At 45.5% G+C, this 144,179-nt stretch overlaps 2 protein-coding genes and 1 non-coding gene across 10 annotated transcripts in view; all 3 read left to right on the top strand.

Annotated features, from left to right (window-relative positions):
• Tbcel (tubulin folding cofactor E-like) overlaps nt 1-22,941 on the top strand; it is a 58,901-nt gene extending 35,960 nt beyond the window's left edge. For 3 of the 6 annotated variants that reach the window (XM_039081416.2, XM_039081415.2, XM_039081418.2), the window contains 2 exons: nt 18,694-18,822; nt 19,352-22,941. In XM_039081416.2, the coding sequence (XP_038937344.1) occupies nt 18,694-18,822; nt 19,352-19,670 (448 nt within the window). In that variant the 3' untranslated portion in view covers nt 19,671-22,941. Of the gene's footprint in view, nt 1-1,356; nt 3,644-18,693; nt 18,823-19,351 lie in introns of those variants that run through there. The other 3 variants (XM_006242859.5, NM_001014089.2, XM_039081417.2) reach the window with 3 other exon arrangements.
• A 15,914-nt stretch (nt 22,942-38,855) lies between these two features.
• Nucleotides 38,856-110,627, top strand: Tecta (tectorin alpha). 3 transcript variants are annotated; one of them, XM_039081047.2, is made up of 24 exons: nt 38,856-39,308; nt 40,536-40,600; nt 43,742-43,875; nt 46,529-46,816; nt 50,509-50,646; nt 50,942-51,107; nt 54,375-54,787; nt 60,426-60,996; nt 62,869-63,461; nt 64,727-65,300; nt 70,418-71,019; nt 80,442-81,003; nt 88,167-88,366; nt 92,334-92,717; nt 94,684-94,970; nt 96,463-96,743; nt 100,260-100,370; nt 101,410-101,612; nt 102,542-102,705; nt 103,184-103,432; nt 107,653-107,815; nt 108,844-108,931; nt 109,195-109,311; nt 109,932-110,627. In XM_039081047.2, the coding sequence occupies exons 2-24, from the start codon at nt 40,537-40,539 to the stop codon at nt 110,030-110,032; spliced, it is 6,453 nt and encodes a 2,150-aa protein (XP_038936975.1). In that variant the 5' UTR covers nt 38,856-39,308; nt 40,536; the 3' UTR covers nt 110,033-110,627.
• A 12,338-nt stretch (nt 110,628-122,965) lies between these two features.
• On the top strand, nt 122,966-123,094 carry LOC120094489 (small nucleolar RNA SNORA17). The gene has a single exon (XR_005488795.1). It is a non-coding gene; the product is annotated as a small nucleolar RNA SNORA17 (small nucleolar RNA).
• Nucleotides 123,095-144,179: the final 21,085 nt, after the last annotated feature.

The raw sequence follows: 144,179 nt of genomic DNA, 5'->3' as shown, positions 1-144,179 counted from the left end.
ATGTTCCTGATTCTGATTCATTCCTGCTAGACAGACATGTTTTTTCCTCAGAAGAATTAATATATACCAGCTAATATTTATGACTGAAAGTGGTAGGCATTCTATAGGGCTATAAGTTTGCATAAAGATACTTTTGTGGTTATTTAGAAATATTTAAAGTCCTAAGTATTTAAAAATACTAGAGAATTAAAGATTCTTAAGATTCTGTAAAGGACCTTAGAACAGAAAGGTGGAAGGAGGGGGATTTATCATGCCTTTTAATGCATACTATACATATGAGGTTTAAACAAAATGGAAAAATAATTGATACCATATCTGGCAAGGTGGCTTATCAGGTAAAGGGTCACAGTGCTCGCCTCAAAGCCTGATGACAGGAGTCTGCCCCACAAGGTGGGGGGACACAGCCCAGTCCTGCAGGTTGTGACCCCACACGTGCATCATGTCATGAGCACCAGTTGATATATTCACCCACACACGTGTATACACACATACACTTGCACCAACATACCCAACATACACACACACACACACACCAACATACCCAACATACACACACACACACACACCAACATACCCAACATATACACACACACACACACACACACACACACACCAACTACCCAACATATACACACACACACACACACACACACACACACAGGCACACATGCACATACATGCAGAAACACAGAAGCCACGCCAACACATACAAATAAATAGATCTTTAAGCTAACGTATGACCCAGGATCTATTTCACTTGGCAAACTTACTAATACCTGTAGATATACAGAAATAGATAAAATTGTTTTCTGCCCCTAATGGTATAATTATCTTGATGTGCATTTATTCCTTTGTAATAGTGTTCTAGAATGAAAGCCATAGAAATCAACCCTGATTAGCTTTAATCAGCAGAGAAATGTATTGTGAGGGTATCGGGAGACTTGTTAGGCAGGAAGCAAGAGAGGTACACAGCTCCTGTTTGATGTGGCACTGCTGTCTGAGGATACCACACAGGACAGTGCAGCTGTGTCACTGCCGTTGGTTTTTCTCATTTAAAACTCTGTATTAAGCTCCAGCTGTGTAACTGCTGCCATTGTGCAGGTGGCTGATGAGGACAACCAGAGGCCCTGTCTTGTTTGGCTCCCATTCTAATCCAAGCCTTTATTAGCTTTCACTTTGATCCCAGGTTGGCCTTAAACTTAGGCCCTCTTGTCTCTGCCTCCTAAGTAAGGAGACTACAGAAGAATGGGACCGCCATTCTGGTTTTAACCACCGTGAATCTCGTTAGGCATTTTCTTGAATTGCTTTTGAGAAACATGAAGCATCAGATTTTGTTTATTTATTTTGCCTTTACAGTGTGCTGCTGAGAATGGAACCTCGGTTTGCTAGGGGAGCATTTCCCTCTGAGCTCCATGCCCAGCAGCTTAACCCTCACTTGCCCCAAACAGAAACCGCACAGCAAACGTACCACGGCTCACTCCTCACACGTCCAGCATCTGGGTGCTCCTCTTCCCAGTTGTAAAGGAGGCAGCTGTTCTCGCACACCCTTAACGCGGTTGGTGTGCACTTGGAAATGAGTTTCTGGGTGCTCTGGGTCTTCTGTGGTGCTGTCTCGGGCCTTTGGATGACATACACATTCCTTTACACGATGCTCGTTGACTCAGTAATGAAGATGACCACTAACATCCCTTTACAGAAGGATGCAAAGTTAGAAAGGAAAGCAAATTCAAATTTGGAAGCATAGACATAACAGTGAATAAAATATAATTGTGGATTGATATTATTACTTTATACACCTAGCCCAGGGCTACCGCGGTGTTCACTGCTGTCTTCCACCATCACCTGCTTCTGTTTGCTTGCAGCCTTGACTTGAGGCAGTACCGTCGGAACCAGCTGTTGGTGTTGGCACCTGCACCCTTACTAGTGTTAACAATCCGTGCTTTCATTCTTGGACTTTCTCCCTTTAGACCTGCTAGTACAGGAAGTGCTAAAGAGAGCCTCCGGATTCCATCTACACCCAAATATGACTCCTCTGTTTCCCCTGACACTTAATCACCTACCTTGGCTGACATTTCAGCAAACTTTCTTGGGCGATACATTTGGCCTGGTGGTGTGTGGAAATAGCATGGGTAGCTGTGAGGTGCAGTTTCCAGAAGGACATTATGCTGAGGGCTAAGGTTTGAAACCTCCTAAAGCTTACATCTAAAGGCCATTTTGCAAGCTATTTACCGGGTGGAATCTTGGGGTATGCCATGAACTCCGTGGTTGTCCTTTGAGATTACAGACCTACTGATTCAGGAAGAACTGAGTTATTTTTAATATAAGAGAAGAGTTGGTGGAGACGTATGGAGAGCCACCATCACCGGGTCTCTTGCAGTGACTGACTGTGGCTCTCACTGAGAAAGCTCTTTGCTCTCTGTGATGCTGCAGTTGAACAGGTTCATGGGCTCCTGGTAGTGACCCTAAAGACTCCAGGCTCCAGTCACTGTGCAGAGGACTCACGCAGACTGCTTAATGGGATGCATTCGTTTGTTTTTGTGTAGGTGTGTGTATATTTGTGTGTGTGTGTGTGTGTGTGTGTGTGTGCGCGAGCGCGCACAACGTGTGTCTGTGAGTTTGGAGGTCATACATTGGCATCTGTTATCTTCCTCAGTTGCTTTCATATTATTTTTTGAGACAGGGTCTCTTACTGAAGCTGGGGCTCCGAGATTTAATTAGAATAATTTGTCAGCAAGTTCCAGGAATCTCCTCTCTCAGAGATGGCACGTGTGTGGTATCCCTAAGTCTTTACAGTGGTGTTGTGGATCTGAACTCATGTCCTCATGACAGTGTTGTTAGAATTTCACTGACTGAGCTCTCTCCCTAGCCCCTGACACAGACTATTCAACAGCCATTCCTCTGGTCTGTCTCTATCGAATTATGCCTATTTCCCATCCACTGGCGTTTATATGCCACCGCTTGGCTGCTCTGTCCTTCAAGTGGAAGCAGGCAGCCCAGTTCCAGTCCTCTGCCTGCACTCTGGGCCTGCAAAGTCTTTTCAGAGATGTGGGTGCCTCTCTTTTCAAGGCCTTGGAGTAGGAACTGTCTTCTGGGTCCTTCTAAGGTTTCATAAGTAGGGATGATGCGATCACCCATCATTCTGTGTCCTTCAAGGTTTTGAATTCTTGCGTGTTATTTAAAAATTGGCATCTCAGCTCCCTTTAGCATAGCCCATGATTAAATCCACTTTGGTCAGCCAGCTGGACACACTCACATTGTAACTGCTCTCAACCACTGATGGGAACGGTCGGATATCAGACATTTTGGCAAGTGCCTATGCCAGTAGAGCAAGCAAGAGCTGAAGTGCCCTTCCTTCTTGGTCTGAGCCCTTAGGCTCTTCCAGGACATCTCTTAGTGACCAGTCTTTCTGCAGCTATCCTCTCTGAGTGTGCTGTGATCTGATGCTACCAGCCAGGATATATGTGTAGAAGGGCAGAATAAATGGATTAGTGTATTCTTGCAGGGGGCTTTGTAGAGGAACAGATTCATGAATAAGTGCGAAGGGCTACCCAGTTAGCAGGGGTGTTCAGAGCCTGCATACAACTTCATTCCAGGACTCTCCCACAATCTTATCTAAAGATGTTTTACTTCTTAGTAAATGTTTATGTTTAGGTGTGTGTTGAGGGTGGGTGGGTGGGTTTGTGTGTTTGATGCGGGTGCTGGTGGAAGCTAGAGATGTCTGATCCCCTTGGACCTGGAGTTACAGGTGGCTTTAGGCCACCCAGTGGTGGTGCTAAGAACTGAACTTTAGTCCTCCGCAAGAGCAGTGGGGCTCTGAACTTCTGAGCCATCTCTCCAGCCCTTTCCCCTTCTCCAGTCAGAGCGTCTGCTTGCCTGTGGTCATGTGACTACTACAGACTTTACTTTTTTACAATTTAGAAGCCTTAGCTGTTTTGGGGGGAGGGCAGGAACTGGGTCTTACTATGTAGCCCAGGCTAGCTTCAAAGTCTGTTTGTTTGTTTGTTTATTCATTCATTTATTTAAATTTTTTCTACAAGTATTTTGGGGTCAGTGGTGTGGGTGCCTATGGAGCCCAGAAGAGCACTTCAGACTCCCCGGAGCTAGAGTTGACAGTGGTTTGTGAGTTGCCGGACAAGGGTACTGGGAACCAAACTCTGCTCCTTTGGAAAATCAGGAAGCTTCTTAACTCCTGAGGCACCTCTTCTGCCCCAGCTCTAAAATCTTGCTCCTTCCTCAGTTTTGGGAATGCCAGGATAAAGGCATGTACCACCATGCCTGACTACAGTGGATTTTCAATAGCTCCTGTATTTCAGTCTCCTCCCTGGGCATAGTCTTTGAGGATTTTGCCATGATTTCTTTTTATTTAATCCCACGAGCTAGCAGGTGCTGTGCCTCATGGCCTTGAATTTGCAAGATCTTCATTCTTGGCAGCACTGTCTCAGTCACCCCAGGCCTTCCACATGACCGTGGGTGATAATTAGTTCTTTCACATTTCTACATTGAGGGTTTGAGGAATGTCTTCTGTGAGCACTAATATGATACCCACTGGCCTCTCTCCTAGGCAGAAACCAAGCACAGCTTGCCCTGTATTACCTCAGAGTCTATTGCTTGTAATTCATCCACTGCCTGCTAATTTCTTAGTGCAAACAGCAGAATCAACTCTGGACAAGTTAAGTCAGGTAGGAATTTAGTAAGAGAATAATGAAAGCTGTGTGGCTCACAGAACAGACAGGAAGATTATAGAATTACCCTCTGGCAGGACCAGTGGAACGCAAGACCCAGCCAGGATTTCTGTGTCTGTACATGAGCAACATACTCCTGACAGTGACATTTGGACAGACAGCAGCAGGTGGCCTGCCATCATTGTAGCCTTGCCCATGAACTGTAGGTCTGTGTTCGCTGCCAGTAACCTTTGAGAGCCAAAGACATGGCTCAGCAGTTAAGAGTGCTTTCTCTCTCACAGAAGACCCAAGTTCAATTCCCACACCCACATGACAGCTCAAAACTATCTGTAATCCCAGACTTCTAGGGATCTGATGCCCTCTTGTGACCCCTGTGGGCTCTGCACATATGTGGAAAGACACATACATAAAATAAGCACGCACACACAAACTCACACTGTCATGCCTGCATCTTTGCCTAGTACTTCAGATTTAGAGTGACAGGTTTGTGCCATTTCCTCTCTTCTAGTTTTTTGGGGACACAGGAAGAATGCATTCTCTTTAGTGTTTGAACATCTTTCAGCTGTACCCCCTTCCCCAAGGCTATCATCTGAGGCAAATACTAGATATCAGATACTAGGTAGCCAGATACTAGATATCAGATACTAGGTAGCCAGAGTTGACTTCTGCCTTCCACTGGGATGCCTAGCCCAACAGTTTTTATATCAATCTCCTGGTGGACTTTTTTCAGCAAATATTTTTGAGCCCTTGTGATATGACAGCTATTTTGCACTTAAAAGGGAACTGTGAGGCCTGTGTTACCTGGGTGATTCTGTTGGTGTCTCCACACAGTTTGGTTGTCATTGGTCATCTTACAAATGGAACTCACTAAGGAAGATCCAGAGATCTACAGCCTGTTTTCCTACCCCAGAATAAGCCATTTTGGGCCCAGAAGGGAGCCATACCTCAGTGTTGTGAATGTGTCTCATAAGTGTAAGAGCTCAGTTTAACTGCCTACGGATGCTCCGTTACCCGCGTCATTGTCTTCTCCTGCTGGGTGGGGCCTCCTTACTGTGGCTGCTCATGTCAGATAACTGGCCGGCATGGAATGGAGCCTCCCAGCATAGGCTATGTGTTTATTTACTTTCTGAAACAACCAGAGAAGAGAAGCCTCTGTTCTCTGACTCTTGGCCTTTGAACATCCCAGAGTTTGCTCTGCTGGTCAATAGGCCTCCTCTGTGCCTTGTCTCCCGGTGGCTCGTGGAGCAGTGGTGTACTGTTTCCTAGTAAGCTGAGTGTTTGCTGCAGGTGGCTGGAAGGATGGCCTCTCCTGGCTGGTCCTGCTTCAGTTACTGGATTCTACTGCTTCACCAGGAGAACTTCTAGGAACTGACTCTAGATCCTAGCCAGGGTTCAGGGAATGTTTTAACTTATATACTGAATATAATGCTATAAATCAAGTGGAACTGGGCCAGAAACTGGGGGTGCAAGGATAAATGGGGGTGTGTGAGAGGCTTGCTTTGGGGCCAAGCTGGAGACCCTTTCCTTCGATGGGTCCTGACCTCTGACCTCTACAGACTGAGTTCCCAGGCCTTTCTTCCTTGCACTCTTCTTTTTGCACCTATGGCTCTAGATGCTACCTGTAATTAATAATTTATTATAAAACAAATGTAATATTAACTGTAATTGAGGGTTGGGTCAGGGATGAATTACCCTGACCTAGTGTTTCCAGTTATCAGCTTGACACCTCACCTGGATGTTGAGACAGTGTATCTGAGGTCACACGTTGGATCTGCTCTCTCCTCACACAGGATCTTCCTCCACATGTGCTCCTCTGCCCACCCCTCACTCCTTCACTTCTGCCCTGAGCTCTTGGGAGAACAATGGAGTCGCTCATGATTTCTTTCTTCTTATCCTCTATTGAGACCATCTGAGTTCTTTTTCTTTTGAAGTAGATTTTCACAGATTCTCCATAGATGGCTTCTAACTTCTGTCTGTGGCATTCTCGAGTCCAAACCTTCACACTGTGCTTTGCCTGTACTGTTAACATTACAGCAGCTGACATAAAGTCAGGTTTATATATTTCAAACAGCAGAGGCAGGAACCTGTTTGCTGGGCCAGCTGGTTCACTGTCACCTCGGGCTCTGGTGCTTTCTCCCAGTTCAGACTGCACAAAGCAGGTTACCTGTGTGGCCTTCTCTGTTGCTCTCACTTTATTTGAGGTTCTTCGTCACCGTTCCCCAGCTACGATAGTGCACCTTGTCTCCTGTAATTCCCTTAACCCACTTTGACCTTACTTGTCTATTTCCAGCAGTTGATCTGCACTATGTTGTCTGTCCATTTGTGTGTTAGTCTCTTCATGCCTCCCACACTTGGTACCGTCTGCTGGGCAGAGCAGTAGTGTTTCCGGCTTGGGGCCTTCCTTTCTCCCCAGGATACAGACATTGCCTGGCAGCCTAGCACTGCTCAGTACAAGACTGTGCTCCGAGAGCATGAGGAAGACGATTAGGTCAGGGGGAGGACCACCCTATCCCTATCCTAGAAAGCATTTGTGTTAGCCTGATGAAGGTGAGGGAGCTTATTCTGAGTGGAAGTAGTGGGGTAAGAGAGGAGCCAGCATGGCTTTGGCACTTGGCTGTTCTGTCCTATGTGGTAGGAAATTGCTGGAAGTTTGATGTGGGGGGGGGTGGTTGGTTCAAAGGGTGGGCTTGGGTTCTGGTTACAAGGAGGGTCTCAGAGAGACCTGGAAAGTAAATGACTAATTGAGACTATAGGAAACAAGGTTGTACCTAGACGCTGAAAGTCTTTTTAAAGGATACCTGTGTTAGGCTGGATTATAGACTGTAGTCCAGGAAAACACATTGCGCATTCCTGCGTGGTTCTGAGTGTTCACGGTCATGATCCCGCTAGGGCAACACACGCATCACTCGGGGTGGGGAGCCTCTGCACACAAAGCACACATGTGGTACTGCTCTCCTGTCACATGGCTTTTGTTGACGAGTTTCCCTCTCCATCTCCTCTGAAAGATTGGACTTAAATTGCTTGCTTAGTACTGAACTAATATGTAGTCCTCTGTTTAATTTTAAAGAGAGAAACAAAGGGAGACAACTCCCTCTTGGACATCAACTCGTCTTGTACCTTTGGGGGTGCAGTGGCTTCTTGTATTTGAACACAGTTTAGGAAAGTGAGTGAAAGTTTGGGCTGTCCCTTTTTTTCAGACCTTAAAATTCCAAACCTTATCAAAAGAGTTATAAGAGCCAAGGTTCCAGAGGACAGTTAGCCGATGGACAGATGGACAGAGGAATGTTGCTGTCAAAGACCAGGGGCAACACCTGGAGCAGCTTCCTTAAGTTTTTCTCTGCTCTCGTTCCCCTCAAAAGCTAGTCCCTCGCCTGTGTCCTGAGGGCATGCTCCAGCTCTCCTGGGAAGGCTTCTTTATAATGTCAAGGGTTAGGTGCCCAGTTCCTCGAGTGCTTGCTTGTTGTCACCAGTGGTATGCTTTGTGAAGTATGGAGAGTGGCTTTTCCAGATAGAGACTAATAGCTTTTCTTGGCCGAGCTGATTGTATCTGCCTGTGATTGTGAGACAGGGCAGCAGGCTGTATTTGGACGCCACCCTGATGAAGGGCCATTTGTCTCTGATGCTGGAGGAATCCTAGCACACTGTGTCCGTTACCTCATATTCCTTCCACACAGAGGACCTGCTGTTATGAAGAACATTCCTCCCCTGGACACGGTCTCCTGGGGTTCTCAGCATTGCCAGGCTCCATCATCCTCTGTCAGGGTGGTGACACAGCACTGCTCACATTCAGCTGGGAGTCTGAGGGGAGACAAAAGGGGCTTTCTCCTCCCAGCTCCCCGGAGACCCTCTGAAATGCTAGCTTTGCCTGTGACTCTCAGGCTTTGTCATTCCTGTCACCCAGGACTTGCTTTTGACTTCTTGCCTCTTTCTCAGCCCCAGCCCAGCCCAACAGGAGGTAGCTGCCTTCCTAATCTAAGGCAGTTAGAGGTGAGCTATGATTTCAAAGAGGAGGCACAGTGAGGTCCCCCAAGTGTTGCTGGTCTTGGGGACACTGTCTTTGTTCTCTGAACTTTAGCCTTGGCTAGAACAAGTAGCCAGCTTTGCCTTTTTGTTGGTGATGGTTTGTTTAATTTTTAAAAATAAAAAAATATGAAGAACAGTAATACACTCATTTTCCTCTATTCAGAACTGATGAGTTTATTTTTTTTTACATTATTTTACTTTAATTAAAAAGAAATATTTCAGGAAAAATGGGGTGCTTTTGGAAGTAGCCAGAGCAAGAATCTTTTTAAAGACTTAGTTTTGTAATTGTGTATGTGCATGCACACCCAAGTGCAGGTGCCCACGGAGGCCCGACGAGTTGGAGTTTCAGCAGGTTTGAGCTCCAGTCCTCTGCAAAACCATAAGTGTTCATAACCGCTGAGCCGCTTTCCCAGCTCCTCATGCAGAAACCTGTCATGCGTCTTTGGTATCTCTTTTTAAAGCCACTAACATATAAAGTGGGGCTTATCCTTCTGTGTCAGTGAGGTGTCTTCCCATGGTATTTCCGTTTCTGTTTTGTTGGAAACAGTATTAAACTTTAATGCCAACTTTACCAGTCTTTTATTCTACAACGTACTGTTTAAAAATTATTTTATACCCATGAGTGGTGGTGCACGCCTTTGATCCCAGCACTCTAGAGATAAAGACAGGCAGGTCTCTGAATTCAAGGCCAGCCTGGTTTACAAAGTGAGTTCTGAGATAGCCAGGACTGCTACACAGAGAAACCATGTCTCAAAAAGTGTGTGTGTGTGTGTGTGTGTGTGTGTGTGTGTGTGTGTGTGTTACCCCACCATATCTCCTTCCAACCTCTGAATTCCTTTTTGTTTTGATCTTTACTGTGAACTCCTGTTGGTGCAGGGAGTATGGTCATGAATGTAGGGTGATACGCTGGAACATGGAGACCTACCGGAGCAGTGGAGAGCTGCATCCCTGAGGAACCGATGCTCCCTTCTCTGCGCTCATTCTTGATGTTGTTTGACTGGCTTCAGTGTGTGCTGGTCTTGTGTGTGCAGCCACTGCTGTTACTTATTCTGATCATGTTAAAGAAGAGGTTTTCTCCTATCTGGTAGTCACTTAAGATACTCTGCTGAGTTTTATGTGTGCACCATGGTTTGTATGTGCACCATGGCTTTCACCATGTGGATTGTGTGATCTCACTCAGCACTTGCGGCCTCCCCTTCCCTGCCATCTTGGCATAGATTCTGTAATCTATCTCTGTCCTGTGTCTTGCGTTTTATTCGTGGCTCTATTTCAGGAGCTGATCTGGTGCATTGGTATATTTAGGCATTTATCCATTCTCATACTATTATATCATCACAAAGTCACACTGTCTTAGTTCCCAGCAAGGGTAAGCCTCTTCCCCACCATTGTTTCTTAAATTATTATAGTTATTGTAGGGCTGTTTCTGTCCTACATGGGCTTTAGAACTGTAAGTTTCACAAACCCTGCTCTAACTAGGTTGTGAACACAGTGCGTTTGTTAACAGGGAAGAGAATGAGCCTCGATGCCTGCCCTGTGTTAGCGGAGGAGCACTCCATGCAATGTGTGTAGAGCATTGTGTCCTCATGGGTGCACCCTTTCTTCCTCACACGTCTCATAGAGTTCTGTTAAGTTCCTTTCTAGGTACTTTATTAACTTTTATTTCTCTTTCAAGTGAGATTCCCTTCTCTGTCTCTAGTTGGCTTTGGTGACTAGAACGGCCATTGACAGTTTCGCATGCTGACTATCTGTCATTCCTGACAGCATTTGGGGTGTTCATATTTACTTTCTTGGGTATTTCTCTGTACACATTTATTTCCTCAAATAATGTTTGTGCCTCTCATTTCTTTTCCTTGAATAGGACATCTAGTGGGATATCTAAGGTGACAGACAGGCGGGGATGTAGCATGTGTGATGGAGGCTCTGAGTCGAGCCTGTAGAACCACGCAGACTGAAATGCAGGAGAAGCCGTCTAATGAGTGGTCTTCTTTCTCCTTGGAAGAGAATGTGTCCAGCGCTTGCCTGGGAAACATTTTGATATGAAATTGGACTTTTTTGTTCTTAGTTTTCTGGGTCTTCCTTTGGTCAGTGAACAGCACCAGGTTGTACAGACTGTTCTCCCTGCATTTCTATTACTGTTGTCTTCCATAGTCTGGATTCTAATAAGATGTCTGCTTTGAAACACTTTTGTATTCCAGTGCTCAACTAGTTACAAAATAAGAATATCTTTTATAAGCAAGTAGCGTTTAATCTCATGTTATTTGGAATGTTCCCATTTATTTATAAATATAAAGTTGGCCTATAATAGTTATCTGCCTTTCTGGGTTTATAAGTGTTGTACTAGCTTTGTAAAATGAATTGGGTTGGTAATTTCATATTTTTCTAGGATTTCATTTAGCTTTAAGAGTTTATACATGGGGTTGGGGATTTGGCTCAGTGGTAGAGCACTTGCCTAGCAAGCGCAAGGCCCTGGGTTCGGTCCCCAGCTCCGAAAAAAAGAAAAAAGAAAAAGAAAAAAACAAACAAAACAAAAAAAAAAAAACAAAAGAAAACCAAAAAAAAAAAAAAAGAGTTTATACACATTGTGGTACCTCTTATCGTCTGTGGGGTGTGTCTTGGTTTCTACATTGCTTTATTTTTATCTTGATGGACAATTCTTCCACATGAAATCTGGTTGAAAATCTTAAACTTGAAACAAAAAGAACATCTTTCGACTCATCTGTTTAGCAGCCATGAAGAGCTTGGTTCCCCAGGCAACCACTGATAGGGGTTTCCTGACAAAATTCCACGGCAGTTATGTGCTAAACTTCTGTGTGGAAATGGTCACAGGACAGCTGACTCTGCTATCTTCTCTACAGCTCCCTCCCTAGTGAGATCCTTACCACGTGGGAAGCACTCTGTGTTGGTGTGGATTGCCTTTTCCAGTAATTTCACTTCCTCCTCTCCCTTTATCCTGATGAATCCTATTTGGTTATCTTGTATCAGAATCCATTTTAAATTTCAAGAAATGTGGGAAGGGTGTGTGTGCACACACACTGTGCAAGCAAGTGGGCGCGTGCGTGGTGTGTGCACCCTCACAGGCCAGAGGACGCCATGTGCCTCTGCAGTTACTTTCCACCCTGTTTCTTTGGAGATAGACTCCCACTTAACCTAGAGCTAGCCCAGGCAGCCTCCGGACCCCTCCTCAACACTGCTGAGCTTTTTACATGGTGGACACTGCTATCTGACCTAAGGCCTCCACACCTGCCTGGCAAGCACTCTTAGCCACTGAGGCATTTTCTAGCCCCACATTGTTTTTGTAAATCAGGTTTATTGTCCTATAACTGACATAGAGTACATTTTCAGCCTTTTTACTGTATATTTCTAAGTTTTGACAGTTCTATTATGTAACCTCTCCAACAGAAGCAGAATCTAAAATTCTCATCATCTAAAACCTCTTTCCTTGTCACCCCTTTGCCCCTCTGTCTTCTCCCTCTGTCAGCTACTGCCTGCTTTCCCTGCCTGCTGTTGGCTTCTCTAAAACAGCACCCCAGTGGATTCTGTATCATCTGCAGCCCTCCTTTAACTGAAACATTTATTAGGATTAATTGTAGGTTCACATGCAGTTGTAAAAACACTATGTGGGGGTTGGGGATTTAGCTCAGTGGCAGAGCGCTTGCCTAGGAAGTGCAAGGCCCTGGGTTCGGTCCCCAGCTCCGAAAAAAAGAACCAAAAAAAAAAAAACACTATGTGGCAGATAATTGCACCCCATTAGCTCAGCCAAAAGCATGATATTTACCAGGCCGCTGAGTGTGTGTGTGTGTGTATGTGTGTGTGTGTGTGTGTGTGTGTGTGTGTGTGTGTGTGTGTTGCAGATGGGAATCACATGTAAAACTTCTGGGTGTTGTGGTGTGCACTGGTAATCCTCGATCTGGAGAAGCTGGACTGAGACTAGAGGGTTGCTGTCATTTCTTGGCTTTATGATTATGCATACGCCTACATGTGCATGCACACATGTGCACACACGCATGTGGGAAGAGGGTTGTTGAGGTGATGCTTGAGATAGCCTTGGGCAGGGACATGGTCAGTCTTCTTTCACATACACTAAATAGAGATGTTAATTCTTAGTTAAGCCTTTGATACTGCTTGAAGCTGTTGATGGCTTTTTCTTTGCTTGTATTGTCACTGCTGACAGGGCATTAGTGTCTCCAGACCACCACACTGCCTCCTGTGTGTGTGTCTCACAGCACACTCAGCCTCAGTCCTTCTTAAATCCAAGTTTTGTCAGACTTACCCAGAGAATGGCAAAAGGCCTTTTTGCTTTGCTTTCGTTCTATCAGATGCTGTTTTATTTGTTTTATACACACACACACACACACACACACACACTCACACTCACACTCACTCACATATTTCCATCCTGTGTTATATGCCCTCTACTTTAACCTTGTCTAACTCATTGCTTCTTTGAGTTTGGAGAGGTAGGCAGTACAAGATGAACTTATGAAGCCATTTTAATTAAAGTCCTGAATGTCATGGTAAATGTATGCAGATGAAAAGAATTTTAGTTGCTGTCTGGTAGTTGTGTTAATTCCATCATCAAATGAATCACATTTTAGCCATTAACTGGTAATTTTCGCAACCTTAAGTTAAAGACATTGTAACTTGGAATGTGCCACATGCCCTTAATCCCAGCACTAGGGAGGCAGAGGCAGGAAGGTTGTGAATTCAAGGCCAGTCTAGCGTCCTTAAATACCTTGTTCTTTTAATGAAGTCGAGAGTAAGTAGTTAATGAAGTGTATTGAGTCAAGACCCTTGAGGAAGTCGGATGGGGAAGGTCTGTAGCTTAAGCTGATCAGTGGAGGCAGTTGGACAGAGAAATCCAGCACTAGATCATGCAGATGTATGTAGCAGAATGAGAGGTGAGGCATTCTCCTGCAACCCCAGGACACAGAGGCTGAAACCGGAGGATCTGAAGCTCAAGAGCACACGGACTACATGATGAGACACTTTAAAAACTGGAGAAGAGGGGCTGGGGATTTAGCTCAGTGGTAGAGCGCTTACCTAGGAAGTGCAAGGCCCTGGGTTCGGTCCCCAGCTCCGAAAAAAAAGAACAAAAAAAAAAAAAACTGGAGAAGAGAGGAGCCATTGAAGAAAAATTGAAAGGGGGCACTTGAATGTAGGAGTGAGAAGCAAAGTTCTAGAATGGTGCTCATTATCACATGGAGCCTCCATGGCCCCAACTAAGAGAAGTGACTGCCTAGGACAAGCTTGACGCTCATCTGCCTTAGCTCTGAAGCTCTGGGGGCATGAGCAGGCTCTAAGTACATTTCTGTAAAGTGTGTGACAGATCACCTCTAAGGTTCCTTCTGCCTCCACCATGGGATGCGTACGTGCCTGAGTGAGTAGCGTACCTGTGGCCTAGTGTCAGAAAAGCAGAAATCCATTACCAAATGTTAAGGAACCCTCTGTGCTGTGGATATGGTATGGGCTCAGAGTGAAAGAAGATGTATCGTAGAGGGCATTAGATAGGGGTGGTCAGAAGATACTTGGAATGTAGTTTTATTGCCCTAGGAGCAAAGTAAACTTTACAAATGCTTTTCTTCTCATCACTTTGGGGATATATTTTACCAAGTGGGCCACTGGGAATTCTTCATGTTTTACATGTTACATTTTTAAAATATTATTTACTTTTATTTAATGTGCATCTGTGATTTGCCTGGATAGATGTCTATGTGAGGGTGTCACATCCTCTGGAGTTGGAGTTACAAACAGTTGTGGGCAACCATGTTGATGCTGGGAATTGAATCCAGGACCTTGAAAGAGCAGTCAGTGTTCTTAACCACTGAGCCGTCTCTCCAGCCCCACATGTTACTAGGAACTTCTGAACACAAATGCACAGTACATGGAATTTTGCTCACTTGAGCAAGGCTTATAAATATTAAATATTGTTAATAGCAGATGAAGATTCTGGTCCTTAGGCTGTAAATTGAGAAGTTGGTTTTGAGAAACCGTTTGGGTTGTCTAAGAGCACAGCTTTGGGAAGACATTGAGCAGATGCTTTCTGAAACTCAGGAGCTCCAATGTAGACAGTGTTCAGCGTGGATGGACTTTCGAGTCATAGATAAAACACCCAGATTAATACCAGGAAGAAATTTGTTTCTAAAACATACTGGGCTTTTGTAAAATAAAGACAGCCTGTCCCAGAGCCTCCCTAAATTCATGCTCAAGAAGGGATTTCATGCAGACTAACATCCAGACAGACTCCTTAGAAGAACCAGGAGAGTAGACTCCAGCTGCCTCCCTAGGATTGCCTCACAGATCATACCACACAAGTGCACCCCCAAGGGGACTGTTACCTCTGCAGTAAACTCGGGGTGGGGATGGGGTTCCAAGCTCAAGCTCTGTCCTTGATGTTTGATCTTAGACCAGCAAGATGCTGCCAGGCTCTTGACTCCAGGAATTAGTCTGGTAATTAAGAAGCTGCTACCCAGACTGTCCCCATGCTGTGTCTGCTGCATTCACTCTGGGCTGATTGGTCCTGGCAGAAGCTAAATCTCCTCAGTGAGGGAATCTGGGAATGAAGTTCTCAGCTTTTTAAACTCTGCAGCATAGGAAGGCCTACCAGGAAGAGATTCAACATATATCGGCAAATGTCATCTAGATTATGTATTAAAAGAAAACGTGTCAGTTAAGATCATTAGTAGGAGCTACTGAATTTATAAGGCACATGGGGCACTCGAGCTGTAAATAGATGAATAAGACATTCAGGAGAAAAGGGGCTGAGAAGACGTCAATTGATTGGATGAAGGCAGTGGAGGAAAGAGATACCAGTAGGGTGGGAAGGAGCCAGACTGCTCAGGTGTTGGCTAGGAAGATTGCGTAGTTTTCAGTACTGTTTATTACGATTTGGAAGAAAAGATAATGGGGGGTGGTTAGCCATGGATCATTCTGTACATGATGATTCTGAGAATGTATAAGGCATTCCAGTGTCCCAGCACAGAGCTCATTTAATTTATAAACGCACTTGCTCCTTTGCCGCAGTGAGGCTTAGATTATGGGTAATGCTTATGGCTGAGATCAGTTCATTTGTCTGTAGTGTCAAGGGAGTCTAGAAATACAAAAGTTACCATTGTTAAATTTTAGTTTCATATTTAAGCAGACAGGGGTTTACTATTAATTCCCTAATCCTGTTGTTGAATTTTTTTCCCCTGGAAGGACTCCTAGAGACTCTTTTTCTCCCTGTTCTTGTTTCAGAAAGCCTCTGGGCTAAAATTATTGCTGAGCAAAATTGGGTTAGGGACAGACCTTGGCTGTTCTTCCTCACCAGATTATCTGGTTGGTAATGGCAGCACTCCTCTTCCCTCACTCCTGCCTACCCTCTCTCCTCCCCTCCTCTCACTCCTGCCCCTACAGAGGTTCACGGTGCCCCAATTCACCAGTGTCCTTGACTTCTTAGGATTACTTCTTCCTAGGCCACTGAGCTCCTGGTGCCTTTTCTTTTCATGCTCTGAGGTTGCACTCTGCCTCCGCTGTTGAACTTGTTCTTGTGCCTTCCCTCCATTCTTCTTCCTGTGGTATATCCTTCCATTTCTGTGGCTTACATAGCCTAGTATGAAAGTGGATGCATCTCAGGCTGCTGAAACATGGCATGGATTAGCTCTCCTTGGCCCCTTTGCTGTTGCTTCTTTTTTCCCTTCTGGGGAGAGTTTGGGGGCTGGAGTGTTGGTCTTGTTTCTACTTTTCTGTAGTCTGCAGGGGAAACCTTTAAGTTGGGGTCAACTCATCTGACCATATGGGTTCCTCTGCTGTTTTTGGATTTGATTTGCGGGTGTGTGGAGGTGCATGACAGGAGGTTTGGGGAAGGTTTCAGCCATCTGTGATCGCAAGTCTGTGGGTTTGCTCACTTGGGTTTCTGTGTCCCGCTGTGCTGATTGCTTCGCCTTCGCTGAAGCCTTGACATCCTGATGGCGGACAGACAGCTCGGCTTCTGATCTGGAGCTTTCCTCTATTCTGATTCCACCTTGACCGGGACAACTCCTCCATCCCTGAGTCCTCCATGTCTGGCTCCTCCTTCCCTGGCTCCTGCAGTCCTGGCTCTGCTGTCTTCTGGTGAGGAAGACTTCCTCTCTTCACCTTTCTCCACGGTGACTGTTATGGTCTGAAGATCTGAGTCTTGATCTGCTGCCCCACACACTACGGAGCTCTGGGCTCCATTTGAAAGCGTTGGCCATTAGCTCATACCCTTCTTTCCCGTGTTGCTGCTGTTGCCCTGTGGGTTTGTTGTTTGTTTTCTTGTTTTAATCTGAGCTCCAGCCCTGGGGGGCGTTCTACAGGCTGCTGAGTTACACCGGAACCCTCTAAGTCCCCCCTGAGGAGACTGGAGCCTCACGTTTTCTGAAGTGTGTGTGTGCTTTCCTGTCGTAAGCTCTGGAGCAGCAGGACTATGCTGCTGATGTTGTACTTGTGTGTGAACTTAGAATGTACCGGGGTTACTCACCAGCTGTTTAATTTATGGCTGCCTTTCTGGTGGGAAGGGCAGGACTTAGCAGCCTGCATTTGCTAACCAGGAAGCAGATCCAGAGGCCTGAGCTGCAGTCATATTAATCACAGCACAGACTTGAAAGTCAGGGCCTGTGCTATTTTTACCACACCCCGTTTCTCCCCTCTCTCAGCACAGCGTCTCACTGTGTCATTAGTGTTCTACTAACCTTCTTATGACACTGATTGTACTGAGTAGAAGCCAGGAATAGGAGAGCTGAAGCATAGCTATGTGAGTGTGGAGTCCCAGCCGTCACTAACCTCAGTCTGTCTCAGCAGTGGTAACACCATGGTGCATTCTTCCTCCCGCCTGGTAGATAAGAGACTGCCCAACTTCCTCATCAAATCAGACTTAATTCCTTCAAGACTGCTGTCAGTGTGGCAGCTACTGCCCTTTGTCCTGGTGCTTTCTGAGGGTTGTGGAGGGCAGGAGTGCAGCAGAGCTTACTCTCATGTCCAGCCACCCCAGGTCTTTATCTCTGGAGTTGCTTACTCCTGCCCAGTTTTCTGTGTTTGATGGACTGATTGATGATGTTGTCTCAGTAGGAACAGTAACATTAATTCCCCAGGTCTTAAAGGATTCTTCTCTCGTCCCTACCCCTCCCTGTTCACTGACAACCAGAAAGCCGGTGGAGTAAGTCTGACTAGCATTAGGGCATGGGGGGCAGCAGCTTTTCTGTTCAGGGACTGCAGTGGCTATACATGAGATGTGTAGGGCCCGGTGGGTACACAGGCAGTTCCCAGGGAAGGGCAGTGGGTGGGTCTGGTAAAGACTAGGCAGTCAGACTGGGGGACTGGCTTCCAGGGGGTTTATTGTGGCAGCTGGAGGCCCCAAGGAGCCTGATAGGCTGTGAACAGAAAAGGTTCTTTTTTTAAACTTTTGTTTTTAAATACTTTTTTACACTGTTGTTGGTACTTTTTTTTATGCTTAAGTCAGCATTGTCTTCCAATGTTAAAGGCATCCCTTGCCTCTTCATGGACCTTACGTGTCAATTCAAAGGAACGGGCAGACTGTCCATCCCGAGCCAGTTCAATTAGATGTAAATTCATACTGTTTTAATTTTTTATGCAATCTGATGAGTAGATGAGCTCAGATTTAAAATCCTTAAAAGCACGTTTATTGTAACCAGAATTGTTATGTAATTAATACTGCAGTTTTCAATAAAGATTGACTTGTGTTGCAAAAAAAAAAAAAAAAAAAGACTGCTGTCAGTGGGTATTAGAATTTGTGTAGGAATTTATATTAGGGACCCTGTTCTCACCCCTATAATTCACTTTCCTCATCCTGTGCTTTGCTTCTTTTATTTCTGCCCTGATGACAGAATATCTTTATTTGTGGTCTTCTTTTTCCAAGAAGGAGTCCTTGATCCTTTCATGACTGTCTTGTATTTGGCTGAGGCCAGGCTGGAACATTCAAACAAGGCTTCACTGAAGAGCTGGCTGTCAATCAGCTGAAATTCATGTTCTGCAGGATCAGAGCACCCAGAATCATCCCCCTGCTTCAAGGCCAGCCTGGTCTACAGGGAGTCTTCCAGGACAGCCAGGCCTACATAAAGAGAACCCTGTCTCAAAAGGAAAAGAGAGGAAGGATACTTTGGTGGTATTTGACTTCTCCTTGTGACCTTTGTAGCACCCAATTTCTCTAGTCGTTTTCTTTCTCAGACTATTCATTCCTACCCAGGTGCTTGAGACAGGGACCTCTGTAGCCAAGACTGACCTTGACCCTGTTGTGTAGCTGAGGATGACCTTGAACTTGTAATCCTCCTACCTCCACTTCCCGAGTGCTAGGTTGCACGTGTGCACCACACCTTGTTCTATGCAGTCTGGGTCTTGTTGTGTTTGGTAACCTGTGGGAGACACCTCGGCCCCTCTGCGCTGCTCTGTCAATACAAAGGCATGGGGACCTTTTCAGGTTGGTGCTCCTGTTCATGAGCACGTGGCTTTCTGTGGCCTCAGTGGAGTAGCTATGCCAGGACACTGAGACCACAGCGTCCCTGGGTAGCTAGATCTACCTATCGTGTAGGAAGGAAGGGACAGTCTCGGACAGGATGGGAAGATATGGAGGGTAGCGGTGTCGTTTGACTGTGTATCGTGAGCAGCTTAAGGTGACATTCTTTTTCTGCTCCTAGGTATCATGAGCTCATTACAAAGTATGGGAAACTGGAGCCTTTGGCAGAAGTGGACCTGAGACCCCAGAGCAGTGCGAAAGTCGAAGTCCACTTCAACGACCAGGTGGAGGAAGTGAGCATCCGTCTGGACCAGACGGTGGCGGAGCTGAAGAGACAGCTGAAGACTCTGGTGCAGCTGCCCACGAGCAGCATGCTCCTCTACTACTTTGACCACGAGGCCCCGTTTGGCCCGGAGGAGATGAAGTACAGCTCGCGAGCTCTGCACTCTTTCGGCATTAGGGATGGAGACAAAATTTTTGTGGAATCAAAAACAAAATAACCTCTACCAGCCTTGTAAAAACTCACATAAGGACTTCCTGCAGGGTGTTTGTTCCCAGCGTGCTTTTCTTTAGGAGGAAGGACATGTCCGTTGTGTTTGGGTTTTGTTTAGCTTCGGAGGGGTTTTGTATATTTTCTTCCCCTAGAATGGATAGGGTTTTGGTATTTTTTACCACAGTTTTTCAGCTCATTTAGCAGACCTGGCTGCGTCTCCAGTCTTTATGTGAGCTAACTAGCTCATGCTCTTTTTCTCTCTTTCTCTGTCTCTCTTTTCTCTTCTTTTCTCTGTCTCTCCCTCCCCCTGTCCTCTCTCTCCTCCCTACCCCCCAAAGATGGGAAATCACCAACTCCTACTGTGTCACTGGGGTTTGTCAGCCACTGGGCTCTTTCCTGCTAAGCCCAAAGACAGCGTGGTCCCTCAGAGGGGTGATGCAATGTTCACATCAGAAATGGGTTCCTTCCCTCCCTCCTCGCCATTTCTGTTCTGGGTCTGGTGTTTATCCTGACTTGTACCCGCTTCCCTGGTAGTTTTACTCTGTTCATAATTTAACTTGGTTTTGTTGTTGTTGTTTGGTTTGGTTTTCCCCCTCTCATTCCAAGTTTTAAATGGTTTTGGGTATTTTAAGCATTTTCAGCCTGATTCTGATCTCAGGAACTCAGTTAAGTTTTACAGAGAAGTAGATGGAATGATAAACCCTAGGAAACTTGCTGTTCTTCTGGAAGCCTGGGCTGGGCACTTTAACCTTCCCACCACTGCCTGCCCCAGAAGAACCCTCCAGTGTTAGATCGCCTGTCACTCCCATTACAGAATCAGCTCATAAGCTGGCCAGGCAGGTGTGTGAAGAAATGGTGGGACTGGGGGAGAAAGAGCTTCCGGCTTCCCAGCTTTCCTCATGTGTGTCATCCTGAATGAAGCCCTGTCCTCGAACTCTCACTTAAGTGAGAGATTCTAATCACGGGAGCTGTGGCCCCCTGTTTCTTGGGACTGTGTGATAATGGAATTGAACTGCTGTTTTTGTTTTGTGTTTTATGTCCCCTGTGGAATAACTGTTGTCTAATCTATGAACTTCTAGTCCCCCCCCCCCCAGTGTTTTTGCAGGGTGTGTGCAAAGCACTCGGTCTTTGACGCCATCCCTCACCTACTCTCCTATTCTGAAGTCTTTCTCTTCAGCCCTCCATTCTTCGTTAACCTGGTTGGTTTCTTGCGGGCTATTGTTTTGTTCTGTTCTGTTTTTGTTTTGTTTTGGCTTTTAACATTTGTTATGTGATTCCACCCCTCCTACAAACTTAATTTGGTGTAAACTCTTTAGGTGACCCATGTGATCTCTTCACGGATGGGGAGTTGCGTTTTTTAAGTTTCCTCCTCCGCCATGTGGCAGGTGTTTGTTCTCTTGCCACCGCACTTCAGGTTCAGCGTCTTTAAAGCTGCTGACCCGGGCCTCCTGAGGCAGGCCCACATTCACCGCAGCATTAAGGGTGAAAGCCAAAGGGTTTAGAAAGATGAGTGGAGCCGGTTCTCCCGCTGCAGACTTTGTCTCAGAACCCGAAAAGTGAGCAGTGGGAACCGGGCGGGATAGACGAGGACAGTTATTTTGCAATCGCATTTTCTTGACAGATTTTTGGAAATAGAAAAGAGTGTGGCATCCGTGTCCGGATGATGAAGACTGGTTGCTTGTGTCTGTGCGTGTGCGTGCGGAGGAGTCTGCAAGAGAGACTGTAATGGAGACGTTGCTTTGTCAGCCTGGGAAACAGTTGCTCTCTTATTTTTGAACTTTGGAGCCACTATCGTCCCATGGCAGAAGGCAGAGTGAGCACTTAACACTTTGGTCACAATGAGATATTTTATATATGACAAAGTTTTATGAGAGGCTTTTTTACTCTTTGAAACTCATGTCTTCTGTTACTACAACAGTGTTATCTGCTGCAGGCCTCATAATCCTTTACTACAGCTGCATGTAAATGGAACCTCTCATCCAACCCAACTGGCGTAGGGACTTTTAGGGCGTTATAATGGGTGGTTTGAATAATTGCCGAGTCATTTCCAATTAAGAAAAATCCTAAGTACAGTCCTTGGCCTTTTAGAATTAACAGAAGTAAGCGAGAAAGCTGTGTGAGCATGCGTATTTACAGATTCACTTGGGTGGCTGAGTGAAGAAGCTGGTTTTAAAATAAAATCGGTGCTGTGTAGACATTTATAACCAAAATTATTTTTATAACAGACCGAGAAGGAGGAGAGAAGAGAGCATGGACCTTTGAGCCGCATGTTACCCATCATGCTTGTCTGTGTTTAACAGTGTCGTCATCAGACGGAGAGGGAGCATACCGTTGACAGTTAGGAGGTGAGAAGCTGTGCTCACTGGTGTTACAGAGGCGTGCCTCCCTCCGGGCACAGCATGTAGAACATGCTTTTCTAAAGCAGAGATTCTTTTCAGTTGTGGGAAAGGAAAGGAGTAACACAAGAAAGCCAGATCCAAACCCAGGCCTCCCTGTGGGCAGAGTTACCGAGCTTCCTTCCAGATGGATCTGTTAGTTGAATTGTCGAGGCATCCTGGATTGCGTTATGGGGGCAGGGCCACAGTTGCCTATTTCTGCAGGCCACCGCCATAAATGGTACGAGCGCAGCAGAGATGCAGGCCCCTGGTTCTGAGAGACCCTCCTGTGAAAGTGAAGCCCATTGCAGAGGGTTATAATGCTACACCCAGAGAAAAGAGCCACTTAAGGGAAGGAAGAGCAAATGCAATTCCACCTGGGATTCTTAGCCATGTCCCCCCCACAGCCATGCTGGGAGCAGAGGGCACTTGGTTATGCAGTATTGATCACCACAGGAGCCTTGCACCAATAGCTTTTCCTGACACACAGGAGTGTGGCTCTCCCACTGCAGCTTAGGCCCGGCAAGTAGAAGGTGACCCAGAATGCTCTGTCGCTGTATGTACTGTAATTCCTGTCTGAATTTTACTTTGCTCTTCATTTCATGTAAGACTGAAATGCACACAAACTGCTTTCAAGAATGCCCAGAAGCTCTGTGTCCCCACATGTTGTGAACTCTACCGTTTTTCATAGGTGCTTCCTTAAAATGTATGTTTATCCTAGTGACCGAGAGGGGACTGAACTCTCAGGCCCTTAACAGTTGTCTCCTGCAGTTAATGAAAATATAAATATATATATATTTTATTTTAGAATATAATTTAAACATGAAGGTCTATTCTTTGCACTTTTTATTAATATAGAGAGAGAGAATCTTTAAAAAAAAATTAAAAATCCAAGTCCATTTACTCCTCCTTGTGTTCTGAGTGTTTTCTTCTGGAGCAATGGGACGAAGATATGTGGGGGTTTTTATACAACTAAGGATGAACGTTGGTTCTGGGGGCGCCTTCTTGGTGAGATTGCCCTGAGCTACTAACAGTCTGGTCATCTTGTCAAAGGTAATGGAAATCGCAATTAAAATTTTTCCTTAAAAGAAAGGTTTTACTTATCTGTTACATTTCTACACTGCTTGCTTATCTTTTGGAGACAATCTTTCTGTTTAGCCCCCTCTTTATTGAATAAGATCGAAAATTTCAATATAGTAAAGTATAAATTTGCCAGTTTTTATTCAAGGGCCATTTTTCCTCAAAAGGTAACTTTCTATAAGTTTGGAGTTTGGGTCATTTTACACTTACCTGTTTATCAACCATTTCTTGGTCAACCGTTAGGAATTAATGCTCTTTTGAGAATTAAGGACCAAGGTGTGTACTTCTGTACTTAGAAGCTAGTGTCCAGGAAGTTCTCATGGTACCTCAGAAGCATGGAGACGTGCTTGACTGAAGTTTAAGGTAATTTCTGCTTCCGGTTCAGAGTTCAAAGAATGCATAGCCTGCTCTCAGCTTTCCGGTGAATTCTACTTAATCACTAGCTTCTCCCAGTGTTGAAAAGGTGGATACACATCTAGGCATCCAACCTCCGTCTGTCACTGTTACTTCCTCCACCTACAAGGTCACAGAGCCACCCCTGAGGTCACACATCCCTTTCCAGTCCCACAAAGGAACTCCCATTGCTTTCCCTGTTGACATTTGAAGTGACCGATGTGCCTGCTTTTTCCCTACTGAGGGAAATGGATGCACAGATAGGTTATGTATGTCCAAGGGGACAGAGTTACTCAATGACACTTGACTCCAGACAGTTGATAGTTGTGTGTATCAAGCCGAGACACCACCTTCCAGCCCACACCGTCGTCATTAATCCTCCAGTGCTGTAGAGTGCTCTGTGAGACCATGTTCAGTGTGAGTTGCTCTGGAGCAGAACCATCTGTCCACCGAGATCCCCGCTTCTGTGAAATGCCATGTTGAGTGCTTGTCATTGATGCTGCTATAAAAGTAAATATGAGGTAAGAAGACTGGTAATTTGGTTGCAACCTCAGTTATTCTTAGTTTTAGTAGGGAACCAAAGGTGGGAGGGGCCACAGTTCCAACTGAGATTAACGTCAGGGACACCAGAGTGCCAAGTGAACCACAACTGGCATTTGTCAGAGGATGAGGGTGTCGATGCTGCTGTTCCTCCCTAGCTTTCAAGAAGGAGAATATACGTGAGCCATATAAACATTGCCTACAAAATAGAGGAGACAGGTTATCTACTCTGGCCTGCAGGATTTAGGTCTGCCAAACCCATTGAAATGCACTTTGGATGTGTGGAAACCTTCACAGCCTCCTTGTCCCGCGTGCTTTTCCATCACATGAGATAATAGAATCACTGTGTTAAGTGAGGAAAGCCATGGGAGAGACAGATGAAGAAGCTGAAGAGGAAAATGCCACATTTGAGGATGGGTGTCTGCTTTACTCAGGAAATATAGCGGGGGTGATAGGAACTGCTGTGTTAAAATCGGTTTGTTTCATATTTTACAAAGAGATGACAGTAAGATATTCAAACTTAATTTCCAAACAGGGATCTTCCACAAGGCTCAAAATTACAGCAATGTAAGACAGACAGACACTGAAAGGCCCGTTGTAATAGCAGTACTTTGTCTTTTATTCGTTTCTTGTGTCCTCCCAGAGTTTACACAAATAATACCAAGTCCAAATACACACTGTAATGGCTTTTGTCTTACAGAGCAAAGGATACGGATTGTGTGTAGTCACAAGCCTTACCCTTTTTGTTCATGAAGTGTATCTTGGAGCTGTCTCTGTAATAGGACATGAAGAATCATCTTAGCCTCTTTACAGAGTGTAATTATTCATTATATGCACTGATGTATCTGAAGGGTACCTCATTGCTTGACACTTAACTTTCTCTTTCTCTCTCTGCTGCTCTCAGTGTGCCTCTGTAATGTTTGAAATCATCTATAAACTGTCTTCATACATATGAGGCTGCTTGGATCAGAAATCCAGAGCGTTTGGAATTTTGATGGACATCATCAAATTATTCTCCAGTAGGATTAATACAGAATTAACATATGAAGGGGCAGGCAAAGTGGCTCACACCTTTAATCCCAACACTTGGGAGGCAGAGGCCAGTTCACCTCTGTGAAATAGAGACCAGCCTGGTCTATAGAGAGAGGTCTGGGCCAACCAGGACTACACAGTGAGACCTCGTCTCAAAACCAAACCAAAGGGTTCATTATGGGGTACATCCCTGCATTCTATAACTTCACTGTGCTTGGGCTCGATACCTAGACTCTTGATAAGTTTTCTTTCCCAGGCAGGCTTTGTAGACCCAGGCTCTTGGATTCAACACATGGCTGACGTCACGAGTGGTATAAGTCAGGTTCTGTGTCACTGTGACGGGATACCAGGCACAGGTGAAGAAGGAATCATTTTAGCATAGACTCTAGAGATTTCAGTCCAATGGGCTCTGTTGGTTCTGGGCTCATGGGGAGACAGGGCACAGTGCTGGTTGCCAGTGCCACACTTCCTTAACCAGGTCTCACTGGCTACAGTTTCCACGAACTCTACACTTGTCTGTCAAATTCTGAGTCTGTCAATCGGAATACTTCAGATCTCGGTGTTTCTGGAAATATGTCCCCAAACACACCCAAAGTGCTTTACTACAGTTGGTTTTTCTCCACCACATCAAGTTGACAGGTCAGTTATCACCATGAATCAGACACATCACCAATCCTAAGAACCATTGTTCCTCTGGAGCCTGGCTTTGGAGGTCTCATCTCTGCCACAGAAGGCACAAGTGGTCAAAGCTAATTCCTGCTTGCCATTGAAATGTCTTGTAGAGGAACCTCATGCTGTCCCTTGGGGGACCGAGAACACAGTGAGCCTGCCCCTCCAACCTCAGTGGCTCCCAAGGTTATTTGGAGAAAGCCAGTTCTGAGGTTCCAGCTGTGTGTACCTAGAACTTACTATTTTGACTGCTGGGCTGCTCCTGGGAAGGCAACTTTGCGGAGCAGGACTGCCTGGCATGTCTGAGGCCCAGATCCATCCCAACACCACAGAGTAATAAATTTTTCTGTTAAAGGTTGGCTTTAGAAAACGACTAAAATTTCAGATATGAACATCTTTTGTTATTGAGTCTTTAGGGAGTATTCTGATTCATAAATAAACATTAATAAGCATCACTGTGATTTTTTTCGAAGATCCAACATCATATTTTTCATATGAATATTGGCCCAGTCCCAGAATATAGAACACAAATGTGGCTAGAACAGAAAGAAATAGAACCTAGGGAAATAAGTTTTGAAAGGTAGGATCCTAAAGCATTTGTTTTATCATCTAAACTCAATATTTGCAGTGTGCAATTAAATATTACCATCATGGTATGCTGAAAATATGGAAAATTTGGAAATATTTACTCTGGGTTTTAAAAAAATCTGTTTTTAGGGATGAAAACCTGAGCCTGCAAGGAGGCTCAGCAGTCAAGGCCCTGGCTGTGGGGACGTGGCAACCTGCACCTGAAATCTGTATACACAGAGGTGGAAGGGGAGAGCTGACTCCTTACAGTTCTCCTCTGATCTCCATGCACACAATATGACCCCTACACACACACACACACACACACACACACACACACACACACACACACTAACAAAGATTAACTGGCTATGGTGGTGCACAGTTTTAATCCCAACACCTAGGAGGCAGAAGCAGGTAGATCTCTGGGAGTTTGAGGCTAGCCTGATCTACATTGCACATGCCAATCGAGCCAGGGTTACATAGATCTTGGCTCTAAACAAACAAAAAAGATGATATACTAGTTGTTTATATGGATATCCCATCTTCTGACATCAGCCCAGAGGATCAGGAGTGAAGATCTGAAGGCAATAGGAGAGTGTATTTCTAGAGGTAAAAATCGTGGAGGGTTTTGTTTTAGTTTTTGTTTCTGTTTTTCTTTTGTGTTACTGTCTGTTGTGTAGAAATCCGCAGGAACCCAACTGTATTTTCCTCTATCATGGCATCTACTTTGAGGATCTGGTATTACTCCTTTCTAGGGAAAAGTGTTTATGTTATTTTAGATAATGATTGTCTGTCTCAGGTAGAGCTAGGGGCTTGGAGATGGGTCTCACTAGTCACTAGATAAGTGGTAGAAATAAGTGCATTCTGCTTGTAATGCCACCCAAAATGGAGGAGTGTTCTTCTCCACATCCTCACCAGCATCTGTTGTCACCTGAGTTTTTATCTTAGCCATTCTGACTGGTGTGAGGTGGAATCTCAGGGTTGTTTTGATTTGCATTTCCCTGATGACTACGGATGTTGAACATTTCTTTAGGTGCTTCTCAGTCATTCGATAATCCTCAGCTGAGAATTTTTTGTTTAGTTCTCTACCCCATTTTTTAATAGGGTTATTTGGTTCTCTGGAGTCTATCTTCTTGAGTTCTTTGTATACATTGGGTATTAGCCCTCTATTGGATGTAGGATTGGTAAAGACCTTTTCCCAATCTGTTGGTTGCTGTTTTGTCCTAATGACAGTGTCCTTTGCCTTGCAGAAGCTTTGTGATTTTATGAGGTCCCTATTTCTTGATCTTAGAGCATAAAGCATGGGATTGCAAACTGGTACAACCACTCTGGAAATTAGTCTGGAGGTTCCTCAGAAAATTGGACATAGTACTACCTGAGGACCCAGCTATACCACTCATGGGCATATACCCAAAAGATGCTCCAACATATAACAAGGATACATGCTCCACTATGTTCATAGCAACCTTATTTATAATAGCCAGAAGCTGGAAAGAACTCAGATGTTCCTCAACAGAGGAATGGATACAGAAAATGTGATACATCTACACAATGGAATACTACTCAGCTATCAAAAACAATGACTTCATGAAATTCATAGGCAAATGGATGGAACTGAGTAAGGTGGTCCAAAAAACCCACAACAAAACAACAACAAAAAACAATAGCAACAACAAAAAAAACCACATGGTATGCATTCACTGATAAATGGATATTAGTCCAAAAGTTCAAATTACCCAAGATACAATACACAGACCACTTGAAGCTCAAGAAGAAGGACGACCAAAGTATGGATGCTTCAGTCCTTCTTAGAAGAGGGAACAAAAATATTCATAAGAGGAATTACGGAGACAAAGTTTGGAGCAGAGACTGAAGGAAAGGCCACATGGGGATCCAGCCCATATACATACAGACACCAAATCCAGCCAACATTGCTGATGCCAAGAAATCTGATATAGCTGTCTCCTGAGAGGCTCTGCCAGAGCATGACAAATACAGAGGCAGATGCTAACAGCCAACCATTGAACTGAGAACAGGTTCCCCATTGGAGGAGTTAGAGAAAGGATTAAAGGAGCTGAAGGGGTTTGCAACCCCATGAGAACAACAATACCAACCAACCAGAGCTCCCAGGGACTAAACTATCATCCAAAGTGTACACATGGACAGACCCAAGGCTCCAGCATGTAGCAGAGGATGGCCTTGTTGGACACCAATGGGAGGAGAAGGCCTTGGTCCTGCCAAGGCTTGACACCTCCCCCGCCCCCCCAGTGTAGGGGAATGTCAGGGCGGGGAGGCAGGAAGGAGTGGGTGAATGGGTGGGAGACACCCTTATAGAATAAGGGGGAGGAGGGATAGGATAGGGGGGTTATGGATGGGAAACCAGGAAAGGGGATTACATTTGAAATGTAAATAAATTTAAAAATTCAATAAAAAAAGTGCATTCTGAAAATACAAAGTTTGTATTGAGTTTGTTGTGTGTAGTTTTGCTACCCCTCCTAAGCTCCAGGACGGGGCTGTACTACCAGATCCCATGCAGTTTCCCTAGAATCCAAGGATAAAACACACACACACACACACACACACACACACACACACACACACACAAACACACACACACACAAACATACACACACACAAACATACACACACACAAACATACACACACACAAACACAAACATACACACACACACAAACATACACACACACACACAAACATACACTCACAAACATACACACACACACACACACAAACATACACACACACCACACACACGTTCGTTTTCACCTTGCCTTCTTGGCACAATTGCTGGTCATTGTTAAACTCCCTGGACTAGCATGCCCTTACCAAAACTCAGCTTCACACCTCCCACCTGCCCTAAACTTTAGCATCTCAGTCACATCTAACCCATGACTAACTGCCTGTAGGAGCAGCCTGTGTGGCCACTCCATTTTAAGATCTCACATAGTCGGTCAACTTCTCTCAATCAAAAGCATTGCGAAACTCTCCTCTCCTCTCTTGCGTCTGTATCTTTGCCTCCAAGTACCCGGAATTCCCTCTTATTCCTCCTGCGCAGCAACTGGCCCATGGCTTCTTTGCTGACAGATCAAGAACCAATTGGGGAACAGGACAGCATCAGAACCATCCCTACAGAGTTCAAGGCACCAAGATCCCAGTTTCAATTTCTTGGGAAACAAAAGTTGAGATATGGTGGTGGAAGGATACAGGGGCAGAGGGCAGGACATGGTGGGGGTAACTCCTGGAGGAGAACAGAGAAGCATCAGGAAAGGCCCTCAGACTGAGCTGCAGATTCATCAAAGTTCTCCCCACCCAAGGAATGTTCTAGAACAAGGAAGTCTTGCTAGCTGAGGCTTGCCTTGAACAGAAATGGCTCTGGCCTTCTCCTGATGATTTTTCTCAGCCATTGGAGCAGAAGAACAAGAACGTAACGCCGTTTTGAACACGGTGGGGCACTGGAGGGGTGGCTGTTGGAAGCTGTCTGTGCACCACACTCCTTGCAGTCTCCTGGAAATCACTGAAGGGTCTCTCAGGTGCATGTTTCTCCACCGCCCACCTGAGGCGAGAACAACTCTAACTCCCTACCATAGCCGAGACTCCTCCAGCCTCTCGGTGTCCTGTTTCTGAGGGGGACCTGGGAAGAGTGATGTACAGCTGCCCTCCACGGCAGTTGATTTCAGGGCCATAGCTGATGTCTGCGGACTCCTTCCAGCTGAGAATCCTCAGTTATTGTTGTATGTTGGTCTTACCTGGTAGCTTCATCTGAACCTTAATTTGAGACTATCCTGAGACCCTGGGAACCATGTGCTACTCAGTCTGGGGTTGTCACACAAGTCACAACTAAGCAAAATAATGCCAAGAAGTGCCAAAACGAGTCACCCAGGCTCTGCTCTAGTATTCCTCCTTAATCCCACTACAGCCCTATGCCCCTCCTGTTCATCTCACCTGCTGGTCATGACATGAGAAGCCCAGGGTGCCCTGGATTGTTGTCCCATGGGTTTTTGCCATGATCGCTGCTAAGGGAGCACCCTTTTACCTGCTGTACCTGCTTCTGAAGCAATTTACTTCACTGCTCACCAGACTGGCATCATTTCATTCATGCCTCATGGGCACATCCACTGCCAGCAGCCCGTATCCATGGCCCCTTTGCTGTGAAATGCCTTTCCTGGGGGGGTGTTCAGGACCTTGCATCCTACAAGCCTTCCTTCCATCAGTGATGCTGGCTCAAGCCTCTGGGCAAGGGCAGCATGCTCACATGCATGCATTAGGCAGACTCTTTATCACTGTGGCAAGTACCTGAGGGAAGGAAGCAGTTTCGCATGTTCCAATCTCAGATTGCCTGGACCAGGGGATTAGATCCATAGCTTTGGACCTTAGGGTAAGGCAGAACATCATGGTGCCTGGGCATGCTGCAGAGGCTGCTTGCATTGTGGAAGCTGGAAAACAAAGAGTTAAAGTAACAAAGGAACAGATGTGCCCTCAAGTGACTTACTTCCTCCCACCTGGCTCTCCTACACAGCGCTGTCACTTCCCAAGACTTTTAAAAAAAAACATGTTAAACCCGTGGAGCATTAGTCAATGTCCGAGCCTTCAGAATCCAGCTGCCTCCCCGAAGAATTACCTCTGGACACTGCCGAGCCTTGAATGCATGAGCCCTTTGGAGGATGCTTCGTATCTAAACTATAAATATTTAAACTAGGGCTTTATCTGTGCTCACTTTTCCACCATAAGAGGGGTTTCAATTTCAATCATTTTGCTGCAGAGAGGTCAGTACCTGTCCCTGAGAGACAGTAGCATGTCAAGGGACTCAGCCGTGCCCTGTCCTCCACAGATTGGACATTTGAAGATCAGAGGCCCTAGAAGAGTCTTGCTGAATGGGAGTTCATACTCTTGATCCCCTCTACTCTGATTCCCATAGCTGTGACCACCTTATAAACGTACCCATTTTATCGATGCTGATGGCCCCTGCTTCATGGCAGCCTGTTGAGTGGATCTGCCTCCTGAATCCCTTTTCTGTGGCAGACGCTCTCATGGGTGTTTATATATGACATAAGGATCTTCACACTGGGTGTTCAGTCCCTTCTGTCTGCTCATACGTCTCCACTCCAGGCATCCTTGTCCCCTGTTTCCCAACGTTTCTAGCCACTGTCCAGCTGGCAATGTGGCTCAGCACCGCCTCTGAGTTTATACATACTGTCTCCTCATACATACTGTCTCCTCAAAACACTTCTCCTTCGGTACAAAGTACATGACACAATGTATTATCCAAAGCTCCACACATTTGGGAAGATACCTCCTCCTCATTGCTAACATTACCAACATTCTCATGAAAGTTTCCAAAAGCATCACACAAGACATACATAGGTACCATCTATCTGCTATACACACACACACACACACACACACACACACACACACACACACACACAGGCACACACACACCACCTAAGCCAACTTTACCTCAGACTATTTTATTTATATATATATATATATATATATATATATATATATATTCATCTACATGGCCAGATCTGGGATCTGACGTCTGGGGCAAGGGTATTAGTAGCACTGTGACTGGTGACAGAACATGAATGACCTAGTTTAGTCAGCTTGTTCATGACTCTTCGCAGTGTACCATTTCTACCCTCTGATAGATTAATTACTGGGTTCTACTGCCTGTGGACCTTGAGTCTAATGGGCTCAACTCATGAAAGAATGGAGCACACAGCCATTTGTCTCTTGGGCAAATGTCCCATCAGAGACCCCAGTCCCATGCCAGGAACTGATTTTCAAGAGGTAGATCTCTTGCTGCCAGAGGCATGACCTTGCTACAGGACACCAGAGGCCTGCACTGTAGTTGAACCACCAGGTTTTGCTGTGAACTCCCCATTTCATCTCTTTCCATTGCTAACATCTTCAACATCAAAGGGCCAGCTGGACCTATGGCCCAAATGGCAACGCTGTTTGCATTGTAGCCTGTGGCTGCTACAGAATTTGTTCCCATTCTCAGCCTGGCTCATGTTGGCTGAGTTCTGGGGTTAGAGTCATTTTCCTGGGTCTAGAATGTGTAGCCTTCAGAACCCAAAGACACAAACGAAGAAAGGAGTCTTTTGTAGCTATAAAATAAATATGCTTGCCTTTCACTTTGGAGGAGATGTTCTTGGCCACCTGGTTTGGCAAGTTTTATTAAAACAGTAACCTTGAGTCTAAAGGATTTATCTTCCACTTTCTAGAGCATATGGTGCCAAGACATCTAACCTGCTGCCATCCATGACTCCTCTCCTTGTGCCCAGGATGCTGAAATTTGTTATTATGTACTGAATCAGTGTGATATACTGGGAGAGCCAGATAGCACAGAGCACTTGGCATTGGGTTATGAAAGAAGGTGAGTGTCTGAGCCCATTCACTGTCTGTTGTTAGAACAAAATGTTAGAGAACAGGTAAGTTGCAAAGAAAAAAGGTTTTCTGGCCTCATGATTCCGCAAGTCCAAGAGCATGATGCTGGATGGCACTGCTCAGCTTCTGGCAGGCTTATGCTGTTCCAGGCATGGCGAAAGGTCATCATGGAAGATGGACAAAGAAAGTTGAAACTACAATAATCTGTTCTCCCTGGGGCCTTGTCCTACCAGGTGTCTAACTTGCTCTCAGAGGACAGTAAGTTGATCTGCCCCAAACACTTCTTCACCCAAACACTTCTTCTTTTTTTTTCCTTTTTCTTTTTTTCGGAGCTGGGGACCGAACCCAGGGCCTTCCGCTCGATAGGCAAGTGCTCTACCACTGAGCTAAATCCCCAACCCCCACCCAAACACTTCTGAAGCCCAACGCTCAACACTTCTGTGTTCAGAAACAAGGCTTTGACACAGGCTTTGGTGCTGCCAAATCATACTCAAACTAGAGTGGTAGGAGACTTCCCATAGCCCCGGGTTAAAGCTGTGAATGTGTGCTGAGGTTTTTCCACATGATGGAGGCCATTGCTGACCTTTCTTCCCAACATTTCACCTGTGCACATGAAGCCACGTTAGTTAGCTCTGAAAAGGATGGCATATTGGCAAGGAAGCTATGACTCTGATGAGCCAGCAGTAGATCACAGCCAGTCTCGGCATCCATCCTTGAATTTGTTAAGGTGACGGTAATATTGACCAGCTAATCCCCACTTCCGCCCAGAATGCATCTTGTGTATTCTCTACCTAGACTGGGATGTTTTACAGGCGTTCCACTTACCTTCATGACTAGGAAAAAATGGTGTCTAGATGAGTCTGCAGATGCCTGAAAGCCAAACTTTTCCAGGACATTTTCCCCCTGGGCTCTTCATGCTACATTCTTGGGCTATTGATGTTGACTTGAGCCCCTTGCCTGAAAGTCCTTAACATGTCCGGGGACCCCCTTTCCCGAGTGTACAGTCTTTCTGAGGCTGAGCTGAGGGACTTGTTCAAGTATGTATTTGTCACAGTGAGGCACAGTCCTTCCTTTTGAGGTTCTCTTACGTTTTCAGCCTTTGGAGTCTAGGTTTGAAAACTGGCTTGGGTGTAGAAGTGGAGTGGAGATTGTGACTAGCTCTTTCTTTATGAGACTGGGCATTGAATCTTGAGTCTCAATCATGCCAGGCCAGCACCCAACCACTGAGCTGATCCGCAACCCTACCTTCTCTTTTGATTTTGAGAAGATATCTTCCTAGGTTGCCCAGGCTGGCTTTGAGCTCATTTAAAAGTCCAGAAAGGCCTTGAACTTGAGATTCTCCTATTTCAGTCCCTTCAGTAATTGGGATGACAGGTCCAGGCCACCGAGCTCAGCCAGACATCACAACTGATTAGGAAAACTCCTCTCAGCCTTGGTTTAATTCTGCTTTTCAGAACGCACACAGTACACACACCCTTGGTGGCTCTCTGACCTCTCTCTGGCCACCGTGCTTTGTTAACTGTCCCCAGTGCTCTCTCTGAGTCAAATCCCCCTGATTCTCGCTCTGATCTCCTCTCTGTCATCATGAAAATTCTAACCTCTACTTCCCTCCAAGCTCCAGGTAGGAGGGTGCCGTCACCCGGCTTCTGCTGTTTCAGAGACTCACCTCCATGCTACCAAAGAGCTGGATTCTGTGATCAGTGCCCGGTTCGATCTGTCCTGTAGAGGGGAACCGTACTTAACTTCCCCGTGCTGTGTGGCTTCCTGCATGAGAGGTAGGTCTCACTGACCTTCAGAGTATGCTCACTTCACTGAGCCTTTCGGTGCCTTTTCTTGCCATCCACCCCAGGAATTTTGGCTCTTCAGTCTTATTGGATCTGGTCCACAACTTTCTCCAGACTTCTAGTAAATGTATGAGGACTGTGTTTGAGCCTTCCCTGGGGTCTTTGACCCAGTGTTAAAGCTATTATGTCTAAAGTCAATGAATCTACCTGATTCTGTGCCAGAACTCAGCTTCCTTGGCTGAGCACCCTCAGAATAGAGTCCCTTAGGTTCTCCCCTGCCATCCCGAGCCAATGTGCTAGCTCCCTTGAGAGCTCAGATCTTCACAACTTTGGCTAAGTTAGACTACAACTGGAGCCTGAGTCTAGGCCTGACAATCAGGACATGAGGTGGGAGCAGCTTTAAGCCAGGTAATCTGCTGTCTTGTGGGGGAAATTCTTATTATTATGTTTGTATGCAGGAAAGAAATTTTAGGGTGCTTGTGAAGTAGAGTGGGGTGTATCTGAGGGCCAGGAGTTTAGAGAAACCAAGAGGAGTGAACATCTTTGGAGGCCTCTCTCCAGCACACATGGATCCCCTGACTTAGTAATGATGCTGCCTTCTGAGGAACATATTGCTGGGAACATTTTCATTACACAGATGTCATGGAGGTCTGATCCAAATTACGACTACTACAACAGGGTGCTGGAATCTTCCTCATGGAAACTGTTGTGCATGTGGTTTGCTGTGGACAGAAATGGTGTCCTGTGGCCCATGACTGTGTATATATATTTTTATGTATTTTATGTGCACACACAGGATATACATAAATGAATCACACACACATGCATGCGTGTATAATATGTAAATTATATGTATATATGTAAATTTTCCCTGTGCTATTTTTTCCCATGATGCTATGTAATAGAGCTCCTTGATTCAGGCTCCTAACAGAATCTTGTCACTGAATGGAGTCCCTGGAGCAGAATCTCTCTGACAGGACGTCTTAGACCATGTCACGGTCACGCCTACTGACCATTTCTTTCACAGAAAGAGCACAGGAAACCTAGGACACAAACCAGAAATATTCAGTGCATAGCAACTGTTCTACTTGCTTTGGGGCGGGGGGTGGGGAGTTCATTTTGGCTTATTTCTTTCCCTAGTGTCCTCTCTGTCAACTAAGAAGCAGCGTCAATCTATGCCACGTCTGTAGAGTGTGGGTATCTTGGGTAACTGGCACCAGCCCACCCCAACTTCATCTATCCCCAGTCTAAATCCTGGCAGGAACCTTTGCGTACCTCACACTTTCAACCAAATGAATTTTGCTGTGAATAGAAGCTTTTGTTATTCACCATCTGTGACCACTGAGTGTGCAAGCAGAACACGCCCCCACCGACCAGCTTCCAGCCCAGCAAGCAGTCGCCAGCCCAACCTCTTCCCAAGCACCTGGTACTCACCAGCTCACTGCCCGAAGTCCTTCTTATTCATTTATGCTGCCGTCTCGTGAGTCTGCTTCTGCCCAGTCAGTCTCCATCCCAGCAGCAGTCCTACCTCAAGAAGGATGAAGAATTTAATATGGGTCAAAAGGGACCGAGATAGAAACATTCTTAAGTGCAGGAGAAAAGGAAACTAAAACAGTTAGCTCTTGTCACCAGCAGGGGTTTGAAGACCCTTCTTGCCTCTGGACACTTAGACTACACTAAAGGTTTAATCAGGACCAGGCAAGGGCTGCTCTGGGTGAGTCTTGGACTTGGATTTAATCCTATTTTACACAGGCACCAAAAACCCTATGTCTTCTGTTACATAAATATGTGCCTTTTGGAAGAAAGGATTCATTCGGTGTCTGCAAGTGGGTCTATGGGGAGAATTCACGTTACCAGCGAAAGAATAAACACATTGTATAAGGCCTACACAATTATCGCAGGGCTTTGGCTAAAGATGGGAAATTTATGGCGAAAGCCATGTTCCCCTAGCACTCTTGTCCTTTAGCACAACATATGCAAAGCTGGGTGGTTTTGATTCAGTTTTTATTTCTGGTCCAGGCAACACGTCAGTGTCTGGCCAGAGAAAGATTTGGGCATATTTAAAATTCCCATTGATTTGATTTACAAAAGGACTTTTCCTGCTGCATTCAAATGATTCCTTCTTGTTTATTTTTAATGAATTCCACTTCGAGTATTTTTAACTTTGGTGGTACTTTCAATGTCTTCCATTTGTTTAAATCTTTCTTAGAGATTTTTGTACATGAAGAGTGTGTCTACTTCACTCCCTCTTTCCCCTCCCTCCTTCCCTCAAGCTCCCCCCCCCCAAATTCATGACCTCTTCTTTAATTATGATTCTCACATAGAACTGTGTGTGTGTGAATGTGTGTGTGAGTGTGTGTGTATGTGTGTGAATGTGTGTGTGAATGTGTGTGTGAATGTGTGTGTGAGTGAGTGTGTGTATGTGTGAATGTGTGTGAGTGTGTGTGTATGTGTGTGTGAGTGAGTGTATGTGTGTGAATGTGTGTATGAGTAAGTGTGTGTGAGTGTGTGTGTTTGTGAGTGTGAATGTGTGTGTGAGTGTGTGTGTTGTGTGTGTATGTATGTGTGTGTATGTGTGTGAATGTGTGTGTGAGTGTGTGTTGTGTGTATGTGTGTGAATGTGTGTGATTGAGTGTGTGTGTGTTGTGTGTGTATGTGTGTGTGTTGTGTGTGTATGTGTGTGTGTGAATGTGTGTGTGAGTGAGTGTGTGTGTATGTGTGAATGTGTGTGAGTGTGTGTGTATGTGTGAATGTGTGTGTGAGTGAGTGTATGTGTGTGAATGTGTGTATGAGTAAGTGTGTGTGTTTGTGAGTGTGAATGTGTGTGTGAGTGTGTGTGTTGTGTGTGTATGTATGTGTGTATGTGTGTGTATGTGTGTGAATGTGTGTGTGAGTGAGTGTATGTGTGTGAATGTGTGTATGAGTGTGTGTGTGTGAGTGTGTATGTTTGTGAGTGTGTATGTGTGAATGTGTGTGTGAGTGAGTGTGTGCTGTGTGTGTATGTGTGTATATGTGTGCGAGTGAGTGTGTGCTGTGTATGTGTGTATATGTGTATGTGTATATGTGTATATGTGTGTGTGTGAGTGTGTGTGTTGTGGGTATGTGTATGTGTATGTGTGTATATGTGTGTGTGAGTGTGTGTGTGTTGTGTGTATGTGTGTGAATGTGTGTGTGAGTGTGTGTTGTGTGTATGTGTGTGAATGTGTGTGAGTGAGTGTGTGTGTGTGTTGTGTGTGTGTATGTGTGTGTTGTGTGTGTATGTGTGTGTGAATGTGTGTGTGAGTGTGTGTGTTATGTGTATGTGTGTGAATGTGTGAGTGTGTGTGTTGTGTGTATGTGTGTGAATGTGTGTGAGTGAGTGTGTGTGTGTTGTGTGTGTGTATGTGTGTGTGTTGTGTGTGTATGTGTGTGTGTGAATGTGTGTGTGAGTGTGTGTGTTATGTGTATGTGTGTGAATGTGTGAGTGTGTGTGTTGTGTGTATGTGTGAATGTGTGTGTGAGTGAGTGTGTGCTGTGTGTATGTGTGTATATGTGTGTGAGTGAGTGTGTGCTGTGTATGTGTGTGTATATGTGTAGTGTATGTGTGTATATGTGTGTGAGTGTGTGTGTTGTGTGTATGTGTGTGAATGTGTGAGTGTGTGTGTTGTGTGTATGTGTGTGAATGTGTGAGTGTGTGTGTGTGTGTGTGTGTGTGTGTGTGTACACAACCTACTGAGTCCATTTGGTGTTGCTTGAATGTGAATTTGTCCAGAGCTAATTTCGTGGGGTGGGATTTAGCTCACTGCAATCCTGCAAGCATCGAGCTGAACACAGTTTTCCTTTGTTTGAACAGCCTTCCACAGTTCCTCCTGGATACTCAGCAGGAGAAGCCTGTACCCCCTCCCAAGAAAGACCCTCAGGGGCACAAGTGGGGGTGTCAGAGGCATAGTTTTCCTTCCACCGCTTAGTTTGCCTGAGAAATGCCACTACCCATTTGTGTGTGAATCAGAGAGAGAAGGAATGAAACCTTGTTACATTTGGGAAAGTCTCTTAAAATACTTTATACATATCTGTAGGGGGACAAACAGAGTAGAGTGAACACATAAGAAAGGGAGAAAAAGAGAAAGATAAAAGGGAAGTAAAGAGAAAGAAGAGAAAGGAAAGAGAGAGTGAGAGAGAGAGAAGAAAGAAAGAAGAAAGAAGAGAGAGAGAGAGAGAGAGAGAGAGAGAGAGAGAGAGAGAGAGAGAGAGAGAGAGGAACTTTGGTAGAAAAGGCGACTTCATTTAAATGTGGCGGGGAGGCCCTTTGTGGGGTTTACTCCTGTGCTGCTGGATGCTAATTCTGTAATGCTAGACAGTTGCCTTCTTTTGGGTACAAAGACAGAAAGGGAGGGTTTCTTTTGTGTTTTTCAGAGCAAAGTGATTCTGATCAGAGAGAACCAAGGTTTCAGCTCCACGTACCTGACATTTCCATCTGAATCCACTTTTTTTTCTCTTTTTAAAGGAGGGGGGAGGTCTAGTTTTTCAGGAAAAGAGCCTCTCCATGCAATCCTGAAACCGATCTTCAGATTTCCTTTTCCTTAATCAATAGAAAGCAACTTGATTGCAACTCAACACTCCCCCGACTCTAGTGCAGGACTAACTGAATTTTTGGTTTTAAGAGTATGGGATTCGGACGTGATTCCAGGGATCAGAAATAATTGACAGTCACGCAAGGAGAACTGACGTGAATTCTTATACCTAATTTTCCGGGCTCACCAAGATTTGAGTTAATACTTTTCACTCAATTCCTCCAGTCTCGACTGAACAGGTTAGTGGCATTTTTCATAAATACAAATGTCTAAATGAATCCTCCTCACTGCCGCTCTCTGCTCTGCTCCCACAAAGGCCTGAAGCTTGCACCTGCCTCTGCTAGAGCTTGTATATGACGCCTGCTGAAGCGCTCTGTCCTTTGCAGCAGAAATGGCTGGCATTTACTAAGTGCTTGAGACTTCAATGTGCATGCCGGCCAACTGAAGATTTGCCTTAAGACTCTCCCAGTATGGGGTCATTGCTTTTGCCTAAAAGTTGGGCTGAACGATTCTGATAACCTCAAATGATAAGAGAAGGTTTTTTAAAGAATGCTGTGGGAGCAGGCTTCCTGGTCTGCACTTTGGTCCTCAGGCCAGTGCATGGTGAACTTGGATCCTGCTAGTGTGCTTGCATCTCAGCTTTCTGGAGCAGCGCAGACCCTCTGCACTCCTAACAGGGGGTAACGCCACCCGCTCTGCCGATTGTAAATTAGCATGTAAATGAGTTTGGTTTTGTGATGTTCCTTCTTTTAATTAACTTCCCGGAACTAACGAGAGTTGCTTGAGTGCGGGGGTTCTGTTTCTGTTGTATTTCCAAGGAGCCACTCTGGTGTGCTGTTTTTTTCTTGTTGTTGTTTTTTTAATCACCCAAGTAGCCATTGATCATCCATTTCCTTGTGGAATGTCAGTCAGTGGATGGTCTTAAGCCACCTGTGAGTCTGGTCGGTAAAATGATGGATTGGCTCCAGGTTATTGAGAAGGGATGACATACTTTGCATCCTCCTACTTGGAGAAACACGTGGTAACTTAACCAGTATTTCCTGGATCACGGTGGAGACCAGGAAAATTAGAAGAGTTGGGTCTTGCAGAAGTTAGAGTCCCAGAGGCATGGTGTGAGACCTGCATTTTTGGAGTTGGCCGCTATTTTTTGTTTTTTTTATCAGATGCAAAGCAGACACCTCCCCTTGCTCCCTGCAAGCTTGTGTTTCTCCCATCTAACTCCTCCATAACCTACACTTCCAGGCAGCTTTCTGGGGGTCTACTTTGTCCCCACAGCTGTTGAACTCAAGAGGACCTGAGAGCTTCCTGGGAATTACAGCCGCTGCCTCCGAACGATTGGGGTTGGGAAGTAAATTTGTTCTGTGATGGTCGTGGTGTGTCTCGGGATTTGTCACCAAACACACCTGGTGTTCTATTTACTCTGGCAAGCAGGGGATTTTTTTTCCTTTTTCTTTTTAAAATTCCAGGATGAATTATTCATCATTACTTAGAATTTGGGTCTCTTTCATCTTCGCTCTTGTTCGGCACCAAGGTGAGTACGACAGCATCTTATACAGCTCTTGATCCTCATGCTCTTGAATTTATAAAGAGACACTCTTGCTGGCACCGTAATTGCAAGGGCAGGTGTACATGTGTCTGCAGATACAACGAGAGAAAAAAAAAGTAAATTAAATTCCGTTGTCAAGGGTAAAATGCATTAACTTTGAATGGTGCTCACTCTTTCTTATTTAACTTAGAAGGTAATTTGTATATGCCGGCGCAGGTCTTTAAAACAACACGAACTAATTCTAGCTCAAGTACTTGCAGGAGATGAGGGCATCGGTCTCCTCCCTCATCACTGATCCCCAGTTAGCCATTTAGCCTATGTGGGAGACCTTAAAGAGTGATTGTATTTTGACCCAGGGTTAAGAAGTTGCAGTAGTGGCCTTGGTGTTGATGTCTTGTATCTCAGAGACCTATGACGACGTAAGTCTTTTAAGACTAATCTTCCAAAACACCTTTCTTTTGTCTGTTAGGTTCAGCTGCTGCATGGTCCCAGGTCCTAGACGAACCTTCCCTTTAAGATCACTGCCCATTGTCCTAGAACTGGGTGTATTAATAGTTGCCCAACATAACCCAAAGTAACAGTAGAGTGGTTTCCCTACAATCAACCCAGCGACTCCATCTTCTACCTCTACACCAAGGAAGTGTAGTTTTCTTTGGTGAGAGAGAAAAATCCTGGAAACCTAACTATACTGTGCAACTCCCAGTTTAGAGCGAGCATGGGTAGGGATAGCGTTTCTGTTGCTAACTGCGACCCTATCAATTGGCTCCGGCTACTAATAGCTCTATTTTCCGTTGTAGTCGGTTCTGAGATGGGAATCGTTGTTGTTTTTGCCTGCTCCCTTTGGTCGAATGCCCTATTTTATTCAACAAATCTTTATTGAGGTTGTACAGGATTAGATGTGCTTATCTGTAATGTTTTCAAGACGGAAAGCTTTTAACTGTTATTTCTGTTCAAAAAAAAAAATCACAAACTAAGTGAAGAATCTTGGAACCAGAGAGAAGTTGGGTCTCCATTACCAGTGTTTTCTGTGTCCTTAAAAAGGGGGTTTGATTGTCTCTTCCCCAGGCACATTGCCCAACGCTGTACAAAATACCAATTAACTTTTGCCTGGAAATGATTACCGTGCTATGTGAACTGTACCATGCCCTTCTCCATACTGGGCATGACTCCCAAAAAGCTCCCCAAGAAAGACAAACCTGTAGTTTGACGGCTATATGCTCAAGTAATTCAAGGCAATCAGCCACCGTCAAATCTAATAAGTGCCTGTCTTTAATGCCATAGTAAGGTGGCAAAGAATTTTTTGCATGTTTTTAATCTTCTAGAAATTTGTACTTTGTTACCATAATGTAAATAAGAATATTCCAAGAGCCTTTCTAAATACTCATTGTGACGTTCAACGCAGCTCACTGGCTAATGCTCCTGAGATTAAATCAGCGACAGCATCCCCTACAGGTGAAGATTGGGTCAGCTTCCCAGAAACTTCTGAGATGTGGGAACAATGTGTGAATACTAATGGCTGGACCAGTTCCCCCTGCTTTCCCGATGCTCTCCCCCAGACAGAGATTAAACCTTTGTCTGGACAGACCTGCACCAACTCCCCACTCCAGAACTAGAGAGCTTTGATTGGGTCAGCTTCCCAGAAACTTCTGAGATGTGGGAACAATGTGTGAATACTAATGGCTGGACCAGTTCCCCCTGCTTTCCCGATGCTCTCCCCCAGACAGAGATTAAACCTTTGTCTGGACAGACCTGCACCAACTCCCCACTCCAGAACTAGAGAGCTTTGCCTGACCCTCCCAGCAGCTATCTGTCGACTCTGCAAGCTATTTTTAGGGGCTGTTGTCTGCTCACTAAAGGGCTTCCCCAGGGGAAGAACTAGCTGGGACCAGTTCCTCTCTACCTTTCATGTCTATCAGTACAAAGTGGGGACTTTCCCAGAGATAGCCGATAAGAGACTGGGCATCAGTCTCTAGATGGGTTTGAGGGCTGTGGCCATAACCCAACATGGATCAGCGACTCCCACCCCCTCACCCAGAAACAACAGATAAATGTTCAAAGGAAGAAAAGTATTCTGTTGTCCAAATTTCATTCAAAAGAAGAAAGAACAGAGGCAGAGAGAAGTGGCGTCGGATGTGACATGTAGATTATTTCAGAGGTACAGTTGTGCTGGGTCCTTGGTAGCGCAGGCCTTAGGGACATTGCCTTATTTTTTCCACGCCTTGCAAGAGTTTTCGTGGGAAGTTCCAGAGTTTGCAAGCCACGCATCCAGGGAGGAATTGCTGCTGTCCCAGGTGGGGGTCTGTGTAATGGCTCACTTTTGACTGGGAGAACCAGGAAGAACACTGTCTGCCCTACAGAGTACTCAAGCACTCCAAACTCCACCATGCATGTACGCATGCACACACGCATGCATACATGCATGCACACACGCATGCACACACATATACCCACACGTGCACATACTCAGGCACCTCCCTCTGCTACCTCGAGGATCCGATGTCTGATTTCTGGGAATAGAACTGGACAGAGAGCTCCTTGGGCCAGTCTAAGTCAAGGTCAACCCTCTCCTCCTCCTGTTGTAGAGTTCCAATTAGTCCTCGTGGGCTCTGATGACTTCTGCTATGTGGTAAGAAGGAAAGGAGTCTTAGAAAAAGCAGCCACAACTGTCTCAGGAAATTGTAGGATTCTTAGATCAGGAGGTGCTCTGTGGTTTCATCCACTTTCTCTTCCTCTGGTTATCTACTCAAGAGGCAAACCTTCCTCACCCACGCCAGGTCTAAAGGCCACCTCTGGACACCACTGGGAGCTCCAGGTACCCACAGTGGTATGCCATCCCCACTCACTGTCACCGTTGGTCTCTCTAATGCACGGGCACACCAGAATAAAGCACATAGTTCTCTGTCTTAAGAGACCAGGTCCCTTCTGTTCTTTCCTTTCCCGAATACATGAGACCATTAGCTAGGTCTAGCATAGACTTGGACTGGAGAGGCTGAGGCCTGCTGCCTTGCCCTTGGCTTGTAAACCATGCTCGCACAAGCTGGCATTAGTGGGTGGGAGGGATAGCAGCTTGCCAAAAGGAAGAGGCAGCTGCCTTCTAATCTATCTAACCACCGTCTCTCTTGACAGCTCAGCCCAGGGAGCTCATGTATCCATTTTGGCAGAATGACACCAGAACCCCTAAAGTAGACGACGGAAGCTCATCTGAGATTAAGTTGGCCATCCCTGTCTTCTTCTTTGGTGTTCCTTACCGCACTGTCTATGTAAGTGCAGAAGCGGCTCTCCCTGTTGTCTATCATTAAGGAAAACACTTAAAAAAACAAAACAAAACAAAAAAAACCAAAAAACCTTCTTCCAGGTCCCTGAGGACTGGGGATTTATTGGCGGCCAAAAGTGACAAGTTCTGAGATTTCATGAGCTGATGGGTTTTATGATTAAGAAAGTCAAAGGTATATTTAATGGCTAATGTTCATAGTGGAGGAGTATACAGGGCAGTAAATTGCCTTTGTGGGTGATTAAACACAGAAGCGAAGCAGAGGCCCAATGCTGCTCACATTATTTCTGCTACTCAACAAGATAAAAAAAGAAACAATGATCCACAATAGGAGCTCCCTTCTGGGGGTGTGAAAAGTTTAGACATCTGCTCTTCTTGGGCTTCTGACCAATTTGCTGCTGAGTTGGAGCATGGGAGATGGGTAATCAACGGTTGCATAAAAGTGGTTTGCAGAGTTGGCCACCCTCCTTAGGTCTGTGGCTATGCCAGAGGGTCCCATGGTCAAAGCTCGGAAGCAGCTCAGAGCTCGCCCCGGCAGCTGCAGTCTCGGGCCGTGCAGTTTGGATGCTCGAGGTTGCTGCTGTGGCTATGGTTTGGAGCAGCTGAACCCGTCTTTCTTTCTGCCTTCGTGGACTGAGGGAGACATAGGTAGATTCTGCCACATCTCACCCTAGATCTGCGCCCCACCCAGGAGGAACAAACATCTGAAATTTGGAGCATATTCGTGTCTGCCACTGAGAATGCTTCTTTGTCAGTTTTTGGTGGACACTAGAAAAATCACCCCCACCCCACCTCCACACACACTACCCCACCTACCTAAGGGCTCCTGAAACACTAGCAGCCCTGCCTGCTGTGCCACCTTCCACCCCAGCTGACTCAGAAACTGAGGGAGAGAGCCTACTTATCTACCTTAATGAGCTCTCCAGGTAAGCCTGGTGCCCACAAAAGTCCAAGAGCCACCGATCTCAACCGCAGACTATAATCAAAACACACGTTGAGTCTTGGCCAGCTTCCTCCATGGGTGAGCCTGTGTGTTTTAATCACCTTAAAAAAAGCCCATGGCTCTGGCATCCTAACCTGTTTTTTATGCTCTCCTCTCAGCAGGGGCCTCCCTGGTCTGTGTCTGAGGGAGCTGGCTGTGAGTTTTGAAGTGTGCTGACTTGCTTTTGGAGATGAGAGGGCTTCCATTCTGGGGTCTTTGACCTCCTAGGCCTCTACAGCATGAATTTCACTCAGTTCCTCCGTCTCTTCCATTGCACGGTGTGACTTGGAGCTTAAAAATTCATGGCCTTGCAGAAGGACAGGTTCAGGGCAGCATCATTTGTGCATAAACTGTACCCTGACTTCCCAATGCTCTGAGAAGTGAAGTCCTTCCTCGCTCATTTGCAGGCAGGCTTCTGGGTGGCTCTTTTTTTTTTTTTCTTGAAGACAACAGGTTCTCAACATCCCTTTATTCTGACTCTCTCACACCCCAATCCTCACAGGCTTTCTTCCAAAAGCCTGAGGTACCCTTAGTCCAGCTGCATAGCCCTTCCCTGTGGGACTAGGGTCGCTCTTAATGTCTACTCTGTGGTTGATCGGTAGGAATATAACAGACAATTTGATATATAGGGCAATCATCTCTAGATTTTCTCTGCCCAGGAACAGCAAGTATTCCCAGCACGGGCGTTTTCTGCCGCTAAAGTCACACGGGCCATGGGATTAAGTCAGTTTCTCTCAGACATAGGATTGATTTCAGGTCCCTAGGGAACTGAGGGGACACATGGCAGCAAGGTGTTGTCATTTCCTGCACTTACAGAGCCATTTACAGATCATGAAGGACTCACCATTAGGCAGTCATTTACAAGTACGACTCCAAGCTCTCATAGCTCAGTTTTTATACAGAGATGGTACAAAGATGCTCTCGAGGGACAAGAACTGGGCGGAAACTGAACATCTCTAGGTCTTCACCTTGCTCTTTTTCTGAGCAAGGAAGTACTTATGACATCAAGGGAAGTTGTTTTGCTTTGTTTTGCTTTTTAATGGCTCACCCAGAACTCTGAATGGCTCACCCCGAGACCTGAGTTCAGCAAAGGAGTATTTGATTCATCTTTCTCTGCCCCCTTTTTTATGATACAGTAAGACTCAAGCTATACTCTGGAGCTCTTAATTATTAAATTAACTGTTTATGTTTGCTTTCTCCTGTCTATTTTGCATCTCTGACTCTCAACAAATTTGTTCTTTTTCTCTCTGTCTCTGTCTCTCTGTCTCTGCCTCTCTCTGTCTCTGTCTCTCTCTCTCTCTCACACACACATACACACACACACATACATACACACACACACACACACACACACACACCCTACAATCCACAACTCAGTAGCATTTAATAAATGCAAACAGAGATAAGGCAAAGAACATGAAAATGAGACTGAATTAACAAGGAACTCGACTGACTACAAACTGAAAGTGACAGAAAACCAATGCGCGTGTCCAGGAGGAAGCAAACCTGCTCAAAAGAACAATGGCAGCTGGTACTTAGGGGCTCAAAGTCAGCAATTCAAATCCCCTTCATTCATGTGATTGGCTGTATGTCTTGATTTGTGCCTCTGAAGTTCGCCTGTTTTCAGGTCCACTGTGCGAATTCTCTCTTATTTTCGTAGGTTAATAACAACGGTGTTGTTTCCTTCAACGTGCTAGTGAGCCAGTTTACGCCAGAGTCCTTTCCCCTGACGGATGGGAGGGCCTTCATTGCTCCGTTTTGGGCAGACGTGCACAACGGAATTCGGGGTGAGATCTATTACAGAGAAACCATGGACTCTGCCATCTTGAGAAGAGCCACCAAGGACATCAGGAAGTACTTCAAAGACATGACCACCTTCTCTGCCACTTGGGTTTTCATTGTGACCTGGGAGGAAGTCACGTTTTACGGAGGCAGCAGTACCACACCTGTAATCATCCAACCTTTCCGTTTTCCGCTGCGTCTCTGACATCCTGTCCATGCTCACTACTGAGCAGGAATGTGATTGGTAGAGAGGAGAAGTGTCAGTTCGCTTGAGTTAAACTAATGGCTCTCGCCACCCATCTTCCAGGAAACAGGGAAATATCAGCACGAACCAGTCCAGTCGGCTGAAATTATTTCAGATGTGTCACCCCGTCACAGTTCATTACCAATGTCCAAAAGGGGTCTCTCGACAATATTCTTGCAGGAGATAGCATTCCCTTTTGTGAGAGAGTGAGGAAGGTAAAGCCACTCATTCCAGGCCGAGTGATTATGGATCTTGCGAGGGACACAAAGGACTTTTTCTCTTGCCAGGGGCACAAATGTTTCTCACCATCGATAATTTCCCTTCTTTCCCCTCCATAAAATCTGGTAGCAAGAGAGAATTAGGGTGCTGGATTGGGGGGAAAATGGCCATTTTATTTTACGTTAAGCCTTTTTTTTTCTTTTTTTGCATTGTGACCAGGGCTGAAATGATTCATCCTTGATGTTAATTAGAGTGGGCAGTTAAAGCAATTCCTGAATAAAGTTTCAACATCTGCTCTGAAATCCCAAATGAGCAGTCAAATAAAAGTCAAATAAAAAAGATTATCTCTGGTAATACCATGGAGATAATCAACTTTCTGCCTAAGAGGACAAAGCCCCGGTTTCCATGAATGCCCACAGCATGTTTGGGTGACCATGATGGTGGAGAACTTTGAGGTTGCAGTCACGTGCATCTTCAACTGTAGTTTCCTAGTAAGCAAAGAAACTTAAAAAAAAATTATCCTCTTGCTTCTTAGGGTTATTTCTAAATCCATCTGTTTTCCTGGCAATGAGTTGACTGTTCAGGGGTAGAACAGAAATTCCTGCATAGCAGAGAGAGGTTAAAAAGTGCTGGTCTTGCAATTCATAGCCAAGACGCCATGGGGAATGTGTTTTAGCATTGTGCGACTAGAGCAGCTCGAAGCACTTTATTGCTAAGAGGTCCTGCAGAACAGAAAGACCCGTGTTTAAGTAGCAGATGCATTGGCCAGAAATAACCTCTAAAGAAGCATACGTTTCCCTCTGTCACGTTATGGATCGCTAACGACTCCTCAGGCAATGTTTTATGTCCTTTAAGCCTCATATCTTACAGAGTAGGAATTCAGGGTGCCAGCGATCGATAAATTTTAGTGTCAGTGAAGGGGTAGGGGAGAGAAGATATGCCCATCAAATGCTGACCACCATTTCTGCCACTAAGCCCTCTGCTGACTGTAAAAATTGCCAAGGTAATTTAGGTGCTTTCTGCTTTGTAGTTTGGGTGGGGTCTCCAAAGCAGGTGAGATCTCTTTCTGTGAAGATGGATGATGAAACCTTGAAGGGCTTTGAGCTTCTGGAGGGAAAGGAAAGGATGATGGATTCTGTACAACCAGTAGGGTGTCCATCCATCCCCACCTTTGAAATGGACCTACCTATCCCACCCAAGACTACCCATAGTCAGGTCCACTAAACGAGGGGTAGAGATCTTAAGACAAGACTCTGTCATGGGAGCCCAGTTGAAGAAGAAGTGGGTGTGTTTCAGGAGAACCAGTGTTTACAGAGCTTTGAACCATGTGCTAGCCCCATAATAGTCAGCCATTTCTTAATCCCAAACAAAAATCCCCCAAGTGCTGTCTGTGTTCCAAAGGGACAGTGTAGAGAGTCAGGCCCCCTAAGCATCAGAGCAACAGATCACAGTGAACTCTGAGGGTGACTCCTCAACTCTTTCTTCAGCTGCCTCCTCCAGGGAGTGTCCTAAAAAGCTCTCTGAATTCTCGAAAAACAAGGTCGTGTAAAACCAGATCTAGGAAAGTCTTAGAATGAGTATTGGAAAACTGTGTGTGTAGGGATGTGTGGGTAAGAGTAGATGAGGTGTGTGGTGTGGTGTGTGTGTGTGTGTGTGTGTGTGTGTGTTTGTCTCTGTGTGTGTATGTGTATATGTGTGTGTCTGTCTCTCTTTGTGTGTCTGTCTCTCTGTGTGTGTCTGTGTGTGTGTGTATTTGTCTCTGTGTATCTGTTTGTGTGTGTGTATGTATGTGTTTGTGTGTGTGTTTGTCTCTCTGTGTGTATCTACATTTGTGTGTGTGTGTGTGTGTGTGTGTGTGTATGTTTGTGTGGTGGTGGGTAAGAAGTGATGGAGTGATTTGAGGAGTTGATTCCAAAGGTATTTCTTTGACTCAAAGGCATTTCCAACAAATGTTGATAGAGATTCAGTTCTGCAGGGGAGTCCTGGCATGAAAAAGGTCCCACTTCAAACCGTACCTAGCCCAGGCTCTGCACCTATCCTTTGAGTCTGGCCCCACCGGTGATCTTGTAGAAACCTTGAGCTTATCGATCATTCACCACTCTGTCCTACTTTCCTCTTTGTGGAACGGGCCCAGAGAACAAAGTCATATACCCAGTTGACTCTATCATAAACGCCATCGGCTGTGGCAGGCACAGGGCCTGAGGAGAAGGCTCTCTATTACAAAAAGGGCTTTTCTTTACTAGCAAAGTGCTTATCCCTGGAACTGTCTAGAATGGGTTTCCAAGATCCTCCATCCCAGTCTGATTACACAGGATAGGAATTTGGGTCTTCCTCTGCCCTTGCACAGAATGTTAACTGGGATGCTATCAGGCAGCCAGGAAGAGGCTTGAAGAGGGAGAGGGCGGAACTGCTACTTTTAATCCTATCTCAATTTGCATTTCCTGAAAGCACGGGTCCAAGGCTGGGGGGATGAGGAAAGGGACATAGGAAAGGCTGAGGCCGGATACAGCTTATATCTGAGAACCATCTGCAAGGTTTGGATTTCTATAATGTCTCCATCCCCTTAAAGGCTTAAGACAGCCTGGAGTGACCACGCTCTGAGAGGTAGGCTGGGTGCTCTGGCTGCAGCCCCGAGTTCCATAGCTACTCGATTTCCAGCAACTCATTTCACTTAGTCCTCAGCTGCCTAGCTCCAAATGGAAGGAACCCAAACCGTTTGCCCGTCTTAGCATCTGCCTGAGTGGCAGTGGAGCACTGAGGATGGTACAGATACAAAGTAAATGCATAAATGCTCAATTAGAGGAACAATGTCTTTGCAGAAAGAGCTTCTTTAAAAATCACTTCCCAACTTTCATCTTAAAGGGTGAGTTGGGGGAGGGGGGATCTCACCCAGAATAGTGATGTTTTCCAGGAACAGAGAGATCCCGCTCCAGAGGACTTTGAGTTCAGTGTCCCTTCCCACCCCACCCTGCCCACTCTGCTCTGGGTGCAGGTATTTATGCTGAGGTCCCTGGCTTGTCAGTTCCTATAGTTTATTCTCATGCTGCCATCTATAGGTGTTCTCAGGTCATCGCAAGCTCAGAAGGGGACTCCGAATCTTCTGTTTTAGTCCAAGAGAATTGGGGGTTTGGGGGGGGGAACTGAGTCACACCCCAGGTTTATCTCAGGTGAATTCTCAGTTGGACACGAAGTCTTACACATCTAGCTTTTCTGCACTGGAGGTAGAAACATGTTTTGAACGAAGGCAGAGTGCCAGGGCTGGGCTGCAGTGCCGTTCAGAGCTGTCTGGTGTTAGGGGCACGTGATGGTTGTTGAGGGAAGGGGGTGAGGGTAGTCACCAGTGAGTGGTGACCTCCCAAGAATGTGAGTCATGAGGGCTTCTGCACGTTCTTTAGGTGAACACCTTCCAGGCCGTGCTGGTGTCAGATGGCTCCTACACGTTCACACTCTTTAATTACTATGAGATCAACTGGACTACTGGGACAGCCAGTGGTGGCGACCCTCTGACAGGCCTCGGAGGTGTGATGGCACAGGTAAAAGATTCTCTGTGTCACCCTCATGTAGATTTAAATTACTGTATCCCTTGCTTACTTTGCTCAGCATTGTGGACAGTTCCTGTTAAAACCCTTGCTCCAGAAACACAATTTTGATCTTGTAGGTTTACTGAGGGGCTGGCCTTGTCTATCTTTGATCCCTTACTCTGGGTCTGGGGTGAACTAGGCAGGCTTTTCACACCAAGTGCGATGAATTCTTGAAGTAATTCAGTCATCTGACTAAGAGGGAGGGTGAGTACTCAATCCCCTTTGTGTGTGTGTGTGTGTGCTTCAGGCAGGATTTAATGGTGGAAACCTCACAAATTTCTTCAGTCTTCCGGGGTCGAGAACCCCTGAGATTGTGAATATTCAAGAGACCACAAATGTCAACGTTCCAGGACGCTGGGCTTTTAAAGTTGACGGGAAGGAAATTGACCCGGCCAATGGCTGCACCTCTAGAGGTAAAAAGTTTTCCTCTTTTCTCCGACAGCACGGGGCTGGGCTTCCTCATATTGACAGGTGAGCTTTCCAGCCACAGGGAGGATTCATTCCTGACGCCTTACCCTTCTTGACATCTCTCAGGTGTGTGATGGAGATCAAGGTAATGTTAGTGTGCACACTCACCACCCCGGGGGCAACGCTGCACATGGTCTGCTTCTGGGTCCTTGCCTGTGGTGTGCATGCGGCTAACAGTTTGGAATGTCTCCAGAGTGAAGCAGGGCCTTGAGTAATTTCTCAGCCAGATGGACGGAAGGGAGCCTCCTGTCTCGACTTATTTTTGTTGTGGTTGCCCCCCCTTCAAGATTCTCTCCTCTTTACTCTTGTTCTACCACCTGCACTTTGTAGATCCCTAGGAGTGGGTGAACTTGGGGAGTTGCCAAGTCCCTGGAATGGTAAATCAGTAGCTCCTGGTACCAGGAGAAAGATAAAGTAGCTGAGTTTTAGTTTTCTCAGGGGTAGAAAGATGCGCAGGGAATCAGGGCCGCTTTAGGTTTGTGGGAAGGCTCCTCTGTGAGGCCCCTGTACACTGGCCTCTGTACTGGGGCTTCCTTTCTCAACCTCCAAAGACGCTCATAGCCTGGGAGTTCTCACAGGGGCATCCCCGGGTATTGGTTCCTGCTCCTGTGTATTCAAAAGGAAACGGGATTTCTGTTAACATCTCTGCGTGTAGTAGGGGCTACGACTACAAGAGGGAAAATTTTCTCTGTTTATCTGACGCCCACCTAGTCACTCATTCATCTCCACTAAGCTCCCATCAATGCACTTCTCCAACCGCTTGCCCAGTGGCTCACCCATCCAATATCCCTCTCTCTAGCCTCCCCTTCTCCATCTACCCTTCTATCCACCTGTCCCTCCAATCCTGTGTTATTCTTATCAATCCATCCATTCACCCGCCCACGTCTCTCTATCTGCTAGCCCACCGACTCGCCTGTCCATCCAGTTTATCTTTCTAAAGAACAATGTAATAAACCCATTGAGCCCCAGCCACTCTTCAGAGAGCAGAGATGTGGGTAGGTATTCTAGCTGCCCATGCTAACACTGTGGTAGCAGAAATAGACACCCACGTAAAGATGACCCAGCATAGCACATATAACACACCCGGTACAGGGTACCGGGCAGTGTTGGACGAACTGATTGCAAATCTGTAAGAACCCTTTGCATCGTTTAAGGAGATCTCTCCTCCTTGGACAGAATGTGTGCTCTGCATAGTTGGCTGCCAGACATCTATCTCTTGCCTAGCTTCAAATTTTAATTCGTAGAGCAAAGCCAGTTTCATCTGGTCTGAAGTTCCCATGCCCTCTGCTCCCTCCCACTGAGCACGGAACCTCTGACTTGCCCTAAGGCAAGCTCGTGTTTGAAGATGACCTGTCTGGGCATCTTTCCTTGTACCCTCTGTGAAATCGTCCATGCTGGAATAACAAGTAAGTGCTACGGAGCTAAACCGGATAGGAAAGGATGTAGTCCCAAAGGCCCTCCCCCATGACTTCTGAAATTGTTCCCTTTCCCTCGTGGGAAGGTCAACACAACCCTACTTGCCATCTGTGTGAGACTCTGTCTCCCTGTCGCTTCATCTCTCACCCCTTGACTTCCCAGACTCTCCCCCACACTCTTCCCTTTCGTTCGAGCGCTCGCTATAGAGTTCAGTGGCTCCGGACTGCATTGTTGAGTTCTCAGGGGCCGCGTCACACCTGAGTCCTGGGAATGAACACCGTGGTGATGGACAGCATTGGCTGGCAGTGCAGTGGGCATGGTCTGATGCCAGCCGTGTGCAATGTTCTCACTTTCGCTGCATGCTTTTCCTCTTGAGTTATGTGTTTGGGTTTCATATGCAGGACAAATTCAATATCCACGCGGGACGTGTGCATTTTTATGTGCCCCTGGACGTCTATCAATCTAATGAGATCGGGATTTGGCCTGGATTATAAGCAAGGGGCTCGGTTCCATAGAGCTGGCTTATTAAATCATCATTTCACAAACAAAATTATCACAGAGCATCTATCTACCTTTTGCTCCAAACCCCCTCTATTCAGAGGCATTTCACTCTCATTTATTGGAAGCCCGGAGATATAGAGACTGGAAATGATACTGAGTAAATGCTCTTATAATGTATGCAACCTTGAGCTCGTGCCAAAGTGCTGGAGGACTTAGGGCCTGGTTTAAGGGCTGATGCATACAGCCTACTGGGAATGTAAATATATCTATTATCTTCTCTTACGTGCAAATCTCAACAGGTAGGAGGCATAATTGCTTGTTGATACATATTCGTGTTGGGCAAATACAGCCTTCTGCTAGGGTTAAGCCAGTAGGCTTGGACAACTTGTAGGATATTCTGGAGTCTTGGTGTGTGTGTGTGTGTGTGTGTGTGTGTGTGTGTGTATGTGTGTGTTAGATAATTTATTTAGGGAAATGATTTTAAAGATTAAGCGTCTGCCAAATAAATGGGAGTGAATATTTATTAAAAATAAGTGCATGCTTTAAAACCATTCTCCTAAAGGACCTGGTCCTCCTCCTGACCTAAATGTGGTCAGAAAGTTCTCTTCAGAAGATAAAGAGAGAGGAATACCAGACTTGGGCAGGTCCTGGAGCTGGAGGGAAAACAACATGCAAGGGTTTGAGTTCAGCCCAAGCAGCATCTGTAGGATTTATGAACCTTTGAGAGTAGCACAGAAGAGGTCAGTCTTTTCTAGAATATTCCCAGGAAGCTGGGATTTATGTCTGCCTCCTGATTTGTGCTGTTGACCTTTTTTCGGGTACATGCTCCACATACTGTTGATTAAATGAACGAATTAGCAAGCAAACAGCTGATTGCTGTGTTCTGTGGCTGTCAGCCGGGTCTGCTTTTGGAACGCCCTTGTTTGTATTCTTGAAAAGGAAATGGCTCCTGCAGGTCAGAGACTTTGCCACAGATGAAGGCAATGTGTCTGTGCTTGAATGTGGGCTCACTCACCAGCTGGGGCATTAACAATGCCAGCCGCTTGACACTGGATTCAAACCCACTCAGCTTGGAGTCTTGGCTGAGTTGCTGAGAGATGTTGAATGAGTTATTCAACTGCTCTTAAGCCTTGGTTTCCCCGATTGTCAAATGAGGGTGACAATTGGTAATCCCTACCTAAGTAGGTTCACGTGGGGGATGAGAAGGCATGACCAAGGCATGCCTTCTTTATCCTTGTACCTGGCATAGAGGGGAAATACTCAGTAAGTGTTGGCTCTGATGTCCTTATTCCCAGGACAGTTCCTTCGTCGAGGGGAGGTGTTTTGGGACGACCTGAATTGTACCATCAAGTGCCGCTGTCTGGATTTCAACAATGAGATCTACTGTCAGGAGGCCTCCTGTAGCCCCTACGAGGTGTGCGAACCCAAGGGCCGGTTCTTCTACTGCAGCCCAGTGGAGACCAGTACCTGTGTGGTGTTTGGGGAACCACACTACCACACCTTTGATGGCTTCCTCTTCCACTTCCAAGGCTCTTGTGCTTACCTGTTGGCCCGACAGTGTCTACAAACCTCCAGTCTCCCCTTCTTCAGTGTGGAGGCCAAGAATGAGCACCGAGGAGGCTCTGCTGTCTCATGGGTGAAGGAGCTCTCTGTTGAGGTGAATGGCTACAAGATTCTCATTCCTAAAGGAAGCTATGGGAAAGTCAAGGTAAGACCTTCTCCAAACATCACGGGGAAATGCAGAGGGGCCAGAGGTGCTGGGAAAACATCCCTCCTCTGTGAACACCGCTTATACTTGTGTATGTGTACACATACAAGCACGTATGTGTCTCTCAGAAGTCCCAGGAACAGAATGACAAGCGTAGTTTCTCATAGACTTGGTTTGCAGTCATTAAAGTCATACAGTCATGGCCAGGCTATGTGCAAGCACAGAGTGCCTACGCCTAATTCAGTACAGCCTTGGGTGTCATCCTCAACCCTCCATCCTGTTTGCCCAAGAGCCTCTGCTTCATCCACAGAGAAACGTTCCCATTGATTGGTCTCCAACAGTTAATAGCTGTAGACTAGCTTTCATGATATCCTTAGTGAGTCCGGTATGGGAAGATCCCAGGAAAGCTGTACCCAAATGCCACTCTACAGAAACCTTCCACTTCACCCATACTGACAGCATAGAGCAGAAAGCTCTGCTGGCCTGTTTAGCATATGCAAATGACTTTTGTCGAGGGGTGTTGACTAAAGAGCCTAAAGAGCGGAAGCCAGAAGCTACTGGTAATTACTCAATTGGTGGAGGCCTTAATTTTCATAATGTTAATGAAGACCTTGTTGCAACCATGTAGTTATTCCGGCAATCATAACTTGAAGACCACAAGGGGTGATTGCTGAATTCCATGTAATCCCTAATCCTGGTGCATGGTCATTAAATAGAGTATCAAGCAGAACTAATAAAAGCTGTGTTGTAGCTTTAATTGCTGTAGCATGTCCAACAAAAGGCAAAACCGGGGAAGTAATTCCATTTTTCTTTTTCTTTTTCTTTTTTTTTTTTTTTGACTCTTCCATTCCCAAGTCTGTGCAGTTCATCAGCTTTATAATTAGGAAAGTGAGCTATGACCATGGTTGAAATGCCAATTTGCTTGTTATTTGGTTAGTCTCTCTAGGGACAGGTTCATATATCAGAGAAGGATTCTAGTACAGAAGTTTGGAGTTTTTCCATTGTAAATTTATATCGCCAAGCATCGTCTTCATCATTGTGGATAGATAGCATTCCCTGCTAATTTTTTTTTCACCAGCCTTCCTAACTTGCTTGCATTGTAAAAGAAAAAGGAAGGTGTGTGTGATACCAATGGTTGAGAAGAAAGTGTCATGCTTCGTCCCTATTTTCCATTTTGATTAAAATTCTTTCTTGCTCACGCTCAGACTTTTTCCTTTTCCTTTTTTTTTTCTTTTTTAATGAAAGAAAGGACACTGTCGTCTCTTTCAGGCCCAGTGGCTCTGCTAATTTTGCATGGCTCTGTTCCACAGTCCAGGCGCAGGGCATGGATTCCTCAATTTTCTGTAGCGACAGGGAGATGTGGATGTGAATATAAATGCCCCAGAAAGAAAAGGTTATGTGACTCCAACTGCAAGCTAACAACAGCGTCCTTTTCCTCTTGCCAAATGGTTTCCAGTGCCTCTGAATACACCTGCTATGCCAGGCAAGAGCTAGATGGAGGCAGAGCCCTGACCCAGGGTGATGTGGGGACAGCCAGGGAGAAGCCCAGGAAACAGGAAGGAGCTCAAGACTCCTGGGAAGCAGCTGACTTCCTAGCCATATTGTGCCAAGCCTGGAATGGCCTCGGTTGTGTTCTTGCAAATCACAAGTGTCCTTTCTCCAATCCTGTCTCCAGTTGCTGGGTTAGCAGTGACACTCTTCCAGTGGGGGTTTTCTCTGTTGAATCCATTCTCAAACGATAAAATAAACAATTTGGGCTACATATGCTAAAGAAGCTCAAGGAAAGCCAGCTTAACCTAAGCATCCAGACCCAGCAAATGTCTCTTAGTAACTATAGGTTTTTGTGTTCAGCCCCTAAATGAACTAGAATGGGCTAGGGTACATCTAGCCCACAGAAGATGGAGATTTTTTGACTCTAGAGTGGGGCCAGATATCAGTGCTGTCAGGATGGACTCTAGCTTCATTTTCCTTGTCTGTCAAGTGGGAGAAGTTGTGTCCCCTAGATTGGATCTCTTGATAATAGCCTAGACTTGGTTGCCTACATTCACAGCTGATACAGGCAGCTAGAATCAGTGACAAAAGTGAAAGGCTTCAGTCACCAGCTCCATCCTCAATTAAAGTAAGGAGAACATGATAAAAACCTAAGGTTTCCTAAATATCAAATAGAACAAACAGATGTGTCTCACCTAGCACAGAGCCTGGCACACAGTAGGCATTCAGCACATGCTGGTTCTGCGCTGTCCATTCCAAGACTCATGATTTGTGATTCATCTTCTCTCCCCTCACCCTGTCTTTGTACACATTCTGGGAGAGTTCTGTCGACAAGGAAAATGCCTAGAACACAGGGAGAAGGAAAAGCAAAGAGGTTTGCCTGTTGCTAGGGAATGAAATGTAGGAATGAACCAATAAATCATGGGTCAGAATATTGTTCTCTAGGAAGTCTTGCTTTGAGCCTTAGGGGATCGTAAGCACAGTGACTAACTATGGCAAGAGTAAAGAAAGTGCTGTGTACTCTGTCAGGAGAAAAGCCCTCCAACTGTAACTTACAGGCAACAGTAGTGATGCCAGCCTGGATGCAATGAAAACAGAGACAGGAGATCCTGTGGGATTTGGAGGATTAGGGTCTAGAGGCTGGTGGTTTCTCCTGATGACTTTGGGTCCTTGCTAGGAGCAGGAACTTAGGTGAGAGGAAAGGAAACACCCAGCAATTGATGTGCTTAGTATCTGGAATTATACTTATCTTTGAGAAGATTTGTTTTTCCATACCTCAACGTGGACAAGAGATAGTTTTTCTGTACTCTGGCAGGCTGACCTTCCTTACAGAATGGCTTTCTGCACCCCAATTGGCTTAACTCTATCTAAGAGATGCAAATGGCTCTAACTGTAGGGTAGTTTCTTCTGTTCAGACCTCTTCACTATTCCTATTGTCTGAAGGTTTATGCCCTAACCATTCATACATTGATGTTCTATTAGTAAATTCTCATGGGGGTACTATTAGAAGATAGAATGTGGGGGAACTGATTAGGTGATGAGGAAAGAACCCTCATAAATATGATTGGTGCCCTACAGAAGGCCATAGAAAGCTAATTTGCCCTTTCTATCACACAAATGAACATCTACGAACCAGAAAACTGGCATTTACAAACACTAATCTGTTGGAATTCCTGTCTTGGATTTTTCAGCTTCTTGAATATTCTGTGGTTTATAAATATTGTATTGCAACTCAAGTAGGCTAAGATAGAACACTGGTACCAGGAGTGGGGTGCTGATGTGCTAAATACCTTTAAAAAATGTAGTAGTGGCTTTGAAACTAGGTAATGAGCAGAAGGTGTTGAGTTCTGAGTTAAATACCATATCACTGTAAATAGACCATTAAGGGTAATCCTGTTAAGGGTAAGCTTCCAATCATACGTGTGGCATTTACCTCAGTAAACCTTGAGATCAGTATCTTTTCTAACTCAGAATGTAATGACCATATAGAAGGTAAGAGTCCTGTCCTTCCATATGCCTGAAACCAATATGAGTCTAGGACACCCTGGAAAGTTGATATGCACTTAAAGTCAAGCCCACCAAGGACTCTTACAGGACCAATCATTCTACCTCAGCTCTTGAGCATTGCATCTTCAGAAGCTAAGCACTGCGTGAAGATAAAACTTGATTTTCTGTCAGAAGCATTCCAAACCACCTGTTTACATCCTCTAGATAGCTGGGATTCACTCTTGACTTTCCCCCCAGATTCTCTGTTAGAAGCATTCCAAACCACCTGTTTACATCCTCTAGATAGCTGGGATTCACTCTTGACTTTCCCCCCAGTTCTTATTCAACCACTGGAGAGACTGTGCTGCAAGGGACAATTGAGCAATCTGTACAATTTGTCTCTCCCACTTGGTGTCTGGTTTTAGTTTTTATCCTTAGTTTTCCTTGGGCTCTGGCAGCAGCTGCCTGTCTGTGCCCCTTGCTTCTCATCTTGACTTAGTTTAGTAAGTACTTCCTTCCAGCCAGGATGAGCCTCCTGAAATGCATATCTGCCCATGTTATTTTTTTGTTTATAACCCTTCAGGGGCTCACTCCCTAGAGAAGATATTCAGCTCTTTTGGGTTGCCTTGTTTTTAACACTGCTTAAAGGCCCTTCAAGGTCTGTTCTCCAAGTGGAAGCCAGGGTGGTTCTTTCAAAGTGGAAATCAGAGCCTGTGGGTCCTTTGGTCTAAATACCCTCTTGGCTCAACATTTTGCTCAGAACTAAAGCCAAAGTCCTATCTTGTTCTGGCTGCTACCCTGCTAAATATCAGTCACCACTGCCCACTTTTGCTTGCTCTGCTCAGCCACATGGAGACCCTGATGTCTATTGCACCTAGAAACACCCCCACCTTAGGGTCTGCTGATCCCTCCCTGGAATTCCTCAGTCCAAGGCTTCTTCCTCTCTCAAATGTTACCTTCCCATGGAGCTGTGCCCTGACCATTCACTTATAGTTAACTTTCTTTCTGAACACTGGGATCTGCAATCCTCATTCATGCATCATTAGATATTAGACACCGTTTGTTTCAACAGTGATTAGTCTCTAGCTAAACTCTAGGTTCCATACGTCAGGGAATTTTGCCCAATTCACTTGTCAGTAACCCTCAACTCTTAGAACATTGTTTCACACCAGAGAAGCACCAGGACTTGGCTTGTATCTTCAGCTTCATCTCTGGCTACTGGTTCCCTTGAAGTCCTGAATATCCCAGGACTTCCCCCACTCCACACAGTTATCTCTAATCCTCTGCCTTTATCCTCTTGTCCTGGAATTCTCTGCTCAACACCCACCCCGGGGCCTTTCTCTGGCAACTTGAGTTTATCTTTGAAGACTCAAGTCAGATTTAACAGCCTCTAAAAACCTTGTATGGGTCCCTGAGGCTGGGTTAAGTGTTCACTCTGTTCTCCCATTGCACCCATTGATTCATATTTAAAACCGACGACTATAAATATCTGTTTGTGTTGCTCTTCTTCAGTAGGCTGAAAACTCCTTGAGGAACAAGGGTGAATATCATTTCTTTAGCCCTACCCTTCTTGGATTCTGACACAGCGCTTGGTACTTAGCAAGAATTTAGGTTTATTGGTGTTGAATGATTGAATGAAGGCAGTCACATTACAATGTGCTTAGAGGAAGGAGGCCTAGGGTGGCCTCCAAGATCAACAGCATGCTAAAGTTAGTACAACCATGTTTCATCTGGCAGGAGGGTCAGTGGGTACAAAGGACAGAGAGGGGATCATGGAAAACACGCATGATACCCTAGACCTAATGGATCATCGGAACGATAAAAAGGGAAACCAAGGTGATGAACCTCTCAGTCAAAACCTTGAAGTCAGTCTAGAGCCAGGCAAGAAGGGTGCCAGCCGGCTAGTCCCCAGAGGCATGAATGATGGCACTAGAACTGTCAGAGCTATTGGGCTCAAATACCCAATGCCTTCTGGCCTAGTCCTGCCATTACCTAAGTGTTTCCCCAGACATCAGCCACAGTAAGAGGTGAGGCGATGGAAGCCTGAAAACTTGGGGTGACCATTCTCTCCTATGTAGTTGCTCTGCTATCCCTTGCCAGCTTGTGCTGGGGCACATGCATGGCCACCTGCTCACCTGCCTTTTACTGTTACTGTTGGCAGGTTAATGACCTAGTGACTTCTTTGCCCGTCACCTTAGAGTTGGGGGCGGTGAAAATCTACCAGAGTGGCATGTCTACTGCCGTGGAAACAGATTTTGGGCTCTTAGTGACGTTTGACGGCCAGCACTACGCCTCCATTTCCATCCCAGGCTCTTACATAAACTCCACCTGTGGACTGTGTGGGAACTACAACAAAAACCCACTGGACGACTTCCTCCGCCCAGATGGCAGGCCCGCCATGTCCGTGCTGGACCTCGGAGAGAGTTGGCGTGTCTACCACACTGACTGGAAGTGTGGCTCTGGCTGCATAGACAACTGTACTCAGTGCGATGCGGCCACCGAGGCCCTCTACTTTGGTTCTGACTACTGCGGCTTTCTCAACAAGACGGACGGCCCCCTGTGGGAGTGCGGCACTGTTGTGGATGCCACGGCTTTCGTGCACAGCTGTGTGTACGATCTGTGCAGTGTGAGGGACAACGGCACGCTCCTCTGCCAAGCCATTCAGGCCTACGCCTTGGTGTGCCAAGCCCTGGGCATCCCAATCGGAGACTGGAGAATCCAAACTGGGTGTGGTAAGCTGGCGTGAAAGATGTCTCCCATGCTGGGGGCAGGGATAGGATTTCAGGCCTCCTCCTCAAGACCCCATTAAGAATCTAGGTTCAAGAGTGAGGGTGGTGTTGAAATGTCCCAAATCCTATAGAACGAACCGCGAAGGGAACTTTACTTTACCCCACCCAGTATTATAACCAGGAAACAATACGCCATCAATGGACATCAGGCATCTAGGAACAGGAGACATGTGACTAGTGACTAGAAGGGACTCCATGTTGGGGACAGCAGCCCAGAGCTGAGCCAGGGAGAGTTGCTGCCACTGTGTGAGTAGCTGTTGAGGAAGCATAGAGGCTCGTCTAGGGAGGAGTCTGCCTGGGGTGTGGCTTTCCTCCCAGGTGGAGGCTTCTGTCATGGCTCTTAGTCCCTTAGATTTTTGTGCCATTTGTTCTGCAGCATCTCATCTAATCTAGCAAGAGTAAGGGCTATGAACAGGGAATATAGACCATCAATGAGGAAGCCCTTTTCTTGCGGAGCCAGGAGTGGTTGGAGACACCTGACCTTCACTTGTGGGAGTACCCAGGTTCTTTTACGACAGGCTTTTGGACAAAGTTTTTCCAACTAGACACTGTCTAGTTGTCTGTTTCTTTCCACCCCACTATCCTATTTAAGTCTCCCCTTTTCTACAGTAATAACTCTCCTCTTCCCTGGTCCTCGGTTCCCTTCACATGAGTGAGGTTATAGACAGTTGTGGTCTGCCTTCCTTTCATGTGAGTAAAAAGACAGTTGCTGTCCATGCCTTTGAGAGGCTGCAGAGGTGAGATTTACAAGTTCCTCTCAATCCCAAGGCCAGAGGGAACTTCCCTCCTCAAGAGTGGGTTGGAGTCACATAAATCACCATGTCTCAGATTCAAATCTCAGCATTTTGGTCACACTAACCGAGAGACAGTGTATCTTCCTTGCTGTGTGACTGACTGACCAGCCTTTAGTATACCCAGGGCAGCCATCTCATAATTCACATTCAAGTTGAATATGGTTTCTCTTTGAGCCGTATGTAATCCAAGAGCATCTAAATTGCCCAGGTAAATTCTTATGAATCATGGTTGTGTGTTTCTCCTAGTGGTTCTCCTCTTATTACCCACCCCCCTCTCTCTCTCCCTGGGATGAATTATATTTAATTCACAGCTGGTTTACTAGGCTTATGCCTGCTGGATTCAACTAGACTCAAACATTTATGTAGACTTGAACAGTTTTAAGTAAGAGAAGCAAGCTTCTAAGGCACGGAAGGCCTTCGGAAGGCAGATTGCTCCCAGCCAGCCTCCCAGAGGAGCAGGCGTAGTCTCTGCAGACCGCTCAGCTTCTCTCTCATCTTTAATGTCCCACGAATCCATTTCCACAGTCTGCCTCCGTCACACTCAGATATTTTAAGTGCCTCCTTGTTTGAAATTTCATGTCTTCACATTGCTCCTCCAACGGTTACAGTTTTCATTGCTCCTGAAAGTTTTATTTCCTTCTAAGAATGGGCCTTGCTCTTTAAAACTCAAGGCACCTCCTGTGTCCTTGGCGGAGGATTTGAAAACATCTTTATGGCTGTGGATCACTAAGTTGAACTATTGAGGAATAGGGCTAATCTCGCAAAGGCAGACAACCTCAGGGTGAATTTCAGTGAGTTTCAGTTTAGGTAAACTCTCACAGTCCCCAGCGTACAGAGAAAGCAACAGTGTCAGTACTTCCGGGTGTCCCCTCCATTCTCTTCCCCAGGAAGTGGTCACCTGACCTTCACTCTGGGGCCTGAATGATATGGGAGGAGCGTTTTTATTTTCTCCCAGCCGCTGTGCCGGTTGGCTTCAACTCTGCTCACCTGTGACCGAGCTGTCTTCCTTTCTCCGCACCAGTGTCTACCGTGCGGTGCCCCAGCTTCAGCCATTACTCTGTATGCACCAGTAGTTGCCCTGACACCTGCTCGGACCTGACGGCCTCTCAGAATTGCGCCACGCCGTGCACGGAGGGTTGCGAGTGCAACGAGGGTTTTGTCCTCAGTACCAGCCAGTGTGTCCCATTGCACAAGTGCGGCTGTGACTTCGAGGGCCACTACTATACCATGGGGGAGTTCTTCTGGGCCACGGCCAATTGCACAGTGCAGTGCTTATGTGAAGAGGGCGGGGATGTCTACTGCTTCAACAAGACCTGCCGCAGTGGGGAGGTGTGTGCGGTGGAGGATGGTTACCAGGGCTGCTTCCCCAAGCGGGAGACTGTGTGCCTGCTCAGCCAGAACCAGGTGCTACACACGTTTGACGGCGCCGCTTACGCCTTCCCATCTGAGTTATCATACACACTACTCAAGACCTGCCCCGAGCGTCCCGAGTACTTGGAGATTGACATCAACAAGAGGAAGCCTGATGCAGGGCCTGCTTGGCTCCGGGGTGTTCGGATCCTCGTGGCTGACCAAGAGGTCAAGATAGGAGGCGTCGGGGCTTTGGAAGTCAAGGTAAGATTCCTTGCTTCCTCCGATGGAGTGACAGGACGTGCCTATTTTTTTCTTCTGGCTTGGCATTCTTCTTCTGGCTGTGAGTTGATTCTCAAAATGGACATGGATCCCAACATGGTGGCTTTTTTTTTTTTTTTTTTTTTTTTTTACACGATTGACCCAAAATGAGACTCTTGCAGGTGGAGAAATGGAGTCAGGTTGGAATTCTCTGGATAAGATAGCATGAAATTCACCGTCCATAAGAGCAAATCCTCAGAAAAGGCTATGTGCCAAGCTAAACCTTTCCCCTGAAATAGGTCACAGCATCGCCTCTACCACATAGCTCTTGAAACACAAGGCACAGAAGTGTTAAGAAACCTCCTCTAGGGACACACAGCTTCCAAGTGGGATTTAAGAGCGAGTAGGCTGGCAGCTGTCATGTATGTGCTTTGTGCTGTAAGATCCCTTCTGCGGGTAGAAGGAAGTTCATTGGCATGAGGTGCATGCTGTGCTGCCTCCTATCCCTCTGACATGGGCTAATACACCCGTGATCAGGTGTCTGGGCTCATTAATTCTGGAAGGAATCTTGGAAGTCACTTAAAGCAATGTTTAATTCCATAGAAGGTGCCAAGGGGCTAGGTGAGGGTCCCGTGGCTGATTTGGCAGAGATGAGGTGGTCCCAGGAAAGGACCCTCCCTTCTCTCAGTTGAGGGTGAATTGAGTGGCATTTGGAAAGCGAAAATAACCTCAAGGAGGTTACGAGATGCATGTCCACAGAAGGAAAAGGCTGTGTTCTCAGCCCCTTTAGTAAACTGACAGACATCAATCTAGTAAAGGAATAGCAGAGATACAGATGTGGATGGACATCTAGACCTTAGCTCTCCTCTACGCACCCCATAGACTTTCCTGGGGCACAGGAAAATTAAAAATTGATGGTAGAAGAAGGAGCCCAAAAGGTGTGGAGGAAGGGCACTGTCTGGGAAACGGTGCCTGAAGGGAGGTTGGCAGCAGGGGAAATACCGCCCCTCAGGACAGGTCACTCAGGGTGTCTGTGTGGGACTAGCTTAAGGTCTGGGGCACACTAAAATAATGAGAAAATGGGCACCTCAAAAGAGAAAAGCAAGCTTGTGAATAAACCATTGGTGTTTGTGTACAGTTTACACATAGCATCAGCTTCTGGGTATTTTCAAGGAGCTGGCCCTGGCAGAGAGCCGGTCTAGCCAACCTCAGAAGCACTGGGTCCTCTATGGTCTCTGCCCCTGACAGCAGTGCTTTTTATTTTTCAGTTAAATGGTCAAGATGTGGAACTACCCTTTTTCCATCCTTCGGGGAGGCTGGAGATTCATCGAAACAAAAACAGCACAACTGTGGAGTCCAAGGGTGTGGTGTCTGTCCAGTACTCTGATGTGGGACTACTCTATATCCGGCTCTCCACCATGTACTTCAACTGTACTGGGGGCCTGTGTGGCTTCTTCAACGCCAATGCCAGCGATGAGTTCTGCCTTCCTAATGGCAAGTGCACAGACAACCTGGCGGTGTTCTTGGAGAGTTGGACCACGTTCGAGGAAATCTGCAACGGCGAGTGTGGGGACCTGCTGAAGGCCTGCAACAATGACTCCGAGCTGCTCAAGTTCTATCGGAGCCGCTCCCGGTGCGGTATCATCAATGACCCCTCTAATAGCTCCTTCCTGGAGTGTCATGGGGTGGTCAACGTCACTGCCTACTACCGCACCTGCCTTTTCCGCCTATGCCAGAGCGGAGGCAACGAGTCAGAGCTGTGCGATTCTGTGGCCCGCTATGCCAGTGCTTGCAAGAACGCAGATGTGGAGGTGGGCCCCTGGAGGACCTATGACTTCTGCCGTAAGTTAGGGCTGCAACCTGGGGCGGCTATGGCTGGGGAAGCATTTTCCTTGATTTTCTAGTCAGGACTTCTCTTCTTAGTGGGACTGAGCTCAAAGGGGAGTCTGATGGCTTGACTTTGGTCTTATTACCCCAAAACTAGGCTGTCTCTCAACTTAATTTTCATTTCAGTGTGTGTGGGGGAGGGTGGAGAAGGAGAGGGAGGGAGGGAGGGGGGAGAGAGAGAGAGAGAGAGAGAGAGAGAGAGAGAGAGAGGAACACAGAGAATATCCGATGCCTTGTGCAAGTGTGAACTTCCCGATATGAGTATTTGTAACCAATCTTCTGCAAGAGCAGTGCATGCTCTTAATTGGTGAGCCATCTATCCATCTCCTCCAACCTTATCTTTTGAGACGGTGTCTCTTACTTAATCTAATGCTCACTGACTGCCAGACTCACTGGTCAGAGAACTCTAGACCTACCTGTCTCTCAGTACTGGAGTCATAGTTACTCGGGCTTTTTTACATGGATTCTGGGGATCTGAACTGACCCTTAAAGTTTGTGTGGTGGGTACCTCATCAACTGAACCGCTGCCCAAGTCCCTTCTTTTCACTACTAAACACACAGTATCTTTTCATTGTAGAGCAGTTAGCTATCCAGTTGACTGGTGGTTTTATCTACAGAAAGCACAACCACCAGGTTAAAGGATCAGAAACCTTTGTGATGGCTTCATGGGTACCTTCCCCTGGGGCGAAGAAGAACCCCATTCATTATTGTAGGGCACAATCAGCTAGGGAGCTTTGCAGGGTGTTGGAGATTAGCATTTCTCCCTGGGGCAACCCTGACAATTGGCTTTAAGACAGTTCCTTGTACTTGGCTCTTCATTTTGTCCCCAGAGTATGTGACCCCTCACAGCAGGGTGGCGGTGAAACCAGTAGTCATTAGATAACTCCCAAGCAGACAAGATACCCAACACCCGGCTTATCAGAAGCAGCAGAAGGGGAAAGGAGAGGCTGAGAGTGTGGAACTGTGTAGCAGACTAAGAATGGCTCAACTACCTCACTTTATCTCACTAAAAACTTTGCCCTAAACCATGAAGACACCAAGTTCTGAGTCTGTGTATCTCTCTGCCATAGTCCACCCTAAGTTTTATCCTTAAAAAAATTTTTTTAAATAGTTCCAAAGTTACATAAAAGTTCTGAGCACCCCTATGCAGTCATTACCCAGGTTTAAATCTGTTGTATACAGTCAGTTCCTTTTGTTTCCTCTCCACACATCTACCAACCAGCCCCCAAACAAAAATTTAACAGTAATTTGCAAATAGCATGAAAATCAACCTCTGATACTGTGACCAGGTAACCACTTGCAAAGAGAGAAGCATTATTTTTGGGGCAGGGTTTCAGCTCTAGGGTTGGTTAGCCCTATTGCTTCTGGGCCTGTGGTGAACGTACAGTGTGGTGAGGTTCATGTGAGCAAGCCAAGCTGTTCATTGCAAGAATAAGGGGGAGGAAGGACTAGGTTCCCGCTCATTTCAAGGAGCATCCCTAATTTCCTAGAGACTTGTGCTGGAAACCAAACCTTGACATTTGGGGGACATTTGAGATCCCAATCAATCATTTCTCCTCACTAGTTCTTCAGTAGACAATCCCTGAGACGCAGGACATTTGCCGTACACTGTAGTGCAGTTATGTGCTTTAGGACATTTTATTTAGACTTAGTGTCACTCATGCCGTACCTCAGCTGTGCACCCTATTCAGCGTCCTGGACAGGCTCCACGTGCAGAGTAAGGCTATATCCAGCCTGCCCCCTTGTGGGTGAGGTGCGTGCTTAAGTTTAGGCCAAGGCATGGATGGAATGTCTTGCCTGTAAATTTCCTGCGTGTTTTCCTCTCACGACTGAAAAGCAAAGGGTGGGAGGTTTTTGGCATGTACCTCTGCTTCTGTCTGTCAAAGTCTCTGTCCTGGCTCAGCACTTACTGTCAATCTTGGTTTGTGTTAAATCCTATGCACTGTGGTTACCGACTCACAAGTTTCAGGCCCAGTGCTGTCTTGTCTGCTCTACCAGTCAGGGATCGCCATCCCACCGTAGGCAAAGCCCCTCCCCCAATCTCTTCCACCTGTCTCTCAGTTGATCCACTCATCTGTTCACACCTCTTGTCTCTCTGCACCACATCAATATGTGGATTCTAATCTTTTAAATTCCCATATTTCATATGTCATCTAAAAAGTATGTAAGTATGTTTGGTGTTAAACTTGTTCCTGTGTTTGGCCCATGGGAACCTTCAAACTGACCCCTGTCCTAGGCCGTTCCTCTGTTTTGCTTTTCAGCACTTTCTAACTTTCTGATCAGGCAAGAGGGTCACATTTATCTCTGACTTCTCTCCTCCCTGGGCAGTGTTCAGCCTCCATATTAAGGCTTCCTACTTCCTTTTAGTGAAGGTTTTGTGGAGGTCAACATCTAGGTACCAGTTACCCAGTGCTCTTGGGAGTATCATTGCTTTGCTATAGGCTCTTTCAACAGAATTAAATGCACACACACACACACACACACACACACACACGCACACGCACACACACACAAACTCACACACACATACACACACAAACACACATATTTACACACTCACATGCACACACACATGCATACACATACTCACACATATGCACACACACATGCACACACACAAACACATACATATATAAACTCACACACACATACACTTGCAAACACACATACGCATATTTACACACTCATGTGCACACACATACACACATGCATACACATACTCACACATATGCGCACACACACACATACACACACACACACATACACACACACACACACACACCTGTTAACTCCTGATTTATGAACTTCAGAAATCTGGTGAGTATGTGGCAGGCCTGGTGGCTGTCAACTTGGCAGAGGGTAGTTATGTCCCAGATGAACCTTTGCTTCCTTCAGAAAGGACTGGAGCAGAGGCCATGAGTCCTGAGACTGAACTCTTTACAAAGTCACCTTCAGCAGGAGAGCTACTGTTCCTATCGACTGCCCTACTAGTGGGGACCTTGAAAGACTCCCCCAAATTCTCCTCTATGCTCTGCTCTCCCACACTGCCTTTCCCCAGCTTCACTGTGGCTTCTGACCCTGCTCTCACGCCCAGCTTTCTGGCTGGACTTCACACATGGCATGGGATTGCCAAATTCCCTGTCCCAGATCTATGCTACTGCCGGGTCATCCTTGCCTGGCAGGGAGTGCTCACGGGTTGTTTAGCACTGTGTAGAGCGCATATTGATCGCACTCAGTTAGCCTGGCCCAGCACTGTGGAAATGGTTCCTCCTCTTCCTGAGAAAAACAGGTCACCAAGCCCCATTCAGGCCAGCAGAGTCAAAGCAGCTCTTGCAAGTGTGGTTTCAAGGAGGGTTTTGGCATAGGTGACCACATGGAGCCCGGTTTCATTTGGAAGAGGACGGGCTTACCCCTGGCCTACCTGCTACGTTGTTTCTTTTAACTCCGATGAGGATGACCAAGTGTGCACATTAATCAGTCAGCTGCCTGAGTATCAAGGGCATATTATGTCCTAACAAACGGATTAAGTTACAGCTACAAACAAGGAAAAGCATCTTCTTTGAACTTGGAAACAGACAACCATGCTCTCTGTGTTTGGACATTTTTAGCCAACCTTCTCGTTGGCAGAGCCAGCTCCCCAATTAAGTAATTTCTCAGAGTGATTTCGGGGGCAGGGGAAAGTTTTATGACTCCACGTCTCTATGTTCCAGACTCTCAGACAAATCCAGACAATGCAGTAAGTCATAAGCCACAGCCATTTAAATAAGTCATGTTATTTGCTCTCCCCATAAACCTGCAGTCGGTGCTGTGGCATTCATAATTTAGAGACAAGTGTGAAAATCCCTCTATCCAGACATATATAATCAGTGTTGAACTAGCCTTCAACTCCAAAGCCGTATGGTATTGTAGTCAACGGAAATGGAGAGAGTTCTTTAGCCTAGAGGAAAAAAAAATAAACCATTGGCGTTCAGTCCTCAGCGCAGAACGATTGAGTTGGTCCTCCTGGGTAGAGCTATTATATCCATGCAACTTATTTCTCTGTAGTGTCCTTCACGTCCTTGGATTGTAAGACACTGCAAAGGAAGGATGGTATGTCTGAGAGCCAAAGAAAGTTCTGTGAGCAAGCCCTTGTTTTCCTAGAGGAATGGGGACCTTTGCAGATCGTTAGAACCCACAGGCTTGTAGGCAGACTTCTTTGCTCCTGGGTTCGGTCCCTGCTCCTGTCAAATTGTCACCAGCCAAGGCATGGGGTGAAGTGGGTTGCTTACCCAGAACCTCACAGAGAGTGAGCCGCTCATGGTCTTCTACGGCAGAGACTTGATCCAACCAGGAAGGCTTCTGGGACAAAGTGTGACTTTGAAAAGGAATGTGAAAGAGTCACAAGACTTGGCTGTGAAGGGCACTATGCACGTGAGGAAAGTATGAGCAGAGGCAGGGGGATCACTACATCCAGAGCGTGATGATGAGATAAAGGAGACCTCAGGGTGCCTGATGCAGAGAAAGACAAGACCAAGAGAAGTATATTGGACCAATGCAATCTTCTTAAGAGAAAGATGTGAAACCAGAGCTCAGAGATATTCACAAGCCAGAACTGAAAGAGTAGCATTCTCAGGCTTCTATGACCACAAAGCAAGTATTTTTGTAGCACATCACACATGGTCTCCAGAATCTAAGCCAAGACACCCGTTTCAACCCCTGCCTGGTTATAGGTAGATATGTTTTACCACTGATCTCCCAATAGAATAATGATTTAAAAAAAAGACTTATCTAAATCCAAATGGCTGAGATGAGGCACTCAAAAAGGCCTAGGAGGGGGTCCACATTTAGCATGTGATCAGTATGGGTCATAGACAAAGAATCTTCTGCATAGACGATCAAGTACACAAACAGAGCCTTGGAGTGTCCTCTGACCCTCGGTCATGCCAGTGAGGCATTCAATTCCATGGCTTCATTAAGCTCCTTGTCATGATTGCACACACATACACAGTCACACAGATATGCACATACACATATACTTCTGTCTCTGCCCTCTGTTCATTTTTCAAACTTGTCTTCTCTTTGACCACCCTCAGCTCTCGAATGCCCGGAGAACAGCCATTTCGAGGAATGTATGACATGTACAGAGACCTGTGAGACCTTGGCCTTGGGCCCCATCTGTGTGGATAGCTGCTCTGAGGGATGCCAGTGTGATGAAGGTTATGCACTGCAGGGCAGCCAGTGTGTAACTCGGAGCGAGTGCGGCTGCAACTTTGAGGGGCATCAACTTGCCACCAATGAGACCTTCTGGGTAGACCAGGACTGCCAGATCTTCTGCTACTGCAATGGCACAGACAACAGTGTCCACTGTGAGACCATTCCCTGCAGGGACGATGATTACTGTATGGAAGAGAGTGGCTTATACTACTGCCAGCCCCGTACTGATGCTTCCTGTATCGTCTCCGGCTATGGCCACTACCTCACTTTTGATGGCTACCCTTTTGACTTCCAGACCAGTTGCCCTCTCATTCTCTGCACCACAGGAAGCAGATCAATCTCAGACTCTTTCCCAAAGTTCATTGTCACAGCCAAGAATGAGGACCGGGACCCATCTCTAGCCTTGTGGGTGAAGCAGGTGGATGTGACCGTGTTTGGCTACAGCATTGTGATCCACCGGGCTTACAAGCACACTGTGCTGGTAAGTAGCAAGGGCCAACCTCCAGTGTGGATTCAGCAACGACGGAGATAGCATCCCAGGCCAGCTGGGTGCTGCTTAGCCATGGTGGTGCAGAATACAAAGGCAGTAATTGCGTGTTGTGAGAAAGAGGCCTTGGGGGGATGTCTTAGGGTTTTACTGCTGTGAACAGACACCATGACCAAGGCAAGTCTTATAAATGACAATATTTAATTGGGGCTGACTTACAGGTTCAGAGGTTCAGTCCATTATCATCAAGGCGGGAACATGGCAGCATCCAGGCAGGCATGGTGCAGGAGGAGCTGAGGGTTCTATATCTTCATCTGAAGGCTGCTTGCAGAATACTGACTTCCAGGCAGCTAGGATGAGGGTCTTAGAGCCTACACCCATAGTGATAGGCCTACTCCAACAAGGCCACACTTACTCCAACAGGGCCACATCTTCTAACAGTGCCACTCCCTGGCATATACAAATCATCACAGGGGATTTCTGTTGCTTTTTATTACAGGCTCAGAGAGCAAAGGATTGCCCAAGTCACAGACACCAAAGTGAGAGCAGAGGCAGCGGGAGCCATACACCTTAGATCATAGCAGGGGACACCTCACCAAGGGCAAAGATCTAGATTCAAATCTAATGTTGACAACCTCTGTGTGACCGTGGGCAATCCCATGGTCTTCTAGTGCTGTTGTTCATCTGTAAGAAACTGCATGTCTGGCACAGTCTGTGGTTCTCTCAGTGACACTAGTGCCCTCATTCGTCATCCTCTTTTGAGATCCACATGGCACCTGCCTGCTCAGGCCTCCCTGACCATTTCCATTCTCCCTGTTGGGGGCTGTAGCATCTGAGTTTCAGAGTCTTGCTAACATTTGAAGCATTGGGGGCGGGCTCTCCACACTGTCTTTACTCACCAGGACTCTCTGACCCTTTGTCTACTCATTCCTCCATGAAGTCTTCTTTAGCCATGATGCCAAGAATGTACTCTATAAATAGTCTGTAGATAGCGGCCCCATGGCAGAGCAGCCCTCTCTGATCCACTGTCTCTCCTGATGCTGAAACCAGCCAGCTAGCCAGTAGACTCTGCAGAGCTGATTCACAGGCACTGATTTAGGGGATGAACCTTCCTAATGTGGACCCCATAGGCCTGTGGTATACTCATAACCTCCAATTGGACTTCTTGACATCTTGTAGACTTTCTCTTTGAATGGTGAAATATATAAAGTGGACTAAGCTAAATACAACAGGATAGAATTACTTGAGGAGCCCTTCTGGTTTCTCTTCTTCCTGGGAATCTGTTAGCTTTCAGGAAGAGAAGATACAGCTTCTAGGACTGCCTTCCTTTTACAATAATTGGATAAGCTTACTTAGCATCTGAGGCAGCAGCCTTAGTATGTTGCTAGAATGCTTTTCTTTTGTTTCTGACAGAGTCTCACTCTGGTGCCCAGGCTGGACTGGAACTGTGACCCTTACACAGTGACATTTGTCAAGTGAATGAATGAAGTAACAATATGATCCCTTTCTTTTAAGGTTCCTGTGGGTTTCCTTCTGCTGCTGGTCACTTCTTTAGCAATCTGAGACACTGAATAAGCAAATGCACATGTCATGCATCTAGGTGTCCATGCCTCCCTAGGTGTGTGTGTATGTGTTTGTCTGTCTGTCTGTCTGTCTCTCTGTGTGTGTCTGTGTGTGTGACTGTGTGTGTGTCTGTCTATTTCTGTGTGTATCTTTCTCTCTGTATATGTGTGTGTGTGTCTGTCTGTCTCTGTGTGTCTCTGTGTGTGTGTCTGTGTGTGCATGTGTGTATGTACATATGTATGTATATCTGTCTCTGTGTGTATGTCTCTGTGTGTGTGTCTGTCTGTCTGTCTCTCTATCTGTCTACCTCTGTGTGTGTCTGTCTCTGTCTCTCTCTCTGTGTATGTGTGTGTGTCTGTGTGTGTGTATGTGTGTATGTGTGTGTCTGTCTCTCTCTGTCTCTCTGTGTCTGTCTGTCTCTGTGTCTGTCTGTCTGTCTCTCTGTGTGTATGTGTGTGTCTGTCTGTGTATCTCTGTGTGTGTTTGTGTGTGTGTATGTATGTGTGTGTGTCTGTGTGTGTGTGTCTGTGTGTGTGTCTGTGTATGTGTGTCTGTGTCTATGTCCGTGTCTGTGTTTGTAAGCCGCAGGTCAATATTAGGTATCTTCCTTTATTCATCTTCCTGTTATTTTTTCATTTTTTATTTTAGCTTAAGTGTATGGATTCTTTGCCTGTACATATGTGTGCTTATGCATCACATGTGTGCCTGGTGCCCATAGAGGCCAAGAGAGTGCAGTGGTCAAGTCCACTGAAAGAGATGTTACAGTCAGTTGTGAGCCACCATGTGGGTGGCTAGGACCTGAACCCTGAGTCTCCTGGTAGAGCAGCCAATGCTCTTAACCATTGAGTTCTATCTTCAGCCCCAATTATTAATTTTTGAGACTGGCTCTCTCACTGAGCCTGGAACTCACCAATTGGTTAGATTAGCTTGTCAACACAACTCTGGGACTCCCCTGTCCCTTTACCTCAGTGGTAGGTTTATAAGCATGTGCCTGGCATTTTATGTAGCTTCCAGGAACTTGTGCACAAACACTTTACCAACTACATCACTTCTCTAGCCCTGAGATTAAAATTCTAGCAGACATATATGACACCGTCTGTCCATTCCACTTTCATCAGAGGTTAAAACAAAGGTATTGTTCGCGTCATCAGAGCATTACCTCACTGTGCCCTCTCCTCTTTCCTTCATCTGATACATTCCCACCCTTAGGTTTATACATTTTCATGCTGTTAATTATCTTTTTGATATTCGCTACCCTTCCACTTGGTTGGCCTTTCAAGGTTGTTGGATGTTATTCCCCCTTTAAAATACATTTATCTGCTGATAAGCCTTGCCGGGCTGCTTGACTGCGTGTCCGCCTCCGCCTGGCCTTGCATGCTCTCAGCAGCGAGCTTGCACGGGTTTTCGGGAGGTTGGTTTTTATGTAAGCTCTTCCTAGTTATGTGCACACACCATTGGATTCTTGTCTTCATTCTCTTTCTATTGCTGTGATAAACACTGGGACCGAAAGCAACTTGGGGAGAGAAGGTTTATATGGCCTTCGTCTTACATCCTCAGAGAAAGCCAAGGGAAGAACTCAAGGCAGGACCTGATGAATAGACCATGGAGGAGCCTGCTTCCTGGATTGCTTAGCTGGATAGACATACATACATGCATACATACATATATACATGCATACATACATACATTCATGCACGCATGAATACATACGTGTGTGTGTGTGTGATGTATGTGTGTGTGTGTATACACATCATTATAAGCTCAGGGGTAGCGCTAGGCCCTCTTACGTCTGTCATTAATGGAGAAAGTGTTCCCACAGACTTGCCTATAGACAATCTGATGGATGAATTTTTTTCCAGGTGAGGTTCCTTCTCCCCAGATGACTCTAGCTTGTGTCAAATTGAAGAAATCAGGCAAACAAAAGTCACTACCTAGATATTCATGACCACTTCATGCCACCTCTCTCCTTCATAGGAACTACTTCCCCATTCTTTTTGGGTATTAACTTAAGCCCCACAGAGTCAGCCCACCTTCCAGGCGTGAGCCCTGTCTCAGTCTCCTGAGGTCCATGGATGGATGAGAGCCACGGGGGTCCTCTGCACTGTTTCTCAGTGTCAGGTCTCTCTTTTAAGGGTGGTCATTTTTGGATGTGGGGTTCACTTAACCTACACGACCTCATCCCATCGTAGTTATGTCCTTCAAGACTGTTTCCCAGTATAGGCTACATTCACAGATTCCACTAGTTAAGGCTTCCGTGGATCTTTCTGGGCTATAGGATGCTACTCACAACAGGGGCGCCTAGAGAGAAATGAACATCAAGGATGAGGAGATAAAGAGGTACGAGGACTCTGGGCCAGGACCCTTCTTCCTAAGTGCCATGCTGGGAACAGAGTCGACAGCCTTCAAACTCCTGACAAGAAGGCCAAAACAGGATGTACTGGAGGCCTTTTTACTTTGTGAGCCCATGGGATGGATTTAGCAGTTACTTTGAATTATTAATATGCATTACGGGACCTGCTTATTCAGTGATTTGCATTTGTTTCTCCTATGATGTTATTATTAGTCACCATAGCTGAAGAATAATGGTTGTCATCATACAGAGTGAGAGAAAGTACAGGACCAACTGGATAGCCCAGAGCCCCAGGTCACCACCGGTGCTCTTAGAAATGGAGGGTGACATAGAAGTCACTCGCTGGGACATGAGATTCGTCTATGATTCTGACCTTCTTGTGAACCGAACTATGCTGCAGGAAGTGAGAAAATCAACAAGGCTAAATGAAACTAGAAGTAAACGCGCTCTCTATAGACCAGGCGGGGTGACTGAGGGGGAGCTGCAGAAGGTTAGCCACTGCAGGGGACACTGCAGGAGCTGGGGCTCTGCCGGGTACAGCCCGAGCTGGACAGAGTCTGTCCCTCCCATGCCATAACCCGAGGTACCAGCAATCCACACCCTTCGTGTCCGGGAGGCCTCTGGGCCCCTCCCACACTCAGTAGGCTTTCAAGCTTCACTCTGGCACGGTTTGGTTCAACAAGCTGCTCTGTACGGGTGCATGCACATTCATGTGTTTGAGTATAAACACATACATTCCACCGCCTGCATGTAGAGGCCATAGGACAATATTGGATGCCGGCCCTTGAATTCCACCTCGTTTGAGATGATGTCTCTCCTTCATCACTGAGTGCACCAGGCTAGCTGGCCTGGATGCACCCATAGATTCTTTTGTTTATGCTTCTCGTCTTCCCACAGGAATACCAGATCAAGGACATGTGCTACCCTGTTCAGCCTTCTGTGGATTCTTGAAATTCAAGTCCAGGTCCTCATGGTTATGCAGAAAGTGTCTTCTCAGCCAAAGATTGTTTTACACGATGGCATAAAAAGTGAAAACAGTAAAAATAATTAAGCACAGTTTCTCTCATAAGGGAGAAACAGAATCTGACGGGAGAGACAGACTCTTAGCAGTTAATGTCAGTGTAATTACAAAGCCTGCAGAAATGATCCATGCAAGGGCCGTAAGATAGCAGAAGTCATCTTGGTCTGTGTTAGGGCTTCTGGGGGGTGGGGTTGTTTCGGAAGAGATGATGCAGATCCAAACCCGAAGGAGCCCATCTGCCATGAGCTGAGAGTACCTCGGTCAGGGAAGCATCGGGGCAGGCCTGGAGAGAAGGCAGGGTGTGGGGTGTGAGGTTGAAGCCTGCAGGAGGAAATCAGAGTGAGTCGTTTAAAGCAACCATCACGAAGTGCCAACTCATGATCTCATTTCCAGCAAAGGCAGACTGCCACCACAGCTTTCACATCCACAGGCCAAACCAATACCATAAGTCATGTGTATGTTTGTATCTGTTCTGTATGTACACAATATTTTCATTCTTTCCTCAACTGTGTGGTGTGGCATTGTTAACACGGCATCCACATCATGCTATCACAAGTTACTTGAGGGCAGTCATGCAGGTCTGTTCATTTCTTTGATATTGCCAGAAAATATCATCTCCACACCTAATACCTGAGTTACACACAAACATAGACACATATACACAGACACACATACATATACACAAATACATACATATACATACATACACCTATGACAAATACACATACATACACCCTCCCACACATGCATATATACACACATACACACATACACACATACACACATACATATACATATATAAATACATGACATACATACACACATGTACACATACACACATCCTCACAAACATACACAATACATACAACCACACATGTACATATACATACACACACACATACACACACATTTGCACAAGCAAGCAACAACAACCAAAACACTTAAAACGCTTTATGTAAATCCATGATGTGTTGGACACTGTTCATAGCTCTTCTGGGGCACATGTGGCTGAGTGTGGCTAATAGACAATGTGTGAAGCTTCAGTGGAAGCAGAATATCGGGATTTTACAGGAAGGGTCTGAAATATGCTGGGAGTTGGTATCGTCAGGGGTGATAGATCCACTTGCCTTTGGACTTGGAGGTACTTACGTGTATACTCTTGCCCACAATCACCTCTGTGTTATCTCCTTACCCCTAACGTACCCTTATCTCTCTCTATCAATCCCTTTTGCAACATCAACCTCCTGCTTCCCTTCTGAACCCCTCTCCCTGGGTCCCCATTTCTCCACTCCTTATTCTCAGAGAGAATCAGTCAGGACAGTGGGCTATGACAGAGGGAGCACTCAAGAGGCATCAGAGATGGGGAGACCTGAGCTGGTCAGAGTTGGGGGACTTGCTTTCTTTCAAGGTTCTCTTTGGCAGTGACATTTAATCCCATTACTCTGCCTTGCTGGGGTTGTGTCTCCTGTGTGACATCACATAGTAAAGAGCCCAGATCAAAAGAAAGGCAAGCTGCACTTGTCAGCCAAGACTGAGCCTTTAGGGTGAGCCTGACCTCCTGTGAACTCTATTTCCCTGGTGACCTGCTGGGCTGGCATCTGTTTGCACCTGGCCCACCTTTTAGGGCTCCTGTTGGGGAAAAAAGGGCTGTGTCCCACCCTCTCTTTCTCCTGCTTCCATTCTTAAATTCTGCTTCTTAATGACTGACCTTTCATTCTTCCCCAGTCCAAATGCAGACGTGGATCCTTCTCATTGTCTCTATGGATGTCCCTAACCCCCGTCTGCCCCCTTCCCTTCCTCCTAAGTCTTCAGCCTTAACTTGCCCTCCTACCCACAAACATGCATACTCTAGACCAAAGCCTGCCTCTCCTCAGGCTCTCTCCCATCACTGCTCCCTTCCTAACAAATCCCCTCTGTGACTCTTCTTCCTGGATCTCCTACGTGTTACTTTATGTGCAGTGTTGTAATCTGACTTCTGATCTCATTAATCCATTTTAATTATCCTGTCAGCATCTTAGCCAATTCCCCTTACCCAAAGTTCGACTGCCATGGGTCAGCCTTTCTGGCACAGTCTCTTTGACCAGACACTGACAACGAGGCGTCCTTGACTGCAGTCCTTCCAGCCTCTCTGCCCTCAGATTCATCCTCCACTCCCAAGGATGCGTTTGATGATCAATCAGCCCTAAGGTGCAGTCATCTTTCACTATGACTAAGATGCTCTATCTCGTCTGGGCCTTTGCGTGAAGAAGGCTCTTTCTTGAAGCTCCCTCATCATCACTTGTTTCGGTAAAAAAACAAACAAACAAACAACAACAACAACAAAAAAAAAACGGTGAATCAGTTCCCTCATATACCCTACAAGTCTAGCTCCCTTGCTAGTTCTGGCTCCATCAGGCCATTGGAACAAGCGCTAATTTATCTTAGATTAGTATCTCTCCTGGTGGCTCTCTGCTAGCCTCGAACTCTATGGTTCCAGCTACCCAGTAAAATCAGGACTCTAGAAGTCCAGCAGCCGCTGGTCTATCATGGCTCCCTACCACAGACCGCTTCCTGGTAGTTAAGGTATAAACTCCCAACTACCCAGTAAAATCAAGACTCGACAAACTGTAACCCAACAATCAGATTTATATGTTAATTTCTCAATCCACAATACATCCACACAATAAACTCACAACCAATTGATAAGGATAGAAACCACCCACCTAGATAAGATAAATTTGCCCACAGAAATCCATCCCACCTACCTTGGCAATTCAAGACCACCCGGATCTGGGTCATCCTTCCTTGTCTCCATCTTGATTCTCCTTTTCTTCCTTTTCTCTCCCGCCTTACAAAAGCTTTGTCCCATCTTTTTTTTTTTCTGTCCAATCATGGCCTTGACCTAACTTGTCTGCCTTCACCTGCATAAAGACAGCACCCTACAGTCACTCTCGTCCCCCTTTGTCTCACCTACCCTGCGCATCCTTTAAGACTCCATGTGAGTATTGTCATCTGTAGATCCGACTGATTCTGTCCCTAGGCTGAGTCTGAGGAATCTCTGAACCTACGTCACTGCTTTTATCAATGATCTCGTTAAAGGATCTGTTCAAGTCCTTGCCTTGTTATATGCAGGAGAAAAGGACCCTTCCCTTGCCCCAGCCTATCACTATGCTTGGGACACAGTACCACCACACTAACGTCTGTGGGATGAGTGGACTCTGCCGAGGCAAATATGCATAGAAGGAGAGAAAGATGAGCTGAGTGTTGAGGAGAGAGAATTGACCTAGAGAAACAGCATGAATGGAGGATGCCCTTTGGTGTCTTGTGGAAGGTTCCCTAGAAGCAAGCCCCAAAATGGGGCTTCTTAAGAAAGCCAGGGAAAGCCTAAGGGAAGAGATAAAGACTGGCTTTAGATACTCGGATGCTGGATACTCTGAACATGCCTACATGGAGCTGGTCACCAAATGTGGGTCATTCATCAGCCAGAGGTTTCCCTTGGGTGGACCAAGGTCATTTGAGCAATCACTGTACCACAGCCACAGTGACTGGGGACGAGGGTCCTTGTTGGGACACAGAAAACACCTTCCATAGTTAATCATAGGAGACAATGGGACTAGGATGGTGTGCTTGGTTCATTTGGGAAACTAAACTGTGGGGCACTTAGGAAGTCCTGAGGAGACAATGGTTCCTGCCCTTCAGTCGCTTATAATCTTGCAGGTGAGACAAAAGCAGCTATAATGGGTTGTCACTCGAGGCAGGCTGTGGTGCACACTTGGCGATGTGCACATGTTGGATCTTGGCCCAAAGTAGAGGAGAATATAAGGGAATCATAGGTGTGGCATGTTGTGCTTGTCCAGGCAAGGAAGGGGTGCCACTGACCATGGTCTCAGAAAATCTTGCTTTATTGGAGAGGTAACATGGGAGCACAGCCTGAGGATGTGAGAGATGCTGATGAGTGGTGAGAGGCCTGCCAGGCAGAGGAACCAACAGAGTGGAGTCATCCTCCAAAAACAAACAAAAAACAAAAACAAAAACAAAAACAAAAAACCAAAAAACCCAATCAACCAACCAACCAACCAACCAAACAAACAAAAAAACCAAATGGAATAAAGTTGGAGATTGCCTAAAATAAATCCACAGTAGAGCTAGAAATAGAAACACAGGAGTTCTAGGTTTTGGTATTTTATTCTCAACGTTAATTGAATTTTTATTATCCTCCCATTACCTTAGAGAAAACAATTTGAACTCCTGAGGGAAAATAATGCTGTATAAACCGAAGGCACTGAAATAAATAGGCATATTAGTGTACAAAGGATAGTCATTTAAGTCTGTTCAAATCCTAATAACATGAGCTGACTGGCGCAAACAGTGTCACACACAAAGCTCATGTCCTACCTGGGCAAGCTCTGGGTAGGATGTGCCCTTCAGCAGACTAATGACTAGGAGGACTGAGCCATGTTTAGGACAATTGGGCTTTTCTGTTCTTCTCTTTGTCTCTTGCAGGTCAACAATGAACGGTTGTACCTGCCCCTGAAGTTAGGACAAGGGAAGATCAACATCTTTTCCTTCGGTTTTCATGTGGTTGTGGAGACGGACTTTGGCCTGAAGGTTGTGTATGACTGGAAAACTTTCCTGTCTATCACCGTCCCCCGGAGCATGCAGAACAGCACTTACGGTCTTTGTGGGCGCTACAATGGTAACCCTGGTGATGACCTGGAGATGCCCATGGGCTTGCTTGCACTGAGTATCAATGAGTTTGGCCAGAGCTGGGTGAAGAGGGACACCTTCTGCCAGGTGGGCTGTGGGGACCGCTGCCCATCGTGTGCCAAAGTTGAAGGTTTCTCCAAAGTACAGCAGCTGTGCAGCCTGATCCCCAACCAGAACGCTGGGTTTGCCAAGTGTCACAGCAAAGTCAACCCTACCTTCTTCTACAAAAACTGCCTCTTTGACTCCTGCATCGATGGGGGTGCAGTGCAGACAGCCTGCAGCTGGTTACAGAACTATGCCAGCACTTGCCAGACACAAGGAGTCGCAGTGACCGGCTGGAGGAACTACACATCGTGCTGTGAGTCCTATCTCTCTTTCTTCCTCCTCCTTGTTTCTGATGGGTGTGTGGGAGGCTGGTCCTCCAACTCCATAGATGTGATGGCAATTGGGAAGACAGACTTCAGGATATGCACTCTGGAACTCATCCCCGATACCCGAAACAGAAGGTGTAACCTCTACGGTCTCCTTTCTTTATTTGTAGAGAGGGCTCGACACCACGGATTTGATGGGTTACCCTGGAGGATGGAATGAGTTCACTTATCTGAAGCACAGAATATCACGTGCTGCCTTTGAATTCCGAATACACAATAAAACCCTTCCCAGAGGCTCACGGGAAAAGCCAGTGGTTCTCAACCTTCCTAATGCTGTAACCCTTTAATATGATTCCTCGTGTTGTGGTGACCCCAATCATAAAATTCTTTTCATTGCTACTTCATAACTGCAATTTTGTTAGTATTGTGAATTGCAATGGAAATATCTGATATTCAGGATATGTAATATGTGAACCCTGTGAAAGGGTCATTTAATCCACAAAGGGGTCGAAACTCACAGGTTGAGAAACACTGCTCTTGAACCTCATGGGTCTATGATCTTATATATATATATAATTTATGTATACAAATAATATCATATTATATATAAATATTTATAATATAAAATATTTATATATAATTTATATATTATAAATTCTAATATTACATATTCATATAATTTAAATATATATGAAATATATTAGTCTTTGTGCCTGTAGTACATGGCAGAATATTTAAAGCTTTAGAAAGGAGAGTTCAGTTCGTGGATTCGAGCCTCAACTTGGTGATTAAAAGGATCAATGAACTACCTCACTTCCCCTTTCTGGTTCTCAGCTTATTCTCTGAAGAGCAGCCACAATGCTGCTTGAACCATTTATGTGCAGAAACACTGGAAGGGTCAGATTAGATCATTGGAATCCTGGCACACAATGCATCGTAGGTGGTGGTATTACATTAATGACTTGCTGTGATTAAACCCACTGCTAAAACACCCTATCGGCATTATTCCATCACTTCTTTACAGTAACCCTACTAGACAAGGGAAAGTGAAATGTAGAGGAATTAAGTATCTTGACTGAGCTTTAATAATCTCAATGGCAGGGGCAGGGTTTGACTCTTAGGCCAACACCATGCCCCGCACTAGTGGACCACAGGAGAGTTAGCTAGAGCGTGCGGCGGCATTCACATGTGTACATCGGAAAAACTGGTGGTGAAATAAATCACCGTGAGTCTTTAGTTAACCTGCCAGGACCTATTTTCCTACCCCAGTCTCATTAACTATAGCACGTTTCTTTGTATAAAAGGTCTGATTATACAGAATGGCTACAAATTAATGCCGGGTGCTCAGAGCTTTAAATAAGGGGGCAGCAGGTCCCACGAAGAACAAGCTCTCATTTTCATCCTGGAAAGGGGGAGATTTGGGTGCAGAGCTGTTGTGCTTTAATGATTAGTTGGTCTGCATTCCACCCACAGCCATTGGATTCAAGGAAACTGGGGTGGGCAGAGGAGGGAGGGGAAGAGTCCAAGATTATATCATACAAGTTCAGTTCTTGAGTAAAGGAGGTGGGGGACGAGATGTCTGTGGATGACAGTCTAGAACAATCTACTATCCTGTGTGTGTGTGTGTGTGTGTGTGTGTGTGTGTGTGTGTGTGTGTGTGCGCGCGCGCGCACGCGCGAGAGCGCGTGTCTATAAAAAGTCTGGGGCCGGAGCAATGTCCAGGTCTCCTGGGGATTTACTGGAGTCAGCACAGCGGGATTGGTGTGCTTGATTTCCTCTAAATCAGAACACAGGCTCTTGGCAGAGAGACCTTAGCATGGCACAGGATCAGAAAGCGTGTTTGGGACGGGAGCTGAGCCTGGTTCTTCTTGAGGTTTGTCACAGGGAGCTCCCTCTCCCTCTCCCTCTCTCTCTCCCTCTCCCTCTCCCTCTCCCTCTCCCTCTCCCTCTCCCTCTCCCTCTCCCTCTCCCTCTCCCTCCTCTCACTTCCCCCTCCCTTTTCCTCCTCCCACCTTCCCCTCCCCCCTCTCACCTTGCTTATTGGCTCCAATGCTCTGGGATGGCTGAAATGGGGTGGGCAGGGGTATTGGGGGACAGACAGGTATAATGTATGCCAAACGCTATCATGTCTAGCTGTGACAAACAAGGAACTTAAAGGAGCTGACAGCAACAAGAACTCTCCCCCAACTAATGGGCCTCAGCTCTTGTCACTCATGAGAAGAAAAACAGAATTGAGTTAGGGAGCCCTACGACTGCCGCCCACCCCCATCTAAGGACAAAGTTATTCTGTGATGGCTCTTGACCACAATACACACAAGCAGTCATCACTCTCCAGCTCTCAGAGCCTGGAGAATTTAGATAAATTCATTTCTTCCTGTCCTTCATACAAGTAATCTGGTCCTCTTTCTTCTTCGGAGTTCTTTCAAAGCACTGGTTGTGTCCTGTGCACATTGGTTAACCTAGCCGTGGAGACTTCTATGGCATTGAGACTCAAGTCTGCTTGCCTCTACCTCAGCCTGGGATTCCAGCCCTGCCGTAGACTAGCTGTTCCCAGCTTCCCCAAGGCTGACACATTACAGGTGACTGAGAATGATTCCCAGTGCAGCGTGGCTTAGATTTTTCTTTTTCAGCATCTTGAGACCGGGACAGAGACCCGAAAGACAGGGTAGGAAGGATGGTGGTGGTTGTGAATGACCAAGAAGAAGCTAACGGAAGAGAACAAGAATGTGCTCTGAAGATGGCATGTGGGCGGGGCAGGGGACAAGGCGTGGCTGTGGGTGGCTTAGCCTTCCCATTTGAGACATTCAAAAGAAAGCCAGGCCTGATGAGGATGTCCTGTGTATTTTAGGTAACTTTGACCTCTGGGCAGTTGTGGCCACCACTCCTCTAAAAGTTAACCCAGTTCATTATTCACGTGTCGGGTATAAGACAGGGGGGAAATCGTTTATTCAACATGTGCTTTATTGGTAACAAGGTAGAATGCCAGTTTTTCTCAACAATATTGGCTGCTCTTATCAATGGCATAATTTATTACTCAATTACCTTATTTGTAAATGCACCAAAAACCTCTCTACCCACTTTGAACAAATGGCCTTGGAGGGAAAACGAGAGATAAATTGTCTTAATTACTAACCCCGCCTAAATTCCCATCGGGTGAGGCTGTTGTGCTAATTTTAGTCGCTCCATGAGGGACTTGGAGCAGGAGACGTTGAGAACATGGTAAAAGGCCCAAATCGTAGCTAGATGCTCCATAGCTCTTACCTTTTGCTTGGCAAAGGATGTAGCATGTGGATTTGTGGACCCCTTCTTGACAGAGAACTGAGAAGGAAACAATGCCCATTAGAGGACAATTTGGGGAATTGTGTAGAGAGAGAATTGCCCTACTGGGCATCAAGAACTGCTGTCTCTCTGACCCATCTCCAAACGTTTGGTGGATGATCAATCAAAATTGATTAGCATCATTGTTTTGGATTTCCCGTCTATGGGATTTTAGTAACTAAGGATTTGTTTTACTTATTTTCCTATAAGTCTAACAAATTCCTGTTGATTATTTTTTTAAAAAATGAATTGCTACAACAACTATTCCTACCAATCTACGATACCATCAAAACCATGGAAGTCCCAAGTATTTTGTTACTCATGGAAAGGGAAGGGAAGGGAAGGGAAGGGGAGGGGAGGGGAGGGGAGGGGAGGGGAGGGGAAGCAAAGGGAGGGGAGGAGAGGGGAGGGGAGAGGAAGTAAGGGGAGGGGAGGGGAAGGTAGGTTAGGGGAGGGGATGGGGGATGAGGAGAAGAAAGGGAGGGATGAATTAGCAGCTTCAAACTATCTCATTATGGAAGCTTACAAACTTCTCATGGGAAGAGAGCTGCAGCATCACCCCCACTTTATGGGGGAAAACATGAGTTCAGAGAGCATAAGGAGCCTGTGCAAGGTGACCCTGCCAGTTAATGACAGAGCCAGGCTTCATAGCCAGGTCAGTCTGACTCTAGAGGGCTTGTCCATTCCACTCCATTGCTTTTCAGGGGTTCTGTGTGCCCTGCAGTGCACATAGGCACGATTTTAAATAAGTCTCCTGGCCTCGACAAGAGCAATGCTCTTGACCACAATACACTCAAGCAGTCATCACTCTCCAGCCTCTGAGGCTGGAGAATTTAGAGGGTGAGAGAAGTAATAAATCAGTATTTAAAATGGGAAATTTTAAAATATTGACCACCGGGTATCTATTGGTCACCTACCATGTTGTCAGTGTTGTTTGGATGCCAGAGAAGAATCCAAAGTCTTAAATATGGAGAAAGAGAAATGAGTGTCTTCTCAGATATGAAAATGACGATGTTTTACTATTAATGCTTTATATTAATAGTATTAATTAACTAATACTCAGTATTAATAGCCTTGCGGGAGCAAGTGAGCTAGCACAAGTTAACAAGAACATCACACAATGATGGGAGGGCACATACTGATGTCTGAGCATGTCAGCAAAAGCCTGACCATCTAACCCGGTGGTTCTCGCCCTCTGGGTCGCGACCCCCTGGGGTCACATATTAGATGCTCTGCCTATCAGACACTAACATTGTGATTCATCGCAGCAGCAAAATTACAGTCATAAAGTTGCAACAAAATAATTTTATGGTTTTTGTGGTCACCACAATGTGAGGAACTGTATTAAAGGGTTGCAGCATTAGGAAGGTTGAGAACCGCAGATCCTGACCATTAGAAATCAGTTTGTAGTCAACCTGGTTTCGAATAACTTGAGGAAAAGGAAGATCCATGTAATGAATAGTGAAGAGATGTTAGGAAAGTTCTCTGGGGAAAAGGTAAGAGTTTAGTCTTTTCTTCATTTCAGGTGCAAAATAAAATCCAGACTGAGTAAAGATTAAACATTTAAAAATTGAATTACAAAAGTACTAGTATAAAACAAAGGAGTTTGCCTCCCCCTGCCCCCGCCATCACACATCAAAGCTATTAAGGAAAGCTAGATAAATTTGACCTCATAAATTTGACCTCATAAAATTTTTACGTCTCTACAGTACAAAAACTCTACATGGCAAAAACATAATTTTTAAAAACTACAAATTTTCAAAAGAAGAAGCAAAGTCAGAGACAAACAATGAATATTTTATGATACATGTGACACACAAAAAGCGCGTCTTTAATTTAAAAAAAGCACTTGCAGTCTAGTAAGAAGAAACTCCAACAACACAGGGTGTAGCAGATGAGAAAAGTCAGTGCGCAGGGGACATAAAAATGACTATAAACAAATTCGGTGGTAGCCAGGCTCAGAGGGATGCAAACCAAATACACACACAGCAGAGAGAGAGGGGGTTTTCTCTTTTATTTTCCACGTTTCCAGAAATCAGAAATCTCAGGCTGTCACCATCGAAACTTCAGGAGGTCAAATCATTTTTGTTCCTTGGCATAACCTCTTCTCTTACAAGGCAGCTCAGTGGGTTCTGCCAAAGACCCGGGGTCTGGAAGCTTAGCTCAGCGGCAGGGTGAGGCCTTGGGTTGGAGCTCCAGCACTGCAGTAATAGTAGTGTTGGTAGATGATGATGATGATGGTGGTGGTGGTGGTGATGGTGGTGATGATGGTGATGATGGTGGTGGTGGTGGTGGTGATGATGATGATGGTGGTGATGGTGATGGTGGTGATGATGGTGGTGGTGATGGTGATGATGATGATGGTGGTGGTGGTGGTGGTGAGTGTGTGTGTGTGTGTGTGTGTGTGTGTGTGTGTGTATCTATTCTTTAGATTAAAAATTCCACTTCTAGGAAGTTATTCTACAGCCTAACTAATGAGGAAAAAAAATACATGCCGTGGGAGTCATACAAAAGACACATACCACGAAGTGGTGTAAAGACAAGAGTTCAAGACTGAATGGGTGAAATATTGTCAGGAAAAAGCATGGGAAGGTTTGGCAAGGTATGGCATGGTTTATAGACTATGCTCACATCCATGTGAAAGACCAGAGCTGTGGATCACACACACACAGAGACACACACACACACACAGAGACACACACACACGTCTATGTGTGTAGACAATTTGTGCAAGAATCCACTGGAATTTAATAGTTATCGCAGGCCATGTGTATTTTCTATGACCTGAGGACTTTATCTTTTGAACTATACTTTAAAATATATATATATAAAACATACTGTGGTAGTGCCTCTGTAAACATGCCCATGTACTAAAATTCTCAGGACTATGCACTCTGCAAGTTCCTATTTACTGCTGGGTGAAAGATAATCCCCCAAACCCTCCATGTACTGTAGAGACATCCCCACATGCATGGTTGCTGTGCGTTTAGCATTCATTGACTAAGAGAGCAGCTGATATAAAACTCTCAAGCAAGACTTGCATTAATGCTGGGTTAATACTGAACGCTTCGGGCACAGAGCTCTCCTAAGCACGCAAATCCCTGTGCTGTTGGTGTCCGCATTACGTACACAAAGAAGTTGAGACTCGGCCCCTAAATACCCTGCCTGCATTTCATACCAGAGCTCAGCACTATTGACCAATGTGTTACCTGCCTTCCCTAGACACAGTTTCAGATGCATCTCAGGACATAGAACACACTGATTCTGGTCAAGCCGCCCACGCGCACACACAGGCACACACGAGTACACATTTTCAGAGATCACGTGGCTCAGGGGTCTCTTGTCAATAAATTACTGGTTTAGACTAAAGGATCTGTGGAGGTTGGGAGGGGAGGGTGAGTGACATTCGGTAATAGGGGGAGGGCACTATCTCATGATTCTCCAAGTGTGATGGAGGGAGAGAACCAGGAGTTTGGGTAAGCAAGATGAGAAGAAGGGTATTGATGTGAATGAAGTCTGAGAGGCTGGGCTGGTGTGCAGGCCTTGTCTAGCCCAAGTTTGGATTCCTCTTGGCCATTGAGTAGCAGAAGCCAGCACTAAAGCAAGGACAGATTATGTGAGAAGACTCCAGCCCCTTCCGTCTGCACACACTGGTCTGTCCTTTAAGGAAAAAGGAGTCAGGCAGGGGCTTTTCATAAGCAAAGAGCATGGGTGAGGGAAAGTGGCCAGCCTCACACCTCTTCCCTCACCCCATGCCCTCGACCTCCCTGAGCAAGGCTGTGAGAAAGCCATTTACAGCTCCTTGTGACTTGAGTCGTCCCTTCTGTTCCAGCGGTCACCTGCCCCCCCAACAGCCACTACGAGAGTTGCGTGAGCGTCTGCCAGCCTCGCTGCGCTGCCATCCGCCTGAAGAGTGACTGCAATCACTACTGCGTAGAGGGCTGCCAGTGCGACGCGGGCTACGTCCTCAACGGCAAGAGCTGCATCTTGCCCCACAACTGTGGCTGCTACTCGGACGGCAAATACTACGAGGTGGGTATAGGAGGTGGCTGGCCTCTTCCTCCACACCAGACTGGGTTCTTTCTCTCCAAGGCCAAGGGAGCAGCCAGAACTGCCCGGGTCTCCTGCTCTGTGATGATGAATGTGCGGTCCGTGAGCTGAAGCTGAGAATGTTGTGAGGATTCGGGATCTCAGCCAGACCTCAGGCTCCTGCCTCCTCTACACTGAGCCAGGCCTCCTCCTCTCACTCCTTTCTCTGGGCCCTTCTTTGGACTGCCTCCCTGTAAATCTTGGTCAGAAAGCTTCTGATGGGACTCTAGTTTGGAAATACAGTGGCTGTGAATCTGACATTTGTGGCTGTCTCCGTTAAGGATGTTTTTAAGCAGGAAATATGGGGTGGAAGGCTGGGAGGAGTGGCCTTCCCTCTCTGGCTATTGAAGCTCCCACACATGTGCCATTCATCATTCTGATATCATTCCTAGAAAGGCCCGGAGTGCTAACCCCCCGGGCTTCATCCTACCCTTTGTTTCTCTGGGGTGGGGGCGGGGTGCTGATGAGGGGGCCCCTCCCCCACATTCCCCAAGAAAACATATCGACCTGCTAAATCATTTTGCTATTTAAATTTAGGTAAGAGGCAGTGCTAGGGATAGAACCCAGGTTCTGGAACACCCTAGGAGAGTATCCTACCATGGAGGCATGTCACTAAGCCTGTAACGTTTAATGTATCTTAACACCAAATTAAGGGAAAAAGCCTTGATGAGAAGGTCCTCATCTAGTCATTGTGCCTCAAGCCCAATCTTCCCTTAAATGCGAGTGAGTAAACTATTAACCCCCCAAACGCCAGGCATTGGCTGTGTGGAAGCCACCCTTTCGTGTGGCATTGTGGAGGAGGCTGAGGAAGTGTCTTTCCTGACTTCGGGGACATAAAAACACCTATTCAGGGAGAAAGGAAAATTGCTCTTTAAAGAAGGGAACAATTACAAAATAACATATCAACAAGTGAAAAAGATGCCCTGCCAAGCAGATCAATTTTAAATGAAGGTGAGAGCGTTTGCCAGAAATCTAATTGAAGTGTCTGGAGTGGAACTCAACTAGGCAAAAATAAATAATGTCTCCTTTCTGTAAACATGCACCGACTCATTTGGGATTGACTGAGCTGCCTTTATTGGGGGAATAAATAAAAGAATAGAAACGCAGACATTTGCTCCATTTCGTTTTCATTGGAAAAGACATTTGGGGCTTATATCAGAACGGGAGAACAGTAGAACTAACAAGAGGGCTTCTCCGAATGGCCAGGGCCCACGTTAACCCTTAGCGAGACCATTCGAAAGGAAGAGGCAAATACTGGAGGAAGAAAAGTCGTTTCCGTCCTCTCCTCATCTGGGAGCCATTGTAACTTGGCTCCAGATTCAAAGAGCACACTTTTAAACTCTGCCCCTAGCCATGTGTCTCTCAGCTGTGTCCTGTAGTCCTCCACAGGGATCCTTAGTGTCAGTGTGGCCAGAAGGAACAGGACTTGAGCTCGGCCCTAGCTCTCTCACTGTTGGAGTGGAACCGACTGTCACTTCTCTGACCTTCTGCTTCCCTGTGAATGAGATCTGGCTGGGAGTTCTCCTCAGTGGGGCTCATCTGGACGCCCCATTCCACTTGCCCAGCCTGGTACCTGGCACCCAATCCTTCAAGATTAGTGGTTCCTGTTGTCTCTTATTCTCTTGAGAGACATTTTGTGAAAAAAAAAATTCGGGCATTTTAATGAAATGGTACATAAAGGGCGCGTATCAAAATGCTTGGAATCCCCCAGAAAGGCTCAGGACAAACATCGGGTTATTTTTTTTCCCCTTGGCAGCCATCAGCATTATTATCTGGTTTCCATCGGAAAGTCAGTGGGTTTTGACAACAGCTTCTATCCCGGAAGTGGCAAAGTCACAGAACAAATAATCGGCATCCATTTGCCTCAATTTAAACAAGCTCTGAGGCTTTGTTTATACATCAGATTTCCTCGGAAATAAAGAGGGAGCGCATCCAGTCATTAGCATGTAGGGTAATCACCCAGCTGTCATGTCTAATTAAGGTAAAGAAAGCAACATGGGGCCTGACGCTTCCCTTGGAGGCTGGCTTCACAATCAAGTTCTTGTGTGGATGGGTTTTTTTACACCGATCAAATCCGCAAACATCGGGTTATTTTTCCCCCCTTCCCACCGATGTAATATCTGTGTTTTTATCAAACAGAGGCCAGGCTAACCACTCAATTATTGTATAAATCTGATAAGAGAAATGAAGTCAATTTGTGAGGCTGCTGGGACCCGGAGTTCGTTACAGATGTAGAAGGAGCAAGGACCTGGCTTCTAATGTCTTCACTCGGAAGATGAATACACCCTGCTCAGAAGAGCTTGCCCTCTGTTCACCCTTGAGTCTGAGTCACAATCAGTCAACACGAGGGTTGTGTGGTTAAACAGAAAACAGTGGCCAGACAGAATCATAGGCCCCTTTATGTATCTTAAAACATCTTTTCTGGATAGGACTGTACAGTAAATTGATATAACTTACACATCTCTAATCCAAAAATCTGACGTACAGCATGCTGCAGAATACAGTCCTTCGAGCACTGACCCGATGCTTGCTATAAGTCAAAAGAAACTTCACACCATGAAACCTTGACACAAGATGTGTAAAATATTGCATTAAATTCTCAGGCTGAGTGTAGAATGGATATATGAAGCATAAATGAATTTCATGTTTGGACCTGGGTCCTATTCCCAAGATAGCTCATCACGTTTGTGCAATTATTCCTAAGTCGAAAAAACTCCTTCATCGAAACTTGGCACTTAGGACAAGTGATGCTCACCTTGAAGGCATTGGGGTAGCTGCATCTCTTGCTGTCTACTTACTGTGGTCCTCACACATGGATGGCTGCGAGCGTTTCTCAGTGGTCCCAGTGTACAGCAAGTGCAAGATTAAGAATATAAGCTCTACCGAGTAGCACTGTGTCTGTACATTGGTGCCCATCTTGGGAAGAACAGAAAATAATGGTTGCTTCCTGTTAAGGAGACGCTGTACTAAAGGCATTCTGAAGAAGGCAGAGAGCTGGGACTGACTGATGAGAGGCCTGACCCCAGAGCTTTCTTTTATGACGCTAGCTAGACACATCACCTTTAACACACACACACACACACACACACACACACACACACACACACACTCACAGAGAGGGGGGGGGACAGAAAGAGGGAGAGAGACAGAGACAGAGACAGAGACAGAGAGAGACACAAAGAAAGACAGACAGACAGACACACACACACACTCACAGAGAGAGGGGGAGGGAAAGAGGGAGAGAGACAGAGACAGAGAGGCAGAGAGACAGACACACACACATGCAAACAGAGAGGGGGGAGGGAGAGAGGCAGAGAGACAGAGACAGAGAGAGACACAAAGAGAGACAGACACAGAGAGAGAGAGAGAGAGAGAGAGAGAGAGACTTGCAATAGAAGTAAATCAGAAGTCGTTTAGTGATGGAACTGCTTGGAAGGGCGATTATTGGGAAATGAAATGATTGATCATGCTAGTTGATGATCAGTTTCTTTCGACTGGTTGAGATTTAAAGCACTGGCCTCTCATTCCCAAGTGAATTTAAATTTCATCCTAAAGTGGTGCCTATGTTTTTAGAAGCCTGATTCTCAGGCTTAAGAAAATCTACAACGTATTTTTCTTCTTCACCCAGTCCCAATAGCTAGCCGCACATTCAGGTAGGCTCTGATTAGTTCAGCAACCCCAGCCATAAAGATTTCAGAGTCCTTGATTGAGACCAATAAAGTCTAGATTGCGTATTATTTGGCCTCCGAATTGCATCAATGGGATGGGTGTTTGAATGAAGGCAGCCTCCCTCTGCTCTCTGGTGCTAACCCCAGCCCCGTTAAAGGGAGGCTAGGCTGGGTTTGGGGGTCTCCAACCTTGACTGCAGTCTGAGTTCACAGTTTAATTCCGAATGACACCTCTCTTGCAGCCCAAGCAGCTATTCTGGAACGGGGACTGCACACGGCGCTGCCGCTGTTTCCGACGCAACCTGATCCAGTGCGACCCACGCCAATGCAAGTCAGATGAAGAGTGCGCCCTGCGCAGTGGGGTGCGCGGCTGCTTCAGCACCAAGACCTCCTACTGCCTGGCGGCAGGGGGCGGTGTCTTCCGCACGTTTGATGGCGCCTTCCTGCGCTTCCCTGCCAACTGCGCCTTCGTGCTCTCGACCATCTGCCAGAAACTGCCAGACATCTCCTTCCAGCTCATCATCAACTTCGACAAGTGGTCCTCACCCAACCTCACTATCATCTCACCGGTCTATTTCTACATTAATGAAGAGCAGATTCTCATCAATGACCGGAACACTGTCAAGGTGGCAACCAGGTTTTGATTCTTACAGAATGAGCCAAGGGAAGCCGGGGTGTGGTAGCTGGCTGTTCCTTGTCGCTTATCCCAAATATTCGAGTTGTAGAATAACAAGGGGTGGCTCCAAGTGTCCTTGCGTCAGAGAACTGAAGCATGAAGCTCCTGTGGGTGTCAGAGTGGGCCACCTGCCTCTGTCACTGATGCTCCTGAAGGCAGGAAACTTAGCGTCTCAGGCTGTAATGACATCAGGGTAGCAATCGCGCTCCAGGAGATAAAATGGTAGATAAGTCAGCTTTTGCTCTGGATTAATTTCTGAAAGGCATCTCATTAGCTTTTAAGAGCCTTTGCAATTATTCTTGGCATTGCCTACGTATTCCAAGATCAACCCTTATTTCCGCCATGCTTTCTCTAAAAATGAGGAGGTAAGCGCTTGCCTGTGAAACCAAGGACCCAAATAAAGCCCAGTGGAGCAAATGCCTCTCCACGATGACGTTCCAACCTAAAGGAAATGTCGAATTTGTCTTAGATCGATTCTTCCTCAGGGCCATTGAGCCTCAGTCAGTTATAGCAGACCAATCAGGTTGACCCAAAAAATGGAGCCAGGCTCCCTCATAGTGAGCTCCGGTAAAAGGTGGAATGTGAGGAGGGCAGAGCCACACTGACATGTTCTGGAACACAGTCCCTCTTTTCTGCCTTCCACCACCAGCTCAGCTAAATCCAGCACTCGATGCACCTTTATTTAAAGAGTCATCAAATAGCTTAGTATACAGTGCCAGGCAGGAGACTTGCTTTTTTTTTTTTGCAGGCTTAAAAGAAAGAATCGCGGTTTTACTCCTGGCTTTTAGCTTCCAGGAAAGCTGCGTCTGTTTTCAACACTCTGATTCCTTTTGCAAATTGGCCTGCACGGACCCAGCCGCACTGGCTAAGAATACAAGAGCAGGCGAAAGTGACCATCAGGAGAGCCAGACAGATATCACTGCTGAATAATACCCCAAGTTCGCCAAAAAGCAAAGAGATTTTTTACCATTTTTTTTGTAATGGAACAGCGATACTAATAACCAGAGGGGGGAAATCCAATTTATTTTGTAAGTACAGGAAAAGCATGTTATATCCTGTCCCAAGGGCTAAAAAAATGTTATAAAAAGCAGGGAAATGACAAATGCAGAAAATATTGTGTTTATAAGACGTCTGGGAAGGCTTCAGGTTTATACATTATAAACGAGGAAACCATAAACACTGTAGCAATCCCCAGGTCCATGGTAACCAGGTTGGACTCCCCTTAGAACAAGATTATGATGTCATTTTCAGTAATTGGTGGATGCTGGTATAACTTTAACGCAAAACAAAAAAAAAAAAATCTATCCACTCACGGAGGGCAATTGGATTCTAATGTTTTCGTCTCTTTTAACTGCTATGTTCCCATAGTTTGCTTCCGGTGAGGGAAACTGCAAAGTGTATGTCCTTAAATTCTAGCACAGAAGTTGTCAGGCTGTGGCCTGTGGCACGTGTGTGCTCTGGTGTGTGTGGAGGCCAGAGGACAACCATAAATAAAGGCCACCAACTTTGATTTACTTATTTGATTTTGGAGATGAGGGTCTCTCGCTAGCTTGGTACTTGACGAGTAGGCTAGAATGGCTGCCCTCCAAGTCCCAGGGTTTCTTCCTTTTCAGCTTCTCTAACTCTGGAACTATAAGCGTGAGCTGCCGTGCCCGACTGTTTCTTAGGAGTAAGAGCATGTCCTCATGATTTTTGAGCAAAGCACTTTGCTGACTGAACTGCGCCCCCAACCCTTTGTAAATAAAGCTTTATTGGAAACCACTTTGATACACATGGCAGTTGATGGTCCAGCATGGGGGCTGTGTTGAATAACTGTGGTAGAGATCACAGGGCCTGCAGAATCTGGCTTCTTTGCCAAAAAGATTGTCTGATCCCAGCCCTCTGGTAACCACTTCCTGTCTCTCTGGTTCCAACAGGTGAATGGCACACAAGTAAATGTTCCATTTATAACTGGCTTGGCAACCAAAATCTACAGCAGCGAGGGGTTTCTGGTGATCGACACCAGCCCTGACATCCAGATATACTACAACGGTTTCAACGTCATTAAAATCAGCATCAGTGAGAGGCTGCAGAACAAAGTGTGCGGCCTCTGTGGCAACTTCAATGGAGACATGACTGATGACTACGTGACCTTGCGGGGGAAACCCGTGGTGAGCAGTGTGGTGCTGGCCCAGAGCTGGAAGACCAATGGCATGCAGAAGAGGTGTGTGTTCAAACCACAGACTCACACAGTCTCCGCACATCCACAGGAGCTATGAGCAGGAGTACACTTCCCTTGACATCCACCCCACTTCCTGTCACTCGGAACTTGGAGTTTAGCCTCTGGAGGTTAGGTGCATTAGAAACCCCGGTCATCTTTCCAATGGCAGGAACTGGGTTTAGATGATATGATTCTAAAATATCAAGTGATTCTGCTCTCAGCTACCCAGAAGAGTGTCCTTAGGGTTAGAATCGGAAGCTGTCACCAGCTGTCTACCTGAGACTTAGGGGCCTCTACTAGGAATAGGATGAAGAGTTTCAGAAGAAACTGTTCCCAGAAGGCTTTGCTGATGTAGGCAAACATTGTTGTGAATGAAGGGAACCTTGTTGAAAACATGGGTTATAGAAGTGACTGCCAGCCTTTTCCCCTCTGACTAGCTCAGACAGAGCTAAACAAGTCATTGCAAAGGATCTTGGTTTAGAATCCCTCTCAGCTGGAGAATCATGCACACAGCTTTCTGGCTCTGTAGACATGTTTCTGCTTCCTGACATCCCCTTGCTTCCACCACCCCTCAATCCCTTCGTTCCTTACTTGTCGGACAGCATCCAAGTACCCAGCTATAGAAAGGAGGCTCCAGGCACCTGACCTTGCCCTAAGCAAACACTGAATAACAGATCATCTGTTAAGATTATTCTGTGAATTAGAGAGGACCCAGAGCAGGGAAGGGCCATAGAATGCTGCTAGGTATCTTTCTTTACTTGGAGAAACATTCTAAATGGTTTACCTGCACGGAGCTCCTGTGAGTACCAAGCCAGGACTAGATCCCCTGACCCCTAATTTGGCACTGCCTCCCTGAGCCCCACTCAGTGACTCACAAGTAGAAAAGCTGCTCTTGGGACATTTCAGCCATTCTAGGTTTCCCACCAGCGAGCAAGGTCTGAGTCTCCCAGAGGTGCTCCTGTTTCTGTTTTCATGTTATTTTGTTTCCTCCTGCTTTTCTTCACTTTTTCCTTCTGTGCACACAGCTCTCTTGTGAATGTTTTGCTTTTGATCTCAGACCGCTAAATTGGAGCTAGCCGGAAGCTCCTGGGTTTCCTCGTGGGTCTTTAATTCCCCAAACATCACTATTGTTATTTTGGCAATATGTTGTTAATAGTTATGATGTCAATGATATCAATGAAGTATATTGAAGGGGGAACGGCTGTTATATCAATACCTGTTGGCGTGTGGCACTTTGGCTGCTAGTCCACCCTGGTATTTTATCTGCACTCTGTCTCAGTAATGAACAATAGACATTGCTTCCCTTTTTTAAGTGGATAGAGACCACCGAGGCCTGGCTTCCCTAAGGTCACGTTGCTAATTAGTATTGATATCTGCATATCATATAAACTTCAGGACTAGCCCAAAAGGTACGGTAGATGTGGTTCCACTTCTATGGGAGACCTCAGATGGCTGTTCTCGCTTCACTTATTCTGACCAGACCTCTCACCCCCAGCTGCAACGAGCTACAGTTCTCGCAATACGCAGCCACGTGTGACAATGTGCACATCCAGGCCATGCAGGGTGACGGTTACTGCCTGAAGCTCACCGACATGAAGGGCTTCTTTCAGCCCTGCTATGGGCTCCTGGATCCCCTCCCCTTCTACGAGTCCTGCTACCTGGACGGCTGCTACAACCACAAGAAGTTCCAGCTGTGCGGCTCCCTGGCTGCCTACGGGGAGGCCTGCCGTTCCTTCGGCATCCTTAGCACGGAGTGGATTGAGAAAGAGAATTGCTGTAAGAGAATTCTTTTATTCCTGTGGGTGCCACGGGGGTAGCATTGTCCGATGTCGGGTCCACCCTATATTTCCTTACCCATCTGCTCCATGGGGTGGGGGAGAGGGCTGTGAGCTGTCCCTGAGATTTAAAGAGGAAGCATTTCCAGGGGAGTCTGACCCTTTTGTAGCCCCTGACCAGTGCAGAATAGATGACGAGGCTCTGGCTCTGGGTCTGGCTCTGGGTCTGGGTCTGGCTCTGGCTCTGGCTCTGGCTCTGGCTCTGGCTCTGGCTCTGGCTCTGGCTCTGGCTCTGGCTCTGGCTCTGGCAGCAACCGTTTACACTTCGTGAAAGGACATAGTTAGCCTGGAACTCCTGACTGTCTTACTTCTCAACTCAGCCGGATTGAGCTGTCTTCACCTGGCTTCAAAGGAAACTGCAGATGGATGTCTATAGGGTCCATACATTAAACTAGACGGTGAAGTACTATCTTCTAGTTCACTGCAGTGAGAAACCGGTGCATATAGTATTTCCACTATGCAATGTGTTTACCTTTTTATTATGTCAGTTAAATAAGTGGAGTAAATCCTAATGTATACATACACATATAAGTGGGTACTGTGTGTATGTGTGCCCATACAGTATGATAATGTGACCAATAGAATATGTGTCTGTAGGCAGACAGACACTACCAACCCTGCATGCATCTAAGAGCCAGTGTGTGTCCAGGACCATTCCCAAAGCACACATACACACTGGTGAGTCTACAGAGTAAATATGAGTAAGTGTGGATGCACACTCAATTCAGAACCTAAACAGGATAAATGGTGCAGTTAATTATAGTATACATTTGGTAATTTCAGAAGCTGTTAAGAAAATTACTAATCTGTTTGGAAACTAATATTTTGCTCTACTGTGTTCATAAGAAACATATCTTAAATAATGTTAAAGTTAAGTGTTTGAACTTTTGAAATTTGTCTGGCTATATCTGTACATGCACGCACGTGCACATGCGTGTGTGCGCGCACACACACGCACATGCACATATACACACACAAAGAAATACACACACACCACACACACACACACACCACACACATACCACACACACACAGAAACACACACACACCATACACACATACACCCACACATACACCCACATATACACACACACATACACACACACACAAAGAAACACACACATGCCATGGACACACATACCACATACACACACACACACACACACACACACCACATACACACACACAGAAACACACACACATACACACACACAAACACAAACACACAAGCTTTTCTGTGAGAGGGTATTTATACCTTGTGTGTCAAATGAGGAATGAACCTCTACTTTTTGGGATGAGCTCTTCCTGTGGGCCTTAAACTGTTCACTGTTTCTGCTCTCTTTGACCATTGTCCATTTTATTAGCCATTGACTCCCTTTGCTGACTGCCCTCTGTGTTCTTGTTCCTGTGCCACACAAGGAACACATTGGGTGAGTAGCAAAAGGGTCTTAAAAACAGGAAGCCTGGGGCTGGAGAGGTGGCTCAGTGGTTAGGAGCACTGACTGTTCTTCCACAGGTCCTGAGTTCAAATCCCAGCAACCACGTGGTGGCTCACAACCATCTGTAATGGGGTCTGATGCCCTCTACTGGTATGCCCAAAGACAGTGACAGTGTACTCATATAAATAAAATAAATAAATAAATAAACAATAAATAAATAAATAATGAATAAATAGATATTTTTTTAAAAAAGGAAGCCTTTTCAAAATAAATATATTTAAACCATGCCGATGGCTTATCTCACTCCTTTCTAGAAATTACAGCGAGTCTGAGCCATTCCTGTAGCATCATCATGGACAATGAGTTACTCACTAGAAGTGCCTGACAGCTTCATCAAACAAGGTGTGGGCAGTAAAGGCTGTCTTTAAAAAAAAAAGATTGTTTTATTTTTATTTTTATCTTATGTGTGAGTATTTGTCTGTATGTATGCATGGGCACCATGTGTGTGCCTGACATCTAAAGAGGACAAAAGAGTGAGTTGAATTCTCTCAAACTGGGATTACAGATGGTTGTGAGCAATTGAATGGGTGCTGAGAACCAAGCCTGGGTCCCCTGAAAGAGCAGCAAGTGCCTGCGAGTGCTGAGCTCTCTCCAGCCCTGAGTTTCGTTGTTAACCTCGTTTCTGTATGTGTCTGTGGTGAAATCACTTAAAAATATACTCGCTTACTAGTTCTAAAGCACCCAATGTCTTGTTATTAATTACTACAACACATCCAGTTGATCTTCTAATCTCGTTTCTTCTAACTAACCTGTCTGACCTTCTAAGCCCCATAAAGACTCAGAAATCTTGGCTCATGATGTACATGTGTTTTCGTACCCAAAAGGCTATGGCATGGTGATCAAAAATTCTTCTCTCTCAGATAAAAGATTTATCATGTAAAGAAATGAATCTCTTAAAGCAACAGTTCTCAACTGTGGATCCAGACCGCCTCGGGAGGGGGTCCCACATTAGATATCCTGCATATCTGATATTTACATTACAATTCATAACAGTAGCAAGATTGCAGTTATGAGATAGCAATGAAATAATTTTATGTTGGGGTGTCACAACAATATGGGGAACTGCATAAGGGTTAGCGACTGTCCAATGGAGTGCTGAGTCTCTTGTAGGCAGTCATCTGTTACAGGAACACTGTTCATGGCAATGCTGTGGTGTTGTGGTGTTTTACGTCCTTGAAGCTTTTACAATACCTCTATTCTTTTTTTTTTCCTTTTAGCAAAATGGCACTGTCGATTGAATTGGAGAACTACGTATTGTTGTTGATCTGCCTATTTTTATAAAGTCAAGTAGATATTTATGGGGAAGGTGCACCATGAATCAAAAAAAAAGTCTCAATAGGAGGGGCCTCTCTGAGATTTTATGAATCCTAAGTTTTTGTTATTAACAAATATTTGTAATATGTAATTAACAAATTAATTTTTTTAATTAACAAATATTGAGGACTGCCTATGAGATATCTGGATGCTGGAAACAGACAAATTATTTGGATGTGAGTTTTTATAAATACAGAAAACTCAAGTAGTTATGATATATACAAAACATGTTAGATACAAAATGGTGTGGGGGGGGTGTTAACTGTGGCATGGTAGGGTAGCCGCAGAAATTACAGAATTACTTGGTAGATTGAAGTCTGTATTTTATTTCCACAACATACCTTCCTGAATGACCTTGGGTAAGTTTTAGCTGTGAAATTGGGGTTGGAGCTCTGATCCTGAGAAGTATTTGTGAGAGCCAGTCATGCTAATTCAGTCAAAGCTTGAGGCACAGTGCAGAGCCATAGCAAATGCCCAATCAACAACAAACTTGTCATTATTCTTTTTAGAGGTCACCCTGTCTGTCAACTTGCAGGGTCCCACCTGACCATTCCCAAGTGAACTGTGTCAAATCAAGTGTAATCCATTGCCACTGTGTGTAGGTGTGAAAATCAAATTGTGTGTTTCTGTGTTTTCCTTTTTAGCAGGAGTGGTTGAAGACCCCTGTGTGGGGGCAGACTGTCCCAACAGGACCTGCGAGCTGGACAACGGAGGAGAATTATGTGGCTGCATTGAGCCACCCCCCTATGGAAACAGTGAGTGACCAGCGCATCTCCACTCAGGAGGTCCAAGAAGGAAGCTGTGTGTGCTCCCCGCCCTCTTAGAAACCCAAAAGCAAAGCTTTCAAGAGCCAGGAAACTACTGGGCAGCCTTGGTGTAGGCTGACGTTCATCCCTGTTCTTCAGCAGATTGTAACAGGCCAATGTGTGTGTGAATGGAATTAGCCCCACGTGAGTCCAAGCGACATCATAGAGACCCAAAGTGGTCTTTTTCGACTCCCAAATAAGGAAAGTGTAGAAGATTTGTGTTCCTCGAGACACAGCTGAAATGTTTGCTGTGAACAACAGCTAACGCTCCTTCTCCTGTTCCGAACCTTAGCTCCCCAGGGCTAGACATGGTCTTGTCTTCAGCAGAGCCCAATTGGGTGTCAGCTTAAAGGCAAAGCACTCTATCTTTTGGCTCCATGACCCTTTCCAAACCAAGATGCTCACAAGCATATACTTAAATTAGCATCACTCACCAATTGTCTGGAATGTTCTATGGAGGGGGGGGGCAATGCATGTTTCCTGGGCACATGAAAATAGGTGTTTTTTTTTTAATTATTCCTATAGTGATTGTTATAGAGAAAAGGCCTCTGCTGCTGCTCATTGGGGCTCACTGGTTTCTCCTGAGCTGAGCTCAGCCAGGGCAGTGGGTGGTAGGGTCAGGCCCTACCTATTCCTCGGGTATCTGGTCCCCAGCCAGACCACGCTGTGACAGATTCTGTGTGTCACTTACACAAAAGTACCTGCCACCAGCATGTGTGGGAGGAAGGCCCGGGTTTCTCTGGAAAAGACAAAAGGCATTTTATTAGCATTTTTATCTTTTTAATAAGCCTCCGCCAACGCCCAGGTTATTGCTTTGAATGAATCCATGTACTCATTCGGTGTGATCAAAGCTTAATTAGAAATGCTTGCAGCCTCTGAGTAGAGATTGTTTCCTGCCTCTAAAGAAACATGACCATGGGTGGCCCAGCCCTCCCCTGCAGCAAGATGAGGCTCTCTCACTGACAGGCTTGTCTCCCCATTTCCACAGATTCCCATGACATCATCGACGCAGAGGTGACCTGCAAGGCAGCCCAAATGGAAGTGTCCATATCTAAATGCAAGCTCTTTCAGCTGGGCTTTGAGAGAGAGGGGGTGAGAATCAATGACAGACAGTGCTCTGGCATCGAGGGAGAGGATTTTATCTCCTTTCAGATCAACAACACCAAGGGGAACTGTGGGAACGTCGTGCAGGTGAGAAGAGGGGGCAGGAAAGAGCGCTGGGCTGAGGTAGTAGAGTTGAGCATTGATCATCCTTAAAGCCAGCGTAGTCTGCATAGAAATACACTCATTGACGAATAGCAGAGAGAGAGAGAGAATATGAAAAGATCAAAGGCAGGAAGGCTGATCATCATTTAGGACTGAGTGGTTGAGTGAACAAAAAAAGCATTCTAAGTGGTACATTTCCTCCCTCGGTTTACAATGCTCACTGCTGGTCCTTTGTTCTCTATCTGTGAGACTTTTGTCGCTCTCTAGTGTCTTCTCAGGTAAACAGAGCCTCATCCAGCTATTTTAGGTCATATGGGTATTGGCTAAAGAAAGGAGTTGGATGTATAAATACCGAAAGGCCACACTGCTCATGTCAGGGTTTCCAGGTTTTGGTCTAGTTAGGTATCTTGCATTTCCTCTTGTCCCTTCCTGCAGCGTAATAAAGATTACGCCCGTGTAGTGCTCTCCTCAGAGGGAGAATGGATTAAGGAGGTGAGACTCACTTGTTCAGTTTGGTGCTTGTACATGTACCTGGTAAAAGGTTTGTTAGAAGGGAGATTTCAAGTTAAAAAGAATTTCTGGATTCAATTTATGTCCACCTGGCATTGCTGGGATCTCATGCTCTCTCTAGCCTGAGTTCCGGCAGATCTCTCTTTGTAGTTGGAAGTCAGTGGTACACGGACTCTGCCCTCCTCGGGTACTAAGGTTATCGGCTGAAGGGCACTGCTCATATCTGTGGCAACACTTCTTTCCCCCACTTGGTGTAGTGCGGAGGCTGGTTCCATGCTGACGTATTCTAGCCTCTGGGTTTGGTATGGAACGAAGCCATTTCTCTGTAATTCCGGGAGATGGATTTTAAATGCTCACCGCATACTTCTGTGTCTAATGATTTCTGACCTCCCCTTGATCCGCAGTCCAATGGTACTCATATCATGTATAAAAACACAATCTGGATCGAAAGTGCCAACAACACAGGCAACATCATCACGAGGGACCGCACCATCAATGTGGAATTTTCATGCGCGTATGAGCTAGATATCAAGATCTCCTTGGACTCTGTTGTGAAGCCTATGCTAAGGTAAAGAATTTCAGGGGCTGCTCTCGTGCTTCCTGTGTTCTCCACAGCCAAGGTTAACAGCATCGGAACAGCTAGCATTTGTCTTTGAAGTGCCGGGGAAAATATAATTCATATTTCTGGAAACAAAATGCTCTAGACTAATGACCGGAAGGCTTGGTTTCTGAATTATGGGATACAGTAACTACCTGTGACCAATGAGTGTTTGAAATTTGGCTCAGGGGACTGATAAATTGAATTTTTTTATTTTATTTAATTTCATCTAAATGTAAATTGCCCCATGTAGGGACCAAATTAGATAAGGCGGCCTTAGACTGGAGGACTGCTGGAGGACTGCATGCTTGCTCTGCCTTCCCTCTCTACACTGTAGCTTGAAAAATGACAGTGAATCGAACAAATAACATTGGGTGTCTTTTTTTTTTCAAGTTTATTTATTTATTCTTTTGGTTCCCTGCCTCACATATGATTCCTTCTTTGTTAGTGTCATCAACCTGACAGTTCCAACCCAAGAGGGCAGCTTCACCACCAAGATGGCGCTCTATAAAAACGCGTCCTACAAACACCCTTACCGCCAGGGGGAGGTCGTGCTGACGACCCGGGATGTGCTCTACGTGGGGGTCTTTGTGGTTGGCGCTGACTCCACACACTTGATTCTCACACTCAACAAATGCTACGCCACCCCGTCCCGCGACAGCAACGACAAACTCCGGTACTTCATCATCGAAGGAGGGTGAGTGGCCGCGCCCGCCTCGCCATTGACAGCGGACTCTGAGCCCTTAGCGCGAAAGTTTTCTGCGTTGTCCTTTAAGAGTGGGTGTGGCCGTTAACTTCTGTGGACGCCCACAGACCTGGCATTTTGTATCAGCGGATTTATCTCCTTCTGATACCCTGGGAGGTGGACGGCACACAATCCAGCAACTTGTCTAAAGTCACACAAGTTAGGCGGATCGGATCCCCTGTCATAGGGCATTTACCATAAGACCCTTGAAAGAGGGGATTCTGCCCTGCCCGCTTGAATCGTCCATTAAAGAGGAATCTGGTGTTCTGAAAACAAAAGATTTAGTGGCAGTAGCTGAAGGACTGTGACAGATGTGGGAAGAAGAAAGAGAAGAAAGACTAGGGAGAGAGCTGAGCGGCAGAGCTCTCTCCCACCATGTGCTAAGGCTCTGGGAGCTCCCGGTCCCAGCAAGCGACAGCAAAAATCTGGAAAACAGCAGCAACAACAACCAAAAGAAATTAGGATACTGTGGTTCCCCCTTATATGAGAGGGGACACATTCTCTCAGACTCCCGGTGACCACCTGCAGCCATAGATAGTTCTGAGCCACCTACATTCTCTCCTGTATATTCATAACGTTTATATAATAAATTTTAACTTGTAAATTAGGCACAATGAGGGATTAATAATCGTAACTAATAATTAAGTGGAGCTATTGAAACGATGTAGTATCACAAAAGCTGTGTGAGCGTAGTCTCTGTCAAAGCATCTCACTACCGTGCATCTTATGGAGAGGATTTGAGGGACGCAGTGCTGACGTGATGGGAGGAGCTAGGTGATGACGTCAGCCCTGGGACTCAGCTTCAGGCTACTACATACAGATTGCTAGTACCCTCACCGAGATCACACAACAGTCAATATGAGTCTGAGACAGCCACGACATGACTAGAGGGTCAGTAGCAAGAGTGGGTCAGCACAGACACATTAGATAAAGGAATGGTCCACCTCCTGGCTGGCTGGAGCAGGGCTTCACGAGATCGTAGGACTCAGAACAGCATGTAATTTCAAACCTAGTGAATTATTTCTTTCCGTCTGATACTGGGGTTGAATGTAGAGGACCAAAACTACAGAAAGTGGGGCTATGCATCCTAAGGAGTTTCTTATGCTCATCAATCTTTTTCACACCCATTATCATACGCCTACCCCCTCGTATATTTCCTGAAAGACGGTTGCACAATGGAATTTATTCAGCTAATGAATGAGAAGGCCAAACATCAGGCATGAGTAAAAACATGGCTTGTGCCAGGCGATTTACCCACACGCTAATAAATATTCTAATAATTTATTTCACTATGATGGCATACATATGCAAAGAAGTGTACTTGGCTTAAGTGTAGAACACAGCAACGTTGTAGTTCTCCTGCAGAAGGGCACATCGCCATCGTCTGACTCTCCGATGGTTTCCTCACCCGGTGCAAGGACTCTTACGTTAAGTCAGAGTTTTTTCTATCATAACTGGTAGAAGCCAGGGCTATTCAACTTACATGAAAATTAAAAAAAGGATGTAGTGATCACAAACTCAATCACAAATGTGGGTGAATTTCGGGGATGATTGGATTCTAGGAGATGCCAAGTCTTCCTGGGTCTTGCCTTTGCTCGTCTGTCTGTCTAGGTCACTGACGTGGTTAGTCAGCTTCTGTCAATGCTGGCCTCACATTCAGGCCCCATTGCGCTCGCTAAGAACAGAGCACATCTAATTTGAGTTCAGACTCCCACGAAGGGCAGGTGATTTACCCATCCTGGATCACCCTTGTTGGAAGAAGGCACCATTGAACTTCTCTGGTTTCATCTACCTCCGTGGTGGACCAGTGCTGCCCCAGAAGCTGTTGTGGGCTTTGTGGGTGCAGGAAAAGGAATCTGTGCTCTGAGAGAAGAGGGGCCTGGCTCTGGCAAAGTTATAGATAGCCACCGTCTTGCTGATGACACCACCTCTCAGAGAAGCTAGGCAGAGCTCACATAAGGCCACCAACCAGCAAGAACCAGAGAAGTGACCTAAAAACCCTGGTGACATCTGGCGCACCGTCCAGGTGTGTTATACACGGTTTTCCAGCAGTGATCTCACTAAAGCCCTTGTCTCTCTGAATGGACGGTCAGCCCTCCAAGAGACAGAGGGAGCCACTTGGAAACTACCAGGTGTGCCTCAGTCCTTGAAGACGGTATTAACAGAGCCATTTCTCCCCTCACACATTCCTTCCCTCCCAGTCCACAGTTCTTGTAGCAAATGAAAGAGCTAAGACACGAGCCATTCTTCAGCTACAAACCCAAATGACAATGCTCAGGTCTCCTTTGAAGGACGAGGTGGTATTTAGCATTTTAAAAATAGTATTTAATGGGCTCGACCCAGAGGGGGATAGCAGGCCAGCAAGCATGTTCGTAAATCTCCGCTTACTCCTGGGTCTGCCTACATAAAGGCCTTCAGATTAAACCGTTGTTATGTGGGAAATCATTTCATCCTCAGAGAGAGCGAGAATCCATCAGTCCTTCTCACCTTTACTAGAGGTGTGTGCTTATTGTACCCCTCCCACCATGAGCCCATGGGAGAATGGGCTCAGCTGCAAAATGGAGCCCCTCACACATAGGGAGTCGGGGCGGATGGGCAGTTTTCCCTCCCCAGTGATGTGGAGGGCAGAGGCAATACCAGCTTCCACCACCAGCCCAGTAATCTGGGGACCCAGGCAACTTCTCCCTTCTGTTCCAGTGCCTAGGCAGGAGAAAGGACCAGTGTCAATTGAGACATGTATTTTCTCGCTTTAAGAGAGACATCCAGATAGCTATCCCTGCTCCCTTCGGCTCCGTTGCAAGATTGTCTGTTACCTAAACTTTACGCATCCACATGAGAGAAAAGTGGGGGCTTAGCTCAAGAGGGAAGGTCCCTGTGACGATTGGGAGACTGAAAATCCTTAAACTGATTTAGACCCTCCAAATGAGTGATAATGACAGAGGAAGCTGGCACGCTTAGTTTTCCTTTCGAGGCGTTTAAGAGACTATTGCTTTGAGAAGCAAGTTGCATTTTGTCTAATTACGAAAAGTAATAGGTGTGGGAACGCTGAAGGATAACTTCAGTTTTTAATTTTCCTTATTGCTGAGCTATTTAATCCTGCGGGCTTTGGGGGGTGGGGGAAGAAACAAAAAGAAAAACTGGGCACCTTTTAAAATCTTTATCACCTAGAAAGTCTTTTGGCTTCCGTCGACTCACAGTGGTCACAGCTTCTTCCTTCCTTCCTCCCTTCCTTCCTTCCTTCCTTCCTTCCTTCCTTCCTTCCTTCCTTCCTCCGTTCCTTCCTTCCCTCCCTCCTTCCTTCCCTCATTCATCTATCCAGAAATGATTTTCCAATATGCCGTGGAGTGTGTCGGAGCCACAGTCATGATTGTGACTTGGTCCTTAGACTGGAGAACTCGGTAGGGTGCAGCTGTGTTGCTCGAGCCTGGTCCAGGCACGAGAGTAAGAGATAGTTATATGGAGGTGGGCGCTATCAATTGGGACCCAAGAAAGCAGAACAAAAAGGTCTTCCAGTGGGGGGAAGCATGATGAGGAGAACTGAGCGAAGGAGACTACATTGGAGAAGTTTTAAATGTCTGCCAAAGCAAAACGACCAACCTGGGGGATGTGGCGCTGGTGGGAACTGAGTATTGACTAGAGGGCAAGGAGGTGGGAAAGAGGGAGCCCCCCCCTCCACCAAAGCAATCTCTGGGACGGATTCCCCCCACCCCCAACTGGCTCCGCCTTTCCTCCAGCTCCTTCCTACTTTAGTGTGGGAAGAGTCCCCGAGGGGCTTGAATCAGGGCCCCTGCCAACACCGATAATTAACTGAGGAAAGCTGAGGAAGTAAGACATGTGTCTGTTAAATTGTCCTCTGTAGAACACAGCACGGTGAGGGGGTGGACTGAGATCCCGAAGCGTGGGGAAATTGAGAGCAGTCCCCACAGGCAGTAGCCGTTCAGATAACAATTCAAGGTGGCAGTCGATGTCTCAAAACAAACAGCGGAAAATCGGAGGGGCCGATAATAAACAGCTTACCGAAGTCACCCTGAGGTCACTTCCAAAGGCGAAGCCACCATAGCGTCTACGGCCATTTTATAGGAAATGTGGGAGCTTGCTACGAAGGCAAGGGTTAACCTCTCAGAGAATATAAACAAGGTTAGCGGTCTATCAAGTTTTCTTTTCTTGAATAGGTGTCAGAACATCAAGGATAACACCATTGGCATCGAGGAGAACGGAGTGTCCCTAACCTGTCGTTTCCACGTCACCGTCTTCAAATTCATCGGAGACTACGATGAAGTTCATCTTCACTGTGCAGTGTCCCTCTGTGACTCAGAGAAATACTCTTGCAAGATTGTAAGTGTAAAAAAAAAAATAATAATAAACCAAGCGCTCAGCCTTGCTCTTACTGCTCCACAGTGACTGTGGACACCAGGCGTCCGCAATGGAGTCCTCCAAATGTGCTCGGGGGTGGGTGGCCGTATTTGAAGGAGAAAGTATAGTGGGATGATGTCTGGGTCGTCAGTCTCAGACATACCACAAGGTCATTGACCTCACACTAAACAATGCATCCTGGTGCCACCGACATCTCGAGTGGAGTTACCGTATAGGAGAGCTAAGCTGTGCGGTGTACGGTGCTAACAGTGTGATGGGCCTCTAAGTGCCAGTAGTGTTTAGTCTGCTGTTGGAACACCTTGAAAATGTCTCCAAGAAAGTGTGTGCCGTGAGCAGCTGAGATTGGCTTGGGTGAGGACCATCACAGTCGTCTGGAGGGGTATCTCGAGTCATGCATGCTGAATTAAACAGCCTGTGGGCTGAACTCCCCTCCGTTGGCTCCCAAACTCAGAATACCGTGTATCTGAGTACCCATAGTTCATCAGGTCCGCACTAGAGTCTGATAGCCTGGAACTGGATGGGGTTGCAGATAAGGGGTGAAGCTGTCGCCTCCCCTATGCCAGGCTGACGTCCTCATCACGGGTGGCTCCACCTTCAAGATCACATTGCTCTAGAGTCTCATTCCTGGCCCTTCCCACCCCATCTTTAAGCTTACGTCATGTTTACAGGAGCGAGATGTGAGCTATGGCCAGAGCCACTCGCAGATGGTGCGGCATAGGTTATTATCAGATGAGATCCAACCATTCTCATTCCTGAGCACAGAGCCTCGTTGAATCTCGTTCCAGTGTGGAGGGTATATTTAATTCTGCTTGACATAAAGCCCAGAGTCCCAGTGGGCTCGATGATCAAGAATGCATTGGTTCTAATTAATCTGAGCAGCAGTAGCGCTGGAGGCCGAAGCCACCGTCTCTCTTGGAGGCGGAAACATGGTGGAGAATAAGTTATCAGCCTAATTGTGTGAAATCTCCCTCTGGTGTTCTGTCTTTCAGAATTGCCCACAAAATTCCAGGATCGCCACAGATTATTCAAAAGAGCACAAAGAACAGATCATTTCAGTGGGACCCATTAGGAGAAAGAGTACGTATGTTCCTTAGAACACACTATAGATTACTAAGACAGTGGGAGTTCGGGGCTCAGGCGTGCCTCCCTGGTGATGTGCGTCCGTCATGAGGAGGAGATGCGAGAGACACCGGTATGAGCAGACGACTGCCTGTGTCCTCCAGGAAAACCTTTTCGTTGGCTTTTGACAACTCTCTCTTCTCCCCTCTCTCTGAAGCCCCTCCTCCACCTTGATCATGATGCTATTTCTGCCATTAAGTCTCCTGCACCCCCATTTTCAGGGCTGGATTGGTGTGAAGACAATGGCGGCTGTGAGCAGGTCTGCACCAGCAGGGTCGACGGGCCTCTGTGCAGTTGCGTGACTGGATCCCTGCAAGAAGACGGACGGAGCTGCAGAGGTGGGACTTCTCCTGAAGGGGACAGGCAGCTAAGTGACCGAGGAAGCTCCTTACCCACAAGGAGAAGCTCACTGGAGTCCAGTGAGCTTCTTGCCTGTGCAAATCCCAGATAGCCCCAGAAAAGGAGGGGAATACCAAAGGAGTTCCGGTACTCTCACAACAAAACAAAACCTTCTTGGGTCCCTGGTCCTTTGTCTAAAAGAAGCGGGCAATTACGAAAAAATGATTTAGTAATTTAAAGACTGTGCTGGCCCCCAAGACATGAATCTGACCCCCAAGCCCTCTTGTGCTATGTTGGCAGTCTTAGCTGGACTGGTAGGACATACCTATAATCCCAGCTACTAGGAGGTTGAGGCAGGAGACCCATGAGCTCCAGAAAAAAGAGCCAAGCAGACAGAAAGCCAATCACTTGGGCATTTGATTTCCCAGCTCTCTTTCTGAGGTACACAGGGCTCTCTTAGAGGTTGGATTCATTTGCCTTTTTTTTTTTTTTTTTTTTTGCTTTGTTATTTCGGGCCATTTGAATTTTCCCCTTTCCCTAAGAACTTCCCTTTTATGTGAGTGCTGCCCGGTGGGTAGGTCGGAACCCTGTTGAACTGACATGTCTGTTCTGTCCACAGCCTCTAATTCTTCAGTGGAACCTCAAGTGTGGACCCTTCTTCTCATCATGACCCAGATCTCCCTGTGGCATTTTGTCTATCAATCAGGCGCAACCTCATAATGAACTCAGGGTGCTTCCTTCAGTCCCTGTAGGTATAAAAGTGTGTGCCCCCAAGTCAAAACAACCTCTCAAACTCACGCCACCTTCCTCCAGCTGTCAGATCCGGAGGACACCAGCGTTCCCGGCTCCTCTTCCACACCATGCAATAGTAGCTTCTCAAAGCCAACAGGAGGAAAGCACGCGTTTACCTGAATGCCGAAGCTGGCACTGGGAACCTCGGTGCAGGCCATAAGCCAGTCAGGGACAGCTCTGCTCTCAGAAGTCTGATGGGAAATCTGGCCGGAAAAGTCGGTCTGTCCCGTGCTCTTTCAGGATCGCCGTGGTTACAGACAAGGCTGTTGCCGTGATTTCCAATAAAGCTGCCGTTCTCTCTGCGGAGCCTCTCCGGCACTGCCCTTAGCCCATGCTTAGCTCCTTCCCTCCTGCTCTGGCCTCCACCTTGCCGTGCCAGCTTCGGCCACTGGAGATGATGATTGCAGACCTGGAGAACCTCACCCAGCCCTTCCTGACCCTCAAACCCAGTCCTTCACTTTTTACAAATCAACCAAATAATTTTTAACGTGTTTTATCCTTAAATAAACTTTGTGTTCAAGTATTCTCGTCGTTTGGTGGCTGGACTCGCTCCTATTGATGTAGGGTTCTGTACGTAAACTAGCAGCAGCGTGGTAGGATTAAAAACAGAAAGGAAAGCGCTGCCGCCACTGGGGTGTGTGGCCATTTTCAGCTGGTGCCTTCATGTATGCTGGTGCGAGCTCACAGGGCATCCTCAGAGCACAAAGGAAGAGAAGCAGGCAGCATCCTCTTTTGTCAATGCCAAATAAACATGCACTGGAATTAACTATGAGATGTATGGCCTGCGACATCTTTCCCTGGAGTTCCTTCCTTTCTAAGGTTAGAATTACAGCAGACCATACTTCAAGTTTATCTTGGATCCAAGTTATCTTGGACTCAAATAGGTGGCAGTTTTAAAAAAAAATTTTTTTTTTTTTTTTGGTTTGGGAAACTCTGGAAAAGTAAACAGAAACCCACAGCTTCTTTTTACGTGGGCCCTGAGCAATGGCTGCCATTTTACCTGTCAAAGGCACCGCATCTCTCTGCCACTGAGCTAAGGAAGTGAGGTGTAGGCAGAGGCTTTCCTGAACTGCCCCCCTGTTGGGAGAAGCAGAAAGTTCTGAGCCTTGCCATGGGCCCAGGAGCTAGGAGAAGGCTGGGGACAGATGGAGGCAAGAAAGGCTGTGCTTCAGCTTGCAGACCTTAGGGTCACTGGGGACAATACTGAGTATGGATGAAGGATTCAAAACTACCAATATGGGCCATTCTCAATATTCATCCCTGTCGGGACGGACTGATGGTGAATGTGTGTTCTCTGTTTACTCCTGGCTCCTCGAGGCCGGAAGACTCAGACTAACTGTTGTGCCTCTCCTCCTCAGAGAAGCCTGGGGCTTTCTGATCAGATGGGTCGAGCACAATAATGCCTCACTGACTTTCTTAGATAAAGCTTGAACAACAACATCCTAGGAGGACAGTAAATATTACTTAGTAACCTAGCTGTATTCATTCTCGTAACAATGTTATTAGAAGCTACTAAGTTAAAAACTGAGTTTTGATTTGTGTTGTTTTTGTTTCAGCTTTTAGAGTAGGTGTTTGAGTTGGGGACCGGAGTTCTGGTGCTCGTGTGGAAGCTGGAAAGGTGTGGTGGCCCACTGCAATCTCAACGTTGGGAGGCAGAGATAGGATCCCTGGGGTGAGATGATTAGCAAATGTATCTGATCAGTGAGCTCGGGGTTCAGTTGAAAGAGCTCAACTGAGGCATAAACTGGAGAGCCATAAAAAGACACGCGACGTCATCCCTGGGCCTCCAGTGCCTGCACGCAAAGGTGCACACACATATGCAATCATATGCATGCCACCCTGCACACATACGTGCATACCATCATACATACAGAACACAAAATAAATTGGTCCTTTGGCCACATTTTTTTGCCGATAGCATTTGGCTTTCTCACCTGTCTGACGTCCTTCCCTTGTGTGTCATCACACTAAGCCACATCATGGTGCCTCAGTATGAGACCCTGAGGTCTCCAAGGCTTAAGCCACAAAGGCTTGCTTCTCTCATTTATGTCTGAATTCTCTGCTGATTGCTAGCCTCCTGGTATGCAGACTGATGGCGGTGTCACTGGTTTTCAAGGCTGCCGATTGAATGTGTGGCTTCAAGGGACAAGGGTGTGCAGAGTCACTCTCCTCACCCCCTTCCCCTCCGTCGCTTCTCTACCTGGAAGTCTCACTACTGCTGTTCCCGGTCCGCTGGCTAGCACAAGTCAGTGACCATGGACTAACTTTCAGAGACCCTGAAAGTTGGAATCTGGCCCTGAGCCTGTAAAAGGAGACTGGAAACCAGCCACAATGGCTTTCAAGCTGTCTTCAGGGCAAGCATGTCTCTCTGAGTTGAGAAATACTCCCTCACAAATGACAGCAGACAGGCCCTTTAACTCATTTCTTTAAAGACGGGAAACCCAGGATCCAGCCCTGACTCTTCTCATGTTCTGCCCCAATGTGAATTGTTTGACGCCCCCAATACCTCCTCTTTCCTTCCTTCCCCGTGAAATGGGAACATACACTTTTCTTTGAAGATTCTTTGGGTTTCTGTCTTATTTCACTTACTCGCCCATGTGTGCTCACGTGTACATGTGGAACAGAGGACAACCTGTGCCCGTTGAGTCTCTTTTCCAACCCTTGGAGTCCCAGGAATCAAAAATTCGGTAATCAGGCTTGATGGCCTTTACCCAGTGAGCCATCCTGCTGGCCCTCAATGTTCTTACCTTGGAAAATGAGACTTGGTAAACACGGCCACGCAACAGCTTAGGCTAATTCAGAGGCCGGAAATGGTGGTGCGACCCTACTATTCTAATCCCCAGGAAGTGGAGGCAGGGGAGTCAGGAGTTCAAAGCTGGGCTCTGTAACCTAAGGCCTTCAAGGCCATTCCGGGGCTGTGTGAAACCCTGGGCAAACAAACAAACAGAAAAGGTAATTCTAGAACTTTATCTTTTCTTTGTACTCAAACAGGAGAGGGAGTCTGCTCGGCAAAGGGCAGAAAGGAGCGAACAAAGCCTGTTGGACAGCTCCTTGATGCTATTCAGTACCAAGGGAGACACTGGGGAGCACGGAGCTGCTAGGTGTGACAGTTGGGGATTCTATAATTGGTTTCTTAACCGGTGCTAGGTGTGTGCTTTACTCAAAATCCTCACGGCAGAGCTTGAGAGCACTAATTATTTAACATAGTCTAATATTCCCAACTATTTTTAGAATCGTTTGACATTTAGCAAGAGCTTGAAATCTAATAAAATTCCTTGCAACCGAAGGAATTAAGTAATTATCAAAAGATAACAGCCACCAGGGTTGGGATACAAAGCATTGCTTCTTACTAATTCTGAATTAATTAAGGAGTTACCCCTGCTAGAACCCCTCTGACTCCCTTCTAAACCTTAGGGTATCTCTGTACCGCGTATATCACTACGATTTTGTCCTGCTTAGAACACTGGGGGATTTTTCAGTGCACGGGTGCACCGACATCGGCTGCCAGGCCAAAGAAAAAGAAGATCAAAGAGCGCCCTCTAGTGTCCATTTTTAATATACCGTGAAACCCGAATTTTATCAAGCCACAGCGATCAAATTACAATCCCCGCCTCCCCACACCTTAGATACAGAACATTACCAGAATATAGCTTTAGAAAACACAGGAGATGCCAAGGGCATCTTCCAAAGAACACCACGAGATTTATTTTTTATGCGCACAGTAAACCTCACTCCGAGAAAATACCAGCTTTGGGCATCCCATGCAAATTTTGTCCTTAATATCTATTTCTCTAACTCGATGACAAAAAAAAAAAAAAAATAGCTGCTGAGAAAAATTAAGTATCTCTTTTAAATGTCGTGAAATAAACAATCCAATCGAGAAGAGCTCATGAAATATTTACTGGCCTTTCCCCCGCAGCAGAATGCAAACTACTTTGCTGTGTATGGAGTATAGAGTAGCTCTCTGCTCTGACTAATGGAAGTCCTGTTGGTGATGGTTTAATTACGTTCACTGAAATACGGCTCCCTCCTAAGGAGGCATTGCAGTGACAGAGGGACAGATCTCAGTGTCTGTAGACGGAAATAAAAACACAAAAGGGGCCATCGTTCCAGAAAGAACCCAGCAATCAAATTCTGCACACTGAGAGAACAAATGGGGAAATTATACTCACTGTACATTTGGTGGCATGTTTCTGTTTGCACATAGCCTCTAGGTTAGCCGTTGTTTTGTTAGCATAAAATATCCATTGTGAAATATTTGGAGAGTTAAGATATTCTCCCATTAGATGAAATTGCAATACATTATGCAAATGTAGCATCCTCCATAACTAATGCTTTCCCACTGTATTTAATATCGTTTGGCTTTGAATCATGTTTCACATTGGAGGAGACAGTGCAGAAGTGTTAAGTTGAAGTTAACGCATAAATAGTATGAAGCACTAAGGAAAAGCACAGACCCTCTCATATATACGCGGGGACATTTTTCATGTATATTTATTTGGCAATGATCAATTCCTAATGAGAAATGTTTGAGTGGCAATAATATTTTAATAACCAGGAATCCAGAGTTTTTGTCTTCTTCCTCTTAACTCTTAAATTTCTCTATGCAATAATTCAGGGTGCAAAAAAAATCCAACTATGTTCTCATTTTAATTGGGATACAAACATTTTATTGAAGAAAGTAACAAGTTTAATTGCCTCAGGGCTTGCAAATATTTGCATTGAGTCTACTCAAATTACTAAAGTTGTTCTTTCAGGATTATAGTCATATAGAATTTTGCTTCTAGGTTAGCCCAAGGCAGAAAAGTCAGGGTTCCCAGTATTATGCTCTTATTAGTTCTTTCTCTTATTGTCAGGACAGAGTGCTTGACACAGTAACTTAAGGAAGGCAGGCAGGCAGGCAGGCAGGAAGGAAAGAAGGAGGAAGGAAGGAAGGAAGGAAGGAAGGAAGGAAGGAAGAAGGGAAGGAAGGAAGGAAAGAAGGAAGAAGGGAAGGAAGGAAGGAAAGAAGGAAGGAGAGAAGGAAGGAAGGAAAGAAGGAAGGAGGGAAGGAAGGAAAGAAGGAAGGAAGGAGGGAAGGAAGGAGAGAAGGAAGGAAGGAGGGAAAGAGGGAAGGAAGGAAGGAGAGAAGGAAGGAAGGAAGGAAAGAAGGAAGAAGGGAAGGAAGGAAAGAAGGAAGGAGGGAAAGAAGGAAGGATATATTTGGGCTCAGAGTTTAAGGACTACAGTCCGTCATAGCAAGGATACCTTACTGTAGCTCAGTCAATGACCTCTAGATCTTGTTCTGTAGCTCAGATACCTTGTGGCTAACTAGAAAGTATGCCGCTATTGCTGGAAACAGGGACAGATGTGCCTTTCCTAGCCCATCGAGGACAGCCCCTCAGGTTCCACAGCCTCTCCAAACAGCGACACCAGCTGGGGGTCCAGGTAGTTTAAATGGAGGGTGGACATTTCACATTCAAACCATACCTTCCATAAACATTTACAATTCAGGATTCACCCTGGTCCTCGGTGTGCTTTACGTCCTAGTATGTGGACCCGTGGTGGTCACAAGTGTTCATTCGTTCATGTTTTCCGTGCATCTTTCAATGTTGCTTGCCACACGCTGTTAAGGTAAACTCGCCTCCATGTCGAGTGGGGGAGTCCGCCCTGTGGAGTCATGATCGGAAAGCAATTTGGTAAACCGATTTGACAAGGGGGAAAATGATTCAGCATCTAAGGTGGAGGCGCCCGGGTGTCACATAAGAACATTCACAGCACAAAATGAGAAAGGAAGAGAGAGAGAGAGAGAGAGAGAGAGAGAGAGAGAGAGAGAGAGAGAGAGAGAGAGAGCGAGCTGTGAATAGCACAGACACGAATTTGCCTGTTTAAAAAAAAAAAGTTCCAGTGTCTAAACGCTTACATTGAACTTCCAAGAGAGAAGAGCAGTAATATCCTGAATATTAATTCAAGGTGAGCAGAATCTTGGCCCAAGTAGATTTTAGATTTTAAGGCAGATCTCCCACCGGCTAGGAGGCTCTAATTGTACTTTTAACCTGTTTTTTTGTTTTGTTTTGTTTTTTGTTTGTTTGTTTTTTTTTTTAGAGAATCACTTTCATTCATTAACTTTTATTTGGAAAACTAAATTAATACAGGTCAAGAAGTCTTAGCACCTGAACCTTCAGCCCCCCCTTGGACCACAATGAACTATTTGTGATGACCTCTAATTTAAATGGATGCTGGGCAAGCATGTTGTCCCCAAAGAAATGGCTGCCTACAGCATAGGGAGGTGGAGCTCTACCACACAACTCAAAATATATTTTATTATAATAGGCTGTTTCAGATCACCGTGACCATAAGAATTATACGGTGACCTCAGCATTACAATTTAAAGACACCGATTTCAACAAAATTTAGCATCCTTCCTAGACCCTCCAAAAGGCACCAGGATTCACCAAAACCAAGGAAACCCATCACTCCACAGCTGTCTCAGGAGGAGGGTCTCCCAGTTCAGCCACTGGAGGGTTTTCCACATTCTGTAGGGAGTATGAGATGATGGGACTGAAAGTATGGTGATTTGGGAAAATCTACAATAAGATGTGTACATTAATCACTTGGTAGAAAGCAGCATGCAGAGGTGTTCTGGTGTGGCCGAAGCAACAAAAATAACAAGGGCTGCTGCAGAGGTGACTCAGTGTTTGCTGCTTAAGCATGAGGACCTAGGTTCAAATCCCCAGCACCCAGTCAAAAAGCCAGGTGTAGTTGTCTGGCCCTGTCACTCAGTGCTGTGGAAGGGAGAGGCAGGAAGATTGCTAAGATTTACTGGCTACTAGCCCAGCTCCAGGTTCAATAAGAGATCCAGCCTTAAAGAAAAAAAGGTAGTAAAGGCACGCTCATGCACACACACACACACACACACACACACACACACACACACACACACACACACATGTGCATGCACACAATGACCACAAAACTCTTCATCTTTAGGTTGCTTGTTATAAAAATATGTTGTCTCTTAAAACATGAACTTGGGTCACTGACCGTTGCTAATCTCTAACATTTGTTTTTTATAAATACCTGGAGAAAAAAAAGAGGAGAGAGAGAGAGAGAGAGAAAGAGAGAGAGAGAGAGAGAGAGAGAGAGAGAGAGAGAGAGCGCTTTTTCCCTACATTATTTATGTCAATTCTATTCTGAGTTGTTCCTCTCACCAGAAGAAAGCGAATCCACGTGGGCTGGGGAAATGTGAGCTTCAGAGCCCTTTCCTTTGGTGAAGGTAGGACGAGATGAGTCTGCTCAATCATGGAACAAAACGCAGCTGGGAGGAGCAGAGAGATTGGGATGGGGCCAGAGCTCGAGGTGCACCCCACAGTGGCCCCCACTTCTCGTAGGATCTTTGGCTAGCCTGGTTGGCCTGTGGAGAAACCTGCAGGCAGGATCGGATGCAGAGGCTGTGGGGGATGCTGCTTATTGTCCCTCCCCCATCGACCACTAGTAAAGAAACTGCCTTATAGCCGGATCTTATGGAGGTATATTTTTTCTTGGTTGAGGTTCCCTCCTTTCAGGGGACTCTACTTTGCACGGCAAGTTGACATAAGATTAGTCAGCACAAAGATAAATAAAGTTACCTTAGCGCTAAAATGTGTGGGGGATGTTACAAGAACCAAGCCCAGCAGGCTTGAGTAGAAACCTGCCGCAGTCGAGAACCAAGAGAGGAAATGTCTGCAGGCAAGAGTTCCCTGAGGACGAAGTGGGATTTAACAAAACATTCCCTGCGGATGCTAAACGGACTGGGGTGGGGGGTGGGGGGGTGGGGGGGTGGGGGGGTGGGGGGGTGGGGGGGTGGGGGGGTGGGGGGGTATCTCCATACTGTTCCTTCTAAAGAAACACAAGATTTCATAATGAAAAAAGTTAATGGATTACTTAGAACAGCCAGCAAATAGATACTAGAGTTGACCCACACGAGTTGAATTGGTTGTCCCTCAAGGAAAAGCCATAATTTTTCCCCAAGATGCTATAAAACTGTGTCTTGGACATTTCCTTTAGGCAGGTTCCATTTTGTTTCTATAGAGATGTGTGTGTGTGTGTGTGTGTGTGTGTGTGTGTGTGTGTGTGTGTGAGAGAGAGAGAGAGAGAGAGAGAGAGAGAGAGAGAGAGAGGAGAGGAGATGAGAGGAGAGAGGGAGGGAGAGAAGGAGGGAGGGAGAGAAGGAGGGAGGGAGGGAGAAGTTTGAGGCCTCAGGGTGAGTTGCAAGGAAAAAAAAATTTAATTCTTACCAAACCTTATACTTTTTAGTATTTGGCTTTAAGCCTTTACTTTCCAAACCATCTAAATTTAGGGAAAAATTTCTACCTCTTCCCGCACAATCTATACATATAGCACAAGCAACTGACCATTGAATTCCCCAGTCTCCAATCACTGGTCCTTTGGGTGACTTGTAAGTGTACACTAGATTGGATAAAATATTTTAGGTTGGTGTGCTTAAAGGTTAGAAAGGTAGCCATGAGAAGCAGTCTGAATTTATTTGAGGGATCAATAGGTACCTCTAGAAGACTGTAGGCTAGTGAAAAAACCATTTTCAATGTTCGGGCCCATGAGATGGCTCAGAGGAGAAAAGTACTTTCCATGAAATCGTGACAACCTAAGTTTAATCTCTGAGATTGACATTAGATTGAGAAATCTGACTACTAAAAGTAGTCCCCTGACTTCCACACGCTCTGGAGATGCACATAAACGCCCACCCCAACATTGCACTTAACTGCTGTAGTATTTTTCTTTTCTCTTTTGATATTGCCTAAACAATTTAACATCGCATCTGTTTGCAAGTCATACACGTTACATACTTTAATTAAGTAGGCCAGAGGTGAGTTAGAACCTTCAGGGTAACCAAGACAGGTTATATGCAAATGCTACGTAAGAGGGTCTCAGTCGTCCAGAGACTCTGAGGCATAGGGGTACGGAGAAGTGGATGACTCTGAGCTCCATTTTGGAGGTGGAGGCCGTGGGACTGAGGCATGTTCGGGGTTTGAAGGGAGGACAAAGGGTAACAAGCATTGTTTCTGATCTGTGCACCCTGGAGGTGGACTGACATTGTCTACCGAGCTGGGAGAACTCTGAAGTAGTCTGAGAAGGAAAATCAAGAGTCGAGTTCTGTACGTGTTGGGTGTGAGATGTCTCTGAGAGATCCAAGAGGAGGTGTCAAGTAGGCAGCAGGATGTATGACAGGGCTCATCATCCCAGCCATATATAGCAGTCATGTACATTTAGATGGTATTTTAAACTCTGGACAGGACTGAGGAAGACATAGACTAGAGACCCAGGATATGTGGAACAAAAAGTAGAAACTAGGGTCCCGAAATAAGGCTCAGCGAGCAAAGGGCTTGTGCCGTCCTCATGACCCTGGAGCTCACATAAAAATGGAGGCAGAGAACTGACTTCATAGGTTTTCTTCTGACCTCCACACAAGCATTCTGGCACATGTATGCCCCAGTCCACCGTACGTGTGTGCACACAGAGAGTTTCCAAATTAGAGATTAGTGACAGAGGGAGGAAATTAACCCGAAAGACCGAAGAATAGTCAGAAAGAGCCCAGGGAGTCTCAAAAGGGTGACGTGACTGATCCCAAGGTTGGCAGGTATTTGAAGCAGGGTGAGGAGGGTAATCACACCACCGAGTGCAACGGTTCTCAGGCACATTATTTGACCTTTCTGAGAAGCTATACAATGTACAGATGAATGATGAGCTGCCCAGAGTGTCAAGTTAAAGAAGAAGTCACATAGGGGGACCTCTGCGCACACTGATTCTATAATAGTTTTTGAAACCTTGCTGTCTCCATGGCATCCGGCATTGCTGTAGCATAGCTGTGCTGGTTAACCAGCAGAGAACTATTTCTATACCAGCACTGGGGATGGAAAGACGGCTCAGTGCTTAAGAGCGCTTCTAGGTTTTACAGAGTGCCTGCGTTCTATCCCCAGCACCCACGCAACAACTCACAACCACCTTAACTCCCGCTCCAGGGAATCTGGTGCCCTCTTCTGGCCTCTGCAGGTACTGCACTCACATACTTCTACCAACGCCCAGACACCGGCATGTATGTGACCCCAAATAAAATAAAACATGACAAAGGACAGCCAAGCTAGATTTCCTTTTCACACAAATCATTTTAAAATATGAAGAAAAATATCTTCTTATGCTAAGCCACTAGTCTTCAATGTCACCAAAAGGGTGCGTTTTTTACTACGGGATCCGCTCCCACTTCCTGACACTGTTCGGCTTCTGTGCGAAGCGCATGAGTGTTTTGTTGTTGTTTTCCAATTAATTTTAACTGCAACCCAAGGAGGGACCAAATCAGCACGGTTATTAGCATCTTAGAAACACTGACTCACTTACTGGAAAAGCTTTTTTCCAGCCGACTCTTGTGGGAATAGTTTCTCAGAGCTTACTGGTGGGTTTTGGATGCCAAAGTGCCATTTAAGAAGGAAAATCATCCGGCACGCAGGCTTTCCTAAAAGGCAAGAGAAATTAAAAGCTACTAAGAACAGTAATGCATTAATGAAAAGAAAACGAGAAGATTGCATTTATTAAAAATTATGTAAACACACTCGTTTCCGACCCATTATTAATACACTTAGACCTTTCTGCTAAATGCTATCAGCAGGTGGAAATGCGAGACGAGAATGTTCTCAGCTACTGAAACCCAGGCAGACAAGACCTGGGGCTTCCTTTGAAGATAATGATCCGCCCAAAGTTGTTTGGGGATGACTTTGACCACCAACAATTGCTTCAGAGTACAAAAATTAAACCAGAGCCCGGCAAATACTAGCACCTGAATTTGTTTTCTAAACTCAGGTTAAAAGAAAAATCAGGCAAGAAGGCAGGGGAGGTGGAGGCAGGCAGATCCTTTGAGTTCACCGGCCAGTAAGTGCCATCTACTGAAAGGGCTCTGTGCTAGGAGCTCCCTGCCTCAAAACAAGGCAGATAGTGCCTGAGCAATGACTCCTGAGATTGACCTTTGACCTATACCCTCATGTACACACACCTCCACTTGCACCCACTTATGCATGTGCACACATGCATTCATGCACACACACACACATACACACACACAAGCACTAAAGAAAACTCAATCTGTCAGTGGTTTATTATTAAAATTAACTTTCCATGTTTGCCTGATGAATCCAAGAAGAACTGAAGAAGAAGTGCTCCCCTGTTGTAAGCCAAATTAAACACGGGGAGATGTGTTTTTTAACCAATTAACTAAAAACATCCACCTCAAGTGTTTTATGGGGCAGTAAAGACCATTTTATAAGCAAAAGCAATGCAATTGTGCTTAGATCTCAATAAAGAGTCAAGGTCTGCGACACAGGCCCGGACTCCTAGCTTCTGGGGAGGTAGGGACAGAAGGACCTGGAGGTGTAAAGCCAGCCTAGGCTACATAGCAAGACCTTGCCTCAAAACCACACAAACACCAAGGCAACTACGAACCGAATTCCCTTGCTTTGTCAGAATTTGTGACAGAAATGTCAAACTGCTGCAGAAGTAGCCTGGAAGAGGAAGAGGAAGGCTCGCCATGGAGTGTACCGTGAGCTGATGCACAGACTCGCACACCGGGCTGTGCCAACCAACCTGACCAACATGCTTGTTCAGGTCTTCTCCCACTCAGGTTCCTACTTCCACTCTCTCCCCTTCTTCTCGAAGCCGCCCAACAATTCTTTAAAGCAGTAACGGGAATACCGAAAACTTCTATTTTAAAAATTGCAAATAGATGGGGAAAGGGGATGGACGTTGTAAGGACAAATCTAGACCATTTTAGGGGTGTGGGATGCCGAGCTACACAGAATGCTAAGAGTGGACCACTAGGCTCTCCAGCCCAAAGCCACTCAACTGTCTATAGGATTAAAAAAAATGGTAGGATAATGTGTGTGTGTGTGTGTGTGTGTGTGTGTGTGTGTGAGAGAGAGAGAGAGAGAGAGAGAGAGAGAGAGAGAGAGAGAGAGAGTGTGTGTGCTGGATAGATGTAACCATTTGGTAAGGCTTGGCAGTGAGTCACTTCTTATCCAGAGAAGAGAAGTTTCCCTCTATCAGTGATGACAGCCATTTAAACCGAGGATCAGATGGCTGGGGCAGAGCCAGACTGTCAAGTCTCTGTGTCACTAAGAATAGGAATAACATAATTACCCCTACATGGAGAACAGAAAACACTAGCTCCTCAAGGCTCTCCGAGAAGGTGGCGTCTTAACAGTAAGAAGCCACTGCTGACCCAGCACTCATGCATCTGAGCTCCGGGATCTGCTCTCCTCCACCCCACCCCCACCCCCGCACTGTTTCTCCAAGTACACCTTCATTCCGATGGCTGGTATGAATTCAAACGCTGGTTCATCCTTACAGAGCCCTTCTATACAGGTCAATGGGACCACATCCAAATTAATTTCGGAAAACAGGGATCTGTACAGTCTAGACTATAGACATGGTTCTCGAAAGATCTCTTAATTGGGGTCTAAGTTTAGTACAAAATTGTGGCAGGTGAGTGACTTGAGGCAGAATGTGTTGTATGGAGTATGTTTTAAAAGATTGAGATTTTGGATGAGCGGAATCCTGGACACCATCCGGAAGGGTATCATGCTGCGTGTGAGCTCTCGGGGGTCTTCAGCACCTTCAGTTTGGAGGTTACTGCTTAACCCTGTCCTGACCAATGGGCTACAGATGTTTGGATAGCTTGGTAGAAAAGCTTCTCAGTAATGGGGTAGGGTAATGTTCACGCATAATCCCAACTCTCAGGAGCTTAGGCATGAGGATTGTGATTCCGAGAGATAGGTAGTGAGATCCTGTCTTAAGAAAAAAGTATTTTATTAAAATTATTATTTTATTAAAAATAATAGTCTACCTGCTCCTAGAGGCTTTGCAGGTGTGGCGGCTGTGTCACATGTATGCCAGTAGGTGGCAGAGATGAGCGAGGCTCTGTCGATACTCAGTGTTCTGACCTGTGAACATTCGATTAGCAAGCCTAACATTCCCTGGGAAAAGCAAGCCTGAGATGACCTCAAGTCCAGTGCCAGAGGACCCAGACAGAGAGCTATCCTGAGACAACCAGTCCAGTGCCAGGTAGGACTGGATAGTCTCCCCAGGATGGGGAGCAAACCAGAGATAGAGGAACCCGACCTGGGACCACGGGTGCTGGGTGGGAATGAGCTTAGGACAGATGACTCTCACAAGGGGCCACCTTAGTGGACTGCAGGGAGTAAACGTGAGTCAACCGCAGACAAATGCCGTGGGGCTGGAACAGGGAGCTAGTCTGAGATAACCACCAATCTGGCCAGGGTTGGGTGGAGGGCAGACCATGACCTAGATGATCTGCACCGTAATGCACAAGTGGGGTATAGCACTCCTGAGACCACTCCTGAGAGGACCCCAGACACTCAGAGACACCAGCGCCATTAAGAGGAGCAAACAAGTGGTGGAGAAATGGAAGAGAAAGAGAAACAAAAGGATGCGTGAACACAAAGAAGAGAGGCAGAGCTGGAGACTCGAGGGTAGTGAGGAGCAGCCTGATGTGAGCAGCCTGTGACATCACCTGGGACCATGGTGGAGCCCTAGCCTGTGCTGCTACCCAGGGCCAAGGCTGGGTCTGCAGCCCTGCAGCAGCAGGGTTCTGTTACCACCAAAGGCTAAGGGGATGTCCCTTGTCTGGGGACATGTTGATGTCTGAGGGTGTAAGGCTCAAAGTTAAGTCTTAACTACTGGGAGAGCCCCAAATGAGACACAAGAACGGAGTTTGATGCAAACGCAAGAGGTTTATTTTTCAGGTGTGTTGGGGTCGACCCTCAATCAGCTCCTCATGGCAAGTAACTAGAAGGCAGCCCCAAATGGCTATAACAAGCAGTTTTTATACTTTTTAGGAGTACAGGTTACATCAGCAAGGTTACAGTGTAAACTTATTAGTTAAGCATATTGACCTTTGAATCTATTGGCTAGCAAGCATATGACACACATTCGAACTCTATCTGGGACCAGAGGGCCAGGTGACTATCAGTACATTTTGTGGTTTTTCAAGAATGTTCCTGCTCCTCCCAAGAACTGTGGGTGGAGAATGGAACTTGGCCTAGCCTTGACCCAAGGTGGGAAGCTGGTACTTGGCCCAGTCTTCACCCGAGGCAGTGGGTGTATGACTGGAGAAAGCCCCTAGCGTCCTTCAAGAGCTGTGCAAAACTGGCCCTACCTCTCACCTGGGCATTGTGGGAGAGCTGGCCTTGGAGATATGTGATCTAGAAAGCTGGTCCTGCTACCTGTCTGCCTTACAATGATGCGGGCGAGAAAGAGCTGCATTCCTACCACCCTTGCAGCCTACAGCAGGCAGTAGAGCTGGCCCTGAGGTTATCAGAATAGGAAAAGCTGGTTCTGTCCCTTACTGGCTGCAGCCCTTGGGAGAGCAGGCCCTGCACCTCACCTGAGAAGCACAATAGAGCTGACTCTGGATGTAGGGGTCGAGGGTCAATCAGCCCCAAGGGCATGAGTGTGGGAGAATCAGCCCTGCCTCTTGTCTGCTGTGCCGGGCCATCAATGAAGGAGAGATTCCCTCTCCTCCCTTTGCCCTCACCACAGGTGGTGGGTGGGAGAGTTGGCTCCAGTGGGGTCATGAGAGTAGGAGAGCTGGCCCTGTCCCTCACCTACTGCAGCAGGTTGCAGGTGAGCCTCCCCAAAGATGTTTAAGAGTGTGAGAGCCAGTGGGATGAGCAGCTCAGGTACCTTTCAGGCCCAGATCCAGGCCTTGGAATTGGCTCATCCCAACATCTACCCCAAGAGCAAATGGCTGGAGTGGATGAAGGGGCTGGCCCTACAAATCCAAAACTATAGACAGGTTAACAGCAGGATATCCGAGAGGAGTCTCAGTGAGGTTCTCGTATTGATAGACTAGCAGAAGCTAGAGGGTTCACACCAGACCAAGCAAGTCATTGCAATGAATGTTTGCAAGTAAAGAAGTGTGAACAAAAGGGTGTACTGTGGGACGCACTGTGACGCACTACAGTTTTTGCAACGATATTTTTTTCCTCTGATGATGGGAGGTTTGCAAGAACGGAGGGTGGGTATGGGGGGGGAAGAGGAGATGTTTGGGATTGGAGTGCATGATATGAAATTCACAACAAGCCAGTAAAAAGTTAATAAAAATAAAAATCTTACTAGGAATAGTAGCACCTGCTTGTCATCAAAGCACTTGGAATGTTGAGGCAGGGGCTTGCCATGAGTTCAAGGCCAGTCTGTGTTAAAGAAAGAGACTTTCAAAAGAAACCCTTCTTACTGATTCTTTGTGAATTTCACAACATAACACCCCGATTCTACTCACCTTGTGGTTCCTCCATATCTGCCCTTTGCCCTTGCAACCTCCCACAAAAGAAAATAAAAGATTAAAATAAAGTAAATAAAGAACATTTTCCACAGAAGTTGCCATGCATGGGAGCTGCTTAACAGTTTGTTAAGCAGATGATCACTGCCATGTGTCGTTGGTCTGGTTCACATTCCAGCAGGTCATAAATGGGGAAGACATTGAGGTGAGCCTGAGTCGTAGCTGAGTTGGTCAGCCCAGCTTGTACCATTCAGGCCAACTCACCTTAGTGCTATAGCTGGCATGGGGCGGGGCTGGTTCTCTTGCTCTCACACCCTCAGGACCAGTGTTCTATCTTCCTTGTTACCAGGACCAGCTCTACTATGTTGCCCAGGCACCAGAGTGCTGCAGCCTGCCAGGGGTGTGTGCAAGAGATGGTGTGTGTGTGTGTGTGTGTGTGTGTGTGTGTGCTTTCATGCCCTCAGTCACTCTCCCACACGTGCCCTCCCCCTCGATCACAAGAGAGATCTTTGTCTCAACTTACGGTAGCCCACCAAAGTAAATGTCAGCCTAAGTTTACAGACATATGTTATGAAGCATACACAAACTATTAAAGGATTACATTTCAAATAATTATTGTATGGTAATAGCATAGAGGGGAAAGTGGTTTATACACTGTTTTTGGAAGTTTTTAAATAGCTAGGAATCCTACAAGCATTTCATAAATACTATAAAAATTAATGTTTTCTAATGTTAATGCTATTTTAGCTTAGGAATGTGATTTGTAGTTTATTAAGCTGTTTTGTAAAACATTTACAAGTAATCAAAGAAAATGTCCGATTATTTATAGAATTACAGCTAATTTATAGTTTTGCTATGAAACATTTCACATTTTTAAAAGAGTATATATATACAATCTAAAGAGTTATAATAGACAGGATATTCATAATGGTCCTATCAGAGTTTGGATATTACACATCTCTCCAAAAGGTCCCTATGCTGAAAGCTTCGTTCCAGCTGGTAGATTGAAGGCTGGTACATCCAATCACTGAGGGGCAATTAAGTCATGGGGGCTCTGACTTAACCAATAGACAAGCCGCTTGATGACATCACTGCTGGGAGATGGTGGGGGCAGAAGGCAGAGAGAGCGGTTTAACAGAGCCATGCTCTGGTAGAATAAACCTTGTCCCTCACCGCTGTCTCTGTGTGTGCTTCTTGACCACCCTTACACAAGCAACATTACTCTCTCCGCCTTTCTCACCACACTCTGAAACTTTAAAACCTTGAGCCCAAAGAGGAAAAACAAATCTTTCCCTCTCTTAATTTTTTTTCTCTTGGGCATCCTCATAGCGGTGACTTACATGTGCTAAATAGGGAACAGGAATGTGTGGCTATGAGACAGGACAACTACCAGCTCTTTGAAAGCCTAACCCCAATCAGGTTTAAGCACTCATGGTTCTTCATGGACACTTTGTCTCCTTGGTCATTCTCTTGTCTTTATTTGTGACTTGGACAGTTCTGTGCATTTCCTGAGCAATCCGTTGTTTTCTTTGTTAACACTGTATGAAAGAAAGCATACTACATGTATGTGCACACAGACTTGAACTTTTCACTCATTCTGAATACTGAAAAGTCTCCAGGGGTGTCTGTGAAGCTCTGGTTCATCCAGTTGCATCATGGTTTAGAAGCTCAGTGCAGAAGTAAGCCAGTTTGCTACTTTATTGCATATGATCACACACACACACACACACACACACACACACACACACACACACACAATGCAACCATGTACCTTTTTCTTTCTGTTTTCTGATGCTCAAACCTAAATATTTCTGCTACATAAGGGAGCCGCTGACCATTTCTTCAGGTCTCAATGAATGGGATTTTGCTCCTCTGTTGCCTTGCCTACGTCTACGTTTACAAAGTCATTTTCCCCAAGTCTGCTGAGTCTGAAAATACATTTTCAGGGTTTTAATGTAAAGGGGAATGGAGAGAAATGGTTCAGCGGTTAAGAGCATGTATTTCTCAGTGCCTAATAAGCCTATTGGGTGGCTTACAACTGCTTAAAGCCAGCTCCAGGGGATCTGGTGCCCTCTTCTGGTCTTCCCCAACATCTGCGTTCCTGTGGACACAATTTTAAAAAAGGTCTAAAATTTCATTCCTGCTAAGGCGAACTATAAGTGCATGGGTTCCTGTATCTTTTTTACTGTCATCTGTTTGTGTCTGCTGTACATCTGTCTGATGAGTCACTTGTCCCTCTCTTACTGAGTCATATCATTTATTTATAGGCTGGAGTCTAGTATCTACACTTACAGGTACTGAGAATGCCTTTCCCCCATCTTGAGATCTATTTTTGTTCTTTTTCTATTTTTTTTAAAACAGAACACGAATTCTTAATTTTAATTTAGGTGATTTAAGCCATCAATAATTAGTAATGTTTCACTGTATATGTCTTTTTTAAAAAATCATTTCTTACCCAAAATTTAGAAAGTAAAGCTGTTCTCCTAAACCACTAGGGGTTTAGTGCTCTGTGTGAATTGAAATAAAATTCATTTTTTTGTAGCACTTGCTAATGAGAAGCCTAAGCCTTGTTATGTGGTGGCCAATAATTCCTCCACTGATTTCCAGTGCCCCTCATGTGGGGATTTTTTTGAACTCTGTTTTATCTATTGGACTATCCACTTACTCCTGCCTTAAAACCACAGCCTCGATTGCTATGGTTTTATAACACATCTCCATACACTGAATAGCATATGTCTCCATTTTAGTCCCTTTCTTAAGATATCTTAGATAGACCCGCGGATCCCGGCCCGCAGCAGCTCTCTGCTCCCAGACCCCGTGGGAAAGAGACCTCACCGCCTGGTCAGGTGGGCACTCCTCAGGCTGCAGAGCGGAAGAGACCACCAACACTGCCCACCCCTGCCCACATCCCTGGCCCAAGAGGAAACTGTATAAGGCCTCTGGGCTCCCGTGGGGGAGGGCCCAGGAGCAGCAGGACCCCTGCCTGAGACACCGCTGGAACCTGAAGGAAACAGACCGGATAAACAGTTCTCTGCACCCAAATCCCGTGGGAGGGAGAGCTAAACCTTCAGAGAGGCAGACAAGCCTGGGAAACCAGAAGAGACTGCTCTCTGTACATACATCTCGGACGCCAGAGGAAAACACCAAAGGCCATCTGGAACCCTGGTGCACTGAAGCTCCCGAAAGGGGCGGCACAGGTCTTCCTGGTTGCTGTCGCCGCAAAGAGCCCTTGGGCAGCACCCTGCGAGCGAACTTGAGCCTCGGAACCACAGGTAAGACCAACTTGTATGCTGCAAGTGACCTGCCTGGTGAACTCAAGACACAGGCCCATAGGAACAGCTGAAGACCTGTACAGAGGAAAAACTACACGCCTGAAAGCAGAACACTCTGTCCCCATAACCGGCTGAAAGAAAACAGTAAAACAGGTCTACAGCACTCCTGACACACAGGCTTATAGGGACAGTCTAGCCACTGTCAGAAATAGCAGAACAAAGTAACACTAGAGATAATCTGATGGCGAGAGGCAAGTGCAGGAACCCAAGCAACAGAAACCAAGACTACATGGCATCATCGGAGCCCAATTCTCCCACCAAAACAAACATGGAATGTCCAAACACACCAGAAAAGCAAGATCTAGTTTCAAAATCATATTTGATCATGATGCTGGAGGACTTCAAGAAAGACGTGAAGAACTCCCTTAGAGAAACACAGAAAAACATTAATAAACAAGTAGAAGCCTACAGAGAGGAATCGCAAAAATGCCTGAAAGAATTCCAGGAAAACATAAATAAACAAGTAGAAGCCCATAGAAAGGAGACACAAAAATCCCTGAAAGAATATCAGGAAATCATAAATAAACAAGTAGAAGCCCATAGAGAGGAGTCACAAAAATCCCTGAAAGAATTCCAGGAAAACACAATCAAACAGTTGAAGGAATTAAAAATGGAAATAGAAGCAATCAAGAAAGAACACATGGAAACAACCCTGGATATAGAAAACCAAAAGAAGAGACAAGGAGCTGTAGATACAAGCTTCACCAACAGAATACAAGAGATGGAAGAGAGAATCTCAGGAGCAGAAGATTCCATAGAAATCATTGACTCAACTGTCAAAGATAATGTAAAGCTGAAAAAGCTACTGGTCCAAAACATACAGGAAATCCAGGACTCAATGAGAAGATCAAACCTAAGGATAATAGGTATAGAAGAGAGTGAAGACTCCCAGCTCAAAGGACCAGTAAATATCTTCAACAAAATCATAGAAGAAAACTTCCCTAACCTAAAAAAAGAGATACCCATAGGCATACAAGAAGCCTACAGAACTCCAAATAGATTGGACCAGAAAAGAAACACCTCCCGTCACATAATAGTCAAAACACCAAACGCACAAAATAAAGAAAGAATATTAAAAGCAATAAGGGAAAAAGGTCAAGTAACATATAAAGGCAGACCTATCAGAATCACACCAGACTTCTCGCCAGAAACTATGAAGGCCAGAAGATCCTGGACTGATGTCATACAGACCCTAAGAGAACACAAATGCCAGCCCAGGTTACTGTATCCTGCAAAACTCTCAATTAACATAGATGGAGAAACCAAGATATTCCATGACAAAACCAAATTTACACAATATCTTTCTACAAATCCAGCACTACAAAGGATAATAAATGGTAAAGCCCAACATAAGGAGGCAAGCTATACCCTAGAAGAAGCAAGAAACTAATCGTCTTGGCAACAAAACAAAGAGAATGAAAGCACACAAACATAACCTCACATCCAAATATGAATATAATGGGAAGCAATAATCACTATTCCTTAATATCTCTCAACATCAATGGCCTCAACTCCCCAATAAAAAGACATAGATTAACAAACTGGATGCGCAACGAGGACCCTGCATTCTGCTGCCTACAGGAAACACACCTCAGAGACAAAGACAGACATTACCTCAGAGTGAAAGGCTGGAAAACAATTTTCCAAGCAAATGGTCAGAAGAAGCAAGCTGGAGTAGCCATTCTAATATCAAATAAAATCAATTTTCAACTAAAAGTCATCAAAAAAGATAAGGAAGGACACTTCATATTCATCAAAGGAAAAATCCACCAAGATGAACTCTCAATCCTAAATATCTATGCCCCAAATACAAGGGCACCTACATATGTAAAAGAAACCTTACTAAAGCTCAAAACACACATTGCACCTCACACAATAATAGTAGGAGATTTCAACACCCCACTCTCATCAATGGACAGATCATGGAAACAGAAATTAAACAGAGATGTAGACAGACTAAGAAGAAGTCATGAGCCAAATGGACTTAACAGATATTTATAGAACATTCTATCCTAAAGCAAAAGGATATACCTTCTTCTCAGCTCCTCATGGTACTTTCTCCAAAATTGACCATATAATTGGTCAAAAAACGGGCCTCAACAGGTACAGAAAGATAGAAATAATCCCATGCGTGCTATCGGACCACCACGGCCTAAAACTGGTCTTCAATAACAATCAAGGAAGAATGCCCACATATACTTGGAAATTGAACAATGCTCTACTCAATGATAACCTGGTCAAAGAAGAAATAAAGAAAGAAATTAAAAACTTTTTAGAATTTAATGAAAATGAAGGTACAACATACCCAAACTTATGGGACACAATGAAAGCTGTGCTAAGAGGAAAACTCATAGCGCTGAGTGCCTGCAGAAAGAAACAGGAAAGAGCATATGTCAGCAGCTTGACAGCACACCTAAAAGCTCTAGAACAAAAAGAAGCAAATACACCCAGGAGGAGTAGAAGGCAGGAAATAATCAAACTCAGAGCTGAAATCAACCAAGTAGAAACAAAAAGGACCATAGAAAGAATCAACAGAACCAAAAGTTGGTTCTTTGAGAAAATCAACAAGATAGATAAACCCTTAGCCAGACTAACAAGAGGACACAGAGAGTGCGTCCAAATTAATAAAATCAGAAATGAAAAGGGAGACATAACAACAGACTCAAAGGAAATTCAAAAAATCATCAGATCTTACTATAAAAACCTATATTCAACAAAACTTGAAAATCTTCAGGAAATGGACAATTTCCTAGACAGATACCAGGTACTGAAGTTAAATCAGGAACAGATAAACCAGTTAAACAACCCCATAACTCCCAAGGAAATAGAAGCAGTCATTAAAGGTCTCCCAACCAAAAAGAGCCCAGGTCCAGACAGGTTTAGTGCAGAATTCTATCAGACCTTCATAGAAGACCTCATACCAATACTATCCAAACTATTCCACAAAATTGAAACAGATGGATCACTACCGAATTCCTTCTACGAAGCCACAATTACTCTTATATCTAAACCACACAAAGACCCAACAAAGAAAGAGAACTTCAGACCAATTTCCCTTATGAATATCGACGCAAAAATACCCAACAAAATTCTGGCAAACCAAATCCAAGAGCACATCAAAACAATCATCCACCATGACCAAGTAGGCTTCATCCCAGGCATGCAGGGTTGGTTTAATATACGGAAAACCATCAACGAGATCCATTATATAAACAAACTGAAAGAACAAAACCACATGATCATTTCATTAGACGCTGAGAAAGCATTTGACAAAATTCAACACCCCTTCATGATAAAAGTTCTGGAAAGAATAGGAATTCAAGGCCCATACCTGAACATAGTAAAAGCCATATACAGCAAACCAGTTGCTAACATTAAACTAAATGGAGAGAAACTTGGAGCAATCCCACTAAAATCAGGGACTAGACAAGGCTGCCCACTCTCTCCCTACTTATTCAATATAGTTCTTGAAGTTCTAGCCAGAGCAATCAGACAACAAAAGGAGGTCAAGGGGATACAGATCAGAAAAGAAGAAGTCAAAATATCACTATTTGCAGATGACATGATAGTATATTTAAGTGATCCCAAAAGTTCCACCAGAGAACTACTAAAGCTGATAAACAACTTCAGCAAAGTGGCTGGGTATAAAATTAACTCAAATAAATCAGTTGCCTTCCTCTATACAAAAGAGAAACAAGCCGAGAAAGAAATTAGGGAAACGACACCCTTCATAATAGACCCAAATAATATAAAGTACCTCGGTGTGACTTCAACCAAGCAAGTAAAAGATCTGTACAATAAGAATTTCAAGACACTGAAGAAGGAAATTGAAGAAGACCTCAGAAGATGGAAAGATCTCCCATGCTCATGGATTGGCAGGATTAATATAGTAAAAATGGCCATTTTACCAAAAGCAATCTACAGATTCAATGCAATCCCCATCAAAATAACAATCCAATTCTTCAAAGAGTTAGACAGAACAATATGCAAATTCATCTGGAATAACAAAAAACCCAGGATAGCTAAAGCTATCCTCAACAATAAAAGGACTTCAGGGGGAATCACTATCCCTGAACTCAAGCAGTATTACAGAGCAATAGTGATAAAAACTGCATGGTATTGGTACAGAGACAGACAGATAGACCAATGGAATAGAATTGAAGACCCAGAAATGAACCCACACACCTATGGTCACTTGATTTTTGACAAAGGAGCCAAAACCATCCAATGGAAAAAAGATAGCATTTTCAGCAAATGGTGCTGGTTCAACTGGAGGTCAACATGTAGAAGAATGCAGATCAATCCATGCTTATCACCCTGTACAAAGCTTAAGTCCAAGTGAATCAAGGACCTCCACATCAAACCATATACACTCAAACTAATAGAAGAAAAACTAGGGAAGCATCTGGAACACATGGACACTGGAAAAAATTTCCTAAACAAAACACCAATGGCTTACGCTCTAAGATCAAGAATCGACAAATGGGATCTCATAAAACTGCAAAGCTTCTGTAAGGCAAAGGACACTGTGGTTAGGACAAAACGGCAACTAACAGATTGGGAAAAGATCTTTACCAATCCTACAACAGATAGAGGCCTTATATCCAAAATATACAAAGAACTCAAGAAGTTAGACCGCAGGGAAACAAATAACCCTATTAAAAAATGGGGTTCAGAGCTAAACAAAGAATTCACAGCTGAGGAATGCCGAATGGCTGAGAAACACCTAAAGAAATGTTCAACATCTTTAGTCATAAGGGTAATGCAAATCAAAACAACCCTGAGATTTCACCTCACACCAGTGAGAATGGCTAAGATCAAAAACTCAGGGGACAACAGATGCTGGCGAGGATGTGGAGAAAGAGGAACACTCCTCCATTGTTGGTGGGATTGCATACTGGTACAACCATTCTGGAAATCAGTCTGGAGGATCCTCAGAAAATTGGACATTGAACTGCCTGAGGATCCAGCTATAACTCTCTTGGGCATATACCCAAAAGATGCCCCAACATATAAAAAAGAGTCCACTATGTTCATTGCAGCCTTATTTATTATAGCCAGAAGCTGGAAAGAACCCAGATGCCCTTCAACAGAGGAATGGATACAGAAAATGTGGTACATCTACACAATGGAATATTACTCAGCTATCAAAAACAACGACTTTATGAAATTCGTAGGCAAATGGTTGGAACTGGAAAACATCATCCTGAGTGAGCTAACCCAATCACAGAAAGACATACATGGTATGCACTCATTGATAAGTGGCTATTAGCCCAAATGCTTGAATTACCCTAGATGCCTAGAACAAATGAAACTCAAGACGGATGATCAAAATGTGAATGCTTCACTCCTTCTTTAAAAGGGGAACAAGAATACCCTTGGCAGGGAAGAGAGAGGCAAAGATTAAAACAGAGACTGAAGGAACACCCATTCAGAGCCTGCCCCACATGTGGCCCATTCATATACAGCCACCCAATTAGACAAGATGGATGAAGCAAAGAAGTGCAGACCGACAGGAGCCGGATGTAGATCGCTCCTGAGAGACACAGCCAGAATACAGCAAATACAGAGGCGAATGCCAGCAGCAAACCACTGAACTGAGAATAGGACCCCCGTTGAAGGAATCAGAGAAAGAACTGGAAGAGCTTGAAGGGGCTCGAGACCCCATATGTACAACAATGCCAAGCAACCAGAGCTTCCAGGGACTAAGCCACTACCTAAAGACTATGCATGGACTGACCCTGGACTCTGACCTCATAGGTAGCAATGAATATCCTAGTAAGAGCACCAGTGGAAGGGGAAGCCCTGGGTCCTGCTAAGACTGAACCCCCAGTGAACTAGACTGTGGGGGGGAGGGCGGCAATGGGGCGAGGGTTGGGAGGGGAACACCCATAAGGAAGGGGAGGGGGGAGGGGGATGTTTGCCCGGATACCGGGAAAGAGAATAACACTCGAAATGTATATAAGAAATACTCAGGTTAATTAAAAAATAAATAAATAAATAAATAAATAAATAAATAAATAAATAAATAAATAAATAAAATAAAAAAAATTTTAAAAAAAGATATCTTAGATAGTCTCGGGTCTCTGCTCTTGGGTACATATTTTTTTAAATCATCTCAAGTTCTCCCAAGTCAAAACAAGCAACCAAAAAGTATTAGAAATTTTTATAAGAATTTAATTATATCCAAAGATCTATTTTCAAATGGACACCTTTACAACGCTAAATTCTGCGGTGAACATAGTATTTGTATCCATTTTGAGGTTTAATTTCTTTCCAAATATGTCTCCTTTTGCTTGTGAGGTTTCTGGAATGTGTATTTTCCATATCTTGACAGTTAAAGTTTGTTGTTAATGGAAATGATATTTCTTTCTTAATCTATCTTCTAATTGTTGCTGATGTCGAAACGCAGGTGCTTTTGAATGTTGACTGTTTCTCTCAATTTTGATAATCTCTGCAGTTTTGATAACTTATCCGTATCGATCTCCACATATCATGCCTATCCACCTCGCTCGCCAGGTCCATTTCTCTGCCTCTGTCCAGTCTGTCTCTGTGTTCATCACCATCCCTGCCTCTATCTTGGCACCATGTGCACACAGGCAAGCCCTCAGCAACTTGAGCTCCACCCAGGCCCCATTCTCATTTTTATATCTTCTGATGATTTGGCCTGGTTGTGCCACTTAGAATATCAAGAATGCCATTTGGTAGGTATGACAGGAGCTTTGGTCATGCTCGTATGACATGAAAATATTCTCACTTCTCCACTGAGCTTTGTTTTTTAATTTTTTGGTGACTATTCTTGATCAACCTATGTCAGTTCTCAGACTTGTCCAATAGCTGACATTGTGACCACACTGAGTTTTCCCATGGGGCTTTTCAATATGTATTAAGTCGTTCATATGCCTTACCTCTTTTGATTTGTTAATGGGGTCACTTGCTTGGCTTTTACAATAGGCTTAGTTTGCTTTTTTTTTTTAACTATTATTTATTTAATGTATATGAGTACAATGCAGCTGTCTGCAGACACACCAGAAGAGGGCATCAGATCTCATTACAGATGGTTGTGAGCCACCATGTGGTTGCTGGGAATTGAACTCAGGTCCTCTGGAAGAGGAGTCAGTGCTCTTAACTGCTGAGCTATCTCTCCAACACCCTAGTTTGCTTTTTTTAATATAACAAAAATTTATTTATGAAATATACAGAAGTGTCATTGTAACTTCAAGACCTAAATTTTCTATGTCATTAAATATTTTCTAATTGTTGCTGATGTTGAAACACGGGTGCTTTTGTATGTTGAATATTTCTCTTAATTTTAATAGATAGTTACTATTATTATTATTAATTTTTAAGGTCTTACATGAAATTACTGTTATTACTATTATATTAATTAAATTACTACTGATCTTTTTTTCCCCCTCCCCACTACTGATCTTTTGACATTGCGATATTGCTAATAATTAGTTTATATTCCTCCATTGAATTTCAAACCAAAATTATGCTGCCCTTGTGAGTTCTAGAATATTTGCTACTGTTCTCCACAATTGTTTTTGGAGATTAAAACTCCTTCCTATTAAAAAGCCTTTGCTTTATTTTTGAAGTTTGACCCTTAAAACCTATGTAGGTCTAGAATTTTCTTTGAGGAATAAATTCTAATCTATTCGATTTCTTTAACAGTTGTAACATCTTAAAATTCTCTATTTCTTCTTGAGTTATTTTGGCCTTTAATTTTTCAATTTTTGAGTTTTTTAAAGTTTTAACTGAAAATTTTAAATTAAAGCATAACTAAATTGAATTTTAACTCAAAATTGTTTTTATTTTAATATTTTATTTTATTTTTAGATTTTTTTTCAAGACAGGGTTTCTTTGTGTAGCATTGGTTGTTCTGGAACTCATCTCTGTAGACCAGATTGGCCTCGAACTCAGAGATTTGTCTGCCTCTGCCTTCTAAGTGCTGGGATTAAAGGTGTGCCACCACAGTCTGGAGACTATTTTAATTTTTTTGTTAAAATTAAAAATTAAATGTTATGTCATAAGTTATTAAAGCTATTTATTAGCTATTTATTATATTTTGAAGATTCCATTTTTAATTATGTGTGTGTGTGGGTGTGTGTGGGTGGGTGTGTGCGCGCACGCGCGCCTGTATTTGTGTCTCTGTGAGGATTTGTGCACATAAATGTAGTCCCCATAGAGTCCAGAAGAGGGTGTTAGACTATAGGCTGTGGCAAGTAACCATATGTGGGGTCTGGGAATCAAACACAAGACCTCAGAAAGAAAAGCAAGCACCAGACTTTATTTTTCAAAAACCCAGACTCTAATGCTGCTAATCTTTTCTAATCGTGTTTCCACCATGTTAATTTCAGCCCATTTTTAGTACCTATTTTAAGTGGTTTTTTTTTTCTATGAAAACTCAAAATAGAAACTGAACTAATTAAACTAATATTTTTTCCTCATACAGTATTTGACATTACAAATGTCTCTCTAAAGTAAAAAAGCTGATGTGCATCACTTTCTAAGATCAGTCATTTAAAAAGTTTCCTAATTTCTACTACAAAAATTTAACATTTGGTTTGACAAAATTCTATAAACTATATATACAAAGCATTGTTGTAATAATCACCTGGTTTTCACACGTGCACATTTAATCTCATCTTCTTAGCAAGTTGTACTTCTTGTGGTGTTATTTTTGTGTTTTGCCTGTGATCGCTTTGTCACACTCTCTCGCCACATTCTTTTGGAAACAATCAATTTTACTTGGTGTAAATAACTTGCCTAAATCACAGAAGGATGAGCAATTGTGACTGAAAACATCACTATTCAGCCCGTTACATTGTGATATTTTCATTCTTTCCCTAGAATCCTACAGACCAGCCTGCCACAGGTGGCTATCTGATTTACAGATTGAATGAGGGTGTCAGCATTAACCAACATATTCATTATTAGTGGAGCTTTAACATCTCCTTAGTAACTAAAGGGTCATATGAATAAAGCTAATGTTTCCTTACTACTCCCTTAGTGGCTTTCAAGTCCACTCATCCGTGATGGTAATAGAGGACCGAATCTCCCAGTGGGGACAGGTTGGTTTCTGACTCACAAGTGATGTCTTGCTGCTGGTGGAATCTGTGATGGCTGCCAGTGATTCCATCCTGCTGTGAGTCAACCTCTCAGGCAGGGTGACTTTAAGGTTGAGGCCAGGGTGAGCTAAACAGCAAGACCCTGCCCACTCCAGAACAGAATGTGCATCACAGTCTCTGCAAAAGCGCTTTGATATGACACCGTGTGATAGACGGAGAGCTGTTGCAATGCTGCAGGGCATAGAGAGAACCCTGCTCACACCACCACTGTGGGTTCTATGAGAAGCTGAGGCACGGCAGCCATTACCGTTCTCCTCTCCGCTACACATACCAAGTTTTCTATCTTCTATTACCCTTGTCCTCTCAATCAAAAATTAGCCGTGGGTATAAGGAAGCCAGGGACACCATGACAAGAATGGACATAGGGTACTGGTAAAGAAATGGCTTTTGCCAGGTGGTGGTGGCACACGCCTTTAATCCCTGCATTCGGGAAGTAGAGGCAGGCAGATCTCTGAGTTTGAGGCCAGTGTGGGCTACAGAGAGAGTTACAGGACAGCCAGGACTGCATGGAGAAACTCTGTCTTGAAAATAAACCAAGCAAAGAAGGAAAGAAGGAAGGAGGAAGGAAGGAAGCAAGGAAGGAAGGAAGGAAGGAAGGAAAAGGGAGATGGAAAGAAGGAAAAAAGAAAAGGAAAAAAAAGATGGCTTTTCTACTTTTGGTACCTCATTCATCAGCTTAGATGCCATGCAGAATAATTTAAATAGCAGGCGTTAACAGGCTGGCAAATGTTTATGAGAAATGTGAAAAATCCTCTCCTATGAAAAGTCCCAGACAGATTCTCAGTATATTGAAGTGATGCGGGAGATGTGTGCTTTCATTTTTCTCATTCAGTGTGGAGCATCTAAAACGATGCTTGACTGGTTCATTCCAGAAAAAAAAAAGCCCCTCGTGCATTTTAATCACTGCTATCCAGTGTTTCAAAGGAACCGTACCAATCAGTTGCTTACCAGCAAATGCTGTAACCTGCACACTAGACCAGCTATTTTAATTACACTTGAAAAAGACAGAACTGGGAAGCTCTTACAGAACATCCTATTACTCCATCTGCTCAAGCATGGCGAACACGAATTCCCCTTTCCGCACGTGCATGTACGGAAGGTCACGCCCCTGTGAGCTGCCAGAAACTTGGCATGGTTCTTGGAACGGGGAATATAAGGCAGAACTGAACTTTACACTCAGTGATAAGATCACACAAGCAGCGTACCAAATGTTTCTCAAGTCATCTTCCAGGAGAGATGTGGTGCAAGGAGAGTGTGGGAAGGTGTTGTTGAAATGGTTAAAATTGCATTTAAGATGGGAGATGCGAGTCCAAGAAACCTGTTGGAATGTTGGCAACCGTAGTCGGTCACAATGTGCCTTGCTCAAAAACAAACAAACAAACAAAGAAACAACAAACAAAAACCCACAGATTCTCACCACACACAAAAAAAAAATGTTTATAAACCAGCAGTGTATACATAGGATCAAATACTACATTAAGGACAGAGAACACATACAGATTTCCTAGTAAAATCAGTTGTCTTAAAGAGTACAAATTCATCTCCTTGAGAAAGAGGCCCCTGAGTTTCCATGGAGTGGGCGGTTAGGGTACCCATTCATCCTATGGCAATGGCCTGTTGGCTTGTCAGCGTATCTTCCCTGGGTAGATGAGTTCATGGCCTTTACTCCCCAGACTTAGCAAAGTGCTTGCTTGGCCGGTGGTAGGACTTCAAACACCCATCCCATTGACTTGAGGGGAAACTCGACGTTTTCATGAGATATAATATAGATCTAAAATAACCCCCTTCTGTTGCAAGAGCCATTCTGCCTATCTCCTATGGCCAAGAGTTTCATCAGAGAAAAGGAAGGAAGGAAGGGAGGAAGGAGTTAGAAGTGCATATCCTCTACCCACAACTCATCCATGCCAACCTTTTCAGAGGTCTTAGAGATGAGACAGATATGGTGAGATACAAGAAAAACATGAATATATGTATGTATATATGTATACTTGTGTATGTAGGTGTGTGTGGTTTTAAACTAGAATAGATTCCATGTATGATAATATTACTTTCCCTACAAGACATGCTGGGAGATGTGGAGAGGCCCTTTAGCAATGTCCTCACACAAGTGTATCTCTACAGTGATCACAGTCACCACCATAGATAGGCAGTTAACTCTTCTAGTGCTTACGTATTGCCCCAGTGCATGGCTTCCAAACTTGGGGGGACACGGATCTAACTACAAATGTGCCCTTGATGTGTTTGTTCTGTGTGGGACTCTCGTACCATAGAATCAAAGCAAGGTTGAAGCTACCTGGTGTGTGGAAGGGCACCCACTGTAGCTGTGTTACTTTAAATTGTTTTCCAGTCAGAGGACAGAGTGACTCACACAGTCCTTCACATTCTGAGAGGCTGGAAGGCCGGGCATCTTCAAGAGAGGCAATGGTGTAGGAGAGGTCCTATTGTCTTACTTGTGACATTTTTATCGGAAAGGACGACAATTATTTTTAAGTGAGAGACAGATTTCCAGCGCTTCCCTGAGGAGCTGAGTTTTGAAAGGAAAACATTTCTCAGTCATCTTTAACAAAGTCATGTAGACCTGCTTAACTCAGAATAACACTCCTGATGTTTTATTAATGGCATTTGAGGATCCAGGGTGTTTATTTCTACTTCACTACATGTATAAACAATGTTCTTTGCAGCTGACATTTATATGCAGCTCCAAGGCACACGGCTAACTTACAGCTGCCAGATGTCAATCAGGCTTACCTCTCCCATTCCCCATCTCAGTGTGCAAAAAGATACTTTGTTTTGGCAAGATCCACATCGATATTCTTTATCTACAGTGTAAACAGTCACATACACTACCCTGCCCTCAACATTTAGAGTACATCTGATACAACGTGTTCAGCTTTAAAAAAAAAAAAAAAAAAAAAAAAAAAAGACAATAAGCCCTAAAAACCACAGGACACCAGGAGAACGGCCTCCAAGAATCTTCAAATAACTCTACTTCAGAAAAAAAAAAAAAAAAAACAGCAAGGACACCCACAAAACCATCCAGATCAACTTTCACAGGGCTCCAGTAATTAACCAGAGGTTTGAAGCAATCAGTCGGGAAGCTTTTATTCAGGAGAGCTCTTTCAAGCAAACCAGTTATATCTAAGGGGGAAGACGTCAAGGGCTGGGCCTGTGTCTGTAGCTCAGTGGTAGAGATCTTGCCTTGTGGACACAAGGTCCTGTGTTCAATTGCCTTGACTGAAAACAAATAAAATGGAAGAAACGTTGCAACAACAACAACAACAAAAAAAAACTCTGAGGGTTCGGGAGATGGTTCAGTGGGAAAGGGCGCTTGCTATGCCAACTTGAGGACTTGAGTTCAAATCCTTAGCACCCATACAAAAACCAAAACAATCTCGCATGCCTATAAACTTAGCACTATGGGGGTCATAAGGATGGAGAGTCTCTGGGGTTGCTGACCCTTGGTCTGGTTTCAGGTTCAGTGAGAGACTCTGGAAATGGAGAATAGTGCGGTAGATCAGAATAACCGGCATGCAGAAAAAGAGAGGTAGTCAGAGAATCACGTGGCATTCAAACCCATTCTGTTCCCAGTCCCCTGTGTCTCACTGGCAGCTACGGAAACCAGGAACCTAGACGCCATAGAGACAGCAAAAATGAGCCAGTGCCTTCAGAGAACTATAATGTTGGGGGTGGTGAAAGAGGACACTGTAAGGTAAGCCTTCATGAGGTTTTGACATGCTCTAAGGGTTAGTATTGGGTCACCCAAAGATATGCTAGAGATAACAAACAAGTTGTTCTCATCAGTCCGTTTTCTGGCTGGCATGGTTGTTTAGGGCCCCTTGGCACTTTATGATGATGTACGACCCCTCCCACCCCCACCCCCAAATGTTTAAAGAACTCTTCAGGGCTCATCTTAGGTTTCAACTGGACAGGATCTGGAATCAACCAAAAGGTAAGCTGTTGTGTGTTCCTGGGAGAGATTTTCCTGGCCAGATTACGTCAAGTGGGGAGGTCAGCACCAGATAAAAGGAGCTGAAAGAAAGAAACTTGCTTTTGCCTGCCTGCCCTCATCCTCGCTGGCAAGTTCATCTATGTCTTGTTATTGGCTGAGGTTGCTGAATTCCTGCCATCAGAACTCCGTTTCTTCTGGTTCCCAGGGCAGACTGAATACCAATGGCTCTCAGGGAACCCTTCAGGCTTTTGGCAGCAGATCAGAACTGTTGAGACACCCAGCCTTGTGCACTGAACTACTAGGTTATCGGGCTTGCAGGTGTGAGGTGGCCATCTTTGGACTGCTCCGATCCTATTGTGTAAGCCAATCTAGCAAATCCCCTTTACTTTACGTTCCTGGTTCCAGTTCCATTTCTCTGGAGTTGCTAAATAACACTGCTTCCCACCAGTCCTTGTCTCTGAAAGCTTCCACCACCCCCACTCCCAACGGCAATCAGGATGATTATTGTAGCTCTGTGAAAGTTGATTTTGGTTGGTTTCGCTGGTGTCCTTGCTGCTTGTCTGGCATAGAACATTTGAAAATCCTGGGAGGCTGTCCCTCTGGTGTCCTGTGGTCCTTAGGGTTTGTTGCAGCATCCTGAACTTAACCAATAGCAGCACCACCCTGTGAACCAAGTTTTTGATATGGGGATATTTGGGGGTAACCAATCTTAAAACTATAACAGACTATTAGTGGGGCTCTAGAAAGTCATATAGATATATAGTAGGGCCATGTGCATGCGAGCCCAGGCCTGTGCATATTCCCAAGAAAGACCTACAGTCTTACCTCCAAGTCTTTCTCAAGGAGAAAATGAAGGCTAAGGTAAAATGGTAAACTAGCTGGCTGGGCGTTGAGGACACACTACAAATGTACACTGAAATGGCTTTAAGGGAGTGGGGCAGGGAAACAGTCTCGGAATTTGAATGAGCACTTCAGACATGCTAGGCAAGAAGACTGAGGGTCATAGTGGTTCTTAGCATCAAAGGAAATGTCTGTCTGATCATTGACGTCACCTCTAACCTAACCAAGCTGAGTGCTCAGTGGCCACAGCTGAGAGGGAAGACAGATGCTAAGCAGTTGGCTCAGAACGTCATTCGCCAGTCTTGTCTTGAGACAGCAAACCCAGAAGGTACGAGGAGACTGCAGAACCAATGTACTCTATTTGAGGGGTCCACTCTACTGAGGGGTCTGCTGTGTTTGAGGAGTCTAGTTGTTCAACCATAAAAATGCAATGTGCAAAGAAATGAGAGACCCACCCCCACCGAGGGAAACGAAAGCAAGACGTCCCTAGGAAAGGCCAGAGGTAAAGCCCTCAAATAGGTGTAAAAATTGCTCAAGGGAGGGCAGGCATTTGCAATCTGCTGTCAACAGAAATGTCTCCCTCCAGAAGCTTTAGAGAAAGTAATAATAATGTGCCCGCCCCTTCCAATTGCCGGTAAGAGTATGCCTTGCTCAGCTCCGGGCTGCAGGACTCCAATCTCTTCCTCATCTTTACATGCCTGCCAGTCTGAGTTACAAATCTCCTCCTGCCTTTCTTTTATTAAAAAACAGCTCTCATTGGAAGCAGGATCTGTCTATTCTTATAGTCAGGACCACCATCTATTCTTCCTTTATCCCCTCTTCCTTCCTTTTAAAAAATGGTATCAGGTATTATGCAACCTGAACTTCTGTAGTTCAGAGAGGTCTTGAATCTGTAATCCTTCTGCCTCGGCCTCTTAAGGTTTTATAATGCCAAGACTGGCTCGGGATAATTTTATTTGAGGGATCTTAAACGTAATCCTGTCTGGGAGAAGCTTTTTAAAACAGGCCTACAAGCCCAGGTTCTCTGATTTAAGACATGGTGTAACCTTCAGAAGCTACCATTCAACCACGGCTTTAGCAATATTCCCTACATTGAGGTTTAGGGTCAAAGCAGTTCACAATAAAATCCCAGATGTAATGCCCTCCAAGAAGTTGAAAAGAGGTTTTTTATCCTTCAACAAATGATAATTGGAACCCTTTAATGGGATGTCACTGTGCAGTGGATTGTATGAGTTCTATACACGATGTCTGAGGTCTACACAGGAGAGAGGAGGGAAGAGATTCAGAAACAGAGACAGGATTATACGAGAAAGTCCTCTAACAGTGGTTGAGCCTGGGGTCATGCAGCTGCAAGTTTAAATATGCTTGGAACATTCCGGAACAGACAGAACTAGACAAAAAGGAAAGACTCTTCCCTGGAGACCTGAAAGAGGGTACATACAGTCCAGTTGGCACCTTGAACTTGCCCTTCGAGCTTACAGGAAGCAAGAGTGTGCATCTCCGTGAT

The sequence above is a fragment of the Rattus norvegicus genome, chromosome 8 (genome assembly GCF_036323735.1).
Source record: "Rattus norvegicus strain BN/NHsdMcwi chromosome 8, GRCr8, whole genome shotgun sequence".
Taxonomy (NCBI): domain Eukaryota; kingdom Metazoa; phylum Chordata; class Mammalia; order Rodentia; family Muridae; genus Rattus; species Rattus norvegicus.
Note: the sequence above shows the minus strand (reverse complement) of the source record. Positions and strands in the feature narration are given on the sequence as shown.

Bases quoted from the DNA above. Each gene is read 5' to 3' on its own strand.
- Tecta (XM_008766130.4), top strand. From the start codon at position 40,537: ATGAATTATTCATCATTACTTAGAATTTGGGTCTCTTTCATCTTCGCT. The intron at 54,788-60,425 runs GTAAGACCTTCT...TACTGTTGGCAG, and splicing joins GAAGCTATGGGAAAGTCAAG to GTTAATGACCTAGTGACTTC. The intron at 60,997-62,868 runs GTAAGCTGGCGT...TCTCCGCACCAG, and splicing joins GAGAATCCAAACTGGGTGTG to TGTCTACCGTGCGGTGCCCC.